The sequence below is a fragment of the Geotrypetes seraphini genome, chromosome 12, assembly GCF_902459505.1.
Source record: "Geotrypetes seraphini chromosome 12, aGeoSer1.1, whole genome shotgun sequence".
NCBI classification, from domain to species: domain Eukaryota; kingdom Metazoa; phylum Chordata; class Amphibia; order Gymnophiona; family Dermophiidae; genus Geotrypetes; species Geotrypetes seraphini.
The window spans coordinates 100,342,994-100,487,172 of record NC_047095.1 but is presented as its reverse complement, the minus strand read 5'-3'; the positions used below and the strand labels follow the sequence as shown (position 1 = coordinate 100,487,172).

At 43.2% G+C, this 144,179-nt stretch overlaps 1 protein-coding gene across 1 annotated transcript; it reads right to left on the bottom strand.

Moving 5' to 3' along the window:
* Positions 1-40,175: 40,175 nt before the first annotated feature.
* Positions 40,176-121,723, bottom strand: LOC117346176 (vomeronasal type-2 receptor 26-like). The gene is made up of 6 exons (XM_033915578.1): positions 121,647-121,723; positions 116,532-116,820; positions 107,910-108,707; positions 79,588-79,812; positions 70,559-70,685; positions 40,176-41,071 (listed from the first exon to the last, which is right to left on the bottom strand). The coding sequence occupies exons 1-6, from the start codon at positions 121,721-121,723 to the stop codon at positions 40,176-40,178; spliced, it is 2,412 nt and encodes an 803-aa protein (XP_033771469.1).
* Between the last annotated feature and the right edge of the window lie 22,456 nt (positions 121,724-144,179).

The following is a 144,179-nucleotide window of genomic DNA, read 5'->3' as shown; positions in this document are numbered from 1 at the left end:
TGCATAAGTGTAAATTGTTTCAAGGGGGGATAGGTGGAGGAGTTTTAAGGAGGACATATAGATGTTGAAAAGGATAGGAGATAGTGGAGAGCCTTGCGGGACTCGACAATTCGGTTTCCAAGGGGAGGATGAGGTACCATTCATGTTAACAATGTAAGAACGAGAGCGGAGGAATTTAGAGAACCAATCTAGGATTGTGGAGTTGATGCCGATCTCAGAGAGTTGGTAAAGAATATCATGGTGGACAACGTCAAAATCAGCGGAAAGATCAAATTGTAGGAGGACGGTGAACTTGTTTCGAGAGTGAAGTTGTTGAACCCTTGAAATCAGGGAAGACAGTAGGGATTCGGTGCTGAAGTTAGGATGAAAGCCATATTGACAGGTAGAAGAATAGAGAATCTCTCTAAGTATGATGAGAGTTGGGTAGAAATGATGGACTCTAACATCTTGGTTAGGAGACGGATATTTGCAATTGGGCGATAGCTGGATGGTATGGAAGGGTCAAGGTCAGATTTTTTCAGTAGTGGGGTCAAGGCGATAGGACCCATTTTTGGTGAGAAATGGCCCGACTGAAGGGCGGAGTTTATGAGATTGGTGATAGAAGAGATAGCCTGAGCGGGAATGTTCTCGTATAGGTAGGAGGGGAATGGGTCCAAGGAACAGTTACAGGTTTTCAGTTTTAGGCAGAGTTTGAGGACGAGGGATTCAGATACGTGCTCAAAGGTAGTCCAGGATCTGTCAACTGGGATAGGGTTGGAGACCGTTAGGGTGGGAATGGAATCGGTGGGCACCAGGGAGTTGTAGGAGCCTGAAGGAGGGAAGGAGCATCTCAAGAAAGAAACCTTATCGTTGAAGAATTTTGCTGGAACATCGGCTGAGGGAGAGGAGGGGAGCACGGTGGGGTCTCTTTTGGAGGTTAGGGAGCGCCAGATGTTGAATAGTGTACTGCTCTGATTGTTGGACCTGGAGATTTTGTCGCCATAGAAGTTCTTCCTTGCTTTTTTTAGCGCAGTATTGTACAGCTTGATATTGACTCTCCAGGACTGTCTGTCTATGGGATATTTTGATTTTTTTCCATATGCGCTCCAGAGCTCGACATTTCTGTTTTAGCTCTCTGTGATATGGGAGGTACCAAGGGGCCTTGCGGGGGTAGGAGATGGATTTAGTGGAAAGAGGGGTGAGGGAAAGAAAGGTGGATTCGGAGAGGGCGACCCAGTTATGCCAATTAGTACCTGAATCTGCAGGCTTAGGGGCAGAGGAGAATAGATTGAGAAATTTAGACCAGAACAGATCGCTTGTGATTTTTTTGCAGAAGGTAATGGGGTTGGAAGTGCTGGGTGGAGCCCCAAGGTGCGACATAAAGATGGGGAGACAGAAAGCCCCTAGGAAGTGATCAGACCAGGGGACATGTTCCCAGCGAGTGTCGTCAACTGACGTCTTGTGAGCGGTAAGATCGAGGAAGCTAATGAGATCTAGTGTGTGCCCCTTTTCGTGGATTGGGGATGGTGCAGGGGGGAGGCCAAGGGAGGTGAGGAAGCTAATAAGTTCAATTGTATCCTTGCTGGTGATGTCGTCTAGGTGGAGATTGATGTCTCCGATGATCAATAACCTTTGGAACTTGAGAAAGGAGTTTGTTATAGTCTCAAGGATGAGTTTGGAGGAGTTGTTCCAAGGGATAGGTGGGCGATATAGGAACAGGATGCCCAGTGGGTGAGGGTGAAGTTCATCGTTGACAGAAGCAAGCATGTATTCTAGTGAGGTGTGACCACCCCTGTTGCCGGGCAAAAACCCAAAACTGCACCATCATAGGCACTAAAAAAGGCAGACCGCCACTAGAAACTGGATCCGCCAAAAAGAGCAGAACATGGCACCAGCCAAAGCGATAGGATTTCTAAGTATTCACAGGCAGACTATTCCGCAGCAGCTGCGTTAAGAATCCAGCACTCTACTCCACAACTCCACCGGTATCACAGTAGGTTCCTTGTCTGCCATGGGGGCTAAAGCCCAAAAATGAGCCCACTGGAAATGAGATAAGGCATCGGCAATCTCATTAAGCAAGTCGGGAACATGCTGAGCAGTCAGAGTAATTGCAAACAACGGAGCACAAGAAGATGCAGTAATTCCACCAGCAACAGACAATGAGCTGATTGGGCATTAACAGCCTGCACCACTGCTACATTGCCCAAAAAAAGCACCACCTTCCTGTGCTGCATACGGTCACCCCAAATCATAGTTGCTACCCAATTCCAGAAAAGCTATATTAGCACCCCACCCACACTCGTGCCACAAAACCAACCAAAGTTGAGTGTACCAAGCTCCCCCAAAATAGGCACCAAAACCAAAATCTGTAGCCGCATCAGTAAACAGGCGCAAATCTACCGAGGAGACCACTTCCTGTTGCCACACACGAACACCATTAAAGCTCTGCAAAAACTGATACTAGTGCCGAATATCAGCCTTAACACCCGCCGTCAAGTGTACCCTAAAATGCTTTTAAATAAGACCCCTGGAAAGAATAGCCAAACGGGGAAAAAACACAACCCATGGGAATCACCCTAGATGCAAAATTAAAGTGAACCACCAATGACTGAATCTCTTGCAAAGTCAACTTAGACTTCCCCAAAGCCTCCCAATAGGCAGACACAAAGCCTGCACACAAAGGCAGCCGAAATTTCATCCGAATAGAATCAAGGTCCACACCCAGAAAAACTAAGGAAGTAGCAGGTCCCTCTGACTTTTACGACACCTATGGCACACCCAAACTCTTAGTCACAGCCTCAAACACTGAAACCATCTCAGAACACTGAGTAGAACTCACTGGACCCCGAACAAAAAGTCATCCAAATAATGAACAATACATCCACAACCTGACACCTGCTCTGTAACTCAATGCAGAAAAGATGAAAAGGCCTCAAAATAAGAACAGGACACAGAACACCCCATCGGCATGCACTTGTCAAAATAATAACCATTTTAGAACTGAAAACCCAACTAATGAAATGAATCAGGATGGACAGGAAATAAATGAAAGGCAAACTCTATATCCATCTTTGTGAATAAGGCCCCCCAGACCCAAACTGCGCAGCATAGACACTGCCACATCAAAAGAAGTATAATGCACAGAACAGAACAAATGATCAATAAACGAATTCACACTGTGCCCTGGGGGAAAAGACAAATTATGAATCAGCCTATACTTCCCCAACTCCTTCGGTATCACCCCCAAAGGAGACACCACAAAATCCAGTAAGAGAGGACCAAAAAGGACCAGCAATCCTTCCCAAATCCAACTCCTTCTTCAACTTATCCTGTACCACCGCCACATGCAACTGTACCAAAGACGCATTATGACACAAATGTAAAGGGGCAGGGGGGGGCCCAGAAAAAGGAATAACAAAACCCAAATGAAAACCCTCCCACAATAACTGCGCAGCATCCTCCACCAGATAAAGTTGCAGCTTAACATCCAAAACTTCCAAATTAATAGGCGAAGGGGCTTTAGCCATGTACGCTCCCCAGCAAATATCCTGAGGGCCGCACTCCTGTACCCCGGCCTCCCCTACCACTACTGGCATATCTAAAGGCTGGTTGGGAACCAGCACATTGACTGCAAAGGTGACGGTATTTACAGGATGCCCTCTCACACTGGCCAGCATTGAACTAGAAACAAAAGGTAATGGGTCCCCCTTGACCAGCCGATGGCCCAGCACCTCCCCTGGCCCATTAACCCCAAGGTAAAATGCTGCACTGTAGGAGCTGAGACTCCACTTGCAGAGGCTCCCCCATAAAACCCAGACCCAAAGGAACTGCTGTGACAAAATCACTAAGACCTAGCTTGTGCCATCTCCCCAACTATAAATCTACATCCCGATAACCCCATGCCCAAGATTTGTCAGCAGCAAGACTTTTACGAAACTGCTCATCATAGTTTAACCACAACCAGCCCCCATAAGTCCAATACACCTGTAATATCATATCGGCATAACAGAACAAACAAACTGGCTGAGTTGCACCAACCACCACTGCATAAATATTAAAACCCAACAACCAGTTCATGATACGCGATACACGAGACTTCTTATGAGAGCCTTCAGCCGTACCATCATCTTTTTTCTTATCACTTTTATCATGCTCCTTTTCTAACAAGCTAAACACGTCCACAAATTTCCCTCTCAAAATTTTCTGCCACAATTTTTTAGAAATACCACAATCAAGTGGAGCAATCTCACACATAGTATGACCATTATGAGTCACACCCACCACGGCAGCATCAGAGGTACTTGGTACCGACCCAGCCACTGGGGCTTGACCAACTGGCCGAGACTGCCCATCCACACCAGACGTACCCTCATCCTCAGAAGAAGAAGAAACAGATGAAGGCTCCGAAGAATTATAAGAGTCTGAGGACTACCAAGCTGCCATCGGATCCCCCAGAATACCTCCCCTCTGTTTCTTTTCTCTATCCAAATGCTTGACCACATGTCTCAAATTTTTTTAAAAACTTACAGTCCCGCATCCGCTTGCTAACAGACTTCTGACCAACCAATCCCACCTGCTCAGACCCAGAAGACCCTACCCCCCCACCTGAAGACCCTCCAACCCCCGCTGACATGTCATATAAAACTCCCATAGACTCACCCAAAGCAGCTGAAGGAGCAGTGCCAGAAGGTCCAGGTAAAAGGTCCGCAACAGCCACCTGCTGAAGACACTGGGTCCATTCTCGGACGCGATGCAGCACCACAACGGCTCACAGCACCCACACTACGTCGGGAACCTCCAGATGCAGCCACTGCACCAACAGGCATGGACACTACCACAGCACATCCCCTCTGAGCTCCACCACCCCTCCCTCCCCTGGAACCATCAGATTTTTTTGGCAGGTTCCATGACAAACACAAAAATTCCACACCTCCAAATATCCTAAAACACCCCCCACCTAGCCCGTGCCCCCCCACCTAACAAGCACCCCCACCACAAAAACACAACCCCTCCCCCAACCAGATGGGCTAACTTCTACACACACACTGCAACCCACTCCCCCCACCATAGTTCAGTTCAAATACTTGCCACTGTAAAGGAAAGCTGCTGAATCTACCAATCCACAGAGCAGTAAAAGCCAGACTATGGATGTCTCCGGATCTGGACGGCCCACAAAGGAAGTAAGAAACATCTGACTTTGACTTCCCCTGCACTCCCACCAAAGTGCACAAACTCCTAAATGCCACTGCTCCTGGAAGCCGCTCCGGACCAACTACACTCACGGCTGTGGCCTAAACAAGAACAGCATACGTGCTCAACCGGAGCCAGGTGCCCGCACCTCCACTCTGCCAATGCCGCTACCTACAACGTCGGAGTAGCTACCCTGCTGTGCTTGACCTGAAGGAAAAACAATTCTGACAACCAGGTACTCAGCCACCTGCAGCATATCGGACTACCCCTACCAGAACGCTATTCAAAACAAAAATGTAATTAAAGAGCACAATTTTCCTCACCAACCCTAACCTTTCAACACTCCCTCCACACCCCTAATTCTCCCCTGCCCACCAATTATCCTCAGAAAACTCCTCTAATCTCAGAGCCCCGTTCCCCAGCCAATCCTCACTCGCTCTCCTGCCTATCCTTACCCTCTTACTTCCACCCCTCCTCTTACCTAACTTTCTTAAAAACCCACTACCCATTCTCCTACCTACCTGCTAATATCCAATTAACCCTTTCCCCAACACAATCTACACTGGCTCGTCCAGCGTTATAAGCCCGCAGATTAATCTTCAAGCCACTTAAACCAGGATTTGGTCATGTTACCCCACTGGTAGACAAGCTGGTCTAATTCAAATAATTTAATTACCAAACTGCAAAGGTTTGGAATTCACTAAGCAGAGAAATTCATATTACTACTGTGTATGTTCTGGTTCACAAAAATGTGAAAACATGGCTCTTCCTGAAATTTTGGTTGACCCTGATTTTGCATTATATGCTTACATCAGTGATGTGAAAATGCTATCTTTGACCTACTATAACAGAAATCTTTGTTAGCATGAGAACAAAAAGTCATATTTCTGCGAACAACAATAAATTGCTACTTATAATGACTGGGGATGCCATTCAGCAAATTTCATATAATTGGAAGGATTGGAGGAGATTAAATTATAACTTTTGGTGGAATTCTTTATGCCATATCTATAAAATGGAAAGATTTATTGCTTTACAAAGGGGATACTTTAAGAAATTTCAGGATGTGTGGAAACCATTAACAAAATATTGTAAGGATTAAGTAAAATTATTTCCCTTTTATTTATCAGTTCAGGATGTAGGGAGGGGTATTTTATTATTATATATATTATATAATAATGGAATATATGATTGGGAGGGATGGGAAAGGGGCAGGGATAAAAATTTATATAATGTACCAATGATTGTTTATAAGTGATATATTTATTGTTACTGTGAATGAATATATTTTACACTTAATGTAATTTTGAAAATGAATAAAGAATTAAAAAATAAAATAAAATAAGAAATCTTTGTTAGGCGTTTACTCTGTTTCTAACTTGCATGGGATGTTTTTTTTTCAATGCAGTGACAATAATGTAACCTGCCTCCATCTCTGCTTTGGAGGATTTGGAGGGCTATAAAATCACATATAACTTGACGTGATTGAAATCTTGTTGCATAAATTTATAGTTAATTCAAAATTTAGGTGGCAGTTTTCCCTTCAAAGTTTAGTAGAACCTAAAATGTAGTTTAGTTTAGATTTTTTATCAGTAGCTGCAGCAGAAAAATTCCATTATTCAGATTCTGGTCAGTGCTAAATATTTAGCAGTAGTGCTTATCTAGATAACAAGTGTTTTTCAATGGATACATGTTTTTGGAATATTGACACATTGATTTCCTTTCCTGCTCTTATACTATTCCATAACCATCAATGTTTTAGGAACATAGGGGTCCTTTAATTAAGATGCGCTGATTTAGCATGCAATAAAGGACTCCATAATTTGGAATTTGAATTGACAATAGAACCCTAAATTTAGGTAATCCAAACTAGTCAATTTCAGCAGTCCAACAAATGTCATTAACTCCCCCAATTAGTAGCCACCCAATATAAAATTCACAAGCATAACTACTACTATTAATTATTTCTATAGCACACAGCAGAGTCACAAAGAATAAGAAAACAGTCCCTGCTCGAAAGAGCTTACAATCCAAACAGCCAAGACAGACAAATATGATGTCATGGATACAGTTAAATGAAATGGATAATTAGCGGGCTGGGTTGGAGGGCAGATGAATAGGGTTACAGATTGAAATCTATATCAAAAGGTGGGTTTTAAGTCTGCTTTTAAACAGGGGAAGGGAAGAGGCTTGATGTACAAAATCGGGTAATTTATTCCAGGCATAGGGGGCAGCTTTATGAAAGGAACAAAGTCTGGAATTGGCAGTGGAGGAGAAGCTTAAAGCTAAGAGCGACTTATCTGATGAATGGAGTTCTCTGGGAGGTGTATAAGGAGAGAGAAGTGAGGAGAGATATTGGGCAGGAAAATGAACACACTTGTAGGTCAGCAATAAGATCTTGAACTGTATGCAATTGCAGATAGGGAGTCAGTGAAGTGAGTTAAGGAGAAGGGTGACATGAGCGTAGCGAGGTTGGTAGAAGATGAGTTGTGCAGCAGAGTTTTGTACAGATTGCAAGGGGGAGATATCAGTTAGGAGTAGATTGCAGTAATCTAAGCGTGAGGTTACGAGAGCTTGGACAAGGTTATTAGCAGCAACAGGTCTTAGCAGCTTGTTGGATATGCGTAGAATATAAGCGGTTGGAATCGAAGACTTTTCCAATGTTGCGAGCAGAGGAGACTAGAATAATGACTATTATTTACTGAGATAACTCTTATGTGGATGAACTAATCCATGTTACTTACTCTGTATGTTGAGGCAACTTAGGGGGATCTGTGAAAGAAAATGGTATAGTCGGATACAAATTGATCATAGTTACTATTCCCCCAATTATGATGTCCCCATTCCTGTGATAACCAGGTGATGCCATCAGATCCTGCCCTAAAGAACAGGAGCACTCAGAAAGCTTCCATAGGACATTGAAAGTCACTAAAAAAATCAGAACAGAATGAGCTTGCATCTTCAAAACTGCAAAATAGTTTGCCCACGAAACACCTGCTGAGACTGTACATAATTCATTGTTCTGGTAGAAGATGTTGCAGGGTTCATGCTGATCCCACACAAATTCATCTTTAAATTATTGACATCCCCACCTCTAAAATCCAGTCATTTTCATACTAGAAAAGGGTACATAAGCAAAAAACAGAAATCAAACTAATGGGAGTGAGGGTCATTTAAGCCTGTTGCTGATTTGAGTTTAACTCTCCCACTTAAGATACAGACGCTTTATAGTGTCCTTCTACTCAGAGTTTAATCTCAAGGGACATCTGCTGTAGTTCTGTGCATTTAACATTAAATATAATTGCTGCTGTTTTTAAAGCTAAACTCTTATCAACAGGTAGACAAATAGTAATCTGACTTAAATGTGTTGAGGTCAATATAATAAATTGATGACTTGGTTTAAAGATCGATGTTGATATTGAAGGTATAAGTCTAAACATGTATTAAAGGATGACCTCCTTCTGGACACCCTTAAAACACCTTCTATCAAGAAATGTTCTTGTACAGACCTTCAGAAATGCCACCACGTGTTCAATATCTTTTCATACACACTGAATTCTCACCGGGTCACTCCTAATATTATTCTTTATGTGTGTTTTTGTATATAACTTCAACCTTCAGTGTTTAAAGTTAATAAAGTTATAAAGTTAATAAAGCATAATTGCTACTGTACTTAACTTTCAGTGGTGGTGGTAAGGGATAAGTATACCGACATGTTTCACCCTTGGGGGGTTTCCTCAGGGCTACAGTCCCTACAATAAAAGGGAAACCATCTTAGCACTGATACAATGTATTCCCATTATAACCCACAAGGTTTAAAATCTCTAAATACTCAAAAAGTTTCTCATGTTACCTTGGTTTTGTTCACACGCCGCTAGACCACCCGAAATGCTGCTATCAAGATGGCCGCGGTGTCCAACAGTACTCATTAAATACTCCCGAAACCAGCTGCCGGTAATGGGGTGGGAGGAGCTTAGTTCTACTAGCATCCACTGTGAAGAAACCATCGCAAAACCCGTACTGGCAAACTGGATGGGAGGGATTCAAAACAAATGTTTAAATATGTCAAAATGGTAACTTTCACACCAACTTTAAATAAATGAAAGAGGGGAAACCACCCCCCGGGGAGGCGTTACAGAAGGGATAGCCATTCTAACTCTAAATTTAATCCATAGGGAACGACAGAATTAAGGCGATAAATCCACCTCTGCTCTAGATAGTTTAACCTAGCTTCTTGATTTCCTTCCCCTCCCTGAATAGTCAAACTGTCAATAACTCTCCATCTAATCTGGTCCCAAGTATGTTTCTTGGAAATCCAGTGCTGTACTAGAGGGGCAGTTGTGTTTTCAGTGACAATATGGGATTTATGTTCATTCAGCCTTAGCTGAACCGGGTATTTTGTGCGGCCCACATAGATCAAAGAGCAGGGACAACTTATAATGTAGATTACCCAATCCGTTTAGCAGTTAGTATGTTTACGGGCCTGGATAGTGCATCCAGTATGGGGGTCTTGCCATGATTTCCCTTCTATAGTTTTGTCACACCATTGGCAGTGAGAGCATTTCAAATGGGAACCCTGCGTATGGGCCGGGGGCCCCCCCTGATTTAACATCTGACCTATTGTCCGCCCTTTAGTGTAAGCAAACATAGGGTACTCCTCCAGTCCTCTTAGGGTCCTCAAAATTGACCAATGTTGTCTGATGTATGATACTATAGCTTTTGCTGCGTCAGAGTATGGTAAGACGCAGACTAATCTGGCTTCTTCCCCCCCCAAATGATTTTGTCTACTATTGTCTTGCAATAATAGATCCCGATGGGCATAACGTGCCCTGACATAGGCTTGGCGGATAGACTTCTCTAGGTAACCCCTCAAACGAAACCTTTGTCTGATGTCATCTGCTGCCCGCTTGAATTCTGTAAGGTTGGAACATATCCTTCTAGCTCTTAAAAATTGGTTTATGGGAAGACTGTACTTCTATTTATATGGATGGAAGTTGGAGAAGTGAAGCAGGGTGTTTCTCGCTACATTTTTTCTATATAGAGTGGTTTCCAATTTATCCGCCACCCTATAGACTAGAATGTCCAAAAATTCTATCTTTATCCTGTTGAATGTAGCCGTGAATTGTAAATTCCCATCAATAGTATTGATCCAGTCAATAACCAGCTTAAGCTCAATTTCTGTACCGTTCCAAAGGAAGAATATGTCGTCCAGAAATCGTTTCCACAATGGAATCTTAGTTAGATATTGGGTGGAAGGGTACATGATTTCTTCTTCAAATTTGCCAACATACAGTGTGGCCACCGAGGGGGCTAATGTCGCCCCCATTGCTTTTCCCTGGACTTGTTTATAATATTTACCTTCATGTATGAAATAGCTCTCTTCAATGACCCATTTTGCTAAGGTCATTAAAAACTCTGTGGTGATCCTCAGAGAACCCTGTCTAGCCTCCAAAGTTTCTCGAATTATGTCTAAGGCTCCTTTTTGTGGAATTTTCGTATACAAGGAAACAATATCTAAGGTCACCATCCAGCACTGTATTGGTAAATGGTCAATATAATAACACAAATTGATGATATTGCATGTGTGGGGATGGATTTTGTAACAGGGCACCTAAACTCAGGTTGGAAAAAAAGACCTATATTATGTCTATTTATAAACACAATAGGCATCAATGTGCCTTTCCCAAAACAGTCCCACACCAACACCTACACAAATACCCTCTGAAATCCACACAAATGCAGAAATGCCCACAAATTTACATCTCCCCCCAAAAACATGTAAATAAGTACATTCAATACACAATCATTTCATTTTTCTGTAAACACCTATATAAAGATCCCATAAAAAGGGCACATTCCTTCCATGCTCATACTTTTCCATGTCAATGTGGTCATGTCATATTATTAATATTATTAAAGCCCTTTAAATGTCAGAAATATTCTATAATATAATAGGGATGGACATTAATTTACAATGATGAACAAATTAAATCAGAACAAATTCACATAATAAAAATATCCACCAAGATTAGTAGGGTTGGGAAACCCCACTAGAAGGGATAATCTTCCAAAAGCAGTTTATTACAGCATATGGATAGGGTCCAAAAGGAGCCTGTCTCAGGAGTCACAATAATATCATATGATATGAATCTTCTGATACAAGAAATGTATGACAGTTTTGTCACTCTAAAGAGACACAAATATTGAGAGATACTTCCACATAGCATTCTACTTCTCATTTACAACAATGGAAGAAATATCAATGGCATTTCTTCAGTTATTTCTTGCTAGTGGAAAATAAAAACAAGCATGGTTTTGTTTGTTAGTTACTGGTTTGCACATGACAGCCCCTCTACCTACGATCAGCAATTCTTCTGCCTCAATGGACCCTTCTAATCTACCAGGGAAATAGACCAGAGGGAGGCTGAGAATACAGGGGAGGGCAGAAGGTGTTTCTAAAGAGAGGTCCACATAACCCTAAGACCCTCTCCATCGAAGCCCAAAGAAGAATAGTCAATGGAGGAACCTGGCTATCCTAATCAGGATTATTAGGAAGAAGAAACCTAGGAACATCTGTAGTGATAGTAGCTGTTAATCTCTGTGCTTTGAAGGAGATTAGTGGGAATAGGGAGCCTACTGCACTTACTCCAAGACTAAATATTAAAGGAGAAGCAAAGCATAATCATTTTGGTGGTCCAGGTCATGTCACGTCCTCTTATGAAGAAATGACATTATAGCCACCAGGATTGTTTATTTGTTTGTTTTATTTTATTTATAACCCACCTTTATCCAAGGAGGCTCACAATATAAACATACATAACAAAAAGGCATAAAATACATGTAAAAATACAAACAAAATAAGCGACCAGCGCTTACACAAGTGCAAATGCCTTAATGCCCATATTTCATATTACAAAATAAATGTCTCTTCAACAACTTCTTAAAAGCATCAAGATTGCTTTGCTTTCTATTGTACAAAGGTAGCCGATTCCATTCCTGGGGCTCCTACTGGAAAACATAGTTACAGGTGAGGTATTCAGTCTCAATTACCTTATGGATGGCACAAAAAGTTACCATGATAGACAGAGCGCAACTTGGATAATGGGACATAAGCCTGACTAATACCCACCAAACTTGCAGGAGCCAGACCATGCATACACAAATCATCACAAGCAGTCTAAAGTATATACGGTCTTCTAACTTCAACCAGTATCACTTCACATAATATTCTGTTACATGTTAAGTCCTTTCCAAACAAAAAATGGGGGTGCCACTGAGCTGAGAACCAAGATGGCTGCATAAAGCTCTCTCTCCTCCTTGCAGCTCCAGAAAATTAGTATGAGCACCTATTTTTGTTCAATTTCTTTCTGGAAAAACTACTACATCTGCATTTGGAGATGTGAGGGAGTCTCTCAAATTCTCCTTCATCAGGCTCTAAATGCCAGTAGCATGATCCTCCTTCTCCTGACAAATCATCAGCCAACAAGCACATGGAATCATCCTCAGATATAATACTGGAAGAACTTCGATCCCTTAAAGATCTCATCACTAAGCATTATGAAGTGGCCTGCGATCTCAAACAGGATTTAACCTCATTAACTGCTTCTCTTCAAGCCTGCCAAACTAGAATTGATGTATTGGAAACTAGAGCTGACACAGCTGCACTTTCAATGGCTCAATTTGAGGACCAAACTCAGCTAAAATTAAAGTAGCTAGAGCAAGAAATTGAGGACCTTTCTAACAGAAGTAGATGGAATAATATAAGAATTTTTGGTTTACCAGAATGCTCAGAAGGTTCAGATCTCACTAAATTTCTTGTTGAACAACTCCCTGCACTTCTCAATATTTCTACAGATCTTCCACTGCAATTTGAATGAGCACACTGGACTCCTTCATTTCTCAAACAGAGTCTGACTCACCCCAGACCCATAGTAGCTAAACTACTCCATTTTCCCAAGCAATTCAAATTCTTACAGCTGCAAAGAGCACTGCCAACCTTCAATTTGCAGGAAAAGAATACTCATTGTCCCAGACCTGGCTAAAATGACAGCCAGGAAAAAGAAATCTTTTCTGGAAATGAGGGCTCACCTGAAATTCTTAGGGGCACACTATGGTCTTCAGTATCCAACAAGAATGACTGTTACCCTGAACAACTCTACTCATACTTTTGACTCTCCGGATCAATTACAAAAGTACCTCAATCAAATCCAATTGCAAGGAATGTCTTCTTTATAAACTGTTGTGCTATCAGGCGGAGCTTACCTAAGATGGCGGATTGGGAGTAGCTGCGGAGAAGCCGTCGTGCTCATGGTGTGGATTTCCTGAGAGTTATGGTAAAAAGAAAGTCTAAACTTCGGGTGTTCCCTGTTGAGGCAGCGGCACCATTGGGTCCGATGGATGTCTTTGTAGAGCGCGGCTCACGAACGCTACAACCGGAGGGTGCCACGGCTGAAGAGACTGCACAGGCTGAGGTGCGGGATCTCTCCTTTGAGGCTGTTATTCTGTCTCCGGACGAGCGAAGACCGCCTAGCTGTCCCGTTGCGACAGAGGAGTCGATTGCTGACTCACCGGCTCGAGATGCCCTCTTGATGTCCTCTCCGTTTGGGAGGACTAACCCTGGAAGGGGGGAGGAGGTGTTTTTGAGATCACAGCAAGCAGTGAGGAGTTCACAGCAAGCCCAAGGAGACTCTTCAAGTTCCCTGCCGGCTACAGGTATTTCAGTAGCCCAAGAAAATCTTTTGATAAATGAAGTGGTATCTGGCTCGATGGGCATTGCAGGGATTCCTGGAACTGAGATTGTTCCCTTGCAAAGGCCCAAGGTAATTACGATGGAATCCATATGGGAGGCCATATTCAATATGCAAACTTTACTGGGAAGTCAAATTCAACAATTATCTTTGAGCTGCACTACTGTTATATCGGAAAATTTGGAACTTAAAGATAAAGTTACAAGTCTGGAAAATAAAATGAGTGACATTGAGCCTAAAGTAAAAACTTTGGAAGTACAAGCCCAGACTTGGATCAAGGACAGTGCTAGTTTGCACTTTAAACAAGAAATGCTGGAAAATTCTGTTAGAAGATGTAATCTTCGGATCATTAATTTTCCAAAAGTACAAACAATAACTGCCCCAGTTATGTTTAAAAAATATTTGTCAGAAATTTTGAAGGTACCAGAAACCTCGTACCCACCTCTCACAAAAATATATTACCTGCCAACGAGAGTTAAATCTCAAAATCCAAATCAACAGAATTTATCTGTTGATAGTTTGGATTTAACACATTTTCTAGAGAGGTCGGATACGGAGAATCAGGTCCCTGCTACATTAATAGTACAGTTTGCAATTGACTCAGACAGGGATTGGCTGCTTAAAATGTTTTTTAAGCATAGAGATGTTCCATTCATGACAAATATAATTAGGATGTACCCTGATGTATCTCGCTCGACCCAGAAAAGAAGAAAACAATTCTTAATATTGAGACCACAGGCTGTTCAGCTAGGGGCGACCTTTGTCCTAAGATATCCCTGTAAATGCGTTTTGACATATGGGGGGAATAGATATGTATTTTATGATTCACAGCAGTTATCTAAATTTATTTCTGATAGAGAGTCTTCATGAGCTTTGCTTGTTCTCTTGTTAAGCTCAAAAAATATTGGTTCACGAGCACTCAAAACGCCTATCTTTTTTTGCCTTATTCTAATTGCCTTGATGACTTATTTCAGTCTTTTTCATCAGCCTCGCCTCCAAAATTGTGGACTAATAATGCAATGTATATTTTGATATTCTTTAGCTGTTTGGAGTTTTGATTTAATTTCAATTTACACTGCATGTTTTCTTTTATTGACTTGTAATTATTGTCAATTATTAAAATTATAAATAAAGGGAAAAAAAAACCCTGTTGTGCTATACTGCAATTTGTCTAAGAACTCTCCTCCATGTGGCCCTGACTCCATACTGTCTTCTCTTCCGAGTATTTACTGACTTTGAATATTTCTCACTTAGATCTTAGCTGCACTCTCCCTGACTCTACTGTCTCTCCCTTACTTCCCTCACACTCATAATCAAACTGTCTGCTTCAACATTGCTCCTATTTAATGCTAAATTTGTGAATTTATTTACCTTCTCTCTCTATCTGTGCACAGTAACGGTTTATCTGTCTTAGTGCTGATTGTGAACCCTATCAAGCCACCTCAAAGAGGGAGATGGTCCCTGCTAATTTTATTGTCTTGATTCTCTCTCACCTGGCTATCACCATTTAAACATACTGATAAAATGTTTTCAACCTTACCTGCTGCTTTCTTTCCCCCTGCGCTGCTTGGTTATTAACTGGTGGTTTCCTTCTCTTGATACCATCTTTTGGGTTTTTTTCTTTTCCCCACTGTCTGCTACTGAAGGGAGCAAATTTTTTTTCTTTTGGGCTGCGATTGCGGCTTTGATCCTGATTGTGATTGGGTGGGAACAGCGACTACCGCTGTGGTGGTGACTCTTGCGGGGTAGATTCCTGGGAGGCAAGCATTGCTCTGGCACTCTGCTGAGAGAAGAGGGGCCTGTTACACAGCAACGGTATTCGCGGAGTTGGGGCGGCGGCCGCTGCTGTCAGTGAGGCTCTCTCATTATGGCCTTCAATGGGGCATTACTGCTCCGGTGAGTTGTGGAGTGGGGGAAGCTCTGTTGCAGAGCAGTGGTGCTAGCAGCCCCAATGCCAATTACAATCGGGTTGGAGTGATGGCTGCTACTGTCGATGATGGCTTTTTCAGTGCAGCTTTTTGGTGACACGCTTGTTATTCTGGAGCTCTGCAGCGGTATCCTCCAGATAAGCTGACCTGCTTCTCTTTCAGGATATCTGCTTGCTTCTTATTTTGTATATTCTCTATGCCTGTATGCTGTACTGCTGTAACCCTGACACTCTTCTCTATCGTTTGGCTGGCAGTTCTGTTTTCTAATAGAATATATGTTTGGAATACTGTTTGTTTTTAATGGAATATATGTGGTGATTCTTACACCCTACATTATTTCTTAACATGCCTCCAAACCAGATTTCTCTTTTCTCCAAACTCCCACAATGCACTTTCATCCCTCAGTGGTCCATGGCAATGCTGTGTGATATATGCAATTGCTATGTTAGAACTCCTCTCACCCAATTCTAAACCCAATTCTAAACCCAATTCTAAATGTCTTAGTCTTATAAAGCTACCCTTCCTTACAATGCTTTTGCTTAGATATCTCTCCTTCAACAATTTACACCTTCCATTTTATTGTTATATTGAGCTTAACATGATTTTCTGCAGTTAACTGGTATTTACTGAATTCATGATTTCATATCTACAATATCATTAAACTGGACCAGCGAAAATATTTTCAAATGGTGGTTTAACTTTTATAATACTTCATGAGTATGCCTCAGCCCCACCACTCCACTGCTGTACTATTTTATGACAGTGTAGAGATTTATGTGGCACCTCATCATCGGCTGCTCATTCATATTTATATAGTTTTTCAATTGTGTTTATATATTTTTTTCAATTTCTCGTATAAATATAAAACCGTGCAAACTCCTTCATGCAATCTGACTTATTGTCTTCTATATACAGATGGTATAGGTACTTAGCTTCTGTCAGCCAACGTCTGGGAGTCAACCCGACATGTTTCGCGCCAAACGGCGCTGTATCAAGGGTCTCCCTAAGTGTAAATTAACAAAGAAACAGTTAAAAGTGAATTCTGCATTACTGTCCCTCAGAATAGCCTCCTATCATCTTAGCGCTATAATTTTAGAAAAGAATTGATTCTTACCGAGTACGCACGGGTCATCCGACTCATAATTTTACTGAGAGTAAGATGGCCGCGGCGTGTGGTCTCGGGTTATATATAGTAAATACTGTCATTCATTCATAAAACCTACACCTCCCCCACAGGATCCGATTGAACTGTCGATAAAAAGACACCACTCACTTAGGCTATATTCTAAAAGACCAATTTTCTTCAGAAGGTTTCTGATGTCATTACAGAATACACTTCCCCCTCCCCATTCGTGGTTTCTGCACTCACGATTTCATATTGGGGGACAGGCCTTCGGGGGGGTACAGGCCTTCGGGGGGTGCAGACTTTCAAGGGGGGACAGGCAGGCACTCCTTCAAGGGGGGGACAGGCCTACAAGGGGATGGGACAGGCCTTCAAGGGGGGTGCAGGCCTTCAAGGGGGACAGGCAGACCTTTAAGGGGGGGACAGGCCTTTGGGGGGGACCATGATTTAGAAGTACACGGAGGGAAGGGGGGAAACTTTGGCCATATGCCAAACTTTGGGGGGGGGAAGAAATAATGGGTCTGAAAATAGAGGAGAGGGAGAGAGATGATGGACCATGGGATTTAGGGAGGGAAGGAACAGAAAGGGAGAGAAATTGGACACAAGGGATGGTGTGGAGGAGGGATAGAGATACTGGATAGGAGGGTAATTAGGAAAAGAAAGGGAGAGATGGTGGACTCTGGGTGGTGGGGAAGGAGGGAGAGATGCCGGATGAAAGGGTATTTAAGAAAAGGTGGATCTGTGGAGGGAGATGAAAAAAAGGAAAGATACCAGACTTCCTGGGAAGGGAAGGGAAATGGAAAGGGAGGACAGAGTTGGCAGATGGATGGTTAGCATGCAGAAAGAAGGAGACCCTGGCAAGCAAGTTATCAGAAGAAAACCAGAGCCTTGGACCAACAAGATTTGAAATATAACCAGACAACAAAAGGTAGAAAAATTAATTTTATTTTCTGTTTTGTGATTATAATGTGTCAGATTTGAAATGTGTATCCTGCCAGAGCTGGTGTTGGACTGCAAACGTGAGCTAGGATTTAACAGAGAGAGGAAAAGTCCTTTTTGTTTCTTTATTTTATTTACACCACAGTGCCAATGTGATTAGGAGAAGCCAAAGGGGGTGAAAAAGCTATAAAACCCACCAGGAGTTTTCAAAAAAATCACCCAACTGGGCAGGAAAATCGAATTGAAAAACCAATTCAATAGGCTGAATCGAATTGAAATTTTTTTTCCTGAATCTGGCAGCATTAGTTTGCGCTACTGACTTAGACTTTAGGACCTGGGATTGGGGAGAGATGGCATCCTCAGTACTTTATAATGCAAGTGAAACGAGGATTTGGTCAGACTTTTGAAGGGTCTGCAGAAAAAAAATATTGTATAGGCCGGGGACATGAGACAGCAGGAAATGGGAACTTTTCTTCCTTCTATTTTTGTGAATGGAAAGGCTGAGGATGTCAGAGAGTTCAGTTAAAATATGTGCTTTATAAGAAAATATAATAATGTGTTTTATAAAGTTTATAGCATAGCTGGCCTACCCAGTGAGGTGTTCCTAGTGGTGCTGGTGGCAGCGTGTCAATGTGTTGAGAGGAAGAGGTGGTCTGGGAAATTCTGCTGAGCAAACTCCGGGCCCATTTCCACCCCCCAGTTAGTCCACTCCACTCAACTGGTTCACACACTGAGTGGGTCTTTGGGTGTTGTTTTGGGATCTCTTCCAGTGGTTTATCAGTATCTCCTTCTGGTCCAAGGAAGGAAACTTTGTTATCCTTAGCATTGACCTACAGAATATGTTTGTAACAGTGCTGCTTGTGTGGCATTAGGCTATGTAGTGATCGAAAGAAAAAAACAGACCTTTGCACATTTTTGCACTATATGGTGGGTGTATGAGGAGATTCACATTTCCTGCACAGCTAAGTCCATGTGAAGTTACCTTGTGCTGTATTTGACATCTAGCAAGGTCTCTGTTTGAAAGGAAAGATCTAAACTTAAAAATGAAGTGGCCAGAAGTTATGGTAAAAGCAGATAGTGTAGCTGGTTTTAAGAAAGATTTGGACAAATTCCTGGAGGAAAAGTCCATAATCTGTTATTAAGACATGGGGGAAGTGTCTGCTTGCCCTGGATCGGTAGCATGGAATGTTGCTACTCTTTGGTTTTTGACCAGGTATTAGTGTCCTGGATTGGCTACCATGAGAATGGGCTACTGGGCATGATGGACCATTGGTCTGACCCAGTTAGGCTATTCTTATGTTATGTTCTCATCTGTAGGGGCCTTTGTTTTCACTTCTTATTTTAATGTATTTTTTTTCTGGGAACTTATCAGTGTTTTTTCAAGTTTTCAAGTTTCAAGTTTAATATGCATTTGATGAATCGCTTATAACAATATCTAAGCGATGTACAATTAAAAAACCATCAGAATGTGGCAATACATATAATTTGTACAAATTAGACAATTGACAAACAAATTGGACAAACAAGAGTAAAATGGGAAGGTGGGGGAAAGTTACAATTTCGTTGTTTGTTAAAATTTTTACATAAAAAGGAAAACACATTGGGTAATAATGGGGTGAGGTAAAATAAAATATATTAAATGTTCAAAGATATTAAATGTAAAAGAGGAGAGAAAGTGAAAAAACCTTAAAATATTGCATTTCATGAATCAAATGCATCTTGAAATAAATATGTTTTTAAATTTTTTTAAAAAGAAACGAGGTCTTTTTCATTTTTAATAAAATTTGGAAGAGAGTTCCACAGTATAGGGGCCATCACAGAGAACGTATCATTACGTCTTGTGCCTATAATTCTCAACGAGGGAATTGATAACAATTGTGATGCGGATGATCTTAGAGAACGGGAAGAATTATACGGGACAATCATTTTTTATATAAATTGGGGTTCATTAAAGATCAATGTCTTATACTTTTCAGATCGTTCCTCTTCAGTTTGTTTTAATAACACTACTTCTAATATTTTTACTTCCGTAAATGGCGTCCCGCAAGGCTCCATACTGTCTCCGCTCTTATTTAATATATTTCTTGCCCCATTATTAACTCTATGCCAATCAATCGGATTTAATGTCTTCGCTTACGCTGACGACATTCAACTTTTACACCCCATAGACATTGATAACCCTTTAATTACTTCTGAGATTAATGCAAAATTAGAAAAAATACATCTTTGGTTAAATAATAACAGGCTCTCATTAAACATTAATAAATCCAATGTATTACTGTTTCCTTGGAAAGATAATCCAAAGCTTAAATTTCCGATTACTATCAAGGATCATCCCTTACAAGAGGTAGACAAAATTAAAATATTAGGCGTCATCTTTGACCATAAACTTTCTTTTCATACTCATATCAGTAATGTCATAAAGTCATCTTTCTTTAGGCTTCGTCAAATCCGTTCTGTTGCACAATTCCTTAACAATAACTCTCTTAATATTCTTATTCACTCTCTCATTATTTCAAAGATTGATTACTGTAATGCACTTTTTAAAGGCATAGCTCAAAAGGAAATCAAACGCTTACAAATCATACAAAATACTTCTATCAAGCTCATTTTCAAAGCCAAAAAATTCGACCACGTTACTCCACTTCTTAAGGAAGCTCATTGGCTTCCTGTTGCTCATAGAATCATATATAAACTTAGTTTGCTCACTTTCAAATCTCTTTCTTTTAAAACTCCGGCCTTTATCTATAAATTACTTATCCCTTACACAACGAATAGAACACTAAGATCTACTCAACAACATTTGTTAACAATTCCATCTCTTAAAATCATAAATACACGACGCCAATACATTTTTTCTGTTACTGCACCCCAAACCTGGAATTCCTTACCCTACCATTTGAGACAAGAAACCAACTTAGAAAAATTTAAAAGTAATCTGAAATCTTTTTTATTCACTGATGCCTTCATAAGTCAACAATAATTTCATTATAAAATAATTCCAAGACTTTGTTCTTTTCCCTACCTCATGTACTTTCCCTAAATGTTTTCCCCATCTTTATATTATAATGTAACTTCTTACCCCTCTCTTTCCTAAGTGTTTCCAGTATTGTTAAATGTGTCATTAGTTTTGTCAATATTCTTTAATGTATTACTTTATTAAATTGTAATTTTATTATGTACATCGCTTTGAATTACGATAAAGCGATTAATCAAATCTGAATAAACTTGAAACTTGAAACTTGATATACCAGAAATATAATTTTGAAGGTAATTCGATGAGATATGGGGAGCCAATGTGATTTTATAAGTAAGGGGGTAACATGGTCAAACTTTCTTGCTTTGTGAATTAGTTTAACTGATGTGTTTTGGATAATTTGGAGTCGTCTCTTTTCTTTCTGAGTTATATTGATAAACAGAGAATTACAGTAATCTAGTTTTGAGATAATTAGAGAATGAACTAAAATGTTGATTGATTTGGAATCTAAAAAGGTCGAAATTGAACGAAGGAGCCGTAATCTGTAAAAACATGATTTAACTATTTTGCTAATGTGGCTGTGAAATGAAAGATCTGCATCAATTATTACACCAAGGATTTTAAGTTGAGAAACTGATTCTATAGGAGTATTATCAAGTGCGAATGGTATTTTTAAAGTTATATCTCCTTTCCAAGTGAAGAGCATTGTTTTTGTTTTTTGAGTATTTAGAGCTAGTTTATTATTGTTTAGCCAGTTTTTTATTAGTTCTAATTTGTCATTGATAATTTTTATTTCTTCGGCATTTTCTGGGTTGAGAGGGTGCATGAGTTGAATGTCATCGGCGTATGAAAAGGCTGTAAAGCCTAGTGATTGTGAGATAGTAATAAGCGGGGATAGAAAAATATTAAATAAAAGAGGAGATAGTATAGATCCTTGTGGAACACCATAAGATGAGGAGAAGGTAGCGGAAAAGGCATCATTAAATTTAACTTTCGAAGTACGATTAGATAAAAAAGAGGTTAACCATTTTAGGATTTGGCCTTCTATGCCTAATGATTGCAGACGATTGAGTAGGAGCTCATGATCAATTGTGTCGAATGCAGCAGATAGGTCCAGAGAAAAAAGAGCTACAGATTTGTGGTGATCAAGATAGTAGTGTATGTTTGTTACGAGACCTATCATTGAATGTTCCGTACTGTGGTGTTTTCGGAAACCTGTTTGGTTGGGATGTAGTGCATTAGAGGATTCAACGAATTCTGAAAGCTGTTCAAAAACTAATTTTTCAGAAAGTTTCATTAAGAATGGTAGATTGGAAATGGGGCGGTAATTGGATGCATCGTCATGACTGGATTTGAAATTTTTTATTATTGGTATGACGATAGAGGTTTTCCAAGAGGAAGGGACGGTAGCAGAGGAAAAGCTGTGTTGGATAAGGGAAAGAATAAATGGACCAAAATAAGGAAAAAATTTCTTCAAAAAGAACGGTGGCAAAAGTTCTAAAGAAGAACCTTTTAGGTTAATTGATTTAAGATGTCTTTCTATGTCATTAATGGAAGGTATTCTGAAGTTGGTACATTTTGCTGTTGGAATTGAGTTATTTGTGTTTAAATTTTCCAATGAAGAAGAGAGTGTTGTATTATTTGAGAATTTTTGTCTTATTTTAAATATCTTATGGCAGAAATAATCGGCTAGCTCTTGGGCAGTTAATGTTGAATTTTGTTTTGATATATTCTTTTTTGTTTCTGGATTGATCGACTTTAGAATATTAAAAAGGGCCGCAGTGTTATTGGCTTTTTGGATTTTGTTATTGTAGTAAGATTTTTTTGCCTGGGTGAGTTCATTTTTGTAATGAAGAGCAATATCTTTAAATTTTTGAAGGTTAGTGGAAGTTTTGGAAGAGCGCCACTTCCTTTCTGAAGCACGGAGTTGCGTTTTTATTTGAGATAGTTTTTTGGAATACCATGGATTTTTAAGTTTTCGGCTGGGTACTGTTTTAGTGATTAATGGTATTTTGGTATTTACTATAGATTCTAAATTTGAGTTCCAGTATTGAAGTTGTTCTTCGATAGTTTTAAATATAGGAATGATAATAGAAGGGCTGAATTTAGGCGAAATATCAGAAATCTCTAACTGAGAGAAGTCTCTATATGAAAATGTTTTTGTTTTAGAGTAGAGATTTGGGGTCGACGTTTGGGAAACATAGAGATTTAGAGAGATCAGATTATGATCAGACCAAGGTACTGAAAGAATATTCGGGGCTGAATGGGAAATCAATTGAGAAGAGGGAATTAAATTCATATCTAGTATGTGTTGGGCTTGGTGTGTGGGTTCATTTATCAATGTTATCAGATCTAACTCTTTGAAAAGCTTAATAGTGTCTATAGTATGTGGGTTATTAAAATTATCGAAATGAATGTTAAAATCTCCCATTATAACTGGACAATTGGCAGTTGAACAAAAGTCAAAGAGTAAGTTATGAAATAGTGATAATTTTGAGCAATCTATCGGAGGAGGGATATATAATAAAAGAAGATCAATTTTTTGTTTGAGATTAATTTTGATATGAAGATATTCAATGATGGAATTATTAATGGAATGATCCTGAGGTTTAATTAGGTCTTTGTGAAAAATAATGGCTAATCCTCCGCCTTTACGGTGCTGGCGGTGGTTCCAAATAAAATCATAATTAGGGGGACAGCAAAAGGAAAGGTAAGCTTCCTCTCCATCAGAGAGCCAAGTTTCAGTAATACAAAGAATGTGTAGATTTTGTTGGAGAATGACTTCTTTTATTAGGTGGTATTTCATTTTAAGGGATCTTGAGTTGATTAAGCCTAGTTTTAAAGTTAAAGATTTGGAATTATTGTGTGTTTGAAGAGATAGAGTAGTTTGAGGAAATTAATAAGTTAATTGAGAGTTAGAAGTAAGAATTGGTAAGAGTGTATGTGAAATAGATCTGAAGGGTTTAGAGAGAGTAGATCTATTATTTAATTGAACCTGGATGTTTTGAGGGTCCAAATCCATAATTACATTTATCTGGCTGAGTATCTTTAAAAAGTATATAGAGAGAAGAAGGAAAGTTAAAGATGTATAAATAATTAGTGTAAGACTGAGTGTAGGTTGTTTTGAAGAGATATTGGAGTGGCGGATTTTAGAGGCGCCCTCGGGAGGTGAACGAAGGAGCGAACTAAGGAGCAGGTCCTGCTCCTTTTGTGCGCTCCTTCGGCACGCGCCGAAGGCGCGCGTCTTTGCGGTGTGCGCCGCAAAGGATCCTATTATGTAGCACATGCGCTAAACTGATTGGGGGAGGAGTCCGGCGGGCCGCCGCTTTGCGGCGGCAGAGGTGGAGAGACCAAACAGACTATAAAACAAATTAAAAACAATGAATATAACTTAAGACAAGTAAAACAGGTAAAAAAACCATTAAATTAGTAAGATAGTTCTTCGTGCAGCCTGGAGGTGAGGTGAGTAGAAGTGCAGTAATCAAGGCGTGCGCCGCAAAGGATCCTATTATGTAGCACATGCGCTAACCTGATTGGGGAAGGAGTCCGGCGGGCCGCCGCTTCACGGCGGCAGAGGTGGAGAGAGCAAACAGACTATAAAACAAATTAAAAACAATGAATATAACTTAAGACAAGTAAAACAGGTAAAAAAACCATATGCGCTAACCTGATTGGGGGAGGAGTCCCTTACTGTCCCGAAGGCTCACAATCTAACTAAAGGGTCTAATAGACAATAGGATTTAGCATATTTATAAAATAATATAAAAAAATCATCCCATTCTGGATAATCAAATGTGGACCAATGTAAATCAGTGTGAACTCCTTTTTCTAACATATCAAACTGATAGTCGATAATTTCTGAACAGGGCAAACAAGAAGATCTTAAACTAGAAACTTTGGAACTGAAGAAGTTTGCTAGGTCATCAGCAGATGGCAACGCAGCCATGGAGATTGTGTTTTTTTAAAGTCACATTAAACACATTGTTGATTAAGTGAAATATTTTTTTTTACATTGGTATTAGTGTTCCTTACTTTATTGAGTAATATGCTTTTCGTTTCTCTCTTAGTAGTGATTTATAATTTCTGACTTCCATTCTCCATTTTTATTTATCTATGGCTGATTTAGATTTTATGACAGTGCTATGTAAGACTCCTAAAATGAGAGTTGTTAGATGGGTTATATATATAACTTATAATTCTTTTCACATACACTCAGAATTGTTTAATTCGGCCAAGAGCTGAAGCACCTATAACCAAACCCACCGCCCAATCATTATGTATGAAATTGTGTAAAGAGTGTTAATAAATGTGCTAGTCAAAAAATAAAGATATTTTTTGATGGCAAAAACTTTTAAAAGCTAAGTGGGATTTTTTCCCCTCTCTTCTTTTGCCATCGAAAATATATTTATTTTTTGAATAGCACATTTATTAACACTCTTTTCACAATTTCATACACAGTGATTGGGCGGTGGGTTTGGCTATAGAAGCTTCAGCTCTTGACCGAATTACACAATTTTGAGTGAAAAGAATTATAAGTTATATATATATATATATAACCCATCTAACAACTCTCATTTTAGGAGTCATACATATCCAATCAATTTGACTTCCTAGTCTCTGTATGATTTAATAAACAAGCTCCCCTACTTTATTCATTGTGATTAAGTCTGTGATTTAGATTATAGCCATTTCTTCTCAAAACGGCGTACTGTTCATTTCATTTAGAACATAAGAACATAAGAAGTTGCCCCCGCTGAGTCAGACCAGAGGTCCATCTTGCTCAGCGGTCCGCTCCCTCGGCGGCCCATCAGGCCTAGTGCCTGAACAGTGGTCCCTGATTAATTTTATAACTTACCTCTAATCCCATCCCTATAATCTACCTCTACTCTTATCTGTACCCCTCAATCCCTTTGTCCTCCAAGTACCTATCCAAAGCTTCTTTGAACCCCTGTAGCGTGCTCCTGTTTATCACATCCTCCGGTAGCGCGTTCCATGTATCCACCACCCTCTGTGTGAAAAAGAACTTCCTGGCGTTTGTTCTAAACCTCTCCCCTTTCAATTTCTCTGAGGGCCCCCTTGTACTTGTTGATCCCCATAATTTGAAAAATCTGTCCCTGTCTATTTTTTCTATGCCCTTCATGATCTTGAAGGTTTCTATCATGTCTCCTCTAAGTCTCCGCTTTTCCAGGGAGAAAAGCCCCAGCTTTTTCAGTCTGTCAATATATGAGAGGTCCTCCATGCCCTTTATTAGCTCAGTTGCTCTTCTTTGGACTCTCTCAAGTACCTCCATGTCCTTCTTGAGGTACGGTGACCAGAATTGAACACAGTACTCCAGGTGCGGGTGCACCCTAGCACGATACAGTGGCAGGATGACTTCCTTCGTCCTGGTCATGATACCCTTCTTAATGATGCCCAACATTTTGTTTGCTTTCCTTGAGGCTGATGCACACTGCACCGATGCTTTCAATGTTGTGTCTACCATCACTCCCAGGTCTCTTTCAAGGTCGCTCACCCCTAGCGCTGATCCCCCCATTTTTGTAAGTGAACATTGGGGTTTTTTCCTTATATGCATGACCTTGCATTTCCCTATGTTGAAACTCATTTGCAACTTTTTGGCCCATTTTTCCAGTGTTGTCAGATCTTTTTGGAGATCTTTGCAGTCCTCCATGTTATTGACCTTGCGATATAGTTTGGTGTCATCTGCAAATTTAATAACCTCACATTTTGTTCCTGCCTCTAGGTCATTAATGAATATATTGAATAGGAGCAGTCCCAGCACCGACCCCTGTGGAACTCCGCTCGTGACCCATTGCCAGTCTGAGAATGGCCCTTTACTCCAACCCTCTGTTTCCTGTCCGCCAGCCAGTTTTTGATCCATCGGTGGACCTCCCCTTGCACCCCGTGGTTCCATAGCTTCCTTAGTAGTCTTTCGTGTGGCACCTTGTCGAAGGCTTTTTGGAAGTCAAGGTAAATGATATCTATGGATTCCCCTTTATCCACCTGGCTGGTTACCCCCTCAAAGAAGTATAAGTTTGTGAGGCATGACCTGCCCTTGCAGAAGCCATGCTGGCTCGACTTTAGCTGCCCATAGTTGTCGATGTGTTCCCAGATGCTGTCTTTAATCAGTGCTTCCATCATCTTTCCCGGGACCGAGGTCAAGCTCACCGGCCTGTAGTTTCCTGGGTCTCCCCTTGAGCCTTTCTTGAAGATGGGCGTGACATTTGCTATTTTCCAGTCTTCCGGAATCTCTCCAGTTTTTAAGGATAGGTTGCATATTTGTCGAAGTGGCTCAGCTATTTCGTTCCTTGAGTACCCTTGGGTGAATGCCATCCGGACCTGGTGATTTGTCGCTCTAATAGCTCTGCATCATACCATTTATTTGAATTGTCTGCTTGTCTCTTTACAACATGTTTAGGTGTGATTTCATCTAAAATAGTATTAACTAAAATTTTCCATTTAGATGGAAATTCATGGATATTATATTCTGATAACAAATCAGCTCATTTTGAGAATTCAAGTGGATTAGGTGATTTCCTTCCCTTCCATTATATAATTCCATAGCCACCAATGTCTTAGGAACAAAAATTTGGAATTTGAATTGACAATAGAATCCTAAATTTAGGTAATCCAATCTAGTCAATTTCAACAGTCCAACTAATGTCATTAACTCCCCAAATTAATAGCCACCCAATATAAAATTCATAAGCATAACCCTGATGTGGATGAACTGACCCATGTTACTTACCGTGTACGTTGAGGCAACTTAGGGGGATATGTGAAGGAAAATGGTTGAGTTTCAAACAAATTGACCATAGCTACTATTCCCCCAATAATGATGTCCCCATTCCTGTGATAACCAGGTGATGCCATCAGATCCTGCTCTAAAGAGCAGGGACACTCGACAAGCTTCCATAGGATATGAAATGTCATTAAAAAATCAGAAGAGAATGAGCTTGCAGCTTCAAAGCTGTGAAAATAGTTTGTCCCACGAAACATCTGCTGAGACTATACATATTATATAATTATTTGGTCTGGTAGAAGATGTAGGATTCTTGCTGATCCCATACAAATTCATCTTTAAATTATTGATATTCCCCTAAAATACAGTAATTTTCATACAAAAAAAGAAACAGAAATCAAATTAATGGGAGAGGGTGTCATTTAAGCCTGTGAGGAGTAGTGGCTCATGGCCAGCAGGGGGTGCTGTTTATGGGACGATAATGGAATGGATGTCGGAGCATGATAGTGCAGTATTTTTGTGGAGTTTTTCTACAAAAGCGCCAGTTTTTCATATGATTCTGGGTAATTCTAGTTAGATAATTCTGTGTTAGTTAAGGACCATGCCCAAATAGAAGCGTACAGAAAAACAGGTGAATAAAATTCTGAATAATAATGTAGCTAAGGCCAGAGAGAAAAAAACACACTAAGGATTAATATAAGGGAAAGCATAATAATATCTGTGTATGACTTTGCTGTTGAGCCAAATCATGGTGGAACATGGAATCCATTTTGGGCCAGTGATTAGTTTTCTGTCTTCTTTGTCCTCTCTGAGTTTTCCCGCTCCCAGCCTCGTGGTGTTAATCAATACCAGATGTGCTTGCTATAAACTGGTAAAGAAGGATAACGTGTCCCAAACTGAATTAAATATAGGTTTGAATGCAAATTATGATTTATTGAACGTATGGAAGGGCTTGGCCAAGCAAAGAGTGAATGAAACAAATATAATTGGAGTGAAGTGGACTGTTGTTTGAAAAACATATTTATATATTTTTGCAACCTCAAAGAAATCCTAAACCAACATCTGGAAGTAATTAGGTCAGAGACTCCTGCTTTTTTTGTGTGAGACTGTCAGCTCAGGCAGCCCAAGAGTTTTTTCCTTTAAGGCTCAGAACTTGTCAGCATGGAAGGGCTGAGTATTTCTCAGCACCCTGTTAATAATTGTAGAATTCTTTTGAATATGTTATAATGTTAATTCAGAAATCAAAAGTAATTTTCTGAAAACTTTGTCTAACTTTTAAATGTGGAGGAATGTTTCCTTTGTCTAAACTTTTAGGACCACCTCTTTGGTGAATGGTTATTCGTTGTTATACTGATGATGTCACTGAGCCAAAAGTTATACAATAGAATGACCAGAGATAGGCGTTCGAGACCGTTGTGAGAAGGCCAGTATTTGGCACCTCTAATGATCTCCCATTAGCGCAAACGTAAGCATTAATTATGCTGTCTTTTGATCTAATAATGGAAAAATAGAAACAATAATTCAATAAATCTGGGTTATAATTTTAAAAAACCTTGCGCTGGTGTCATTTTGCATGTATAATTATTTTCAAACCTGAAGCTTTCACAAAGGCGTCAATGACCCTTGCTCACCTGTTGCTGATTTGAGTTTAACTCTCCCATTAAGGATACGGAAGCTTTATAGTGTTCTTCTCCTTAGAGTTTACCCTCCAGGGACTTCTCTCTAGTTCTGTGCATTTAACATTAAATATAACATGTTGCTGTTTTTAAAGCTACACTCATATTAACAGGTAGACAAATACTAATCTGGATTAAATGTGTTGATATTAGTATAATAACACAAACTGAGTATATTGCATGTGTGAGGAGGGATTGAAAAAGGACCCATAGTATGCCCATTTATAAACATGATGGCATCTGCCTTTCCCAAACCTAGTCCCACACCTGCACCTATACAAATACCCTCTGAAATCCACACAAATATAGAAATGGCCACAAATTTACACCATCTTCAAAAATCATATAAATAAGTGCACACAACACACTATCACTTCATTTTTCTGTAAACACCTATATAAAGATCCTATAAAAAGGGTTCATTTCTTCCATACACCTACTTCTTCATGTGAATGTGGTCATTAAAGTCCTTTAAATGTGGAAAATGTGCTATAAGATAATAGGGATGGACAATCATTTACAATGATGATCAAAAACACCCAAAAATAAGAATATCCACCAAGAGTAGTAGGGATGGGAAACTCCACTACCAGGGATAATGTTCCAAAAGAAGTTTATTACACCATATGGATAGGGTCTGGCAGGTCCATATTTTGGTTCAAGAGGAGCCTGCCTCATACTAGGAATCTTCTGATAAAAGAAATTTATAACAGTCTTGCAACTCTAAAGTGATGTGAATATCAAGAGATACTTCTGATACAGAGTACTTTAGTTCTCTCAGTCATTTACAACAATGGAAGAAATATCAATGGCATTTCTTCAGTTATTTTCTGTTAGTGGCTAATGAAAATTGGCAAGCCCCTTTACCTGTGATAAGCATTTCTTCTGCCTCACTGGACCCCTTCTAATCCACCAGTAAAGGAGACTAGTAGGAGGCTTAGAATGCAGGGGAGGGCAGAGGGTGTTTGTAAGGGGAGGGCCTCCCAACCCAAAGATCCTTTCCAGCTAAGCCCAAACAAGAATAGAAGATGGAGAAACCTGGCTACCCCAATCAGGATTATTAGGAAGAAGAAGCCTGGGAACATCTATAGTGATAGAAGTTGCTAGAGAATGTCATGGGGCCAAATTTTTCCCTGTTCCTGTGAGAATTCATTTTCATGTCCTGACTCTGTGAGCTCTTTACCTGTCCATGCCCCATTCCTGCAAGTTCCATCCTCATCTGCACAAGCCTCAAACACTTTAAAAATCAAAGGTGTTTGAGGCTTGTGAGGTTAAGGCAGAGCTTACAGGAATGGGGCAGGGACATGGGCAAAACTCATGGGGACGGGATGGGGAAATTGAGTTCCTGTGGGGGTGGGGACAAATTTGTCCCCATGTCATTCTTCGGCAGTTGCTTAATATCTGTGCTTTGAAGGAGACAAGTGAGAATAGAGAGCCTACTGCACCTACTCCAAGACTAAGGATTAAAGGAGAAGCTGGCCAGGTCATATCATGTCCAAGTGGAACTAACATTTTAGCCATCTGGCAGTGGCTTTCTTCATGATGAAATGTCAGTTCTGGACATGATAAATACCACCAGAACAATCATGGCACCAGCTGTAGAAGCCTAAGAAAACAAGCTGGGTATGGTTGTGCTTTTCCAGCAAGAGGGCCAAAGTCCACTGTTCCCTCTAAGCTGAGCAGGAGTCCTCCACCCACAGTCTCACCAATAGAGGGTGCTGTTTTACTGTCACATTTTTCAATTGTGAGGGACAGGCAAGTTCTGCAGGACTCCAGGGAACATACCTGTCCTTAGCGACTGAAAATATTCCACCCCCTAGTGGTAGCAATGCAGCTGGAGGACACCTGCTCAGCTTAGAGGGAACAAACCAACTGTCATCTACACTGGTTCCTAGAACAATTATTGGGGCGGAAGAAATAATAATAATAATAATAACTTTATTTTTCTATACCGCCATAATCTTGCAACTTCTAGGCGGTTCACAGTGAAGAGTGCTGTACAATCAGCGAATTACAGTGTACAAATAGAGAAGGTGTCACTGAGCAGTCAGTGATTATAGAGTGCAAATTAGCAAGAAAAGATATTAATGGGTTACAGTATAATCTTAACATGTTACATTAAAGGGGCTGGATAGCCAGAATACAATTGGTGAAGAAGACACTGAACAGTCAGTGAAGACAGAATACCGTTAGATGAAGATACGTAGTATCAGCATGAAGAGTGAGAGCTTTAAAAAAGGGGGCGTTTTCTGACTAGGAATTAAATTTATTGAACAGAGCGGTCTTGATTTCTTTCCGAAAGGCACCGTAGGTTAACCTGGCTCTGTCAATGAAGTTGCCTAGCCAGGTTTGCTGTCTACCAGCTTGAAATTTAAAAGTTCTATCTAGAAAGGTTCTATATCTGCAACCTGTGATTTTCGGGTAGGCAAAGAGGTTGCGATTTCTGGTTGTCCTTGTGGGTGTGTAAAGTTCGAATTGAGGTAACAGATAATTGGAGGCCATTACCCAAACCAGTTTATAACAGAAGCAAGAGAACTTGAATAAGATTTGTGCCTCAATTGGCAACCAGTGTAGCAGTTTGTAGTAGGGACTAATGTGTTCACTTTTCTTTAGTCCAAAAATTAATCGATCGGCCGTGTTTTTGCACTATTCATAGTTTTCTCACAGTTTTTTAGGTATACCCACATAAATGATGTTGCAGTAGTCTAGGGTGGATAGAATCAATGATTGTACCAGTAGTCTGAAAGATAGAGGGTCAAAATATTTTTTAATAGTTTTTAATTTCCAAAGTGTGGAGAAGCACTATTTTATCACCGAGTTCGTGTGTTCGATCAAGGTTAGGTGAGTGTCTAAGGTGACTCCTAGTATTTTTATATTTTTAGATATTGGGTGTTCGTGACTATTTAGGTGTTTTGTTGTTGTAGTGATTTTTTCCTTTGGGCTAGCCAAGAAGATTTTTGTCTTTTCTGAGTTTAGTTTCAGTTTAAAATTGATAGTCCATTGTTCAATTTCAGTCATGATGTGGGAGATTTGTTTTAGGGTGTCATTTGTCATGTTGGTCACAGGAATTAGAATAGAGATGTCATCAGCGTATATATATTAACTTTTGTAATAGGTGTCCTAGGGATGAGATATAGATATTGAATAAGGTAGGAGATAGAGGGGAACCTTGAGGGACTCCCGAAGGGCTTTTCCAAGAATTAGAGTATTTCCCATCGTAGACTACTTACATAAGTACATAAGTAGTCGCCTCCGCCGGGGCAGACCAGAGGTCCATCTAGCCCGGCGGTCCGCTCACGCGGTGGCCCATCAGGCATATTGCCTGATCTGCGGTCCTTGACTAATTTTATGCCTACCTCAACACTTATCTCTAAACTTTCCACTGCTCTTATCTGTACCCCTCAATCCCTTTGTCCTTGATACGATTGTTTTGTTAAGAAGCCCTGGAACCAGGTCCAAACTCTTCCCGAGAAGCCCATTGTGTCTAAGAACTGCTTGGAGCAGCATATTTACAAAGGAACATCATACTTTCCACCTGCCTCAAGATTCTGATCCTGCTGGGACAGATAGGCAAAAATACTTAAGAGTAGCTGAGTATAAAAACTGCTTTGATGGAATTGAAAAGGACAGTATATAAGTACTTTAATAATCATACTTAAAGCACCAATATGAAGTCTCAGAATCTCTGATTCTCCCAATGCATCTACAGTACAGTAGCATTGAACGCTAATGACAACTTTCTTTCAAGCGTACTTACTATATACTACATGCTATGCTGTTATAGAGGAGAGTAAAGAGGTGATACGTAGTCATATATTTCCACTGGAAGTAAAGGATACAAGGATATAGACTTTGTAACTACTTTTTTGCTTCCTGCATCTGTCAAAGTGACTGCCTCTGTAGATGTTATAGTGCCTCTATTAACCAAAAAGATTTTTAAGTAAACTAGTTGGTTCAGAACACCAATACTTGGTGTTTCGATAATTGAGCAAACAAAGTAAGGGCCCAGGTGTTCCACAGTCAAAAAACAGAAGTCCAAAGAACATAAGAAGAAAAGACTGTGGTATACAATGATCTTGACAAGGCGTTTATTAGGACGAGTCACATATAAAATCAAAAATAAAATAATCTCCACTTTATGAATAACTGACATCTGAAGTAATATGGACCTTACATGGTTGGTGATTCAGCAAAAAGCCTTCTTCAGGGGTCCAGGTCAGTATTCACTCAATGGTATAAAATAAACAATAAATATAGGTAAAACTTTTTCCGTGAAGAAGCTATAATGAAATTAAGCACTTCTGCCACATTCTATGTATGGTGCCTTAAAAATTGGTGCTGATCAGAACGGTGTATAGAGAGATTCTATAAAAGGCACCAGCTATTTATAAAATCATGCTTAGATAGGGCTGGCTCAACCATTGGACCAGGTGAGGCTCTGGCCTAGAGCACCAAAGAGATCCCTTGTCCAAGAGCTTGCTGCCAGTGTTTCACCTTGCCCGAAGCTTTCTTTCCCTCCTTGGCCCATCATTTCTCCCTTTTTTTCTCTAGCTTCTAGTCTGGCATTGCTTCCTCTCCTTCTTCCCTCCCTCCTCATTCCTCTGCAGCCCTCTAAACATTATTTTGATTGCCAGTAGCAACAGTGTGCCTAACAGACTGCATTCAGCCAGCCCTGGGTCTTCTCTCTGCCTTATCCTGACTGTAATTTCCTGTTGGTTGGACATGGCAGAGAGAAAACCCAGGGCTGGCTGAAAGCAGCTTTTTGTGCATGCTGTTGCTACTGGCAAGTAAGGTAATGTTTACAGGGCCATGGGGGGAGGAGGAAGGAGGAGAGGGAGCAATTTTGGACTATGGGCTTGAGAGAGAAAGGGAGAATGTTTAAGCTTTGGTGATGGAAATGCTGCCAAATGGGTGCCACCATGAAAGCTGATTCAGGGAGCCCTAACTCTTTGAGTAAGCCCTGTGCTTAGCAGCCATAAGTGACATAGCATTTAAGTGCATCCATTTAGGCCAAGGAAATCCAGGCCTAAATACCTGGGCCTAAGTTGTGCATGCATTGGGCATATTCTATAACACTGGACCTAACTTTCAGGAAATCCCATGATGCTCCCATATTCCTACCCTGTCCAAGCTCCCTTTTGAGATTCGAGCACTAGACATGACATGCACCAGTTTATAAAATGAACCTGCAAAGTTGTGTGAGTAACTTCTAATTATGCCAATTTTTAACAACTATTAGGTGTTAATTGCCAATTATTGGTCCAATTAGCTTGTTAAACAAGAAGCTATATTGCACTGATGGGCTACATATTACTACAGCAGGAAAAAGAAACCTTGCAGAGAAATTTAGACAATATTTTTCTAGGCATTTAAACTAGAAGGTGGGGGTGGTGTATGTACGAAGGACAATTAAAGAGACCACCCCCGGCAAAAGAAAAGATGTGATAGTAGTAAAGACTGCAACATAAGCAATATCAGCAACTCATTTCTTAGTATTGCAACGGAAAGTGAAACAAAACAAAAATCCATACGAAAAAGGAGATTATCGCTGAAAAATAGCTCACGATGACCACAAATGCTCGCAGTCTAAGCAACAAAGTTCATGATCTGCAAGCCCTGATGTTAGAGGCAGATCTAGATATTGTAACTATCACAGAGACATAGTTCAGTGAATCACATGGATGGGATGCAAACATACCAGGACATAATCTTTTTTGGAAGGACAGAGATGGTCAAAAAGATGGAGGAGTAGCTCTCTATGTAAAGATCAATATCCAAGCGACCGAAATGCAAGGGACCTGGGGAGAGGAAAAAGCAATATGGATTGCTCTGAAAAGAGAAGATGGAACTTCTATCTACGTGGGTGTAGTCTATAGACCTCCGACTCAATCGCAGCAAATTGATAAGGATCTGATTGTGGATATCCAAAAGTTTGGAAGGAAAGAGGAGGTTCTGCTGTTGGGAGATTTCAACCTGCTGGATGCGGACTGGAATGTTCCGTCTGCAGAATCGGAAAGAAGTAGGGAGATTGTGGATGCCTTTCAAGAGGCTCTGCTCAGACAAATGGTGATGGAACCCACAAGGGAAAAAGCAATATTGGATCTGGTCCTCACAAATGGAGAGAGTATCTCTAATGTTCGAGTGGGTGCTCACCTGGGAAGTAGCGATCATCAAACGGTTTGGTTTGCTATATCAGCTAAAGTGGAGATTGGCCACATGATACTTAAAGTCCTAGATTTCAAATGTACGGACTTTAATGCTATGGGAGAGTACCTGAAGAAAGAGCTGTTAGGATGGAAGGATATAAGAGAAATGGAAAGACAGTGGTCTAAGCTGAAAGGAGCTATAAAAATGGCTACGGACCTTTATGTGAAGAAAATCAATAAAAACAAGAGAAAAAGGAAGCCAATATAGTTCTCCAACCTAGTGGCTGAGAAAATAAAGGCGAAAGAGTTGGCGTTTGTGAAATATAAAAAAAACCAAGAAGAGGAGAGCAGAAAGGACTATAGGGTGAAACTGAAAGAAGCCAAGAGAGAGATACGTCTGGTGAAAGCATAGGCGGAAGAACAAATGGCTAAAAATGTAAAAAAGGGAGACAAAAATTTTTTCAGATATATTAGTGAAAGGAGGAAGATGATAAATGGAATTGCTAGGCTAAAAGTTGCTGGGAACCAATATATGGAAAGTGATGAGGAGAAAGCGAATGTGCTAAACAAATACTTCTGTTCTGTGTTCACAGAAGAAAATCCTGGAGAAGGACCGAGATTGTCTAGCAAAGTTACACGAGAAAATGGAGTAGATTCTGCGCCGTTCACGGAGGAGGGTGTTTATGAGCAACTTGAAAAACTGAAGGTGGACAAAGCGATGGGACCAGACGAGATCTCAGAGAGGTTCTGGCGAGTCCTATTAAAGACTTGTTCAATAAATCTCTGGAGACGGGAGTGATTCCTGGGGATTGGAGGAGAGCGGATGTGGTCCCTATTCATAAAAGTGGTCACAGGGATGAAGCAGGAAACTACAGGCTGGTGAGCCTCACTTCAGTTGTTGGAAAAATAATGGAAGTTTTGCTGAAAGAAAGGATAGTGTACTTCCTTGAATCTAATGGGTTACAGGATCCGAGGCAACATGGCTTTACAAAAGGTAAATCGTGCCAAACGAACCTGATTGAATTTTTTGATTGGGTGACCAGAGAGCTGGATCAAGGACATATGCTAGATGTAATTTACTTGGATTTCAGCAAAGCCTTTGATACAGTTCCTCATAGGAGGCTGTTGAACAAACTTGAAGGGCTGAAGTTAGGACCCAAAGTGGTGAACTGGGTCAGAAACTGGCTGTCGGACAGACGCCAGAGGGTGGTGGTTAATGGAAGTCGCTCGAAGGAAGGAAAGGTGAGTAGTGGAGTCCCTCATGGATCAGTGCTGGGGCCAATCCTGTTCAATATGTTTGTGAGTGACATTGCTGAAGGGTTAAAAGGAAAAGTGTGCCTTTTTGCAGATGATACAAAGATTTGTAACAGAGTAGACACCGAAGAGGGAGTGGAAAATATGAAAAAGAATCTGCAAAAGTTAGAGGAATGATCTAATACCTGGCAACTAAAATTCAATGCAAAGAAATGCAGAGTAATGCATTTGGGGATTAATAATAGGAAGGAACCATATATGCTGGGAGGAGAGAAGCTGATATGCACGGACGGGGAGAGGGACCTTGGGGTGATAGTGTCCGAAGATCTAAAGGTGAAAAAAACAGTGTGACAAGGCAGTGGCTGCTGCCAGAAGGATGCTGGGCTGTATAAAGAGAGGCGTAGTCAGTAGAAGGAAGAAGGTGTTGATGCCCCTGTACAGGTCATTGGTAAGGCCCCACTTGGAGTATTGTGTTCAATTTTGGAGACCGTATCTGGCGAAGGACGTAAGAAGACTTGAGGAGGTCCAGAGGAGGGCGACGAAAATGATAGGAGGCTTGCGCCAGAAGACATATGAGGAGAGACTGGAAGCCCTGAATATGTATACCCTAGAGGAAAGGAGAGATAGGGGAGATATGATTCAGACATTCAAATACTTGAAGGGTATTAAAGTAGAACAAAATCTTTTTCAGAGAAAGGAAAATGCTAAAACCAGAGGACATAATTTGAGGTTGAGGGGTGGTAGATTCAAAGGCAATGTTAGGAAATTCTACTTTACGGAGAGGGTGGTGGATGCCTGGAATGCGCTCCCGAGAGAGGTGGTGGAGAGTAAAACTGTGACTGAGTTCAAAGAAGCGTGGGATGAACACAAAGAATCTAGAATCAGAAAATAAGATTAAATATTGAACTAAGGCCAGTACTGGGCAGACTTGCACGGTCTGTGTCTGTATATGGCCTTTTGGTGGAGGATGGGCTGGGGAGGACTTCAATGGGTGGGAGGGTGTAGATGGGCTGGAGTAAGTCTTAACAGAGATTTTGGCAGTTAGAACCCAAGCACAGTAATGGGTAAAGCTAAGAAGAAAACTAAATTGTATATGGGATCTGTTATACACACTGATATGGATTATTGAGCTGCATTGGAATGGGCAGGGATGATAGATGCTGCACATAGCTTGGTGGATGAGAGAGGGAGAAATTTGGATGTGGCAGTGGAAGTGTTGAGAGAGATGCACCCTGGATCCCTCTCTCTCATTCTCTACTCCCTTTGCAGCAAGGGGGGAATGAGAGGAAGATAGATAGGGGTGGAGGAAAAAGGAAGAAATGCTTTTCAGGAGAGAAAATAGAGGGATAATGATCCAGGATAGAAGGTAGTGAAGATGCTGTCAATGAGAGGGAGGGAATAGAGAAATGCTGGACCATGGTATGAGAAACCAATGGACAGCAACCACTTGAAGAAGATAGGAAATTGGAAAAAAGAGAAACCAGAACCAACTTGATGGAAAAATAAATCTCTAGACAACAAAGGTAAAATAAAGATATTTATTTATTGAAATATGTTAGCTTTAGGAAATGTATATAACATAAGAACATAAGAAGCGCCATCTCCGGATCAGACCATCGGTCCATCAAGTCCGGCGATCTGCACACGCGGAAGCCCTGCCAGGTGTAGACCTGGCGTATTTTTAGTCACCCATATCTCTCTATGCCTCTCATAAAGAGATGTGCATCTAGTTTGCTTTTAAATCCTAGGTCGATTCCGCAATAACCTCCTCTGGGAGAGCATTCCAGGTATTGATCACTCTCTGCGTGAAGCAGAAGTTCCTGATATTTGTCCTGGACTTAACCCCCCTTAGCTTCATTCCGTGTCCTCTTGTCCGTGTCAAATTGGACAATGTAAATAATTTTTTTTTCTGCTCTATTTTATCAATTCCTTTCAGTATTTTGAAAGTCTCGATCATATCCCCTTGCAGTCTCCTTTTCTCAAGGGAGAACAATCCCAGTTTTTTAAGTTGTTCCTCGTATTCCAGTTTCTCCATGCCTTTTACTAGCTTCGTTGATCATCTCTGCACCCTCTCTAGCAGATTTATATCCTTCTTTAGGTTGGGAGACCAATGTTGGATGCAGTATTCCAAGTGTGGTCTGACCATTACTCTATAGAGCCTTTGCATTGTGTTCAACAGAAAAGGAAAGGCATTTCTGGTTTTATTTCTCCTGTGTTGACGTACTTGCTAACCATTGCTGTGGCCAGATGATGAGGACCCTCAAGCTATGTCAGCTGAGGACCTCCTCCAAAGTTGGCCAGAACTCCCCTCTACTAAGCATAGCAGTCACTGGAGCATCCCTGAGCCACTGAGGTGCCAACATCTGTGACTCAGGGATGCTGCTTCTGTCTGCCAAGCCTGGCAAAAGGGACCCTTGGCCATCTTCAGAGGAAGTATTCAGATTAATTAACTTGAGGGTCCTCACTTAGAGTATTTATATTTTATATTTACATTAGAGGCTCTGGCAGAGACCTGTTTACAGTGTCTGTATTCTTCCCAATTAATATTTCCAAATTAATAAAGTGTCTTTGCTTATTTGTAAATGGGTTTCTACCAAAGCCTTTAATTCAGTAGCATAATTAAATGAAATAACTACTTTTGAAGTTTATGTGGATTGGTGGGGAAGGATTCAATTCCAGTGGGGATGGGCAAAGATGGATTTATTTTCCTGTGGCAACGGGTTTGATTCTGGTGAGGGCGGGTTTGATTTCTGTCCCAGTGCAACTCTAATTTGCACATGCAACTTAGGTAGGCTTGCTTGATTTCCTCTTTAAAGAAAGAGGACATTTGGCCCTGCTCCATTCTGCCCCCACCCCTGCCCCATTTTGCCTCTTGCTCTGCCCTATTGTGCCCCCACATGAACCTCTCTGAGCCTGAGGCTGTATCTGGAGGGCCTCTCTGCATGTGTGGATGTTGATGTGATGACATCACGTGCATGTGTGCATGCATATGACATCATCATGCTAACACTGATGCATGTGCAGTGGGCTTCCAGAAGTGTCCCCAAGCTCAGGGACTTCCAAAAGCTGGACAAACTGGCAGGTTTTGGAAATCCCGCCAGGCAACCAGACAGTCCTCTGAACCTCTAAAAATAGGACATATCCAGGTTTTCCTGGGTGTCTGATAACCCTAAACTTATGACACCATGTACAGAATTTGGGCCTAAGAGGAGAGTGCAATACGTGCGAGTACTTGCCTACAGCTTCCAGGTCTTGACTGGTCTCAGCCCTGATCCCAGCTCAACAAATTGGTTATATGAGTGATCCACTCATATTTCCATGAAAATTGTGTCTAAAGAGGCACTTAAGGTCACTTCAAGGCTTTGAATATTCAATGGACTGTATACAAGTTGGAATGTAACTTTAGAACTTACAAATTTTTGACATAATACAAGAATTGTTTTTTTTTCTTTAACATTTAGAGAAGTTTAAGTCAATTTATTTTTTAGTGATATAATTCCTGTTATTCCTGTCAGGCTTCAATAGAATAATGTAACACTTGGGAATAAAGATACATCCTAGTATTCCAGAACCAGAGGCCAGTATAGCAAAAACCTCCACTGCCACCATATACTTGCCCCTGGTGCTCAAGTATGTTGGGATAAAAGACACCCAGACACTGCAGAACATCAGCATGCTGAAGGTGATGTGCTTGGCCTCATTGAAGCTGTCAGGTAGATTTTTTGCTAGAAAAGCTACAATGAAGCTGATACCAGCCAGAAATCCCAAGTAACCCAGAACACAGTAAAGTGCAATTACTGACCCTTCATTGCATTCAATTAATATTTTTCCAATTTCTGAATGAATGTTATGATGTGGGAATGGAGAAGCAGTACTCAACCAGACAAGGCACAAAATGACTTGAAAAAGTGAACAGGAAAGGACTATAGAGTATGAGACCCGGGGATCCATCCATTTCCGGAGCTTGCTTCCAGGCTTGGTAGTCTGGAAAGCCATGATGACAGTGATTGTTTTTGCCAGGACAGAAGAGAGAGAGATGGAGAAAATTATTCCAAAGGCAGTCTGTCGGAGAACACAAGTCACTTCATTAGGACGACCTATGAATATCAATGAGCAGAGGAAGCAGAGCATGAGGGAGCCTAGAAGAATGTAGCTTAGGTTCCTGTTGTTAGATTTTACAATAGGAGTATCTTGGTACTTTATGAAGATTCCCAGAATGACAGCAGTGATGAAGAAAAAAAGAATGCTGATAAGTGTCAAAATGATTCCCAAAGTTTCTTCATGGGAAAGGAAGCTTATTATTTTTGAGACACAGACATCTCTTTTTTCATTGGGCCACTGGTCCTCTGGGCATCTTATACAGTTGGCCATATCTAAGAAGAAAGAAAATTTTCTTAGCATCTCAAGAATGGCATCAGTTTCCAAGAATGGCTAAATATTACTCTAAATTTTAAGGATACATTTTACTGAGAATGGCCGACATTACATCCAGAAATTGATTGCTGGGCCATGTCACTTGCCAGAGTAAACTAAAACCACATAGAGTGGAGTATTAATGTTATCAACTGTTGAGATCAACAGTGTTGAAGATCTGAAAACAAAGGCAGTATTAAGCTGACCCAAATTCTTATCCTTTAAAATCAAGACTTTATTAGTGTGACTCAAGAGAATCCATGTTTTGGCTACTCAGAGCCTTTCTGAAGGGTTTTGTGGTCAATAAAACTATAAATAAAAATTAACAAAAAAATTATATACTGTATACATTATATATATAAAAAAAATGTAAACTAATAAAGAATTAGGATGATCCCAAAAAAATGCATCTTATAAAGGTACCATAGAGGTGAAAAGCCAAGGTCATGATAAGGAAAACATAGGGGTCCTTTTAATAATAATAATAATAATAACTTTATTCTTATATCCCGCCTGTAATCTTGCGACTTCTAGGCGGTTTACAATAAACTAAACTGTAAATACAATCAAGAGAAGTTTTACTAAGGCACACTAGCTGTTTTAGCATGTGCTAAATATTAGCGTGCATTAAGGGCTACTTTTACAAAGGTGCATTAGGGCCTTAACACGTGGAATAGCACACGCTAAAATGCTGCACGTGCAAGCTGCTACCGCCTCCTCTTGAGCAGGCAGTAGATTTTTGGCTAGCGTGCGCTATAGCGCACACTAATCCAGTGTGTGCGCTAAAAATGCTAGCGCACCTTCATAAAAGGAGCACTAAATGTTAAAGCGTGCATTATAGTCTATGGGCGTGTTAGCATTTAGCGTATGCTAATATTTAGCATGTGCTAAAATGGCTAGCACGCCTTAGTAAAAGGACCCCTTATTTATTTGAAAACATGTGAGAATGAAGAGTGATGGTAAATGTGCACGTTCACCAAATAGTGTGAAAAGCTTTATATTAGAAAGATAAATTTGTGAGAGAAGAGGCTTCATGAATTCAAAATTATACAAATTAAACATAGTGAAAATGTATACTTGTGATGCATGTGATAAATAATAAACAGTTTGTTGTTTGAATTCATCTATCCAGGTGTACTGTATTGTGATAATCATTAGTGAGACTGTGTGTGAGGTGAACCCGTGATGTGAAAGAAACAGAGTTTGAAATGTACATACCCAGCATAAGTAGAAAATCAACATTGGAGAAAACTCCTGCCAAACTAAAAGAAAATATCACTATTAAAGCAAAGTAGATGTGGAGAGGCATAATAAAAAAAAGTCTAAGTCCCCTTTTGGCCTAAGGTCCTAAACGTTGAAAGTAGAAGTGGGGGAAATGTCCATTATCAAAAAACGTCCAAAAGGAGGTTTTTTTGATAATGGCCTGCCTCTAAGTTCAGCTGTTTAAATGCACAGACTACCACTACGCCTACACTTACCACATATAATGAACTAAAAAAAGCCTAAGTCCCAAACACCCAAAGCCAGGCCTTTTAGGTGAAGGATGACCCAGTCATTCGCCTAAAAACTGGATTCTGTAACCAGTGTTTGTCAAAAACAACACCGGTTACAGAATCCACACCCCCAGCAACTATCGCAGCAGGAGAGATGGCTCACCTCCCCTGCTGCGATGATGATCGCCCAACCCCCCAAACCGTGGCACTTTGGGGTGAGCTTTGTGGCAGGGCATCTCCATTGCCAATGATCCTTACCCTGAAGTGCCATGGTTCGGTGGGGTGGGCAATCGCTATCGTGGCAGGAGAGATGAGCCATCTCTCCTTCAGCGATCCACCCCTCCCTCTCTGATCAGATCGGGCAGGAGGAAGCCCAAGCCCTCCTACCAAGGCGACCACCCCACCATACATGACAACGATCCGGGCAGGAGGGAACCCAACCCCTCCTGACCATGCTACTCCCACCCTGCCTGACAACAATCCAGGCAGGAAAGAGCCCAACCCTCCTGTCCAGGTGACTCCCCTACACCTACCCCCACTAAGATATGGGCAGGAGGGATCCCAAGCCCTCCTGCCTTGACACAGCCCCCCACAACCACCCCCAGAAGCTTCGATCGGCCTGCCGAACACCCCCACCTGCCGACCTGCGAGACCCCCTCGCTGACCCCACGACACCCTCCGTACCTGTAAAAAAGTTGGACAGATGGATGGGTCCCAAACCCATCCATCCAGCAGGCCCACCATCCATCGAATGGTGGGCCTTAGGGCCTGATTGATCCAGGCACCTCAAACCCCACCCTCAAGTGGGGTCTGAGGTTCCTGGGCCAACCAGAATTGGCCCAGTAGTCTTAGGCCTCACCTGTGGGCAGGGCCTTAGGCACATGGGCCCAACCCAGCCTATGTGCCTGATATGGGGGTGTCGGGGGTAGGGGTGGCGTCAGCAGGATCAGCAGAGGGGTATTGTGGGTTAGCAGGTGGGGGGTGCTCGGCAGGCTGATCGGGGTTGGGGGCGGTCATGGGGGTCTGCATCAGGGCAGGAGGGCCTGGGATCCCTCCTGCCCATATCTTAGGGTGGAGCTAGGGGGTTCACCTGGGCAAGAAGGGTTGGGCTCCCTCCTACCCAGATCATTGTCGGGGAGGGTGGGGGATCACCTGGGCAGGAGAAGTTGGGCTCCCTCCTGCCCAAATCATTGTTGAGTGGGGTGGGGGTCATCTGGGCAGGAGGGGTTGGGCTCCCTCCTCCCTAGATCATTGTTGAGTGGGGTGGGGGGATTGGGCTCCCTCCTGCCCGGATAATTTCAGCGGGGTGGGGTGGTCGCTTGGGCAGGAGGGGTTGGGCTTCCTCCTGCCGGATCATTTTGGCAGGGTGGGGTGGTCACTGGGGTAGCAGGGCTTGGGCTCCCTCCTGCCCGGATCATGTCAGAGGAGGGGTGGATCATGGCAGGAGAGATGAGCCATCTTTCCTGCCACGATGGTTGCGGTGGGGGTTGGGTAGGTTGCTGAGCCGCTGAGCTGATGGCGGCAGCCACCATCAGCTCAGCGGTCCCTTTTTCGGCACTTATACCTGTTTTGACTTGGTCTAAGTCAAAATGTATAAGTGCCAACTAGGCAACCTGTTAACTATTTTGGTTATACCTGCTGTACACTTAGGTCTAGGTTGGCCCACTCCTAAAAACATGAAGTAGTTTTGGGTGAGTGCTGAACAGGAAACAGTTATTTTCTCAGACATAATTCAGATTGCAGTACAACCTAGATTATCTATCTAATTTGATGACCATGCCAGAAAGTTTACATCAGAAAAATGAAGAGGATGGTCCGGCCCATAATCTTTGCACTCCGTAGCAGTATATGCAGACACATCACCTCTGCTCCACTGGTAGAACACTGGTACAAGCAAGGTCACACCACCAAAGACCTGAAATTTGTAGTTCTCAGAATGATTAGATGTGGTATTAGAGATGATGATGTTGATATTCTACTACTAAAAGAAGAACAGAAACTAACCCCCTCCTTTACAAAGCCACACTAGCATTTTTAGCACTGGCCACTCCCGCCCTTTCCCCTCCTCTAGAAATGCCCCTTTTTGCTCTATGCATTTAGAGGCAGTGGAAAGGGTATTTGGACGATCAGGCTTTTTGATCATTCAAGTACCCATTTAGACCACTTTTTAGACATTTTTTTATTCCTATGAGCATCTGAGTTGTTACCGCTGTGGCTGGTGCTAAAAACGCTAGCAAGGCTTTGTAAAGAAGGGGGTAATATTTGATGTTCAATCTTTAACATCCAATTGACATAGATCTTTCTATGTTTCTTTGGCAGGGTTTATGTAACATATGGCAACACCACAAGGGCCATCAATTTTAGGTATTTTTGGTGTCAGATGTTTAAGCAATGATTTAAAAAAAATTAACACATAGGGAGATGTTAAAATACTTGAAAGGTATTAACATAGAACAAAATCTTTTCCAAAGGAAAATGGTAAAGCCAGAGGGGATAATTTGAGGTTGAGGGGTGGTAGTCTCAAGAATAATTTTAGGAAATTCTTCTTTACAGAGAGGGTGAATGACTCCTGGAATGCGCTCCCAATAGAGGTGGTGGAGAGGAAAATAGTGACAGAGTTAAAAGAAAAGCATGGGATGAACACAGAGAATTTCTATTTATTTATTTAAGAAATTTATAGTTCACATATCTGACAATTCTATGCAGATTATAGCCAAACATACATAATTAAAGCAGGACCACATACACAGACTACTCACAAAATAAAAAAAAAAACAACAAACCTATTACAGATTAAAAACTAAAACTCATTAAAAACAAAAAAAACTATGCTGCTTAACGCTTTGCACTAACCTTTACATATCTTTTGTGGACTGACTAAAAGCAGCATGCATTACTTAACATGAAAAAGTGTGTGTAAATAGTGCAGTTTTTAATCCCTTCCTGAACTGTAATATGGTAGGAGCTTGCCTTAGGTCCAGGGGTAGCTCATTCCAACAAATAGGGCCCTGAACTGAAAACATCATACTATGATAGCTGGATAGTCTCACATCTCTTATTGAGGGCACATCCAAACAAAACTATCCAATGATCATAAATCCTATGTTGGCCAATAAAAATGCAACAAAGAACGCACTACAACAGGAATGTTATCATTCAGAGCCTTAAAAATTAAACAGATAACTTTAAATTTGAAGCATGCATTGACAGGGAGTCAATGCAAATCCCTCAAAATTGGTGTAATATGCTCAAACCATGACACATGTGCAATAATGCATGCAATAGCATTTGAAGCCAATTGCAACTCATTAAGGACACATTTCAGCAGTCCTAAGTGCAAGGCATTGCAATAGTCAAAGACAGGATTGAAAGACATCACGATAGTAGTTCTAAAATTCTTGTTTGACAAGTAGTCCCTTAATCTGTGCAAAACTTGCAATCGGAAAAATGTACCTGACACAACTGATTTTACTTGTGGCTTAAATGATAATGTAGAGTCCAAAATTACACCCAAGTATCTGCATTGCTACAGTACTGGTACATTATTCAAAACAACCTCTGCAGGAAAAGCACACGGTTGGTTTGTACGACCAATGCACAAAATCTCTGTCTTAGCGACATTCAACTTCAACCAATTTTCACTCATCCAATCTTGAATCACTTGAAAAGACAAATACAGCTTACCCAGAGCCTCAGACATAGATCACTCAATAGGGATCAAAAACTGAATATCATCAGCGTAAAGGTAAAAATTTAAACCAGGTCCCTCAACTGCTTACATAGGGGTAGTAAGTAGATTTTAAAAACCATCACTGATAAAGCTGACCCCTGTGGAACCCCACACTTGAGGGGTGACCAACTAGATTTCTCCTGCCCAGACTCCACACAGAACAATCTGTTATCCAGAAAGGAGCAGAACCAATCAAGCCACACTCCTCCAATACCCAAAGCGCGCAAATTAATCAGAAAATAATGGACATATATTGAAGAACTGGACAGATTTGCATGGACTGTGTCTCGTATATTACCATTCAGTTGAGGAAGGGCTGGAGAGACCTTCAATGGCTGGGATGGTTTATTTGGGCTAGAGTCAGCTTTGATGGAGACTCCAATAGATGGAACCTAAGCACAGTACTGGGCAGAGCTCTGTGTTTCTGGACTAAGAAAAACAACAATTTTAAATTATATTATTAATTTATAGAGCATGTATAGTTGGGCAGACTGGATGAACCATTCAGGTCTTTATCTGCCATCATTTACTATGTTAAATTATTTGTTGCAATGCTGACCACATCTAATTTTATAGGCTTGGCTTTCATTATATTTATTCTAATGGTGTTTATCTTAAGTCCAGATTTAACATACCCAAGTATTGTTTAATGTGATTATTTATATGCCATTGATTAGATGCAAAATTTGAAACTTATACTCACGTTCCATTCAACTTGGCACATTATGTTTGCTTTTGGGATTTTTTTTATAATTAAAAAAAAAAAGTTCTATTATTTTTTGTTTTATAGAAGCTAATTTTTATACCTTACTTTTAATATTGGTATTCTTTTTAAATATGCTGATTTATCAAAATGGGACTCAATATTTTATCACTGTTACTTTTTTATTTGTAATGTTTAGCTCAAGGTCACCACACTAATTCACTGCCTTGCTCCAAACTATCTCCTAATTCATTTTGATTTATCTGAAATTGCACACCGTACACGTGAAATTCTTTTGTTTTCTTTTCCAACTTTGAAAGGTTGTATTTATAAAAGATTCCTTGATAGGACCCTTTCTTGAATTCTTTCTCATTTCAAAACTTTAGAAGATCAGTGGAAACTTACTTATTTGAGAAATTTGTTTAATTATATTACTCGAGGGTGTATTTATCAAAACATAATTTGATGTAATTTCACTGGTTTTTTTTTTTTTTGCAGCTTCTCTTGTGATCTGCTCTGAACTGTAAGGTATTGCGGAATACAAAAATAAAGTTATTATTATTAGATGGTTAAGTTGGATTATTTATCTGTTATTGTTCATCTGTAATATTTGTACGGTTACTTTTATGCCACATGCATTATGATGTAGTATTATCATTGGGTTTTATCATTTGATTTTATAGTTTTGTAGTTTTTGCTCTTAATAAGGTTCATCTGCACACTCATTTTTGGTAGTTACATTTCTTTTCATGTGCCAGCTGTGACAGGGAAGTTCCTGTCATGGTTAAAAAGACTGCTAGCCCAGTCAAAAGTACAGCCCTCAAACCATCTTCTCCTAAAAATAAGCCTGTATAGCCAACCAAAAGCCAGCTGTCATACAGCCTGGGAATAAGGAGAAAAGGCAGGTGATGTCACAGCCAGGTATTCAGGCAGGGAGGGCACACAAAACAATATCCCCTATTATTCCTTTCCCTGCTCTAAAGAGAAACAGAGAGTCAACACAGAAGGGGTGGAGTTTGCTACCAGGCTCTGCAGTCATGTAAGTCTCAAGCAGGAGGAATGCAGGTGAATAAATTAACCCCAGCTGACTCTAACAAGGAAGGCAGAGCAATGCACAAAGAGGGCAAGGTTCATACTTCTCTTATCCCCAGAAAAGAGGTTTTTCTCCAGGTCAGCCAGCAAGGACAGAAAGCCTGACTCCAATGAAAATAGTGAGCTCAGCTTAGAGGGAACATTGAGGTCCCCTCTCCCCTATCCTTTTCAACATCTACATGTCCTCTCTGAAACTCCTTCATCTATCCCCCCTAGAAACTCTCTACTCCTTTGCGGACGACATCCTCATCCTCCTCGAAACTGACGCGAACCTCTCGAACCTCGCCGAGAACATCTCCACATGTATTACGAACCTCCAATCCTGGGCCCAATCTGTACAAATGAAACTGAATGAGTCCAAAACCAAACTACTCTGGCTCGGCCCAATTTCAGATCATTTACCCACCTCCATCCCTCTACCTTCCGGCCCCACTCTTCAGCTTGAGTTCTCAAGCAAAGTCCTAGGCATCATCTTAGACTCCTCTCTCTCCTTCAACGATCACCTCAACTCCCTGGTAAAAAAATGCTTCTTCAGCCTCCATATGTTGAGGAAAGTAAGATCTTGCTTTCATCATTCTCATTTCGCCATCCTCGTTCAATCCACCATCCTCTCTAGACTAGACTACTGCAACTCCATCTATATAAGCCTAACTAAGAAAAACCTCCTTAGACTTCAGCTAATTCAGAACACCGCGGCCAAGCTTATTTTCGCAAAAGGCAAGTTCGATCACGTTTCCCCACTCCTCTCCAAGCTCCACTGGCTCCCAGTATACTCCAGAGTCCTCTATAAATGTGCCTGCTTAGCCTTCAAGATTCTACATGGCGTCCTTCCTCCCGTTATCCCACTCTTCTGGAATTCCTCAAACCCGCTCTCTTCTAGACCCTCCCAAAAACTGAAACTATCTTTCCCATCTATAAAAGGTATATCCCGCGCAGGAAAACTCGGAACATCCCTCCCCTTTAGAACTACGGAACTCTGGAACAACCTCTCATCCCCGCTCAGAAATTCTAGCTCCTTCCAATCCTTCTGTAAACGCTTGAAAACTTGGCTCTTCTCAAAAATCTAATCACCTCCCGTTCTCTAGTTCCCTGCCCCTCTCTATCTTCTCAGTCCCTCTCCTATACCCTTTCTTTGTAGTTCCTTTCCTCTCAACCTCTGTAAACCGTGCCGAGCTCTGCGCACGCGGAGATGGTGCGGTATACAAACCTAAGGTTTAGTTTAGTTTAGTTTAGTTTAGGGACCTTTCCAATTGAGCCTTGGGGGGAAGGGCTGGAGGTTTGTTAGAAGGATGAAGAAAACTGCTCAGCAAAGCTCCCAAGCACTTAGAGAGGGGGGATGGGAGGTAAAACAGGAAGTAGAGGAGTTAATGGAAGCCTTGAGTGATACAGAGTATAAAATGTACAGTGAAGCTGACCCAGAAGAAAGTGTGCTGGAGGAAGCCATGGACCTATGAAAGAATAGTGTGAGGCTGTTTTCTCCCTCCTAGAAATAAGTAGAGTCTCTGCCCAGGAAAACCTGAGCTGGAATAAAGCTATAGGTAGTGACAAGGCATCACTGCTTAAATAAAAGTGGGTTTAAAACCTCACCTAGCAAAGTCTCCAAAGAACCAAAGCTGAAGAACTTGGGCATTTTTGGGGGGACCTGAAGAGCTTAGTGCAAAGGGAGGCTTGCTCCACACAGCCTGCAAAGCAGGGCTGTAAAAGTTCTTATAGGGGACAAAGTACTAGGGAGGAATAGCAGTGGCAGAGAAAACATTTTTTTTCCTCTATCAATGTGAAAAGTGTTTGAAATAGTGCAGGCACCGGCAGTGCCCACATAGTGCTGTCAGAACTTTGACCAGGAGCAGCCAGCCACCCCAATAAAGGGGGAGCTTAAAATGACAAGACTCTGGAAAGTACATTTTGGGGGGTTTTGTTGTGGGATATGATGGCAAGGACTGTCCAGTCCATGAACTGATTCACAGGGAGCGGACTCTGGAGTGGGGTGAAATAAACTGTAGTGTCAGAGACTGTACAATACATTTTTCTGTTTTGAAGATTTTTTCTGTTGCAAATATTAAACCTGGGGAAGTTTTGTTTCAAGAAATCCAGACTCCGGGTTTTCCTTACACCATCCATATAAAAGGCGCATCAAAAATCTTCCCTGTGGTCCAAGCCAGGGTTTACCACTAACTTGGGGGCCTTGCCTGGCAACAGGAAGTTGGTGTCAGAAGTAGGATATAGCATCACCCACAGGTTGATGGAGGAAGAGCACCAAAAGAAAAAAAAAAATTGGGTGATTTTTTTTGGTCGGAAAAACTGTTGGCAATTTTGAGGTGAAATATTATAACCAAATACTATGTAAAGACAGCCAATACCCCAGTATTTGGACTCTAGTAGATTTTGGGACAATTTGAGGGTTTTTTTGTAGAGAAATCCTGAGTGCTGGAAAACAGTGATTTTGGTGATTTTGCTAATTTGAATTTAAGTCAGAAGTTTGTGGATTACAAATACCAAGCAGGAAGGAAGTTCAGCACCAGAAGAGCATGGTTCCAGAGGAGAAATAAGGAGCAGCATTGAGATGCCCAGGAGAGGAGTCTGCTATGGAGCCATGAGGAATCCAGATGTGTGAGCAATGTTCCAGAGATCCTGATCAGTGGAGTAGCTGGGGAGGCCCTGAAATCCCAAGGCTGAGACACATTATTCCAAGGGGGTAGCTGGTGTGGATCGGTGAGTAAGGGGACCAGATAGCTCTGGAATAGAGAGGGGGCGAGTCCTGAGGTTAAAAGAGCTGCACTTGGGTTTCTTTTCTCTCTTGTTTAATTTTCAGGATGGAGGCGTCCAAGTTTCTGGATGGTTTAGAGACGGAGATACACAAACTACAGGAGTGGTTTGGAAGTACTGCAAAACCTCCATCGATCAGTGACCTCACACGACAACCCAATTAGCTGTATATTGTATATATTTATTAGTAATCAATAATAGTCCGTTTACAAAGGATAAGTCTCAGCCAATTGGGTTAACAAAGAGCGTATACAGAATGCCAGCCTTCTGTATACCTGGTGTCTGTTCTAACTAATCCATTAGTAACTGGTCTTTTATACATTCTTAACAACCTGAGACCACGTTAGTACATTCTACGTTCTTGATTTCTATTGGATATTTATAATTGTTATTTTGTTATCAGTTCATTAATTGGACAACACATATACTTTCTGAGTCATATTGAAGCGTGATGTCTTATTGCCAAATGGCTTTCCTGATTTCCCTGACATATGTGCTTTTAATATCAAGAATCACTAATTTCTGAGCAAGGCCCATCCTATTCCTGTATTTATTTGCACAGTTATCAATTTCATATCCTTGTCATTGGTATTATTTCTGGTAAGTCAACCTGACCTGGAATTATAGTGATGTGTTAATTTCCTTCTGATGCTGCTAATTTCCATTTTCCCAAACAAACTACATGTTTGTTATTGTCAGCAGATGTTTGCTAGTTTCTGTGTGAAAGATGAGTTTCTGCATGAAAACTGCTTATGTTAGCAGAGAGAGAGATTAAGTGAGAGATATGATTCTTCTAATAGTTTGTTTAGGGTGCTTTTAGGCCTAAAGTAGCATTTCCATATTTCTGTCAATCTGAGGTTCACAGGGGTCTGTCTTCACCTCCAGTTTCATGGAGATCTTAGGATCTTCACCTGTACAGGTCTTTGTCCTCCACCTGTTCCCCTTAACTCTTCCTCAGGTTCCAGGACACTTTAAAAACCCAAGCAGATTTGTGGCAAGCAGACCACCAGGCACAGCAAACACACCATGCAGAACTATTACATCAGCTGGAAGCCCAGATAAAGGCCATTAACAACTTGGCACAGCGGCCTACACATCCGGTAGCTGGCTACGCTGGAGCAGTCATCGGGCCAGTAGGTGCTCCTTTCGGGGAGCCTATAAGACTAAATAAGTTAACTACTGAAGATGACATTCAGGATTTCCTTGTAGGTTTTGAAAGATAGCTGTTGCCTCACACTGGCCAGTGTACCAGTGGTCCGTTAGATTGATACCTTGGCTGGGTGGGAGAGCCTTAGATGCCTATCAGACTTTAAATGGCGATCAAGTTGTAGACTATCAGACTTTAAAACAAACCTTACTTGATTACCTGGGCTATTTCCCAGAACATTATCGAGGGCAGTTTCGGGCGGCATACATGGCCCCAAAAGAACACCCTAAAGCCCTGATACAAAGGTGAGAGATGGGTGCAACCCCAGATAAAGGGAGTGCATGAAATTATGGGGTTTTCAGACAAATAATTCTGAAGTTAGCACATAAGCATCCCTTGGCAGGACATTGGGGCAGGGACAATACTTTAGATCAGATCTTGGCCAGGTATCCACCAGGAAGAGAGTGAATTCTGTGATACCTGTCCCTCATGTCAAAAGTTGATGGGGTGTAAGCCTCCAAAAGCCCCGCTAATAACTTTGCCCAGAGTTGAAGTGCCCCCTAGCTCGCATAGGAGTGGATATAGTGGGGCCTCTTGATAAAAGTCAGAGGGGTCATGAATATATCTTAGTGTTGGTAGATTACATGACGTGTTTTCCATGGGGAGTCTCCCTTAGATCTACCTCTGCCCCAATTCTTGTACAGGAATTGATTAAAATCTTCTGCCAAGTGGGGTTTCCCTGAGAAGTATTAACAGATAGGGGTACCAATTGGGGGTGTTTGAGTCCTTCCTAGCAGCCTTTGGCATTTGTCATCTGAGCATCTCAGCTTACCATCCCCAGGCTAATGGTCTGGTTGAACATTTTAATCAGACCCTGAAGAGGATGATAAGGAAGGGAACAGCCTCAGATATTAGAGATTGGGATTTGTGGGTGCCCTTTTGCCTGTATGCTGCCAGGGAGAACTAGGGGTGTCTCTGTTTGAGCTTCTTTATGGGAGACCCCCCACGTGGCCTTCTGGATGTGATTAGGGAGAATTGGGAACCCCAAAAGGAATAAGACCTGTACATTTTATCTTATTTACAAGGTATGAGGGGTAGATTGAGTGATATAACAAAGTTGAGCCAACAAGCCCTCTAGAGGAGCCAGGCCAAAATGAAAACCTATTACAACCGGAGAACCCACAAGAGGGACCTATCCGTGGGAGAGAGGGTCCTGGTCTTAATTCCAGATGATCCACACAAGTTTGCGGCCCGGTGGAGGGGTCCTGGAGAAATTATAGAGAGGTTAAATGACGTAGACTATCAGGTGAAAGATGATAAGGGGTGAGAGCAAACCTTTCAAATAACCTTACTGAAGCCATGGAAGGAGCGAACAGTGTTATACACCCAGGCTCATGAAGGAGAGGAGGAGTTGGGACCTCAGATGACAGAGATAGGGCAGACAGAACCACCCAGGATAGGGGACACTCTGACAGAAGCCCAAAAGCACCAAATGGGAGCTGTGTTAAAGCAGTTCTCCTCGGTGTTGTCCCATAAGCCCGGGTATACTAGGCTGGGAGAGCATGAAATTATTACTGCTCCAGGAAGGATTGTTCACTGAAGACCCTACAGGCCGAGAGTAGACAGGCAGAAGTGAGGCAACCTGGGGGTAATTGAGGAGTCGCATAGCCTGTGGAACAGCCACATTGTGCTGGTGCCCAAGACAGATGGAACAACACGATTCTGTATAGACTTCCAGTTAGTAAATGCCATATCGGGAGTTTGATGCATACCCCGTGTCCCAGATTGAAGATCAACTGGATAAATTGGGGAAAGCCTGCTATTTATCCACCTTAGACCTCTGTAAAGGGTACTGGCAGATCCCCTTAGCTGAGAGGTCAAGACAAAAAATGGCATTCCAGACACCCCAGGGCCTCAGAGTTCTGAGGCATATCATTCAGATTTCAGGGCACTGCTGCAAGTTGCCAAAGAATTGTGAACAAGGTCCTACAGGGTATGAAGAGTACTCTGCTGCATATATGGATGACATCATCATCTTTACCCATACATGGCAGGAGCACCTGGAGGCAGTGAAAGCAGTTCTGATCACCTTTGAAAAGGCAGGGCTCACAGTCAATCCCAAGCAATGCTGGTTTGGGCAGACCCAAGTGAAATATTTGGGGTACCAGGTGGGAGCAGGGGCATATTTGGCCTTCATTGGATAAAATAGGGTGCATCAAAGAGTATCCCTGACCCATCAACAAAAGACAGTTGAGAGGGTTTCTAGGATTAGTGAGGTACTATCGGAGGTTTATACCCCATTTTTCTGATATGGCAGCACTCCTCACAGTGGTGTACCTAGCATATGTGACACCCAGGGCCCATCATTTTTTGACACCCTCCCCATATGTATGAAAAACATGATTTTTAGTAACAATGCCCACGTCACACATGAATATCTAGGAAAAGGCAGCATCTTACATACTGCAGTGAGCAGTACATCAATAAACCCAATAAACCCTAAACAAGCCAGACTAGTACAGATCAATCCTACACAGTCAATCCTAACAGAAAACCATGACTTTTTGAACACACAGAACAAAGAAAACACCTTCACCTAGTATGTAATCACAAACTAACTCCTCCCCCTTTTACAAAACTGTAGTGTGGTTTTTAGCCATGGTGGTAACAGCTCAGATGCCAATGCTAAAAAACGCTCTACAGTTTGTAAATGGGGAGATAGAATAAAAATACGTAGACAAAGGTTAAACTGAAGCACCAAGAAGCTGGACTCTGCATACAATGCAACATCACCTAAAGCATCTCACCTAAAGCAAAAAATAAATAAATAAATATAATTTTTTTCTACCTTGTCTTCTCTGGTTTCTGCTTTCCTCATCTTTTTGTCACTCTCTTCCTTTCATCCACTGTCTACCCTCTGTCTGCCCCTTCTATATGGCATCTTCTCTCTTTCTATTCCCATTCTAGAAACTTTATGCATCCCCTTCCATTTCTCCCTTCACCGCCATTAGTCTGGCATCCATCTTCCTCCCTTCCCTTCTCCAATGGTCTGGCATCTCTCCTCTCCTCTTCTTCCCTTCCATCTCCCACATGGTCTGGCATTTTACTCTCTCCTCTCCCTTCCCCCCACTTCCATCAGCATCTGCCCCCTTTCTCTCCCTACAACCCAATTCCATGCAGTATCCTTCCTCCTTATGTCTCTTTCCCTGCAATTCCATCAGCATCTGCCCTTTTCTCTCCCTCCACCATGCTTCCATACCACTTTGATCCCCTTTGTCACCCTTCAGCATGATTCCATATCACCCTGACCCCCTTGTCACCTTTCAGCATGATTCCATGTCACCCTGATTCCCCTTTGTCACCCTTCAGCATTATTCCATATCACCCTTATCCCCCTGTCACCCTTCAGCATGATTCCATACCACCCTGACCCCCCTTTGTCACCCTTCAGCATGATTCCATATCACCCTGATCCCCCTTTGTCACCCTTCAGCATGATTCCATTTCACCCTGACCTCCCTGTCACCCTTTAGCATGATTCCATAACACCCTGATCCCCCTTTGTCACCCTTCAGCATGATTCCATATCACCCTGATCCCCCTTTGTCACCCTTCAGCATGATTCCATATCACTCCGACCCTCCTGTCACCCTTCAGCATGATTCCATATCACTCTGACCCCCCTGTCACCCTTCAGCTTGATGCCATATCACCCTGATCCCCCTTTGTCATCCTTCAGCATGATTCCATATCACTCTGACCCCCCTGTCATCCTTCAGCATGATGCCATATCACCCTGATCCCCTTTGTCATCCTTCAGCATGATTCCATATCACCCTGACACCCCTGTCACCCTTCAGCATGATTCCATGCCACCCTGACCTCCTTTCTTTCTCCATCCCAAAGGTCCCCCAATAACTGCTTCTGCTCGGATGGAAGAGGTAAGTGACATCGGAGAGGGCTGAGCCGGCACACACAGTTAGTTGCGGCATGATCCCACGATGACTGCAGTTGCTACCCCCCCCCCCCCCCCGACGTCACTTACCTCTTCTGAAACAGGAGGGAAAGGGCGCAGTCATTATGGGACCTTCTTCACTTCAGCGCAGCTGCCGACTCTGCTCTAAGTACGGCAGCCGCGCTGAAGTGCCGTTTGAAGCAGAGCGGGATGTTCTGGATCCAGCCGGCTGTGCACCCCCTTGGAGCGTGCACCCGGGGTGGACCATCCACCCCCCCGCCTCACCTCTTGGTATGCCACTGCTCACAGATATGCTAAAGAAAAATTTGCACAACCAGTTGGTCTGGTCAGACAGGGGAAAAAAGGGGTTTCAATAGCTCAGGAATTGTTTATGTTGAGACCCTGTAGTGAAAGGGGTGGACTTTGAGAATCCCTTCCTTTTCCAAACCGATGCTTCCCAAGAAGGACTTGGGGTGGTCTTATCCCAGTTGCATCAGGATAGGGAGCATACCACCATGTACCTGAGCAGAAAACTGGTACCCCAGGAAAGGGCTTATTCTACAGTAGAAAAGGAATGCCTGGCCATTAAATGGGCCATTGACACTTTAAGGTACTACCTAGAAAGGAGGGAGTTTACTCTGGTCAAGGAGGGTGAACAACCTGTCCTTATCTACTAATTCTATCCCCTTCAGTACCTTGAATGTTTCGATCATGTCCCCTCTCAATCTCCTCTGTTCGAGGGAGAAGAGGCCCGGTTTCTCTAATCTTTCGCTGTACGGCAGCTCCTCCAGCCCCTTAACCATCTTAGTCGCTCTTCTCTGCACCCTTTCGAGTAGTACCATGTCTTTCTTCATGTACGGCGACCAGTGCTGGATGCAGTTCTCCAGGTGAGGGTGCACCATGGCCCAGTACAGCAGCATGATATCCTTCTCCGATCTGTTCGTGATCCCCTTCTTTATCATTCCTAGCATTCTGTTCACCCTTTTTGCCGCCGCTGCACATTGAGTGGACGGCTTCATCTAGGGAGGAAAAGCAGTGGCAGAGAAAACGTGTTTTTTTTTCCACTATCAATGTGAAAAGTGTTTGAAGTACTGCAGGCACCGGCAGTGCCCAAATAGTGCTGGCAGTACTGTGGCCAGGAGCAGCCAGACGCCCCAATAAAGGGGGAGCTTAAAAAGACAAGACTCTGGAAAGTACATTTTGGGGTTTTTTTGTTGTGGGATATGATGGCAAGGACTGTCCAGTCCATGAACTGATTCACAGGGAGCGGACCCTGGAGTGGGGTGAAATAAACTGTACGATACAATTTTCTGTTGTGAAGAATTTTTCTCTTGCAAATATTAAACCTGGGGAAGTTTTGTTACAAGAAATCCAGACTCCGGGTTTTCCTTATACCAGCCATATAAAAGGTGCATCAAAAATCTTCTCTGTGGTCTGAGCCGGAGTTTCCCGCTCACTTGGGGGCCTAGCTCAGCCACACAGCTCATCACTGTGGTTTTTGCACACTTTACTTGTCAACACAAAGTTTGCATCTTGCTTTTAACTGCTCTCTTTATTCCTTTGCATTCCTTATGGCAGCCCTTCATTTCACACCATTTTAATCACCGATCTTCCATATCGCATTATTAAAGTTTATAGTCAAGGCAATTTATCATAATGATTTATTTTCCAAGCATACTCTCACATATATCATTTCACAAGCAATTTACAACCCAGTAAAAATGGTTTGAACATCTCATTTAGATTAACTTGAAATCACAATCCCTCTTTTTTCAATAACAAAGTTCACTACACAGCAATTTTATTTTCCTTTATCCCATGAAGTTCACAAGTTTCAAATTCATTTCTCAGCCCTTCATTCTCACACTTGTCACATGGCAGACCTCCATTTCACACCATTTAAATTACTGATCTTTCACATTGCATTACTAAAGTTTATAATCAGGCAGTTCATTAAAATGACTTTTAAGTGTACTCACACATATATCATTTCAAATTAATCTAAATGAGATATTCAAACTATTTTTTTGCTTTGCTGTGAAATCGCAAACCCTCCTTTTTAAAAAAAAAAAATACAAAGTTTGTTATACAGCAACTTTCTTTTCCTTCATATCATGATGTTCACACCAAGTTCAAGTTTCAAATTCATTTCATCACAATGGGTTTACATAAAGAATACAGGCACTTTCAAATAGGTGCCTGTTAATCTCATGCATATTCATACCTTGATGTCATCATGCTATTTAATACAACACTTAGACCCATGCTTAACGTGACCATTTATTTTTTTCATCAAAACGGGACATCTATTAATATTCAGTCCCACCCCAATCCCACCCTAGCCCCACCCCCAATTTCTTCCATTCATTTTTCATGTACACACAATCTTATTATTTCATAATGGTAACCATAAAATTTTAAAAAACACAAAGCACCATATACGCAGAGAAAATGTTATTATTTATATTTAGGGTTTTTTCAAAGATGTCACCTCAGAAAAATAGACAAATATAGTGCAAAATATAGACAGCAGATTGTCACACACCCGGTACAGGCTGGTCAGAATGGCTACCAGGACGTGCGCAAGACTCCAAAATCCAGACGTGCCTTTCTCAGATGAAAAGCCCTGCTGGTGGTTCAATATCAGCTAATATATAAAGAAAACCAGTTAGCTGAATGTTCAATGAAAAATAGAACTGCTTTATTTGACAGTAGCGTGGAAACCAACACTGTAGCTACTGTTCTCAAAGTCCACATTCAAAGAATAGCAAATTCAAAACAAAAACCATAATACAGCTCAAAGGAAATGGCTAATAAGTCAGCCAAGGTCTGAGCAGCCCTTTTCTTCAGGGTATATCACTGCTAGTCTTAATTAGCTCTTAGTCCCAGACAAGGAAACCCATAATTGAAAAGGTAAGTCAATTTACTTCTTTCAGCATACTGAGGTAGCCTGGAATTGTACAGGCTTTTCCCTGCCAGTTCAGGTAAGCTGGCGGGGGTGGGGAGTTGCTGAATCCACCTCAAAAAAAAAACTTGCCAGAAAATGGCCCCACAATCCCAACCCAGGATCTTTTGTGGATTCAGACCCCATAACTCCCATTAACCTCAATCAGTAGCAAAATCTTCTTTTCACATGAGGGAAAAACAAAATCCCCACATTCAAAAACACAGTTCACAGTCCTTCCCTAATTGAAGAGAGTTCTTTAGGAGTGAAGCCTTTAACAAGGCTTCCCACTCACAAGCAGTTAGCACAAGTCCCAAACAAAATGCAGTGCCAAAAGAAAAACCCAGGAGAAACTTAGCTTTGTTCCATAGCAGTTTCCTCCGGCTCCCAGGGAATGTCCATAGGCTCCTCGGCTTGCACACCATTCAGTAATCTTGGTAGAGAGGGCTCATCCATATCTCTCATTTCAATCTCATTCTCAGTTTGGAACCTGGAAGCACCTGGCCATAAGTCTTCTTCCAGACTGGATCCAGACTGACTTTACTCAGCCTGCTCTGCTCTATTTGTCCAGCCTTCAGAGAACCATGCCCTACTCTGTATGGGGGTTGGGCAGCCTGGTTCTGAGCTTTCTGCTGTTTTTCTATTAGCCTAAGCAGATGGGGGCTGGGCTGGATAGGAGCTTGTCTCCTATGGGAAGTTTTAACAGGATTAACTCTAGGTTTAGAGAACCTTATGTTCTCCTCTGGTTTCCCCTCCTCCCAGACCTCTTGTTCTAGAGTGCCCTTGTCACTGACAGAGCTCTGGGAATGTGTAGTTACTTACCTGTAATGTAGGTTCTCCGTGGACAGCAGGATAGTCAGCCACATATGGGTGTTGTCCCAACAGCTCCCAATTTGTGGATAAGCTCTCCAATAGCTCAGAGAGATTTTTTTTTTTCCTCTGAGCACGTGCAGTGCCCGGGCCCCACTGGGCATGCCCGAGCCCTACCCATTTCCCCCTGCTTCCCCCTAATCCCCAGGATGTTCCTAGCTGTGGCCGGGTCGGCCGTATGGGGAGGCGGGTGGGTTGTGTGGCTGACTATCCTGCTATCCACGGAGAACCTACATTACAGGTAAGTAACTACACTTTCTCCTAGGACAAGCAGGATGAGTCAGCCACATATGGGTGACTCCCTAGCCGAGGGATGTACCGACTGGACCTGCGCCTTAGCGCTTTGTGCATCCCTCGCCTGGTTGTGGAGGCCGAGCCGGGCAGGGTAATCAGGCAAAGCAGGTGAAGTTGTGGAAACAAGGTTTTAGATAAAGTGCTGTGTTAACTGAGCAATAATACTCACAGAACAGTGAACTGGTCAATGACAATCAATGAACAGTGAGAAACCAACTGGTCAACAGTGACAATTCGTACTTGCATGTGAGAATTCATACTTGCCTATTCCACATTCAGTCTAGACAGGAGTGCTGGAAGACCTACTTAACTCACAGAACAGCGAAACTGGTCAATGAAAATCAATGAACAGTTAGAAACCAACTAGTCAACAGTGACAATTTGTACTTGCATGTGAGAATTCATACTTGCCTATTCCACATTCAGTCTAGGCAGGAGTGCTGGAAGACTTACTTAATCAATATCTATAACATCCTACTTGATCAGTGTTTGTCGATATTTATAACACCCTACTTGATCAGTGTTTGTCAAGGCTGTGCTAGTGGTTGCTGTCCCTCCCGGGAGGGAAGCACCACTTCCAAGACTGCTCGGCCGAATGCATTTGGAGCGTGGAATGCTATGTCGAGGCAGTAGTGCTTGGTGAAGGTGTGCATGGAGGACCAAGTGGCTGCATCGCAGATGTCCCCTATTGGTGTGTGGTGCAGATGAGCCATTGTGGTGGCTATGGCTCTGCGCTGGTGGGCATTGGCTCCCACCTGCAGTTGATGCTGCGCTTTTCTCTAGGTGAAGGGGATGCACTTTTATATCCAGCGCGAGTGCCTGCGTTTGGTGGCTGGAAGTCCTGGTCTGTTTTGGTCATAGGAGACGAACAATTGAGGCTTGTCTAATCTGCTGCATAGTCAGGGCCCGCACACAGTCCAGGAGGTGTTGCTGAGGTGGCAGTGTGCCTACCTGTGGGGAGATGTAGAGTGCCGGGAGGCACGCTGAAGCCACCTTCAGCAAGAATAGGGGGTGGGTTCTGGGTACCACCCTATTCTCATGGAGGAGTGTGTCGGCCGACACGATGGTGAGGGTTTTCCCGGCCAGGAATACGGGATCTGCCTCCCCCAAAGGTTTGAAGGGGTCGAGGTGAGCTGATGCGGCACCAAGTTGAGGTCCCATCCAGGCGGTGGTGGTCTGACCGGTGGGTGCAGATTGGACAGTCCCTTCATGAAATTTTGTGATTACTGGATGCCTCAACACTGGTTTGTTGTCTAGGCCAGCGTGGTATGCCGCGATTGCACTTAGGTGGACCTTGATGGAAGTGGGTTTTAGGTCCCACTGAGATAAGCTCAGTATGCACTGCAGGATGTCTGGTATGGGGCAGTTGTAGGGGTCTCGCTGCGTGTCTGTGCACGGGTAGCGGAACCTTCTCCATTTCAATCCCATAGCGTTTTCTGGTTGAAGGTCTTCTGGCTGCCATAAGTGTGTGCTCCACGTCTTGTGGTAGGTTCATCCTCTCATCATTCATGCGGTCAGGGCTAAGGAACGCAGGTCGTGGTGGAGGGTAAGGTTCCCACATTGTGTTATGAAAACTGCACTGATCGGGAGGGGGGAGAGGTGGTAGAACCGCTATCCCTTACCGGAACGGGAACCATGGTTGCTTGGGCCCGGACAGGGCAATCATGATCACCGTTGCTCTGTCCTGAAGGATCTTCTGCAGGACTTAGGGTATGGTGGGTAGGCGTATAAGAGTCCGTGGTTCCAACTCACAGACAGGCCGTTGGGGCTGAGACGGCGATGGGTTGATCTCTTTGCGCAGAAGGTCAAGTATTTTGAGTTCAGTTCGGTTGCAAACAGGTCGATGCTCGGTGTGCCCCAGGTGCTGAAGATCTTCTTCATTGCCGCTGGGTTGAAACACCACTCATCGGGATCCAGCTGGTGGCTGAGTCTTTCTGCCAGGTCGTTCTGCTCCCCCGGGAGGTAAGTTGCCTGGATGGGGCATTGAATGGAGTTGGTGAACTCCCACATGTGGCAAGCTTCCTTGCATAGCGAAGTTGACCCTGTCCCTCCCTGCTTGTTGATGTAGTGCATGGCCACCTGGTTTTCTGTTTGGGTGAGGACTGCCCTGCCTGTTTGACGGTTTCGAGGGCATTCCCTATGGCCCTGAGCTCCAGTAGGTAGATATGGAGTGAGGACGCCTGTGCGAGGATCGAGAAGGTGTGTCCCCCCTCCATGTTTGGAGGCATCCATGGTGGCCACCAGCTGGTGAGGTGGTGGTCTGGTTTCCCTATCGCTAAGTTATCTCGGGCAGTCACCAGTGAAGCGTCTTGTGTATGGGCTGGCGAATGGGTATCTAGGTGGTCAGAGGTTGGGTACACTAGTCCCAGTGACGTCTGAGGTGCCCTTTCAGGGATCTCATGTGTAGTCTAGTTTGCTGTACAACAAAGACCGCAGCCGAGACACAGGAGGGAGCGTGCTGACGATGAACTGCTGGCAGGGATGCACTGGGCCAGGGATGTCATGGCGTCGATCTGGTAGTCCCGTAGGACGGCCTTGGTCTGTGTGGTGTCGCTGACTGCCCAGATGAACGATATCCTCTGGGAGGGTATCAGGTGGGATTTCATGTAGTTGATGAGGAACCCCAGTTCTTGGAGGAGGGTTATGGTGGTTGTCGGGGCTGCCAGCTGTCGAGATAAGATAGGATGGGCACCCCTTGAAGGCGAGGATGTGCCACTGCCACGCACTTTGTGAACGCTCTTGGAGCCGTTGAGAGTCCAAGGGGCAGGACCTTGTACTGGAGGTATCTGTCTTGGCTTTAGAAGCGACGATGCCTCCTGTGGGCTGGGTGCATGGGATACTAGCCAATACTCGGGCTGAAACAGGGCCAAGTCTGTACCCAGAGAGTGCATCTGGACCTTGTTGTATGCACTTGTTGAGCTTGCAGAGATCCAGGAACAAGCATTGTCCTTGTCCATGGTGATGTGGGGGTTCCTGGAGTGGAAACCCCTTGGTTATCTCCTCTGTTCATCACCGCCTCTATTGATTCTGCCGAAGCAGGTCCTCTCCTTGCTGCAGGAAAATTGGGTCGTCAGATGGAGGGTGCCCCGCCCACTCGGGGGTGGGAGTGGGCGGGAGTGGATACGAATTCGGAATCCCTGTTGATGCTGCTGAGGGCCCACTGGTCGATGGTGATCCTGGGCCAAGCCTTCGCAGACAATCTGATCCTGCTGGGCTGGAGGGTGGTCAAGGTTCTGTTTTTGTCTTGGGGAGAGGGCTGCCCTTGGATGCTCCTGCCCCTCGGGTGGTGCTTGTTTGTGTAGCAGTTATGTTACTGTTGCGAGCGCTGGGGCACAGACAGCTGCCAGTGTGGACTGGCTCGGTAGTGAGCTGGAGTCCCTATCTTATTTTATTTATTTATTTTCTCTCACTGGCCTCCTGATAAAGCTGCATCTGGAACTGGAGCGCAGCAATTCTTGCGCTCAGCATTGCGCCCTTGAAGGTCTTTTTCCCCGTGGAATCCAGGGTTTTTCAGGTCCTTCCCTGACGGGGCGTTGGAGGGGGGGGTCATGCTGCCCTGTTTCTCTTAAGCGCCAAGGCTACCGCAATGTCCCTGTATTGCTGCTGCGGGTTGTTGAATCCCTGGGCTGGAAAGATCTGGTACTTCAATCCCAGTCTCCTTGATGTTGGTTGCCCTGAAGAGAGAGTCAGCCAAATCTCGTCTCTGCAGTCCAGGAGGTTCTTATGGACTGGAATCGCCACTGCCTGCGTGAAGTACTGGTACTGGTAATTCAGGCCTTGTAGTACTCTGTCTTGGGTACTTGTTGTCCACCCACGTGGATCTTGAGAAAGGCTGTGAGTTTCTGGAGGGACTTGGGGTGAGTCCTCGTTTGTGGGTTTTCTTTTTTTTTTTCGTTAATTATTTATTTTTTGTGTGTGGTGACTCGGGGCGTGGCTGGAGGCTGGTGTGTTGCTTGTTCCTCCGTTGCTTGGGTGCATGGCATGCCGCTGGAATGTGCCATGTTGTTGTGCATGGCTCCCTCTAAAGGGGGGCATTGGGGGGAGTGTTGCCCGCTGAGAGAGGAGTGGGTCAGCAGGAGGATTAACTGTTGTTGCTGGTCCCACCCCTGGTTCGCATGTTCATGTGCTGCTCACTTAACTGGTTGGGTGACTCCATGTACCCCACCGACATTCTCTGTCTTTTTTGAGAGCCTGCAGAGAGGGGGCAGGATGTACCCCTTCATCTGTACCAGTGCTCCTGGCTGCGTTTCCCACTGTGCCTGGAGGCAGAGAAAGAGGAGTGATAATGCCTCTTGAGTGGGCTTCTCCTGCTGTACTGCCTATTGTGTATTAAACTGTACAGCGCTGCATATGCCTTTCAGTGCTATCGAAATCATAAATAGTAGCAGAGTACCTCATGATTTTCAAACCCCCACCTTTGGAGAGGCATGGTCTGACATGCCGCATCACTGATGATATCAGCACCCTGCTGTGAAAGGCAGACTCCTCGTTCACGACATGAGAGGGGGAGGGGTGGGAAAGGTGTAAACTGCAGACTCTGCAAGACCCCAGGAGGGAAAGAAGCAGTTGGTTTTTTTGTTTTGTTTTCAGCATGTTCTTTACAAGCTGAGGTCTGCAGGTCCCCTCCGAGGGAAAGAAGCATGGGAGTTTCTTTCTCCTTAGATTCAGATTGGGAGGAGGGTGGGGCAGAGCCCTCGGGGCTGCAAAAGATTATCAGAGGTTTTCCCAAAAACAAGCAGATAGGACTTACCTTTGGGACTGGAGGGGGAACCCCGATCGTCTCCCTGCAGAGGCTGGCTGTACACAGCAGCATGCAGGCTGGAGGGCGAAAACCCCAATCTGCTGATTGCAGAGGCTGGCTTTACGCGGCAGCATGCAAAAACTCCGGGGGAGATCTCAATCTGGAGGACGAAAACCCCGATCTGCTGACCGCAGAGGCTGGCTTTACGCGGCAGCATGCAGTGACTCCTGGAGAGATCTCTCGGTCTGGTGAGGCTCCTATCGGCTGCCCTGCAGAGGCTGGCTGTAAGCGGCAACATGCAGGGACTCCAGGAGATATTTCTCTACCATGCCGAGTGCAGGCGGGGGATTAGCTGAGCCAGGGCATCCTGGAGACTCCTTGCCGCTGTAGCTTATGGACCCCCCACTGCTGCATTCCGATGAGGATGGCTGCTGGAGGAAGATTCTCGGGCCTCACTTCTCTTCATGAAGTCTCTCAGTGCCCTCTTCCTTAGCTTGCTTGCACGTGGTGACATGTGCGCACAATGCAAGCAACACGGAAACCTCGAGCGCCGGATCCAATCAGTGGGCGCACAATTCATGAGGATCCAGTGTATTCATCCTTCTCCAGCATCCCAATCATTTCTTTAGATGATTCAGGCATCTTCAAGGTGATGAGTAGAAAAGTTGTAATGGAGAGCTGTAGAAAATCCGACCTATGGGAACGGGCAGAAACTAAAGACTGGGGATTAGGGGAAAGCAGGGGGAAATGGGTAGGGCTCGGGCATGCCCAGTGGGGCCCGGGCACTGCACGTGCTCAGAGAAAAAAAAAAAAATCTCTCTGAGCTATTGGAGAGCTTATCCGCAAATTGGGAGCTGTTGGGACAACACCCATATGTGGCTGACTCATTCTGCTTGTCCTAGGAGAACTGTTTGTAGGAGTGCTGCTGTACTGGTCTTCTCTCCTAACAGTCAGGGGTTTTTGTCCCTTCTCTGGCACAAACCTAACTCTAGTGCCCGGTTTGTGACAAGATATAAATTCTCAAAACTAACACATTTTGATCACTAAATTGAAAATAAAATCGTTTTTCCTACCTTTGCTGTTTGGTGATTTCATGAGTCTCTGGTTGAGTTTCCTTCTGACTGTTCATCCTTTTTTTCCATTTCTTTCTGCACTCAGGCCCAACAATTGTCTCTTTCTATTCCCTCCCTCCTTCCTTCCTATGTCCTTAGTACCCCCAGTGCCTCCTTTCTATGTCCTTAGTGCCCCTTCCTATGTCCTTAGTGTCCCCAGCGCCTCCTTCCTATTTCCTTAGTGTCCCCAGTGCCTCCTTCCTATGTCCTTAGTGCCCCCAGATCCAGTGTCAGTTCTCCTTTGTACCTTTGTTCCAGGTCTCCCTCTCTCTCCCTCCTCTGTTATGATCTTGCCTCTCTCTGCTCTTCCTCAGGGTCTCTCCCCATCTGTCTGTACCTCCCATAGTCCTGCTTCTGCCTCCTGTCTTTCCCCTTTGGTCCAGGCCTTTATCTCTCTAGTCTTTCTTCTACTTACATCCCCCCTTTTTCTGCCTCTTTCTCTCCTTCCTTCCTCCCTCCTTCCTATATCCCCCATCATTGCCTTCCAGTATTTGTCCAACCCCCTCTCAAAAAGCCTGCCTACCTGCCTTCCTCCCCCAAAGCCAGCCTGCCTCCCCCAAAGCCTTCCTGCTTTCCTCTCCCAAAACCAGCCTGTCTGCCTACCTTCCCCAAAGCCAGCTTACCAGCCTCCCTCTCCAAAGCCAGCCTGCCTGCCTCCCCCAAAGCCATCCTTCCTGCTGGCCTACCTCCCCCAAAGCCAGCCTGCCTGCCTCCCCCAAAGCCAGCCAGTTTGCCTGCCTACCTACCTCTCTGCCATGCCAAAGCCAGCCAGCTTGCCTGCCTTTCTCCTTCCCTCCTTTCCATGGAAAAAAAAGCCTCCCTCCAGTCCTGATTTAACCCCCCCCCCCGTCACACACACGGTCCACTGCCGCTGCTGCTCTGCTTACCTCCCTGCTGCTAATCGTGCCCAGAAGCCTTCTTCCCAATGTCAATTCTGACGTCGGAGAGGATGTTTCGGGCCAACAAATCTCTACCTGGCTGGCCCAGAACCTCCTCTCTGACATCAGAATTGACGTCGGGAAGAAGACTTCTGGGCACGATTAGCAGCAGGGAAGTAAGCAGAGTAGCAGCGGCAGCAGAATGGGGGGAGGTTTAAATCAGTCATGTAGAGAGGCTTTTTTTGTGAGGCAGGGAGGGACAGGAAGTGATTGCCTGCCCTATTGACCCCACGCACAACTTCGGGATGCTGTCCCTGAAAATGGGACATTTTGGCATCATGAAGCTGTGTATGGGGACAACGGGACAGGGGATCTAAAAACGGGACGGTCCCGTTCAAAACAGGACGTATGGTCACCTTACCCATGCCTCTCCTTGATGCAAGTGCCTTTTTGCGACGGCGTTTGATGATCACTCACTTGACACAATTTTATTTTAAGTGCAAGGTAAGCTATTTATCTAGAATCAGTCTCTACATCCCCCAAATTTTTGTTCTGTTTTAAATTAATTAAGTATTGTAAATGTAGTAATAATAATACCAGTTTATATACCACAGGACTGTGAAGTTCTATGCAGTTTACAATGTTTAAAAGATGCTACAGATTAAGTAGAATTAATAAAGTTAAGGGCTAGTGATTAACAGTTCTGGAGATCAGTTGTAGACTAAGATTGTATAGGTCAGTTACCTAAATACTTCAAGAATAGATATGTTTTTAGGTGTTTCCTAAATTCCCCATAAGTAGTATGCATAAGCAGTTGTTCCAGATATTTACCCCATAATGCTGCTTGATGTAAGAAAAGATGTTGAAGATGACTTTTAAATTTACCTAGCCGGTGGGGAAACAAAATTCAGATGTGAGCTTCTCTTATGTCTTGGTTGTGAAAGAAAAAAGGTCAGTTATATATATTTTTTTTGGGGGGGGGGGATGTTCGAATGTTTGTACATTTACAATGCTTAATTAATGCTTAATTAATCAGTTTAGTATTTTTCACATGCATCACAATTACACATTCTCACCATGTTTAATTTTTATAATTTCAGATTCATGAGCCTCTTCTCTCACAAATATATCTTTCAAATCTTAAGCTTTTCACACTACTTGGTAAACATGAACTTTTACCATCACTCATTCTCATATGTTTTTGAATAAATAGGTTTTCCTTTTCATGACTTTGGCTTTTCACCTCTATGGTGCCTTAATAAGATGCATTTCTTTGGGATCACCCTCATTCTTTAATAGCTTATATTTTTTATATACTGTATATACATAACTGGGGTTTATTTAAGTTGTTTTATTTTTATTTATAGTTTTATTGACCACACAACCCCTGAGGAAGGCTCTGCGAAGCCAAAACATGACCCATGTAGGGTCACACCAATAAAGTCTTGATTATAAAGGATAAGCATTTGGGTCAGTTTAATACAGACTTTTGTATTCAGATCTTCAGCACTCTTGATCTCGACAGTTGATAACATTAGGACTCCACTCTATGTGGTTTTACTGTATGTTTTGTGGAAATCTTGGTTCTTTTTTTCCTTTGAGTTCACCATTTGCCAGAGTAAGTCAGAGATTTCCTTAACAGTGCACATAGGGTTCATGAACCATGCATCTTTACTTACACGAAATGGAATGTCCAAATTTGTACTCATTTCCCCCTTTTTTATATTTATAGAGCATGTACAAAATTTGCAAGAACTTTATTGAATACAAACCCATTGAAGTATATTTGATTTTAAAAAAAAAGCCCTCACATATACTTTGAGAAATGTCAGAGGGTTATTCAAAGGAAAAGAACATGAATGGGTCGTAGATGGGGCTTACGTTTAAGCCCTTAAATTTCAGAATATTTTATATCACATTATATAGACTCCTCCAACTGCCAAGAGCAGAGAGCTACCATTGGCTCTTTTGAAAAATTCAAAAAATTCAGACTTTTTCCAACTTGCGAACTGTGTAGAAAAAGGCAGAACTGTAGTTGGTGTGAGAAGGTGGAAGTGAGCAGTTTGGAATAAGGAAAAACAATTTGTCTCTCTGTAGTTAATAGTTTGGTGGAAACTGGCAGAGAATTGCTCTAAGTAGCTGGCTACCTTTATACATATGTGGGAATATGTGGCACAGTGGTAAGAGCTACAGCCTCAGCACCCTGAGGTTGTAGGTTCAAATCTACACTGCTCCTTTTCACCTGGGTATATTAGATAGAGTGTGAGCCCACTGGGACAGAAAGAGGAAAATATTTGAATTTCTGAATATAAACTACCTAGAGGGGCATAAAAGCTGGATTCTGAACCGGTGTCTTCCAAAAAGAACACCAGTTACAGAATCCATCCCCTCCCAGCAACTATCATGGCAGGAGAGATGGCTCATCTCCTTTGTCATGATCTACCCACCTCCCCGACATGACCGGGGCAGGAGGGTGCCCAAGCCCTCCTGCCCGAAGAACCGCCACCCTCCCCGACATGATCAGAGCAGGAGGGAGGCCAAGCCCTCCTGCCCAGGAGACTGGCACCCTCCCTGACATGATCGGGGCAGGAGGAAGCCCAAGACCTCCTGCCCCTGTGATCCCCCTAACCCCCACCCCCACTAAAATAAGGGCAGGAGGGATTCCAGGCCCTCCTGTCCTCTTCGCACCCCCTCACAATTGGACCCATGTGCCTAAGGCCCCGCCCACAGGAGGGGGCCTAAGGCAACTGTGACTATTATGGTTAGCCCAGGCACCTCAAGCCCCTCCTGTGGGTGGGGCTTGAGGCACCTGGGCCAATCAGGCCCTAAAGCCCACCATTCTAAGGATGGCAGGCCTGCCAGATGGATGGACTTGGGATCCGTCCGTCCGGCCAACTTTCTTAAGGTACCGGGGGTGTCAGGGGTAGGGGTCACCAGGTAGGGGGGTCTGTGGGGCTCAGGGGTACTGAGTGGGGGATTGGGGAGGGCGATCATGGGGGAGTGACAAGGACAGGAGGGCCTGTGATCCCTGCTGCCTATATCTTAGAGGAGGTGGGTGGTACGGGGGGTTTGTCAGGGCAGGAGGGCTTGAGCACCCTCCTACCCCGATCATGTCAGGGAGGGTGCCGGTCTCTGCGGCAGGAGGGCTTGGGCTCCCTCCTGCCTGATCCGATCAGGGGCAGTGGTGGATTGTGGCAGGAGAGATCGGCTATCTCTCCTGCCACAATAGCAATCCCAAGTGCCATGGTTGGCGGCACTTCAGGATCATTATTGTGGCAGGGTAGATGAGCCATCTCTCCTGCCAAGATGGTTGGACAGGTTGCCGGGACCGCTGAGCTGATCACGGTAGCTGCGAAAAGCTCAGCGGCCCCTTTTTCGGCACTTATACCTGTTTTGACTTGGTCTAAGTCAAAACATATAAGTGCTGACTAGGCAACCTGTCAAATGTTTTGGTTATACCTGCTGTACGACTATGTCTAGGTCGGCCCACCTCCCGCAGTTTCCCCTCATCTAAAAACGCCTCTTTTCGCTCTATGCATTTAGAGGCAGGAGAAAGGCCTAAGCTGGTTTTAGATACATCTAAAACTAGCTTTGGTTATGGGTACTTGGACAATCAGGCTTTTTGATCATCCAAGTACCCATTTAGGCCACTTTGTAGATGTTGTTTTTTTTTTATGAGCCCCTTAGACTATAAGTGTTATATAAATAAATACAATATCACCCACCAGTTTGATTAGAGATCTCTCCAGCTGGACAGGGAATACAGTCATAACAGCAGACAGGCTTTCTTTCTATGGGTAATTTTCTGTAGCCGGAAGCACAGCTCTGACTGCATCTGGATTGTGGAGGTGCCTGAAGATTGAGGAAAAAAAATATCTGTCTTCAAATAACAATGGGCTGTAGTGTATAAAATGCTAATTTTTTTTGTCCAGCAATTCAACCTTTTCTTTCAATATCACAAATTACCCTCTAGAAGTAATTAGAACAGCTAATTATCACCAGCTATTTTTCTTAGGAAGCCTGAAGAAGGAGGTTGGGAGACTGCAGGTTAGAGTCCAGGAGCTGGAGGGACTCTGCACCATAGAGGAGCAGTGCTGGGAAACTGAAGACACCACCAGGGAGAGCCACATCACGGAACAAGTTAGAGAGCTCGAGAAGTTCATCGAGGAGGCCTGCAAGATGGTGGAGGCACAGGACCACAGGACCACCAACACACCAGGAGAGAACCAACAGCTGGACAACAGAATCCATCAGACGCCATGGGAGTAGGACCTTGCGGAGGACCTGGACAGGCAGATGAGGTGGAGACCCAACAGAGGCTAGAGGAAGGACTAGCGGACTGCTCAAATGGCACAGACCTGAGACCAGAGGTGGAGACCCAACAGAGCCCAGAGGAAGAACTAGCGGACTGCGCAAACGACACAGATCTGAGACCAGAGAGACAGTTGAGGAAAGGGAGATCAACTATCGTAGTTGGAGACTCAATCCTGAGAGGAGTGGACAGTCACATAGCCGGAGGGAGAGAGGACCGATTAGTGACATGTCTCCCGGGGGCAAGAACGAAGGAGGTCATCGACAGAATTGGGAGGATCCTGGAGGGAGCCAAGACGGAGGAGACAACAGTAGTAATCCACATTGGAACCAACGACATCAGCAGGAGGAACTTCAACAGGACTACACTAACTGACCAGTTTAGGATCCTGGGGAGGAAACTGAAACTGAGGACAAGGATGATAGCCTTCTCAGAGATCCTGCCAGTACCGAGAGCAGACACAAGGAGGCAGAGCGAACTATAAGCAATAAACGGTTGGCTGAGGAGATAATAATAATAATAATAATTTTATTTTTGTATACCGCCATACCCAGAAGAGTTCTAGGTGGTTCACATTGGTTAGAACAAATTACAAGAGGTTACATGCCAAATTGATCATAGAGTTGCGAATAGCAAGGAGAAAGTAGTTACAAGTGATTACATTCCAAATTGATCATAGAATTACGAACTACAAGGAGGAAGAAGGGGGAGAGGAGGGAGATGGGGGGGAGAAGTTTCGGTAGGAGGGAGGAGGAGGATTGAAGGCAGGGGCATTATGGGACTTTAAGGGTCTTGCTCTCGGAATAGGTGGGTTTTAAGTGTTTTTCTGAAGTCGAGGTAATTGTGGGCTTTGAGGACCATTTGGGCCAGCCAAGGGTTTAGTTTGGTGGCTTGGAAGGCATAGGTTTTGTCAAGGAATTTTTTTGAGTGGCATAGTTTTAGGGAGGGGTAGGCGAAGAGTTGGATTTTGTGGGAGATCTTATGGTTGTGGTTTAGGGTAAAGTGAGGGATGATGTAGCTTGGGGATAAACCAAATATTGTTTTGTAGCAAAAACAGGCAAATTTGAATATGATTCTGGATTCTAGTGGGAGCCAGTGGAGTTTGTGGTAGAAGGGGGTGATGTGGTCCCATTTTTTCAGGTCGAATATGAGGCAGACAGCAGTGTTCTGGATCATCCTAAGTCTCCTGATGGTTTTCTTTGTGGTGCTCAGGTAAATGATGTTACAATAGTCCAATGTGCTGAGGATGGAGGATTGTACTAAGAGGCGGAAGGAAGTGTCATCAAAGTATTTTTTTATGGTGCGAAGTTTCCATAGTATCGAGATACTTTTTCTGACTGTGATATCAGTGTGTTTCTCAAGGGATAGATGTTTGTCTAGTGTTACTCCTAGTATTTTTAAGGTTTGTTCGAGGGGGAAAATGGATCCTTTTACTTGAATTGTGGTGTCTTTGACTTTGTCTTTGGGGGTTGCTAGGAAGAATTTTGTTTTGTCTGGGTTTAGTTTTAGTCTGGTGCGAAGAGGAGGGTTTCCACTTTGTTAGGAACTGGACAACTTTCTTGGGGAAGAACAAGCTCTACAGGAGAGACGGACTGCACCTGAGCACGGCTGGGACGAGGATGCTGGCACGCAACATCCAGAGCGTCATAGACTTGGCTTTAAACTGAGGAGAAGGGGAAAGCCGATAGTCGATCTGACCTCGACATGTCGGACAACAGTATCAAATAAGGATACTGAGCAGGGACATTGTAAAAGAGAGCTCAGGACTGATGGGAATTTTTGGAAAACGGACATAAGGACGCATTGCAGGGGCCCAGGGCACAAATGGAACTAGCAAGCGGGATCAACAAAGTACAACAGGAGCCAGAGGGGCAAAGACATTGTGAAAGAGGGAAATTTTGGAAAAAGGACCTAAGGATGCAATGCAGGGGCCCAGGGCACAAATGAAACTAGCAAGCAGGATCAACGGAGAACATCGGGAGCCAGAGCAGCAACCAAAAATGGGGAAACAGGCTGAGGACGACACAGACACACCGCAGGAGGAGGATGACCGAGACGAGGCTCGGGGACTGGCAACCCATGAGGGGGTCTGCAGGAGTGCCAAACCACGAGGAAAACCAACAGGGAGGGCAAACAACCGGGACTTACATTGCCTATACACTAATGCTAGGAGCCTAAGGGCCAAAATGGGAGAGCTGGATAAAATAAATCCTGTGGTCTTGTACATCCTTTAATACAGGGGTGTCCAACCCATGGCCCGCGAGCCGCATGCGGCCCTGTGAAGAATTCTGTGCGGCCCCGCTCACAATGCGGTGTTTTCCTCTGCCGGCTACCTCCTCCATCTTGCTGCAGCATTTGCTTAAAGCCGCGAGCAGCGGATCCTATGTGCCTCTTGCGACATCAGAGGGAATGCTTGCAGATCAGCTGCAGAAGGCACATGGAAGATGCTGTCCATGGCTTTAAGCAAACACTGCAGGCAGGGCTTTTGCTCCAAGAGCCGCAAGTTCAGTGCCGCCTATAACTTCAGCCAGATCCTGGGGAGCCCATAGTGACTGAACATCAATGCGGCCACTGAGGAGGAGCTGATGACCCTGCCGGGGTGAGCTGGGTTGGGGCAGCTGCAGGTGGCACGTGTGCCCATCGAGCCCTTCTCCGGCGTGCACAAGTGCCAACCGTTGCTGCATGTGGCCACGTGGAACCTACAGCGCTGCTCCATGGACAAGGCCAACAACCCAGTGCTCTGCATGACCCTGCTGGAGAACGGGTAAGGAATCAGCGGTATTAAGCACTTGGCCCTGAGGGGTAATTTGGGGGTGAATGCTGCACTGCTGATGGGTGTGTGTGTGGGGGGGGAATGCTGCTTCTGCACAGGGAAGGGGGAAGAGAAATGCTGCTGCTGCACTCAATTGGGAGAGATGCTAGGGCATGGGAGGGGAGGGGAGGGAAGGAGACTGATGCCAGGCCAGGGGAAAGAAAGGAAGGAGAAAAAGGAATGAGAGGGGATGCCAGATAATGGAGTAGGAGGAGAAGGAGATGAGAGATGCCAGGGCATGGGGGAAGGAAAGGGAAACTAAGGAGACAAATACCAGACCACAGGGAAAAGAGGTGCCAGAGAGGAGGTATCAGGGCATGGGGGAGGGAAGGAAAGGAGAAGAAAGAGATGTCAGAGCATAGGGGTGGGGTGGAGACAGAAAAATAGAGAGGGGGTGAAGCTGAAATGAATCATATACAAAGGAGAGAAGTGGCACAGGATAGACAGTTTATGGAAGGAGCATAGAAAGAGGAAAGATATCATATGGAATGGGGAGAGAGCAGACAGAAAAATGGAAGGGGCACAGAGAGAGAGCAGACAGTGGATGGAAGGGGCTGATGCTGCATAGAAGACAGAGAGAGAACAGATGCTGTCTAGAAAGAACAGAGTGAGGATAAGATGATTAAAGCAAGGGGGGATTTGTTCAGAGATGGGTTTTTTTAAGGTGGGAGGGTATTAAAAGAAGTGCCAGATTGGGTGTGGGGGGAAAGCTTATGGACCAGAAAAAGAGGACAGAGAGAGATAGTAGGCAATGATATGAAGGGAGAGAAGTTAGTCCTGGGGTAGTGTGGAGGAAGAGGGAAAGAGATGCTTGAAGGGAGAACTGTTGGGAAGAGAAAGAAAGAAATGGTGGACCTGGAGAAGGGAGGCAGGCAGACAGGGGGAGAGATGGGATGGGGGACAGTTTGGAAGAGAAAGGGAGAAAAGTTTGATCTGGGGATGGGAGGGGGAAATGTTAGGCCTGTGGATGGAAGGCAGAGAGATGCAGCATCTCTCTCTTTTTTTCTCCTCCATTTCATTGTTCAGCATCAAGGGGGGAGGGAAGAAGAAAAACAGCAAAGAAAGGGAGCAAATTGTTGGACCATGGAGCTAGAGGAGGAGAGATGGAACCATGGGAGGGCAGGAGGGAAGAGAGCTGGGATAAGATGATGCTAGGGGATGGAAAGAAAGGGACAGAGAGACCAGTGGAGAGAGGGAGGGGGATTCTGAAAGTGGTGAGCCATGTGGATGAGGTCAAAATGTAGATGACAAGATAATTGAGAAATCAGTGAGTACAGTGGTAGAAATGTGGTAATGGGGAATAGATAGAAGGGAATAGGAGGCTAGGAAAGGAGTGAGATGAAAAATGGGAGAGCTAGAGACAGAGAAGATGGAGAATTGAGAGATAGCTGAACATTTAAAAAGAAGAAGGGTGAGAAATAAGGCAAGATTTGAGTAGACAGAGGCAGAAAAGAAAAAGTTAAGAAAGCTGAAAGGGAAAAATCAATACTTTGGAGACAGGCATAAGAAGGAAATGGAACAAAAGAAGAGGAGAAAAAAATGGACAGCAGACACTGGAAAGAGAATTAATTGAAGATAGAGAAAAAGCAGAAAGAGAAACTGGGACCAAGATGATGGAAAAACAAAACATCCAGTCAACAAGGTAGAAAAAATGGTTTTATTTTTAATTTATTAACTGGAATATGTTAGCTTTGGGATATGTGCATCACAATTATTTTTGTATTCAGTGGCTTAGTCATATACAGCTGATTTGGGGGAGTGACGAGCCCAAAATTAGTGGATGGGCACCAAAGTTTCTACCTGCTTGAGTGCAATTTATAAATACTTGAGCTAGTGGGGATTCCCAAGCCCTGTCAACTTCCTTCAGTCTGGCAACTCAAAATCTCTAAGCTTTGCAGCCAATGGCAATATCCTCAAGCTGCCCCTGCTTTCATTCATGCATGAAAGCCAAAGGTGGGCAGGGAGGAAGGAAGGTTGCAGCTCTGCAATATTGCTGCCAGCTGCAGAACTTGGGAAGTTGGAGGGAGAGGAGGTGGCTGTCAGTTGGTGAGGCTTGGGGATCCCTACTAGCTACAACAGGGGAGATGTTCATTTTGAGGGAGCCTAAGCTCAAAGTGGGAGGCCCAAAAAAGCAGTAATATTTACCCTGATTAAACGATCCTCCATATGCGCTCCTGACAGATGATTCAGCATCCCCACTCTGATGAGGCTCACCTCTGAAGAGGCTCACTGTATCTGTAATAGAAGTGAATGGGAGAACCAGGAGCGCATATCCCTGCTCATCAGAGTGGGGATGTGGAAGCCTGTGGCTGCTCCCACTGTCAACGGTGCACATGGAGGATCACTCAGTCATGGTAAGTATTACTGTTTTTTTGGGTTCCTCTCCACAGTGTCCCTTTAATGAAGGTTTATTATTAGATACATAGATCTTCTATATTAGTGATTGCAAATTTAGGACCTACTCAACCTTTTTTTGGCTCATCGGCTAGTGTTAGTGTTTGTGCGGCCCCAGAAAAATTTTTGCGGCCAATGCGGCCCAGGGAAGTCAAAAGGTTGGACACCCCTGCTTTAATACCATTCCACCTTCGCTAAAGAAAGAAGTACGCTTGGTGACCAGAGCCACCAAAGAACCCACATTTGGAGAAACAATGCACTGGTTAAGCTATTCATCCACTGGATAGGGCTTTGACATAGCTCTTGCCACTCTTAGAGGCCCTTCCGGTGCCTCCCCAGTGATCTGTGAGCATTTTTGCAATGACCTAATATGAATTTAAGAGAGGAAAAAGGCTTGAGTCTTATTGGTTACAGACCCAGAAAAACCTCTCAGATTTTAGTTAGGTGTTAATAGGCAACCTCAATAACGGCACCAAGTGACAACTAACTAGTCCACCGTTTCTATAATCTGGTCCTTATAGATGCTGCAAGTAACAGAATTCAGCTGCAAGAGTGATTAGAGGTATTCATCAGCATGAACATGTCAATCCTTTATTGGTTAAGTTACATTGGCTTCTGATATCACGGAGAGTCCAGTTCAAGATAGTTGGGTTGGTGTTTAAGAGCCTTCAGCATTTATTGCCGAAAGCAATGCTAGATTTTATTACACCATATGAGCCTATTCGGTCGTTATGATTAGAATCATGACAATTCCTGGAGGTGCCCTCTTTGTAGTATATTACCAAAGGGACTATTTGTTCTAGGCTTTTTAGTGTGGTAGGGTTGCAAAATTGGAATTCTATGCTTGATATTACCGTATTTTCACGTAGATAACACGCACCCGTGTAAAACGCGCACAAGGGTATAGCGCGCGGGAAACCTAAATATATGTAAAAAAAATTTTGTATACCGCGCACACCCATATACCGCGCATGGTGCCCCGACTCTCCCGTCGCTGCCCGACTCTCCTTTCACCCGCCCCGACTCTCCTCTGGCCACCCCGACTCTCTTTTCGCCCGCCCCGACTCTCCTCTCCCTCTTGAAGTCCTGTCCCCACCCTGAAAGCCTGATGTCCCCCCGACATCCGATTCACCCTCCCCCACAGGACCACTCGCACCCCCACCCCGAAGGACCGCTCGCACGCACCCGCACCTGAACCTGCACCCCCACCCCGAAGGACCGCTCGCATGCACTCCCACCCGCACCCGCACACCCACCCTGAAGGACCGCTCGCACCCCCACAGCCTCCCGACCCCCCTTGCCCCCATCATGTAGAAGCTCCTACTGTGTCCTGCTGCTTCCTCTTGGCGGTCCCGGCCCTTCTGTGAGCCCTGCGCCTACGCTGCTTCCTCTCCGGCGGTTTGTAAAATCGTGTATAACGCGCGCGTTATATGCGTGAAAATACGGTATTCATCAGATCCCACATCTTTTTCAGAAGGCTTTTAGTACTACCTACTGTTTTACTCTAATTTTTACTGCAAGGTTTTGATATGTACCTGTCATTTGTTTATTAATTTATTTGTGTGTATATTGTAACCCACATAGATTGGTGTGATATGCGGATAAAAAATTTTTTAAATTAAAAACAAATAGTGCTAGCATACTTTATGGTGTTGGGAGCTGCCTGTTTAGTTTGTGTTAGTGATGTGATGTGGGCAGCTCATAATAGAAATTGAGTTTGGTTTTTGAAATTATTAGTATCTAAATAGAAATTATGTTTATGGTTTTTCTATACTGGCAGGCTTATGTACTTTTTTATATGTGTCTAGATTTATTAATTTTTCACATATTCAGGAATGTTATATATGGTTAATAAATGTTTAATGGTTTTATAATTGTCTTTTTAATACAAGTTTCTTAATTTGTACACTATTTATATTAACAAATTGTTTGTTTTATTTTATTATAAGCTGTGGATATAGCCGCTGACACAGCCCTTGTGTGGGCATGCTTTGTGTTTTTCAGTTCCAAAATTTTTAATTGAAATTTTATATAACATACAATAAAGCAGGAGAAACAAATTGAACAAATTGTTCATAACATTATTAACACAAAGCTTAGGATATTAAGAGACAAAATTATTGAAATAAACTCTCTCTCCCCACCCACCCACCCAATCCATTTGCAGACAGTGAAAAACTAACATCTATCCATCCATCCATACCTACACACACACATCTCCATTCTCTCAATACACTTCAATTGTTATCTGCACTTTTAGGTCCTTTTACTAAGGTGTGTTAGCCATTTTAGCACGCACTAAAAATTAGCATGCACTATATGTTAAGGTATACTAAGGCATCCATTATATCCTATGGGTGCATTAGCATGCCTTACCACGCGTTAACATTTACCTTGCGCTAAAATGGCTAACGCACCTTAGTAAAAGAAGCCCTTTGTGTTATGTTGGCATAGTGAATAAAATTTTAGCAAGAAATATTGCCTGATCTGTTGTTGTCATTCCTGCCATATTTTATCTTGTCATTCTTCTGCTCAGTGTGTTGTTTTTTTTTATATTATGAATGTTACATCACTCTCATAAGCACATAAGCATTGCCTCTGCCGAGTCAGAGCATAGGTCCATCGTGCCCAGCAGTCCGCTCCCACAACGGCCCCCCCAGGTCAATGACCTATAAGTGATCTATTACTCTAAAGCATTTTGTACTGTATAGTAACCCTCTAATTGTACCCCTCGATCCCCTCTTCCTTCAGGAACTTGTCCAATCCCATTTTGAAACCCAAAGTCATTCTCTGCTCTACCACCTCCTCTGGAAGTGCATTCCAGGTGTCCACCACCCTATGAGTGAAGAAGAACTTCCTAGCATTTGTTCTGAACCTGTCTCCCTTCAATTTTTTTTGAGTGCCCTCTAGTTTTTGTTGCCCCTGCCAGTCTGAAGAATCGGTCCCTCTCTATATCCTTAATAATCTTATAAGTTTCTATCATATCCCCTCTAAGTCTCCGTTTTTCCATGGGAAAGAGCCCCAGCTTCTCTAGCCTCTCAGCATATGAAAGGTTTTCCATGCCCTTTATCATTTTTGTTGCTCATCTCTGGACCCTCTCGAGTATCGCCATATCCTTCTTAAGGTACGGCGACCAGTACTGAATGCAGTACTCCAGATGCGGTCGCACCATCGCCCTATAAAGCGGGAGGATAACTTCCTTGGTTCTGGTAGTGAAACCATTGGATACCTCTCACCTGGATAAATGTAGCTTTCCACCCTTTCTCTTTTTCATTGATTATGAAATCCTCCCCAGGGGGAGCATAAGGTTTATAACTTCCAATTATAATGTTCCTTAATTCATTGGGCAGAAAGATCAGATTACTAATATGGTATTCAATAGGTAGGTCTCCATTTTCATCAAAAGAGATCTGTTCACCCAGCACGTTCTTAAAGTGAACATTCCTCAGATAACGATGAAGCTAAAGAATAAAGGACACAGTTTCAGGAATATCCTGAATAGCCAAGTTTCCTTTTGTTTATATATTTGTTTAAGAAAATTTATAATCTGCAAGTCTAATGTTTACTTACATGGCATAATTAAAAACACAATAACACTGCTATTCAGACTGATTTAACTAGTCAGCGATGGTCACTAACTGGTTAAATCACAGCTTGTTATCCCTGCTGAATATTAACAGTTGCCCTCAGAGACATGGTAAGGGTAGGAGGTACCTGGGGCAGTGGGCCCCTCCATACTCTGCTCCTTCTGTGACCCCTGCTATTTCTCAGCCCCCCACTCCACACTTGCACTCTCCCTTCCCCCATACCTTTAAATCTTTGCCAGCGCAAGTGGCTTCTGCAGCATGCTCCTCACACCAGCATTGAATTTCCCTCTGACGTCAGATCTGGAAGTGATTCAGAGGAGAACCAGGCTAGCACGAGCAACAGGCAGAAGTTCTGGAGAGGTGCCAGCACTCCCATTGACACAGTGCCAGGGAAGTCCACATCTCCTCCCCTTACTACGCCACTGGTTACCCTGTAACAGCAAACTGGTTTAAAAAGGTTATAAGGAGCACCTACAAAGACTAAAACTTGACTTCAGGAATGGATGTCATTTCAAAAGACCTTCTTCAAAGTCCAGGCCAGATGGATCTCTTGTATTAAAGAAGGCAGAGCCAAGACCAAAGGACAGCAAGCAGTGGTGTGCAGTCAGGGCTTTCAGGGGATTCACCCTACCCCTTAAAGGCCCTGAGGTCACTGCTCTGAATTTGATTGGCTGAGCAGGCAACAAGCAGAAGCTGCTCAGCCAATCAAATTCAGATCAGTACTGTCAAAGCCTTCTGGGGATTCAAAGAATATCCAGCCCAAGAGCCCTGCTTTTTTTCAGTTTACTTTTTGTTTGATGCAGTGTGACTGGTTGAGTAGGCTGCCTACTGAACAAATCAAACTGCATCAAGCAAAATGTAAACAATACACAATAAAAGAACGGGCTGTAGAGCTAGGGATTCTCTGAACCACGTGAAGGACCTGACAATACTGATCTGAATTTGATTGGCTGAATCACTAAATTTTTGAAAGTCATTACCACATGCCACGGACAGCCAGAGCATGAGCATACTTACAGAATAGTGTAAGCTATGTTTCAACTTCATTTAGCTGCTGATCTATGGCAGTCATATGTCTGGGCACCTCCACTAATATTCTATAATATAACTTGGGCATCTGGATTCTGTTAGAGAATAGGCTCCTATTATGTGGCTTCAGGTTATAAAAATGAAGGCACTCATGAGCAGAGAGACAAGATGGCGTCTGGAGCAGGACGCTGAGAGGAGCACTCCCATCTCTAAGTTTTAATTTTTCGTTAAAAACCTTTTTGGAAACTCATTTTTATGCTGAAGAGAAGGGGGAAACAGAGGGGTGTCCCTCCACCTACCTCTGGATCCTCGACGCCAAGACAGACTGTAATTACTGACTTTACAGTCCAACCTTCCATGTCGGGCGATTCTGCTGTTGCTGCGAGCGGGAAGCTCACAGCCTGGACAGCGAGATGTCTCTCTCGCTGAGCCCGCGAGGACCGCACACCCCTCCCAAACCCGGGGAATTGTCGGCGGAGCAGAGCATGCAGGAGGGCTCCCCTGGAGTAAGGAGAGAGGCACGTTCGTTTGCCGCGATTAACCCGGAAGTGGTTACAACTACACTGACCTCAGTGTCGGAGGTGCAGCGTTCAGGGAGTGAGGAGCCTCTGTCAGCGAATGGTAGTGAGGTTGTAGGAGCCCAGAGTCTTTCTCTTGGGGCAAAAACTACAGAAAATCTGGCTGCTATCTCCTCCTTCAAGCCGTTGGTGAGACCACAGGCAGTAACACTGGATTCCATCTGGACTGCAATAGAGAATCTACACCTGGTATGCACTAACTTTGTTTCTATTACTTTGAATTCTACCACTAGGATAAGTTCTTTAGAGACTTCTATTCAACAACATCAAGTGGATCTTAAAAATTTAGAAAAAGTAACAACCAAGACTAAGAATTTGCTTACTAAACAAATGTCAGACAAAATGATGATCTTGAGGAAGATTGAAAACTTAGAAAACCAACAAAAAAATTTGAATTTGAGAATCCTTAACTTTCCGGTTGCTAAGTTTATGCCGCCTCAAGAACTGTTTAAGAATTTCATGTTAACTGTATTAAATATCCCAGAAGCAAGTCTTCCTCCGACACAAAGAATTTATTATTTAAAACAAATGCAAAAGGAAAAAGTAGTGGAAACTGAAAAAACACAATTGGATGTTTCAGCCATTTTGCAATCATCTGATATTGAAATTCAGGGGCGGGCAACATTATTAGTCTCTTTGGTATTCCTACAAGATAAAGAAATGTTGTTGAAATTGTATTTTAATTTGAAACAGGTCACCTATTTAGGTGAAAGGATATATATATTTCCGGATGTCTCTAAATGGACACAATCTAGGAGGAAAGAATTTTTGATTTATCGATCAAAGGTGATTGCTTTGGGGGCAGTGTTCCAGTTAAGATTTCCCTGTAAATGCTTTGTCTCCTATTAAGGGAGTAAATATATTTTTTTTGAACCTGCCCAATTAGGTTTTTTCCTGGAGGGTAAAGGAATCTCTAAACAGTCCGAATGAAACAGGTTATTAATGCGGTATTAATTAATGGATAGGATAACATCTTACCTGCTCTATTTCCTAATTTGTGATTTTCATGGGTATATGTTCCCCTTTCCCGAGAGGCTTTATTTAATATTGTCTCTTCTCCTCTAATTGTGGACTGTATTTGATGACTGTTTTCATTGTTTATTTTTTGATTCATAGTTTTTTAACTAAGTAAGATATATCATTTTTGTATTTCCTTTAACATCTTGTAATATGGGATGTAATAAAATGATAAATAAATAAATAAATTAAAAAAAATGAAGGCACTCATATAGAATTATCTACTCAGGGGCAGATTCTATAAACAGCTTCCCATTTGTAGGCGTCCTAGTGCTGTCTAACCAGCCAATCGGGATGCACTTTTTAAAAAAGTGTAGGCATCTGTTGCAGTTGCAGGGAGACACATCAGGACACTTAAGCTCACCCAAGGCTGGGCATGGGCGCAGTTTTACCCAGAAGTGGCTTTGGGCGAGCTTTAGCAGCCCTAGGTATCTCCTACGGCTGTGATAGATGCCTGAAATTTAGGCCAACAAAATGCTGACCTACATTTCAAATATCTTGAAAAACTTTTTTCTTGTTTCTTTTTTCCCCTTTAATATCTTACTACATAATAAAAATATAAGTGAATGTGAAAGCTCAGATCCAACAACCACACTCTAGTGAAAGATCACGGAGCCAGTTGTAAATGAGACTATCACAGCTAATCACTGTCTCATTCCACCGCATACAGACTTCACTTTCAAATGCTAATAAAACAGCCTGTATTTATCTGAAGCGGTGGAGTTGCTGGGATACGTCCCACAATTGCTCCGGTCCAATAACTAAAAGAAAACAGAAGATGCTGCTGTCTCAAACTTCCCTCGACCCCCCAACTCGAGTTTCACGAATTGGAGCTTCTTCAGGAGGGGACACCAATAGCGGGATTCCCACCCGAGCTAACTGGCAGAACTAGTTTATAAGGGTTTCTCAATAAGTATTTAACTACATTTCAGATAAACATGGCTGCTGAGCTGAACACAGCAAGGGAATCACCCTGCCATGATCAGCTTATTGGCAGGGACAGCAGCAGCAGGAAACCCCCCTGAGACTATCCACGGCAAGAATGATGCCCAATCCTTCCTGCATCCACCCCAAACATCACCCCAACTCTCCAGCAGCAGCAGAAGGGATACTAAATCCAGTGGCGTACCTAGGGTATGTGGCACCCGGGGCCCATCATTTTTTGACACCCCCCCCTATGTAAAAAAATATTTTTTGTAATGACCATGAAACAGAATAAATGGTCAGAATAGAAACAGGCAGTGAAAATTTTCTTATATTCCAAACATAACATAACATAAATTATGTCTGAATTGTCATGACATCAGAAGTACATATGGAGTAGTTGCAGGTGATGCTTGGGACAGTTCTGATTGTGTTAGTTCGGTTTTATGTGTTTTTTGAATAGAAGGGTTTTTATTTCTTTTTGAAGGTTTTGCAGTCTGTGGTCGATGTCAATTGGTTGTAGAGTTGGGGGTCGAGTGTTGCAGCTCGAATGGCTAGGAGGTTGTCGAACAGTTTTTTCTTTTGACGTTTTTGGTTGGAGGGTGTGTGAATGGTGCGTGAGTTCTCCTATGTCTGTTTGAAGTGGATTGAATTATTTAGCTGAAGAAATTAGTTACCCCCTCATCCCACACACATTAATTCTCTTCCATTTTTGTTCCCATTATAAAAAACACTGATAAGTTCCCAGAAAAAAAATACATTAAAATAAGAAGTGAAAACAAAGGCCCCTACAGATGAGAACATAACATAAGAATAGCCTAACTGGGTCAGACCAATGGTCCATCATGCCCAGTAGCCCATTCTCATGGTAGCCAATCCAGGACACTAATACCTGGTCAAAACCCAAAGAGTAGCAACATTCCATGCTACCGATCCAGGGCAAGCAGACACTTCCCCCACTTTTTTTTTTTTGGCCTTTTTTTTTTTTTTGGCCTTTTTATTTTCCTTACCTCCCTAATGTTTTTTCCTTTTATGTACTCTTTAAATAAAAATTGTATTTCTTCCCCACTTTCCCACTGTTTCTAGTTTTCTTCTTGTCCTAAGGATGTTACCCTTGTACGTTTAGAATATTATGTATAAGTTAGTTTTGTTTATTAAATTCTGTTTTTATTTTTGTAAAACGCTTTGAAATTGGAAAAGCGTTTAATCAAACAATTTGAAACTTGAAACTTGATGTCTTAATAACAGATTATGGACTTTTCCTCCAGGAATTTGTCCAAATCTTTCTTAAAACCAGCTACACTATCTGCTTTTACCATAACTTCTGGCCACTTCATTTTTAAGTTTAGATCTTTCCTTTCAAACAGAGACCTTGCTAGATGTCAAATACAGCACAAGGTAACTTCACATGGACTTAGCTGTGCAGGAAATGTGAATCTCCTCATACACCCACCATATAGTGCAAAAATGTGCAAAGGTCTGTTTTTTTCTTTCAATCACTACATAGCCTAATGCCACACAAGCAGCGCTGTTACAAACATATTCTGTAGGTCAGTGCTAAGGATAACAAAGTTTCCTTCCTTGGACCAGAAGGAGATAAATCACTGGAAGAGATCCCAAAACAACACCCAAAGACCCACTCAGTGTGTGAACCAGTTGAGTGGAGTGGACTAACTGGGGGGTGGAAATGGGCCCGGAGTTTGCTCAGCAGATTTTCCCAGACCACCTCTTCCTCTCAACACATTGACACGCTGCCACCATCACCACTAGGAACACCTCACTGGGTAGGCCAGCTATGCATACACTTTATAAAACACATTATTATATTTTCTTATAAAGCACATATTTTAACTGAACTCTCTGACATCCTCAGCCTTTCCATTCACAAAAATAGAAGGAAGAAAAGTTCCCATTTCCTGCTGTCTCATGTCCCCGGCCTATACAATATTTTTTTTCTGCAGATCCTTCAAAAGTCTGACCAAATCCTCGTTTCACTTGCATTATAAAGTACTGAGGATGCCACACAAGAGAAGACGACCTCACAGCCAATAAGGGAGAAAAAGCAGGAAGGGACAACTCAGACACAGGAGGGGACGACCACACAGCAAACAAGGGTGATAACACAGGAGCAGTAAAGGATACCGTAATTGAAACTACAGGGTCGGCCAAGAGTAGAAGGTCCAAAAAGGTATCACGAAGGGAACTTAGATGTATGTATACGAATGCTAGAAGTCTAGGTAACAAAATGGGGGAACTAGAGACAATAGCAAGACATGACATATTGTATATCATTGGCATAACAGAAACATGGTGGAATGAAGAAAACAAATGGGACATAGTACTACAGGGATACAAACTGTATAGAAGAGATCGAGTAGGGCAGAAAGGTGGAGGTATTGCTCTATATGTTAAGGAGGGAATAGATTCTGTTGAAATGGTTACAACAGAAATGAAAGAGAAGCTTGAGTCACTCTGGATCAAAATTCCTGGTCAATATGGCGCAGATACGAAAATTGGCCTTTACTATCGTCCCCCAGGACAGGTGGAGGAAACTGACTCAGAAATGATGGAGGAAATCAAACAAGAATGCAAGACAGGCAATATAATTATATTGGGAGACTTCAATTTCCCAGGGATAGACTGGAAACTAGCAACCTCCAACTGCGGCAAGGAGGCCAAGTTCCTGGAGGTGCTAGGGGATTGCTTCCTGGAACAAATGGTAAAAGAGCCGACAAGAGGCAACGCCACCTTGGACTTGGTCCTAAATGGCCTCACGGGACCGATAACAGAAGTGGAAGTTATGGTTCCACTGGGAACGAGTGATCACAATGTAATCAACTTTAAACTTGACATCGGGAAAGGGAAACATGCCAAAACCTTAACCACCACCTTGAACTTTAAAAAGGGTAAATACGATCGCATGAGAGCCATGGTAGAAAAACGACTCGAGAAGATGGTGGACAAACTTGAAACGGTAGATCAGGCATGGTCCCTACTGAAAAATACTATCACAGAAGCACAAGATCTCTACATTCCGTGGATTTCCAAAGATCGGAGAACAAAGAGCAAAAGAGAACCGGCATGGCTTACCATACAGGTGAAGGAAGCCATAAAAGAAAAGAAGGACTCTTTCAAAAAATGGAAATGCATAAAGACAACCGAAGCCTGGAACAAACATAAAGATGATCAGAAGAAATGTCACAAGGCGGTGAGGGATGCAAAACAGGAATATGAGGAAAAAATAGCCCAGGAGGCCAAAAACTTCAAGCCCTTCTTTAGATACGTGAAAGGGAAAAAACCTGCAAAAGAGGGAGTGGGACCCCTGGACGACCAGGGAAGAAAAGGGTACATCAAGGAAGATAAACAAATCGCAGACAAACTAAATTCCTTCTTTGCGTCCGTCTTTACGAAGGAGGACACCTCAACAATACCTGAAGCGGAGAAAGTGTTTGCAGGAGAAATAGAAGACAGCCTCACCACAGTTGAAGTGGACTTAGACCAGATATACTATCAGATCGACAAACTTAAAAGTGACAAATCCCCTGGACCGGATGGAATTCACCCGAGAGTCTTAAAGGAATTGAAGGTTGAAATCGGAGAGTTATTGCAAAAACTTACAAACCTGACAATCAGAACTGGACAGATACCGGACGACTGGAGGATAGCGAACGTCACCCCAATTTTCAAAAAAGGACCGAGAGGGGAACCGGGCAACTATAGACCTGTGAGTCTTACGTCGGTCCCCGGCAAGATGGTTGAAGCACTGATCAAGGATAGAATAGTCCGGCACTTGGACGCACACGACTTGATGAAACCCAGTCAACATGGATTCAGGAAAGGGAAATCATGTTTGACGAATTTACTCCAATTTTTTGAGACCGTGAACGAGCAAATTGATAGTGGGAAGCCAGTGGACATAATATACTTGGACTTCCAGAAAGCGTTCGACAAAGTTCCACACGAAAGACTTCTCAGGAAACTACAAAGCCATGGCATAGAGGGGGATATACAAAGATGGATAGGCAAATGGCTGGAAAACCGAAAACAGAGAGTGGGCATAAATGGGAAGTTCTCCGACTGGGAGAAAGTGACTAGTGGTGTACCCCAGGGCTCGGTACTTGGGCCGATCCTTTTTAATATTTATATCAATGACCTGGAGGAAGGAACATGCAGTGAGATCATCAAGTTTGCAGACGATACAAAACTATGCCGGGCGATCAGATCGCAGGAGGATAGAGAGAAACTCCAGAGCGACTTGTGTCGGTTAGAAACATGGGCGGAGAAATGGCAGATGAAGTTCAATGTGGAGAAATGCAAGGTAATGCATTTAGGCAATAAAAATAAGGAATACGAGTATACAATGTCAGGTGCAACTCTGGGGAAGAGTGAACAAGAAAAGGACCTGGGTGTACTGATAGATAGGACCCTGAAGCCGTCGGCACAATGCGCGGCAGCGGCAAAGAAGGCAAATAGAATGTTGGGCATGATAAAGAAAGGAATCTCGAGTAGATCAGAGAAAGTTATAATGCCGCTTTATAGGGCAATGGTCAGACCACACTTGGAATACTGCGTCCAACATTGGTCTCCCTACCTAAAGAAGGATATAAAACTGCTGGAGAGGGTGCAGAGACGAGCAACAAAACTGGTGAAGGGTATGGAGAAACTGGAATACGAGGACAGACTTATAACACTAGGATTGTTCTCCCTTGAGAAAAGGAGACTGCGTGGGGATATGATCGAGACCTTCAAAATACTGAAAGGAATCGACAAAATAGAGCAGAGAAGATTATTTACATTGTCCAATTTGACACGGACTAGAGGACATGTAATGAAGCTAAGGGGGGACAGGTTCAGGACTAATGTCAGGAAGTTCTGCTTCACTCAGAGAGTGGTTGACACCTGGAATGCCCTCCCAGAGGAGATTATTGCGGAATCGACCGTCCTAGGCTTCAAGAGCAAACTAGATGCATATCTCCTTAAGAGAGGCATATAAGGATATGGTGGACTATAAATTACTCCAGGTGTACACCTGGCAGGGCCTCCGCGTGTGCGGATCGCCGGACTTGATGGACCGAAGGTCTGATCCGGAGATGGCAGTTCTTATGTTCTTATGTTATGTTCTTATCTCTCCCCAATCCCAGGTCCTAAAGTCTAAGACAGTAGCGCAAACTAATGCTGCCAGATTCAGGAAAAAATTTTTTGATTCGATTCAGCCTAATTGAATTGGTTTTTCAATTCGATTTTCCTGCCCAGTTGGGTGATTTTTTTCAAAACTCCTGGTGGGTTTTATAGCTTTTTCACCCCCTTTGGCTTCTCCTAACCACACTGGCGCTGTGGTGTAAATAAAATAAAGAAACAAAAAGGACTTTTCCTCTCTCTGTTAAATCCTAGCTCACGTTTGCAGTCCAACACCAGCTCTAGCAGGATACACATTTCAAATCTGACATATTATAATCACAAAACAGAAAATAAAATTAATTTTTCTACCTTTTGTTGTCTGGTTATATTTCAAATCTTGTTGGTCCAAGGCTCTGGTTTTCTTCTGATAACTTGGGGTCTCCTTCTTTCTTCTTTCTGCATGCTAACCATCCATCTGCCAACTTTGTCCTCCCTTTCCATTTCCCTTCCCTCCCCAGGAAGTCTGGTATCTTTCCTTTTTTTCATCTCCCTCCACAGATCCACCTTTTCTTAACTACCCTTTCATCCGGCATCTCTCCCTCCTTCCCCACCACCCGAGTCCACCATCTCTCCCTTTCTTTTCCCAATTACCCTCCTATCCAGTATCTCTATCCCTCCTCCACACCATCCCTTGTGTCCAATTTCTCTCCCTTTCTGTTCCTTCCCTCCCTAAATCCCATGGTCCATCATCTCTCTCCCTCTCCTCTATTTTCAGACCCATTATTTCTTCCCCCCCCCAAAGTTTGGCATATGCACGTCTCTTTGAACACCCCCTTCCTTCCGTGTACTTCTAAATCATGGTCCCCCCCAAAGGCCTGTCCCCCCTTAAAGGTCTGCCTGTCCCCCCTTGAAGGTCTGTCCCATCCCCTTGTAGGCCTGTCCCCCCCTTGAAGGAGTGCCTGCCTGTCCCCCCCTTGAAGGTCTGCACCCCCCGAAGGCCTGTACCTCCCCGAAGGCCTGTCCCCCAATATGAAATCGTTAGTGCAGAAACCACGAATGGGGAGGGGGAAGTGTATTCTGTAATGACATCAGAATCCTTCTGAAGAAAATTGGTCTTTTAGAATATAGCCTAAGTGAGTGGTGTCTTTTTATCGACAGTTCAAATCATAGTTTGAAATGTGTTCTTTTAAATAATGGCAACAAATATGGTTCTATTCTGATTGGTCACTCCACCAGGATGAAAGAAGAGTACAAGGCCATCTCTTCAGTCTTGGAAAAGATAAATTACCAAGAACATCAATGGGTGATTTATGTATACTTAAAGATAGTTAATTTTCTTCTTGGCAACAAAGTGGCTATACAAAGTAACCTTTCTTTTTATGCCTTACTGCAAAAAAAGATTGGCTTCCGAGGGAATTTATGGTGGCTGGAGGACAAAATGTAATCAATGAATCTTTGGTGGCACAAGATAGAATCCTATTGCTACCACAACATATAAAGTCAAATCTGATGAAACAATTTGTAAAGGCTTTGAATAAAGATGGTTCATGCATTCAGGACAGGATTAATTTCTCAAGGGCCCCTAGGCACACAAGTCAACTAGGCCCCCTGCCCTACCCTGCCCCCAACCTCTACCCCACACAACCACTCACCTCCCCACCATGCCCCAGCCCCTGTCCCATCCCCAATTTATTTATCCATTTTCTTATTTACTTATTTATTTCTTTTATTTTAAAATTCAAACAAACAAAGATTACCATACCAGTGCCAGTGTACCATTTTTCTTCTATACAACCTCCAAATATCTCTGAACAAATATAGAAACATAGAAACATAGAAACATAGAAAGATGACGGCAGATAAGGGCCATAGCCCATCAAGTCTGCCCACACTATTTACCCACCCTCTTAAATCTACTGACCCCCTAAAGAATAATTGTAATTATACTGTCACTCTACTTACCCGCTCATTCAGTCCTAGTGACCCTATCCCTTGGCATGACCTCGTAGGGATCCCACATAGGTATCCCATTTGTTCTTGAAGTCTGAGATGCTGCGTGCCTCGACCACCTGCACTGGAAGCTCGTTCCAATGCTCAATCACTCTCTCCGTGAAGAAGTACTTCCTGGTGTCTCCACGGAACTTCCCTCCCCTGAGCTTAAGCGGATGTCCTCTTGTGGTCGAGGGTCCCCTGAGAAGAAAGATATCATCTTCCACCTCTACCCGTCCCGTGATGTACTTAAATGTCTCAATCATGTCTCCCCTCTCCCTACGCTCCTCGAGAGTGTAGAGCTGCAATTTGCTCAGTCTTTCTTCGTACGGGAGACCCTTTAGCCCCGAGACCATCCTGGTAGCCATCCGCTGAACCGATTCAACTCTGAGCACATCCTTACGGTAATGCGGCCTCCAGAATTGAACACAGTATTCCAGATGCGGTCTCACCATGGCTCTGTACAGTGGCATCATGACTTCAGGTTTCCTGTTGACGAAGCTTCTCTTGATACAGCCTATCATTTGCCGTGCTTTAGATGCAGCCTTCTCCACTTGAGTGGATGCTTTCATGTCCGCACTGATGATTACTCCTAAGTCTCGTTCTGCCGTGGTCCTGGCTAAAGTTTCTCCATTCAGGGTGTAAGTTCTGCAAGGATTTCCGTTGCCGAGATGCATGACCTTACATTTCTTGGCATTGAAGCCCAGCTGCCAGATCAAGGACCAACTTTCTAAAGTATGCAGGTCTTGCTCCATAGCATCCTGAAGATTAAAGCCGTTTACTACATTGCATAGTTTGGCGTCATCAGCGAATAAGGTTACCTTGCCTTGGAGCCCTTGAGTCAGATCCCTAATGAATATGTTGAAGAGGAGTGGGCCCAGGACCGAACCCTGTGGCACTCCGCTGGTCACCTCTGACATTTTAGAAAGGGTACCGTTGACCACCACCCTCTGAAGTCTGCCACTAAGCCAATCTTTAACCCATGCAGTTAGAGTCTCTCCTAATCCCATAGATTTCATCTTGTTCAGCAGCCTGCGGTGTGGGACGCTGTCAAACGCTTTGCTGAAGTCCAGGTACACGACGTCCAGGGACTCTCCTGAGTCTAGTCTTCTTGTTACCCAGTCAAAGAAGCTTATTAGATTGGACTGGCATGACCTACCCTTGGTGAATCCATGTTGGCTGGGATCCCGGAGATTTCCCTCGTTCAGGATCGTATCTAATTTATACTTAATTAGTGTTTCCATGAGTTTGCACGCTATTGAGGTGAGGCTTACCGGTCTATAGTTCGCAGCCTCAGCCTTGCAACCCTTTTTATGTAGAGGAACGACGTTGGCTGTTTTCCAGTCCAACGGAACTTTCCCCGTACTTAGTGAGAGATTGAAGAGCACTGCCAACGGTTCTGCCAGGACATCTCTCAATTCTCTGAGCACTCTTGGGTGTAAATTGTCCGGTCCCATGGCCTTGTTTACCTTTAGCCTTGCCAGTTCGTTGTAGACGTCCCCAGGAGTGAACTCAAAGTTCTGAAACGGGTCATTCACGTCTTGTATTATCATCAACTGTGGTCCGTGTCCCGGTGCTTCGCAGGTGAAGACTGAGCAGAAATATTCATTTAGTAGTTCTGCTTTTTCTGAATCCGCCACCGCGTAGTTTCCGTCCGGTTGTCTAAGGCGTACTATACCGTCTGTGTTCCTTTTCCTATCGCTGATATACCTAAAGAAGGATTTGTCCCCTTTTTTAATGTTTTTTGCCAGAGTTTCTTCCACTCGACGTTTGGCCTCCCTAACTGCTGTTTTGACCGCTGCCGATCTGGTCTTATATTCTACTTTAGTTTCTCTTCTCTGGGTGCGTTTGTAGGAAAGAAATGCTTTTTTCTTCTCCTTAATGAGGAGTGAGATCTCTTCAGTGAACCATTGGGGTTTGTTGTTTCTTTGCCGTTTATCTACTGATTTTATGTAGCGATTAGTTGCTTCGTGTATGGATGATTTCAGGTACGACCACATAGTTTCCACATTGCCGGTCTCTGCTTGGTCCTGTAACGTCTGATGAACGTGATCTCCCATACGTGCGAAGTCGGCGCCCCGAAAGTTGAGCACCTTTGTTTTTGTAATTGATTTAGGGGATCCTTTCCCAATGTTGAACCATACCATGTTATGGTCGCTGGAGGCTAGCGTATCTCCTACCGAGACCTCTGAGATGCTTTCCCCGTTTGTGAGTACCAGGTCTAGGATCGTCTGGGCCCTAGTGGGCTCCGTTACCATCTGTCTGAGATGTACTCCTTTTATGGAGTTCAGAAGCCTCCTGCTGCTGCTGGTTGCTGCTGAAAATGTGTTCCAGTCTGCGTCAGGCATGTTGAAGTCCCCTAGCAGCACAGTGTCACCCCGTAGAGTTATATTCTCTATGTCTTCAATTAATTCTGCGTCCATGTTTTCCGGTTGTCTTGGAGGTCTGTATACCACACCAAGATACAGGCATTTTTTACTACCTCGTGCCAGGTTAACCCAGAGGGACTCCCCGGTATACTTGACATCAGTGATCCTGGTAGTTTTGATGTCTTCCTTAATGTATAGTGCTACCCCTCCACCTAACCTGCCCTCTCTGTCCTGACGAAGTAGATTGTACCCCGGTATAGCCATATCCCACCCATGTGCGTCAGTGAACCAAGTCTCGGATATTGCCACCACGTCTAGGTTGGCATCCCTTATTTCAGTTTCTAGTTCTAGAATTTTATTGCCTAAATCCCCCCTTCCATCCTAGAGGAAGAGATCTTCAGCTGGCAGGGCTTTGGGAAGCCTACCAATTTATATATTGCATTTGGGTAGGAGGCATGGGGCACAAACATTTAGTGCCCGTCATTTTATTGGACTAATACATTTCTCAATTAGCTTTCAGAGGCTAAAACCTCTTTCTTCAGGTCAGTAAATCATATTAAGAACATAAGAACATAAGAAGTTGCCTCCACCGGGATCAGACCAGAGGTCCATCGCACCCAGCGGTCCGCACCCGCGGCGGCCCTTCAGGTCCATGACCTGTCAAGTGTTCCCTGCCCTAAAAAAACCTATCCTTACTTCTATCTGTATCCCTCAATCCCCTTTTCCTTCAAGAATTTATCCAAACCTTCTTTGAATCCCTGTAGTGTCTTCTGCCCCACCACTACCTCCGGGAGTGCGTTCCATGTGTCCACCACTCTCTGGGTGAAGAAGAACTTCCTGGCATTGGTTCTAAACCTATCCCCTTTCAGTTTCTCCGAGTGCCCCCTTGTACTTGTTGTTCCCCACAGTCTGAAGAATCTGTCCCTGTCTACCTTATCTATGCCTTTCAGGATCTTGAAAGTTTGTATCATGTCTCCTCTAAGTCTCCTCTTTTCCAGGGAGAACAGCCCCAGCTGTTCTAGCCTGTCGGCATATGAAAGGTTTTCCATACCTCTTACCATTTTCGTCGCTCTTCTCTGGACCCCCTCAAGCAATGCTATGTCCTTCTTGAGGTACGGCGACCAATACTGGACACAGTACTCCAAATGCGGGCGCACCATTGCACGGTACAGTGGCATGATGACTTCCTTTGTCCTGGTCGTGATACCCTTCTTGATGATACCCAGCATTCTGTTTGCTTTCTTTGAGGCTGTCGCGCATTGTGCTGATGCTTTCATTGTTGTATCCACCAGCACACCCAGGTCTCTTTCAAGGGTACTCACATCTAGCAATGTTCCCCCCATTGTATAGCTGAACATCGGGTTCTTTTTCCCAACATGCATGACCTTGCATTTCTCTATATTAAAACGCATCTGCCACTTTTTGGCCCACTCTTCCAGCTTCGTTAGGTCCCTTTGCAGGTTTTCACAGTCTTCCGTGGTTCTAACCCTGCTGCAGAGTTTGGTGTCATCTGCAAATTTGATAACCTCACATTTCGTCCCTGTCTCCAGATCGTCTATAAATATATTGAACAGGAGCGGTCCCAACACCGACCCCTGCGGAACTCCGCTCGTGACCCGTTGCCAGTCTGAGTATTGGCCCTTCACTCCAACCCTCTGTTTTCTGCCCGCCAACCAGTGTTTAATCCATCGGTATACATCCCCCTCCACTCCGTGGTTCCACAGCTTCCTAAGCAGCCGTTCGTGGGGTACCTTGTCGAAAGCTTTTTGGAAGTCGAGGTAAATTATGTCTATGGGTTCCCCTTTGTCTATCTGGCTGTTTATTCCCTCAAAGAAATGTAGTAAGTTTGTGAGGCAAGACCTTCCCTTGCAGAAGCCATGTTGGCTCTCCCTCAGCTGCCCATTTTTTTCCATGTGCTCGCAGATGCTGTCCTTAATAAGTGCTTCCATCATCTTACCCGGAACCGAAGTCAAGCTCACCGGCCTGTAATTTCCCGGGTCTCCTCTTGATCCTTTCTTAAAGATAGGCGTGACATTTGCTATTTTCCAGTCCTCCGGGATCTCCCCAGTTTTCAATGATAGATTACATATTTGCTGGAGTGTTTCCGCTATTTCCTTTCTCAGTTCTTTTAGTACCCTTGGGTGGATTCCATCCGGGCCCGGTGATTTGTCGCTTTTTAATCTATCTATCTGTCGTAGGACGTCCTCATGGCTTACTTCTATTTGCTCCAGCTTTTCATCTAGATCCCCACTTATAATCTCCTCAGGTTCTGGTACATTGGATGTGTCCTCGCTCGTGAAGACCGACGAGAAAAACTTGTTTAACCTGTCTGCTACCTCTTTTTCCTCTCTTACCACTCCCTTTCTGGTTCCATCATCCAACGGTCCCACTTCCTCCCTTGCCGGTTGCCTCCCCTTCACATACCTAAAGAACGGTTTGAAGTTTCTCGCCTCCCCAGCCAGCTTCTCTTCGTATTCTCTTTTTGCTTCCCTAACCACTCGGTGGCACTCTTTCTTGTGTTTTTTGTGTTCCTTCCGGTTTTCCTCAGTTTGGTCCTTTTTCCATTTTCTGAATGATGATCTCTTGTCGCTTATCGCCTTCTTCACTTCCTTTGTTATCCACACCTTGTTTTTTGTTTGGTTCTGTTTGCGCCCTTTCCTAAACCTGGGGATGTACATGTTTTGTGCTTTTTGCACCGTGTTCTTGAGTAGGGACCAGGCTTTCTCTACGGTCTCCATCTTCCGTGAGCTGTTTCTGAGTTTATGTCTCACCATTTTCCTCATAGCTTCGTAGTTCCCTTTTCTGAAGTTGAGTGCCATCGCTGTGGTTCTCTTCACTTTTGATGTTCCCATTTCTAGTTTGTACTGGATCATGTTGTGATCACTGTTTCCTAGTGGCCCTACTACTACCACCTCCTTTGCGGGGCCCCCTAGACCGTTGAGGATTAGGTCAAGAGTGGTATCTCCTCGTGTCGGTTCCTGGACCAGCTGCTCCAAGAAGCAATATTGCTGTTACAGTATCCCATCCTGACCTGAGGAAAGGAGTTATGGTCTCTGAATTAGTAAAAAATGTATTAAAATTAATCCAATAAACAGGTTCAACTTATTTCCATTTTCTATTAATAAACAATTATCAATACAGCTATAATAAAACTTTATCCTACAACAAAAATAAATAAAATATAATTTTTTTTACCTTTGTTGTCTGGTTTCTGTTTTTCTCATCTTCTCATCATTCTCTTCCTACCATCCACTGTCTTCCCTCTGCCTCTTCCATATGGCATCTGCTTTCTTTCAATGCTTCTTCCAGAAACTGTCTTCCTCTCCCCATTGGTGTGGCAGCCATCTACTTCTCTCCGCTCCCCTATGGTGTGGCATCTGTCTTCTTCCCTTCCATCTCACCCTCCTTCCCTCCCAGCAGATTTTAGCATCTCTCTCTATCCTCCTTTCATCCCCTCAGATATGGTATCTCTCTCCTTCGTCCTTCTTCCAGGTCTGGTATCTGTCTCCTCCCCTTCATCACTGCTCTGGCATCTCTCTCTCCACTCCCTTTCTCCTGTTCTTCCCTGGTCTTCCTTCTCAATTTATTTTCTGCCTCTGTCTAAATTCTTTCTTACTATTCAGTCCTCAATTTCCCCCTTTCATTGTGTCTACCTTGCTATCTTTCCCTCACCCCTTCCAGTATCTAACTCTATCCTCTTCCCCAATCAAGCATGTGCCCTTTTTTCTTTCTCCTCTCCATTTTCTTCCAGTATCTGTCCTATAACCCACCTTCCATTCAATGTCTGTCCCCCTCCCCTATACTTCCATTCAGTGTCTGTCCCCCTCTCTCTACCCCTTCCATCTACTGTTCACCCTGTCTCCCCCTTCCATCTACTGCCCTCTCTGCCCTTTTCATCCAGTGTCCGCCCACTCTCTCTCTTCCATATGGCATTTTCCCTCTTTCTATGTCCTTTCAATAAACTGTCTGTCCTGTGCTCCTTCTCTCCTTTGTACATGATTCATTTCAGCTTCACCCCCCTCTCCATTTTTCTGTCTCCACCCTTTCCCCTATGCTCTGGCATCTCTCTCTTCTCCTTTCCTTCCTTCTCATTCAACCCATGGCCTGACATCACTCTCCTTTTCTTCTCTTCTATCTCTCCCTCCCCCTTCATGCTCTGGCATCTTCTCTCCTTCCTTTCCCTTTCGTCTGGCATCTGTCTCCTTAGTCTCCCTTTCCAACCCCCATGCCCTCACATCTTTAGCTCGCCTTCCCTTCTATCTCTCCCTCCCCCTCCATTATCTGGCATTTTCTCTCCTTCCTTTCTCTCTCTCCCTCCTTCCTTCCCCCTGCATGGTCTGGTATCTCCTTTCCTTCCCCTCCCTCTCATGGTCTTGGCATCTCTCTTTCTTCTCCTTTCCTTTTCCTGGTCTTCCTTCTCCTTCCTTCCCTCGCTTGCCCCAATTAGGTGCATCAGCATTTCAATCCTCCCACCCCCATTGGGTGCATCAGCTTTGTTCTTCCCACCCTTCCCCCATTGGGTGCATAATCATTTTTCTCTCCCCTCCCTCCATTGGGTGCATCAATATCCCCCCAACTGCATCAGCATTTCTCTCCCCCATCCCCCCACCATTTGGTGCATCAGCATTCCCCCTCCCCTCAATTGTCTGCCTGGTAAGGTCAGCTTCCCTCTCTCCCTCCCACTCCCTCACTGCCCTCTCACGCGTGGTGTCAGCAGACAGGACTCGAACTCCTCGCGGCATGAAACTCTTCTTTGATTTGTGGTCAAATTCATTTGAGTGTTAGCATACTTCGTATATCATCATTTGTGACTTTTAAGACTTCTGAGGCAGGCCTGATGGCTGAAACATGCACATGTCGAGTCAATGTGTCATTTTGATGTTTGAACAATAAAGATCTTCATATCACCAAATAAATTGAAGGACACTTTTTAGTGCACATCATTCTCTTATGGACAATTCCACTCAGGTTGCTGTATATTTGTGTTTGTAGTGGTGTTTTTTCCCCTGTTTTTTTTCTTTATTCTTGAAAAAAAACATCCACAATAAGGGATTTTTGAGAATGGCCTACCTATATGTTCAGCAGTTTAATTGCCCAGACCAAAAAATCGCCCTAGTCTCAAACGCCCAAAACAAGACCTTTAAGGTGCAGGAAGGGACAGTCCTTTGCCTTAAAGCATGATTCTCTAAACAATGCCAGTTAGAGAATCCTGGAACCATCCCCCCCTCCACAACGATCACAGCAGGAGGGATGCCCAGTCCCTCCTGCCCGAAACCACCGCGATCGATCACGCTGTTGCAGGAGGGATGCTCAGTCCCTTCTGCCAGACAACTCCTCCCAACACCTGCATGATCAATCATGCTGTTCACAGGCAGGAGGGATGCCCAATCCCTCCTGCTAGACAACCCACCCCCTGAAACTCTGCCAGACCATGCAGACCACCTCCATAGACCCAACCCATGTGGATCCCACCTAACTACACCTTTTAGTGATGGCAAGCTGGATGGGTCCTTCTGGTCGGCAGGCCTGCCTTTCTCTGAATGGTTGTCCTGCCCCTTCCTGGTGCATTGTGGTATGCATCAGGGAGGGTTCAAGGGCCTGATTGGCCCAGTCACCTAAAGCCCCATCCATAGGAGGGGCCTTAGGTACCTGGGACAACCGTAATCTTAGGTTGACCCATGTACCTCATGCCTCTCCTATGAGTGGGGCTTAGGCACCTGGGCCAATCAGACCCTAGGCCCTTCCCCTGTGCATCTCACAATGCACTGGTAAGGGGCAGGCACACCATTCACAGGGAGATGGGCCTGCCAGTTGTAAAGAGGGAGGACTCGTCCAGCTGGCCATCACCAAAAGGTTAAGGGGTGGGCGTAGAGGTGGGGATGGAGGGGGGACCATGGGCTGGGCTGCACAGTCCAGCAGGGATTCAGGGGGTTGTCTGTGCATCCTTCCTGCTGGTGAACAGCCTGATCTATCACACAGGTGTTAGAGGAAGTTGTCCGGCAGGAGGGACTGGGCATCCCTCCTGACGGTGAACAGCGTGATCAATCACATGGATTTTTGGAAGATTGTGGTGGCTTCAGGCAGGAAGGACTGTGCATCCCTCATGCTGGGGAACATTTGAGAGGGTTGCGGAATCACGACAGGAGAGATTGGGTATATCTTCTGCTGCGATCATTACGGGTGTGGAGTGATGGGTTGCCTAGGCTGCTGAGTTGATCGCGGCAGCCGCGATCAGCTCAGCAGCCCGATTCTTAACTTATACCTGTTTGGACTTGCTCTAAGTCAAAACATAGAAGTTTTTTGGTTATGGCTGTCATACAACTAATTCCAGGTTGGCCTACCTCCCGCCCTATCCACTCCTTGAAAAACACCCCTTTTCACTCTAGGCATACAGAGGCAAAGTAAAGGCCTAAGCTGGTTTTAGATACATCTAAAACCAGTTTTGATTATCGGTTCTGAGACAACCTGTCTTTTTGATCATCCAAATACTAGCTTAGGCCGGTTTTAGGACATTTTTATTATTATTATTATGAGCCCCATAGAACTGCCATCTCCGGATCAGACCATCGGTCCATCGAGTCCGGCGATCTGCACATGTGGAGGCCAAGCTAGGTGTACACCTGGCATAATTCTAGTCATCCATATCCCTCTATGGCTCTCGTAAGGAGATGTGCATCTAGTTTGCTTTTAAATCCAGGAATGGTGGATTCCACAATAACATCCTCTGGGAGAGCATTCCAGGTTTCCACCACTCGTTGCGTGAAGCAGAACTTCCTGATATTTGTCCTGGACTTGTCCCCCCCTTAGCTTCATTCCATGTCCTCTTGTCCGTGTCACATTGGACATTGTAAATAATTTTCTTTCCTACTCTATCTTGTTGATTCCTTTCAGTATTTTGAAAGTCTCGATCATATCCCCTTGCAGTCTCCTCTTCTCAAGGGAGAACAATCCCAGTCTCTTCAGTCATTCCTCGTATTCCAAGTTCTCAATACCCTTTTATTAGCTTCGTTGCTTATCTCTGCACCCTCTCCATCAGTTTTATATCTTTCTTTAGGTTGGGAGACCAATGTTGGACACAGTATTCCAAGTGTGGTCTGACCATTGCTCTATAAAACAGCATTATAATTTTCTCCGATCTACTCATGATTCCTTTCTTTATCATGCCTAACATTATATTTGCTTTCTTTGCCACTGCCGCGCATTGTGCTGACGGTTTCAGGGTCCTATCTATCAGTACACCCAGGTTCTTTCCTTGTTTGCTCTTACCCAGAGTTGCACCTGACATTCTATACTTGTGTTCCTTATTCTTTCTGCCTAAATGCATTACTTTGCACTTTTCCACATTAAACTTCATCTGCCATTTCTCCGCCCATTTCTCTAACTGACACAAGTTACTCTGGAGTTCCACGCTATCCTTCTGTGATCTGATTGCCCAGCATAGCTTTGTGTCGTCTGAAAACTTGATGATCTTACTGGATGTTCCTTCTTCTAGGTCACTGATGAAAATATTAAATAAGATGGGCCCAAGTACCGAGCCCTGGGGCACACCGCTAGTCACTTTCTCCCAGTCAGAGAACTTCCCATTTATGCCCACTCTCTGCTTTCTGTTCTCCAGCCATTTGCCTATCCATCTTAGTATATCTCCCTCTATTCAATGGCTTTGTAGATTCCTAAGAAGTCTTTCATGTGGAACCTTGTCGAACGCTTTCTGGAAGTCCAAGTATATTATGTCCACCAACTCTCCACTATCAATTTGTTTGTTCATGGTCTCAAAAAATTGAAGTAAATTCGTCAAACATGATTTCCCGTTCCTGAAGCCATGTTGACTGGCTCTCATCAGGTCGTGTGTATTCAAGTGCCAGACTATGCTATCTTTAATCAGTGCTTCAACCATCTTTCCAGGGACAGATGCAAGACTTAAAACAGCTCTGTAGTTGCCTGGACTTTCATGGAAATGGTCCACAGATCAGACAACTTATAAAAGACCCACATTTCATAGCATCAATGAATTAAATCGAATCATGTGCCCAGTGGCGTACCAAGGGAATGCATGGGGTGCGATCCGCCCCGGGTGCAAGCCCTTAGGGGGTGCTCCCGGCCTTGAAGCGTCTGGTTCTCCCCCCTGGCATCTGGATTCTCCCCCTGGCCCCCCTGCACCGTTTGCAGTGGAGAAGCAGCCTGCAGTGGGATTGCGATGCCAGTGATCCCTGCGCTGCTTCGGCAGAGGAGTGTCAGAGGATGTCAGAGGAGTGGTGGAACCGCAGCGGCAGACCTTCAGGGTGGGATGGGCAGGCAGGCCTTCGGGGGGAGACAGGCCTTCAAGGGGGGATAGGCCTTCAAGGGGGGATAGGCCTTCAAGGGGGGGACAGGCAGGTGACTTACGCAAAGAGCAACATGAAAGATTTCACCAAGACATAAAAACAATGGAAGCCAGATACCAAGGAAGATGGGATGCACACATGAAGGCAGACTATTGTTGAAATCTTATGAAGGATTGTCCTGGCAGATCCAACTCTTGGAAATCTGACATGTCAAATGACTGGAAAGGTTGTATCAAAAATGTATGCTTTTGGTATGAATTAAGTAGATTTTTATGTTGTACACTTTTAATTCTTAATATGTTTCCTTTATGCTTAAAATATATTAATTTAAACACTACATTAAAATATCCTGATATTTTAATGGGCGAGCAGAGTGGAGTGCTATATGGCACATGCTCTATATTTCAAAAACTAGAGCTGATAGGAGATAACTGGTGCCATTTTTGGAATAAGCAGGTGAAATATACGCAGAAACTGGTTTAACATTTGAGGCACCAAAACGATTGTTGGCAATTGTAATAATTATGTTTAATATTAAGAGCAAGAATATTTCTGAAAGCAGCTTCTTCTTAAAAGAATTTTACAAAACACCAGACTCCTTTAAGAACATAAGAATAACCATACTGGGTCAGACCAATGGTCCATCTAGCCCATTATCCTGTTTTGAACAGTGGTCAGTCCAGGTCACAAGAACCTGGCAGAAACCCAAATCATAGCAACATTCTATTCTACTGATCCGAGGGCAAGTCTATCTGAATAGCAGACTATGTAATTTTTCTTCAGAAACCTGTTCAAACCTGTCCAAACTTGAAAGGAGCAATAAAAATGGCTACGGACCTTTATGTGAAGAAAATCAATAAAAACAAGAGAAAAAGGAAGCCGATATGGTTCTCCAAACTAGTGGCAAAGAAAATAAAGGCGAAAGAGTTAGTGTTCGTGAAATATAAAAAAACCCAAGAAGAGGAGTGCAGAAAGGACTACAGGGTGAAACTGAAAGAAGCCAAGAGAGAGATACGTCTGGCGAAAGCACAGGCGGAAGAACAAATGGCTAAAAATGTAAAAAAGGGAGAGAAATTTTTTCTGATATATTAGTGAAAGGAGGAAGATGAAAAATGGAATTGCTAGGCTAAAAGATGCTGGGAACCAATATGTGGAGAGTGATGAGGAGAAAGCAAATGTGCTAAACAAAAACTTCACAGAAGAAAATCCTGGAGAAGGACCGAGATTGTCTGGTGAAGATTTCACGAGAAAATGGAGTAGATTCTGTGCCGTTCCCAGAGGAGAGTGTTTATGAGCAACTTGAAAAACTGAAGGTGGATAAAGCGATGGGACCAGACGGGATCCATCCCAGGATACTAAGGGAGCTCAGAGAGGTTCTGGCAAGTCCTATTAAAGACTTGTTCAACAAATCTCTGGAGACGGAAGTGATTCCTGGGGATTGGAGGAGAGCGGATGTGGTCCCTATTCATAAAAGTGGTCACAGGGATGAAGCAGGAAACTACAGGCCGGTGAGCCTAACTTCAGTTATTGGAAAAATAATGGAAGTTTTGCTGAAAGAAAGGATAATGTACTTCCTTGAATCTAATGGATTACAGGATCCAAGGCAACATGGCTTTACAAAAGGTAAATCGTGCCAAATGAACCTGATTGAATTTTTTGATTGGGTGACCAGAGAGCTGGATCGAGGACATATGCTAGATGTAATTTACTTAGAATTCAGCAAAGCCTTTGATACAGTTCCTCATAGAACATAAGAACATAAGAAATGCCTTCACCGGATCAGACCATGGTCCATCTTGTCCGGCGATCTGCGCACGCGGTGGCCCATTTAGGTACTCCTTTTTGGAGACCCGGATTTCCCGTATCCCTCAATATGCTTTGCAAGAAGGTGTGCATCCAACTTGCGCTTCAAACTCGGAACAGTAGTCTCTGCCACAACCTCCTCCGGGAGGGCATTCCAAGCGCCAACCACTCGCTGTGTGAAACAGAACTTCCTAACATTTGTCCTAAACCTGCTGCCACTCAGTTTCAGGCTATGACCCCTTGTCCGTGTCACCTCCGAAAATGTTAGTAATGCTGTTGAGCAAAGTTGAAGGGCTGGAGTTAGGACCCAAAGTGGTGAACTGGGTTAAAAACTGGCTGTCGGACAGATGCCAGAGGATGGTGGTTAATGGAAGTTGCTCGAAGGAAGGAAAGGTGAGTAGTGGAGTCCCTCAGGGTTGGGTGCTGGGGCCAATCCTGTTCAATATGTTTGTGAGTGATATTGCTGAAGGGTTAGAAGGAAAAGTGTGCCTTTTTGCAGATGATACCAAGATTTGTAACAGAGTAGACACCGAAGAGGGAGTGGAAAATTTGAAAAAGGATCTATAAAAATTTGAAGAATGGTCTAATGCCTGGCAACTAAAATTCAATGCAAAGGAAAGCAGAGTAATGCATTTGGGGATAAATAATTGGAAGGAACCTTATATGCTGGGAGGAGAGAAGCTGATATGCACGGATGGGGAGAGGGACCTTGGGGTGATAGTGTCCGAAGACCTAAAGGTGAAAAAACAGTGTGACAAGGCAGTGGTTGCTGCCAGAAGGATGCTGGGCTGTGTAAAGAGAGGCGTACTTGGAGTATTGTGTTCAGTTTTGGAGAACGTATCTAGCGAAGGACGTAAGAAGACTTGAGGCGGTCCAGAGGAGGGCGACGAAAATGATAGGAGGCTTGTGCCAGAAGATGTATGAGGAGAGACTGGAAGCCCTGAATATGTATACCCTAGAGGAAAGGAGAGACAGGGGAGATATGATTCAGACGTTCAAATACTTGAAGGGTATTAACGTAGAAGAAAATCTTTTCCAGAGAATGGAAAATGGTAAAACCAGAGGACTTAATTTGAGGTTGAGGGGTGGTAGATTCAAGGGCAATGTTAGGAAGTTCTACTTTATGGAGAGGGTGGTGGATGCCTGGAATACGCTCCCGAGAGAGGTGGTGGAGAGTAAAACTGTGACTGAGTTCAAAGAAGCATGGGATGAACACAGAGGATTTAGAATCCGAAAATAATATTAAATATTGAACTAAGGCCAGTACTGGGCAGACTTGCATGGTCTGTGTCTGTATATGGCCGTTTGGTGGAGGATGGGCTGGGGAGGACTTCAATGGCTGGGAGGATGTAGATGGGCTGGAGTAAGTCTTAACAGAGATTTTGGCAGTTGGAACCCAAGCACAGTACCGGGTAAAGCTTTGGATTCTTGCCCAGAAATAGCTAAGAAGAAAAAATTAAAAAATTAAAATTGAATCAGGTTGGGCAGACTGGATGGACCATTCAGGTCTTTATCTGCCATCATCTACTATGTTACTATGTAAACTAGGATACAATAACTACTTTTACCACATCCTCTGGCAGTGACATCCAGACCTTAACTATTTATTCTGTGGAAAAATATTTCCTCTTATTTGTTTTAAAAGTATTTGCATGTAATTTTGTAGTCTTTGTATTTTTTGAAAGAGTAAAAAGCCAATTTACTTTTACTCATTCTAAACCATTCAGGATTTTGTAGACCTCAATCATATCCCTTCTTGGTCATCTCTTTTCCAAGCTGAAGAGCCCTAACCTCTTTAGTCTTTCTTCATATGAAAGGAATTCCATTCCTTTTATCATTTTGGTTGTTCTTCCTTTCCTTTTTGGAAAATTAATCTGGTAGTTGAACAAGAAAAAGTTCAAAAATTCAAAAAGTGGCATAAAGGAGCAGATGATTGTTTAGCTTGCTAAACGTTACAATTCACTATTTTCAAAACATATTTTGTAGATTACCTTTATGGTGAATTCTATCTCAGTCTGAGGAGGGCATTTTGAATATATGGTTTGGGAGACACTAGGATAGGATTATGATTTGGACATTTTTCTTCAATAATCAAACATTTTAGAAAATGTGTAGTGCAAAATTTGAACGTTTGAGACTAGACTTGTTTTAACAATGAAAAAGTGCCCAAAAGATGTCAAAACTAACTTGATGACCACTGGAGGGATACAGGCATGATCCAACATACTCCCCCAGTGGTCAGTGACCCCCTTCACTCTCCAAAGTGAATAAAATAGTACATACCTGTCTGTATGATAGCTTCAGAATTTATGGCCAGTCCTAATAGAGCAGCAAGAAGGTTCCTGGAGTTGCCTAGTGGGCAGTGTAGTGAACTATACAGATGGAGACGCAGGCCCATATGCCACTCTAACTACTATAATTATGGTGGAATATGTGAGCCTTCCTCAAACCAACCAAAGCATACTGTGATACCTTCAGGTATAAGGGAAGAGTGGCCTAGTGGTAAGATCTATAGCCTCAGCTCCCTGAGGTTGTGGTTTCAAGACCAGCACTGTTCCTTGTAACCCTGGACAAGTTATTTAACACTTTATTTCTCCAGGTATGTTAGTTAGATTGGGGACAGTTAGAGTAAAAATACTTGAGTACCTGAATGTAAAAACTGCTTAAATAACCTTTATTGATAGGCAGTAAATAAATAATTAATAAACCTGGTGTGGTGTCTAGTAGGGTTTGGAGAGCTCACCATACATTATAAGGGGGTTATGGTGAGATGTGTTCCTGGCACACTAAAACAGGGGAAACAAATCCACAAAAAATCAAACAAGCAAGAGCAAAAGTGGAAATGTCCAATCAGAATGGTGCACAAAAAGTGTCTTTCAACTCATCTGATAAATCCAAATGTCTTTATTCATCCAAAATAACTCTGGATGAATAAAGACATTTGGATTTATCAGATGAGTTGAAAGACACTTTTTGTGCACCATTCTGATTGGACATTTCCACTTTTGCTCTTGCTTTTTTGAGATGTGTTCCTGGGCCTTTTTATGTGAAGTTCAATGCAGTGCCCCCATGGGTGCCCAATTTCACTCCAGGAATGTCTGCGTGGCCTTTCTACTAAAAATGCTGGCCCCCTTCTTCATCCTAATGGCTTGTTTTCTTCATTTTTCTTTTGTTTCTTTGCTTTTTGAAAATGGTTCAAAAACACACAGTAGATCAGGGGTGCCTACACATTTTTGGCTTGCGAGCTACTTTTAAAATTAACAAGTCAAAATGATCTACCAACAATAAAAATTTTAAAAACACAAAGCACACTGTACACAGAGAAAATGTTAATTATCATTTATATCTGGGGGTTTTCAAAGAGGTCAAGGTAGATGACTTTAAAATATGTAATCAGTAAAAACTATAGAAAAAAATAGAGAAATATAGAGCAAAATATTGACACATTTTGATCACTAAATTGAAAACAAAATCATTTTTCCTACCTTTGTTGTCTGGTGATTTCATGAGTCTGTGGTTGCACTTCCTTTTGACTGCATCCAATATTTATTTCTTTCTGCTTCCTGCATGCTTCCTCTCCTCCAGACCTCATTCCATTCCCCAACCAACATCTCTATGTTCCAACCAACATCTCTCTGTCCCTCCAGGAGTCCAACTTTTTTCCTCTCTCATCCCCCAGTGATCATGTGCAGCATTTTTCACCACTGCCCACCAGCCTCATGCCCATTTATCATTCTATCACCCCTCTCCAATGTCATGCCACATCTCTCCATCCTTCACTATGCCTTTGCATCCCCTTCAATCTATCCCTATGTTCCCTCTCCACCACCATATCCAACATTTCTCCCTCTCATCCTTCTATTCCCCATACATCTCTACCTCACTCCTCTCTCTATATATGCCCAATTTTCCTCTTCCCCATGTGCACCATCTCTTTCCCTCTCACTCATATACTCAGGCCCAACAATCATCCCTTTCTATTTCTTCCCTCCCTTGTGTCCCACTTTCATGCCCCCTCCTTTCCTTCTGTGTCCCAAGTTTGTGCCTCCTCCCCTTCACTGCCTTCCAGCCTTTGTCCCACCCCCCAAAGCTGACCCACACTGAAGCCTGCCTGCCCTCCCTGCTGCGACAGCCACCCAACAGCTCCATTAAATCATCCCCACCACCACAACTCCAGGTGAGGAAGTGCTAGGCATGTGCAGCGATTGCATGCCGCCGGCCCACAAGCCTTCCCCCCCTCAAATAGAAATTCCCTCGGAATAGAAATGTCCTTCCTTCCTTGCATGGAGTTGCGGTGGTGGCAGGGGATGATTTAATAGAGTTTTTGGGTGGTAGCAGTGGTGTTTTTATGTTGTGTGGTCTCTCAGCAATTGACTTGCATTGCCGTCGCAATCGACATGTTGGGTACCCCTGCAGCAGATGCACTGAGGTCAAGCACATCTGAGAAATGGCCGTTTTTGAAATAAAAAGACATTTTGCTCTTTCAAAAGTGGTTGCATTCTGTAAACTTTCTAAACTCAGATTTGAATGCCATATTGAAAATGCTACTCCACATATTTCCACAGTTTAAGATCCATATACTCAAATTTATGTGAAGATATAAATATTTCATTCCACTCAAAATCTGAAGAATTTTTTGAGATGAGTGTAAAAGTCTAGAAAGCACATATGGTAATAATAAATCTCTTAAATAAGACGGACCATCTCTAAATAACATGCAGTGAATCATACACAAGATTTTAGATTTCATCCTCCACTCTACCAATAACCAAATGCACTGATTGTTTTTCTGAATATAGCATTCCTTTATACAATGATGTTACCTTCCATGGCAGATAATCTGATAATCTCTGTCTGTCTCCATTCCACTTGCTGGTATTTCCATAGCCGGAGAAAAGCATGTCTTTCAGTGCATGTGCCAGAGCATACACAGCATTGTAAATGGTATAACTGTTGGAAAACTGGATATTGACACAGCTGAAACCGTCATAAGTATTTTTATCTTTGCTACAGGATTTTTTTATGCTTTGAGGGCACTGGTGGTTACATAGTCCATTCCACCAAGCTTTAATATTTCTACTATCAGGAAACATAATAGGATTTACCTCTCTTATAAATTTTAGAAAGCTCGGAATATTTTTCTTTATTCTTGTGAATAGCAAGGTGTTATTCTTGAAACTAAAGACCCCTGATTGCGACATGTTGGCATCAGAGTCAGTTATTAAAATACAGACTTTGCCAGATAGCAACAGAATATGTTTAATTTTAATGACAACCCATGCATCTTCTGTGTAAAAATGAGTAATGATTACATTAGTTGAATATTTATGAATAGTCTCATTCATTTTGACAAATCTTTCATATGTAAAAAATTGGAAGATATTGATTATTTCTACAAATTCAATACAGGCTCCTTTCTGCTCAATCTTTTCTTTCAAGATTTGGATAAACCTAGGGCTGTTGCCTTCATCAGATACAATGATACCAACCCAAGTCCAGTTGAAATGTTTCAGTAGTTTCACGATCCCATTAGCAATGTTAAGAATACTGGGCATAATCCAATATAGATATGGAAACTTATCAACATCTCTATTAAAAGCATTCTTAAAATTATAATTGATCTGTCAAGAAATATAATTAATTCAGAATTATCTTTGTCTTCCAGAGATTGTGGAAGTTGTCTACAAAACTACAGTAAAATATCTCATGTTACCACATCTTAGTTTTCTGTAGAGTCATTAACACAACTTGTAATTATGATCAACCTCACAAACTGTATTATTTTATGCCCTGGAGTATTAGGCCAGTAAAATGAAGTCCATTTCTTCTGGACACCATCTTAAAGTGGACAGTACCCATTAAAGAGGGTGTCCCCAAATAAAGACTTCCAAGCCTCATCGAGAGGACTCTCACCAATCTGAATTCACTCCCACTTCCTGATGCTGATACCTCCTTCAAACATACTACCAGACCCTTGAGTCAACTTTATTTCCCAGAAAAAAATACCTCCAAAGCCACATTCCCAGACCCCTCACTTGCAGCTGGGGAAGGAGTGATCCAAGTCAATTCTTCCCCATCAGGCTCTAGATTCAAAATAGACTACTTTCTAGGGTTTAAATTACCAATTAAAAGTACAATATTAAACTTCCTTATTTGACATTTGACCACAAGAGCAGTAATATAAGAATACTGAAGGATTTAACAGTTTCCATTTTGAACTTGAAGAGTAAACGGGATGGAAAAACTGGGGATTGCTTCTGCATCAGATGCTAGATCCCAGGGAATGTTTTGGTAGTTCCTGAGGTGTTTGTGGGGAAATGAATTTGGAGGTAGGGGTTCTGTGAGGAGTTTTTAAGAGGGTGATGGTCTATTCTCAGGGAGGGAAAGTTGACTTTGGGGACAGGAGACTATTTGGGGTCTGGGATGATTTTGAGTGCTGGGACTGGGGGAAGAGAAGAAAAGGAGGTACAAACCTCTTTGTATGCATTGGCCCTTTTAGCATAGAAACATAATGGCAGAAAAAGGCCAAATGACCCATCCTGTCTGCCCTTCTGCAGTATCCACTATGTCCTCCTCTCCCTAAGAGATCCATATGCCCATCTCATGCTTTCTTGAATTCAGATACAGTCATTGTCTCAACCACTTCTACCGGGAGACTATTCCGCGCATCTACCATCCTTTCTGTAACTTCAATAAATTGGCATCTAAGGAAGAGAGGGTGGTGTAATGGCTAGAGCACCCTGAGGTTGTGGGTTCAGAATCTGTGCTGCTCCTTGTGACCCTGGGCAGGTCACTTAATCCCCTACTGCTTCAAGTACATTAGATAGATTGTGACCACACCAGGACAGACAGAGAAAATACTTGAAGTACCTGTAGGTAAACTGCTTTGAGTGTGGTTGTACGATTACAAAATGGTGATATACAAGTCCCAATCCCTTTGCCCTGATTCAAGGGTATTAGGCCAAACAATAATGACCTTAATGATCTGGTGCTCCAAACATATAATGCTGACATTTATTTCCTCAAATAACATTGCTTTCCTAGTCCAACAGAAGCTGTGTTATTCAATCTGCATAATAATGAGGCCCTTTGCATTCACTTGCATGCTTTCAATCACATTATATAAACATAAGAATAGCCTTACTGGGTCACACCAATGGTCCATCAAGCCCAGTAGCCCATTATAGTGACAGGAAAAGATGTCACAGGAAAAGATGTCACAGGAAAAGAAAATTTCACTGATTTCAAACCAGGATAAATAACAATATGCAAGATTGTATGCGGGTTCTCTGAGGAAGCCAGTAAGGCGAAACGCGTCAGGACCCAGCCAAACTAACGCTAGCAGCAATCTTCAGCTAAGTTACTTAACCTTGAATCATTCATACATTATAAGCAATTTGAAAGTGTGCAAGTTACAAAGTATCACTTATTGTATTCAATGTTTCAAAACAACTTTTCACAGCAGTCATGGTGCAATGATAGATACCACAAGAGTTCTGGTAGGGGTTAATCCCCCACTCTGAGTTCTTACATTCCATCTTGGATTCTGAGCACCGTTGAAAGTGGAAAGTATTTTTTGAACTGGTTCCTCTATCTGTTTATTTGTGATTCCGTTTTTTGGAACTAGGCTTTTTTGACCTAACCCAGTCGTTTATATTGGGATTCAGCATATAGAGATAAGCCATGAGGAGGTCCTCAAACAGATAGACAGACTAAAAAGCAACAAATCACCGGGCCCGGACGGAATCCACCCAAGGGTTCTAAAAGAGCTAAGGAACGAAATAGCGGAAACTCTCCGACAAATTTGCAACTTGTCCTTGAAAACTGGGGAGATCCCGGAGGACTGGAAAATAGCAAATATCACACCTATCTTTAAAAAGGGATCGAGGGGTGACCTGGGGAACTACAGGCCAGTAAGCCTGACTTCAGTCCCAGGCAAGATGATGGAGGCACTGATAAAGGACACCATCTGTGAACACATAGAAAAAAAATGGACAACTAAAAGCGTGCCAGCATGGTTTCTACAAGGGAAGATCGTGCCAAACAAACCTACTGCACTTATTTGAAGGGATAAACAGCCAAATGGACAAAGGAGAACCTGTAGACATCATCTATCTCGACTTCCAAAAGGCCTTTGACACGGTGCCCCATGAGCGACTTCTTAGGAAGCTGTGGAGCCACGGGGTGGAAGGGGACGTACACAGATGGATTAAACACTGGTTGGCAGACAGAAAGCAACGGGTTGGAGTGAAGGGCCACTACTCAGACTGGCGGAAGGTCACGAGCGGTGTTGCCCAGGGGTCGGTGCTCGGACCGCAGCTGTTCAATGTATTCATAAACGACCTAGAAGCGGGGACAGAGTGTGAAGTTATAAAATTTGCGGATGACACCAAACTCTGCAGCAGGGTTAGAACCACGGAAGAATGTGAAGACCTACAAAAGGACCTAAACAAACTGGAAGAGTGGGCAAGCAAATGGCAAATGCGCTTTAATATAGAGAAATGCAAGGTCATGCATTTAGGGAAAAAAAACCCGATGTTCAGCTACAAAATGGGGGGGGGGTCAGTGCTAGGGGAAAGTAACCTTGAAAAAGACTTGGGTGTGCTGGTAGATACTACAATGAAACCAACGGCACAATGTGCAGCAGCCTCCAAGAAAGCAAACAGAATGTTGGGTATTATTAAGAAGGGCATTACAACCAGGACGAAGGAAGTCATCATGCCGCTGTATCGTGCGATGGTTCGCCCGCATCTGGAGTACTGTGTCCAGTATTGGTCACCGTACCTCAAGAAGGACATGGCGATACTTGAAAGGGTCCAGAGAAGAGCGACAAAAATGATAAAAGGTATGGAAAACCTTTCATACGCAGACAGGTTGGGAAGGCTGGGGCTCTTCTCCCTTGAAAAGAGGAGACTCAGAGGAGACATGATTGAGACTTTCAAGATCATGACGGGCATAGAGAGGGTGGAAAGGGACAGATGCTTCAGATTATTGGGAACCACAAGCACAAGGGGGCACGCAGAGAAGCTGAAAGGGGACAATTTCAGAACCAATGCTAGGAAGTTCTTTTTTACGCAGAGGGTGGTGGACACCTGGAATGTGCTTCCGGAGGTTGTGATAGGACAAAGTACACTACGGGGGTTCAAGGAAGGATTGGATAAATTCCTGAACGATAGGGGGATTGAAGGATACAGATAGAGGTAGAGATAGGTTTTAGATAGAGTATGGATAGAAGGATAAAAGGGATTAGAGAAGGATCACATTACAGGTCATGGGCCTGATGGGACGCTGCGGGTGCAGACTGCTGGGCACGATGGACCTCGGGTCTGTCCCAACAGAGGCAACTTCTTATGTTCTTATGTTCTGAAGCTCATTAATTCTTCTATTGATCTCATGTAGTTAGGTAGTTTATTTCAGAGGTGCGATAGGTAGTATGAGTAAGATATTTGGGGGGTCTTCTCAAGGTGAAGGGCGCATCCTGAGGCTACATTTAATTCCTTTTCATCTTGCAAGTGGAGCGGTCTATTCAGGGTGTAGGGTGGAAGTTTAGAGGCCATATAGGCTGGTACCATGTTGTGGGAGAGTTTATAAGCCATTACTAGGCCTTTGAACATACATCGTTGATTGATCAGAAGCCAGTGGTGCAACACCGGGGTGATCAAGTCTCATATGTGGAGGATCTTCAGGAGTCGAATGATGGCATTTTGCACTCTTTGAAGTCAATGGAAGTTATTTCTAGTAATTCCGTTTAGGAGCTCATTGTAGTAGGCCAAATGGAAGATGACAAAGGTGTAAAATAGTTGAGAGAAGTCAAGCTCTGAGAAGTATTGTCTGATTTACTGTAGCTGTCTTAAGTAGTAGAATGAAGTGGATACTATTTGGAAGATGTGGGCAGAGAGTGAAAGGTTGTCATCCAAGATCACCCCTAGGCTGCATTCTTTGTCTTTGGCCATGAGGCTGGTCGATTCCCAAGAGATTGACGGATGGGTGAGTTTGGGGTCTCCTTTCCTTATCTAGAGGAGCTTGTTTACTTGCCACACTTAGTTGCAGCTTGTTTCTGGTCATCCAGCTTTTATTTCCAAGAAGCAGTCATGTAGTTTGGAGATTTGGGCATCTCGGTTAGAGCCTAGTAGTAGGTACAGTTGTATGTCAGCAAACAAGTAGATTTTGTTGTGGTGTTTTGAGACAATAGGGACAGCAGAGCACCCTGCGGTACTCCATATTTTATCAGTTTTGTTCACAATAGAGTAGATATTAGTAGTAACATAGTAAATGATGGGACCGGCCTTAGTTCTTTAATTTAAATCCTTCATTTTCTAATTAGAGATCCTCTATTTATATCTCACACTTTTTAAAATCCCATCACTGTTTTCCTCTCTACCACTTTCCTTGGGAGGGGAGCCATCTACCACCCTAAGAATTTCCTAACATTGTTCATAAGTCTTCCTCCCTGTAACCTCAAATTACGCACTCTAGTTTTACCATTTTTTTCTTCTCTGGAAAAGATTTGGTTGTATATTAATGCCTTTCAAGTATATATATCAGAGAAGGTTATCATGCTGCTGTACCGGGTCATGGTACGCCCTCACCTGGAGTACTGCATCCAGCACTGGTCGCCGTACATGAAGAAGTTTCAAGTTTCAAGTTCATTAAATTTTTACTATACCGACTATCAAGGAATATCTAGCCGGTTTACAAGTTAAAATAAGATAAAAAATAAAATTATTACAATATATATAAAATAATTGAAGAAAAAAAAAGAAGAGGGGATTGTGAACATTTAGACTTTAACTGAGCGTACTGGAAGGACACGGTACTACTCGAAAGGGTCCAGAGACGAGCGACTAAGATGGTTAAGGGGCTGGAGGAGCTCCGTACAGCGAAAGATTAGAGAAACTGGGCCTCTTCTCCCTTGAACAGAGGAGATTGAGAGGGGACATGATTGAAACATTCAAGGTACTGAAGCGGATAGACTTAGTAGATAAGGACAGGTTTTTCACCCTCTCCAAGGTAGGGAGAACCAGAGGGCACTCTCTAAAGTTGAAAGGGGAGAGATTCCGTACAAACGTAAGGAAGTTCTTCTTCGCCCAGAGAGTGGTAGAAAGCTGGAATGCTCTTCCAGAGGCTGTTACAGGGGAAAACACTCTCCAAGGATTCAAGACAAAGTTAGACAAGTTTCTGCTGAATAAGAACGTGCGCTGGTAGGGCTAGTCTCAGTTAGGGTGCTGGTCTTATACCAGAGGGCCGCCGCTTGAGAGGACTGCTGGGCATGATGGACCACTGGTCTGACCCAGCAGTGGCAATTCTTATGTTCTTATGTTCTTAACTAAACAGAAGTAACAGTCATTAAGGTGGTCTTTAGGCTCCCTCCACACCATAGGAATTGCAAATGGCATGCATGTTTTCTTTCCTTTTGTCCACAATCTTAACCTCTTAACACAATAGCGGCAAACTGTCTTTGGCGCCTATGTCTTATCCTGGTCACCAAGGCCTCCTTTTATGAAGGTGCGCTAGGGTTTTTAGTGCCTCCTTTTTAGCCTCTAGCGCGCTCAGGAATTTAATGCACTATTGCGCATGTTAAGGCTCTAGCACGGCTTTGTAAAAGGAGCCCCAAGTTTCACTTTAAAATAAGCATAGTAAGCTTTTTTTCACAAAGTCTGTTATATCTGTTCTTTCCTTAAGCACTATATAATTTCCACAGATGTAACAGAAAACATTTGGATTGTTCACACACTTGCATGTAGACATTGTAGTACTTGCTATCATAATAGAAAAATAAAATGAGAACAGCACTGGTAATGCAAGCATCTGAGATAAACAACACTTCCAAGGTCACACAATAACAACTAGCAGCAACAGTTGTGCCAGGCTAAATGCTTAGAGGTCTTTATTGAGAAATTTCCCTCCAAGTATTGATAAATTTCCCTCCAACAATACTCATTACCTACTGGCACAGCAATAAATCTTTGAAGTAAAACTGAGAAAATACTATAAGTGATAGAAGAAAACTAAGAGCAGTTCTGGAGTCAGCATAAAAAAAGTGAGGTAATATCACATATTGGTTTTCAGTCATCTGAAATCATGCAGATTAGTGAAATACATGCTATAATGGACCAGATAAATATTCAAGATCATGATAGATACTCAGATGAAAGCACTTGCACGTGGACAGAATTAGGCCCAGATTTTCAGCGCAGGCTATGAGATATAAGTGGCACTAAATATCTGAGGCTATTTGAGACTGTAGAGGCTCCAAACTATTTTTAAATTGCCTGGGTTTTGGCAAGGTCCTAGTAACCTGGATTAGCTAAAGTGATAACAGACTACTGGACTTGATGGACCATTGGCCTGACCCAGTAAGGCTATTATGTTCAAAAATTGGTTTGATCTCTGAAAACGTGGAGGGGCATAATAAAAAAGAACGTCTAAGTCCGTTTTTGGTCTAAGGCCTTAAATGTTGAAAGTAGAAGCAGGGAAAATGTCCATAATAAAAAAAAAAAAACGTCCAAAAGGAGGTTTTTTTGATAATGGCCTGCCAATACGTTCAGCTGTTTAAACGCCCAGATCACTACTACATCTAAAACTTATACCCTATAATCAACCAAAAAAAGCCTAAGCCCCAAACGTCCAAAACAAGGGCTTTTAGGCGAAGGAGGAGCCAGTCCTTCGCCTAAAAGCTGGATTCTATAACCGGTGTCTGTCAAAAACAGCATCGGTTACAGAATCCACCCTTCCCACACACACACACAACGATTGGACCAGGAGAGAGCCCAAGCCCTTCTGGCCCCGCCGACAATGATCGGGGCAAGAGGGAGCCCAAGCCCTCCTGCCCCACGGCACCCTCACCCCCCCACCATCTGATTCCGATGGGGCAGGAGAGAGCCCAAGCCCTCCTGCCCCACGGTACCCTCACCCCCCCCCCCACCGTCTGATTCCGATGGGGCAGGAGGGAGCCCAAGCCCTCTTGCTCTGCGGCACCTTCACCCCCCCACCATCCGATTCCAGTGGGGCAGGAGGGAGCCCAAGCCCTCCTGGCCTCTTGACCCACCTCCCGCACACCGCCCGCCCTTTCCCCTACTCTAAAAACACCTTTCTCTCTGTGCGTTTAGAGGCAGGGGAAAGGCCTAAGCTGGTTTTAGAAACGTCTAAAACCAACTTTGATTATGACTACTTGGACGATCAGGCTTTTTGATCATCCAAGTAGCCATTTATGACACTTTTTAGATGTTTTTTTCTTTTGATTATGAACCCCTTAGCATATACATTTGACTTTGCAAATAGATATGCTACTAGAAATGTAACTTTAATTGCCATCCTTTAGTTTTGGCAGCTTATAACATTTGTATATTTATAATTGCAATTTAGATTAACTTTTAAAAACAATTATGATCTGTAGAAATTGATTATAGAATATGAAATAAAGTAAAATGTAGATGTCCACTTACTTGTGGGTAGTGGTATATTGAGATCATATTTGATATTTGTTTTGATCCCTCAGCTGGGAGACCTTCTATGACAGCAGTAAGTGTTCCTGATGTTTTGCAGTTATAATTAATGTATGACTTGTCCGTTTGTGAAAATAAGTTCACGGCAGCCCTAAATTCCATGAGCGGATTATCATAAGAGTCATAAAGGAGATACCCCAGTGTGAGGTTGGGTAAGAGTTCTGAGTTATTAATCTCCTCCACTGCAGAGACAAAGGCCAGGAAGTTGTAGTAGTTGTCTGACTTAAAACTGTAATAAGATTTAGTGTCAGATAATGTAAATAAACACAGAACAAAAGATATATAAAAACATGAATAATTATTGTAAAATTCATTGAAACCTGTTTTTCTGTCCCCCACTGAAAATCATAGCTCATTCCACAACCAGGCAGACACAATATATAAGAGATGAAAAGGACCTTAGCCATTTTAAAAATAATCTAAAAACCTTTCTTTTTAAAGATGCTTTTAATCTTTAAATTAAATTTATACAGTGAAGTAGATATTTTTCAGAGAGATACTTCGCCCTTCCTTGTGTTCTTTCCATTTATGACTTTCTTTTTTCTTCTTTAAAGCATGAATTTTGTAACTTTATCCCTTCTTTCCTTGTGTATTCAATTTTGTCTGTAAGTTTGTCCGTCCAACCCATTATAGCTAAATTCTAAACAGTAAGTTGAATTGTATGTTTATTTTATATTTTATTGTAACTCGCTTAGTAAATTCCAAATAAGCGATTTATCAAATCAAAATAAAACTTGGAAACTTGGAAACAGAAGACACAGCAGGCACAGAGGACACACAGCATAGGAACATAAGAAGTTGCCTCCACTGAGTCAGACCAGAGGTCCATCCTGCCCAGCGGTCCGCTTCCGCGGCGGCCCATCAGGCCTAATTGCCTGAACAGTGTCCATGACTAATTTTGAAACTGCCTCTAATCCTATCCCTATTACCTACCTCTACTCCTATCTGTACCCCTCAATCCCTTTGTCCTCCAGGTACCTGTCCAGACCCTCTTTGAAGCCCTGTAGCGTGCTTCTGCTTATCACATCCTCCGGTAGCGCGTTCCATGTATCCACCACCCTCTCAGTGAAAAAGAACTTCCTGGCGTTTGTTCTAAACCTTTCCCCTTTCAATTTCTCTGAGTGCCCCCTTGTACTTGTGGTTCCCCATAATTTGAAAAATCTGTCCCTGTCTACTCTTTCTATGCCCTTCATGATCTTGAAGGTTTCTATCTTGTCTCCTCTAAGTCTCCGCTTTTCCAGGAAGAAAAGCCCCAACTGTCAATATATGAGAGGTCTTCCATACCCTTTATTAGCTTAGTTGCTCTTCTCAGGACTCTTTCAAGTACCGCCATGTCCTTCTTGAGGTACGGCGACCAGTACTGGACACAGTACTCCAGGTGCGGGCGCACCATTGCACGATACAGTGGCAGGATTACTTCCTTCGTCCTGGTCATGATACCTTTCTTAATGATGCCCAACATTCTGTTCGCCTTCCTTGAGGCTGTGGCACACTGCGCCGACGCCTTCAATGATGTGTCTACCATCACTCCCAGGTCTCTTTCAAGGTTATTCACCCCTAGCGGTGATCCCCCCATTTTGTAAGTGAACATCGGGTTCTTTTTCCCTACATGCATGACCTTGCATTTCCCTATGTTGAAGCTCATTTGCCACTGTTTGGCCCACTCTTCCAGCGTTCTCAGATCTTTTTGGAGGTCTTCGCAGTCCTCCATGGTTTTGACCCTGCTGTATAGTTTAGTGTCATCCGCAAATTTAATAACCTCACATTTTGTTCCCGCCTCCAGGTCGTTGATAAATATATTGAACAGGAGCGGTCCCAGCACTGACCCCTGCGGAACTCCATTCGTGACCCATTGCCAGTGTGAGTAATGGCCCTTTATTCCAACCCTCTGTTTCCTGTCCGCCAGTCAGTTTTTGATCCATCGGTGGTAGCAGTCTTTCATGTGGTACCTTGTCGAAGGCTTTTTGGAAGTCAAGGTAAATGATGTCTATAGATTCCCCTTTATCCATCTGGCTGCTTACCCCCTCAAATAAGTTAGTGAGGCATGACCTGCCTTTGCAGAAGCCATGCTGGCTCGGCTTTAGCTGCCCAGTATTTTCGATGTGTTCCCAGATGCAGTCTTTAATCAGTGCTTCCATCATCTTTCCCAGGACCGAGGTCAAGCTCACCGGCCTGTAGTTTTCTGGGTCTCCCCTTGAGCCTTTCTTGAAGATGGGTGTGACATTTGCTATTTTCCAGTCTTCCGGAATCTCTCCAGTTTTTAAGGATAGGTTGCATATTTGTCTAAGTGGCTCAGCTATTTCGTTCCTTAGTTCCTTGAGTACCCTTGGGTGAATGCTGTCCGGACCTGGCGATTTGTCGCTCTTTAGCCTGTCTATCTGCCTAAGGACATCCACTTTGCTCACCTCTAGTTGGACCAGATTTTAATCCTGATCTCCTTTTACGATCTCCTCAGGTTCCGGAATGTTGGTTGTGTCCTCCCTCATGAAGACTGAAGTGAAGAACTCATTTAGCCTGTCAGCTATCTCCTTTTCCTCTTTTACCACTCCCTTTCTGTCTCCATCATCCTAGGGTCCCACTTCCTCCCTTACTGGTTGCTTCCCCTTGACATACCTGAAGAATGATTTGAAGTTTGTTGCTTCCCTTGCCAGTCTCTCTTCATATTCTCTTTTTGCTTTCCTAACCACTTGGTGACATTCCTTTTGGTGTTTTTTGTGCTCCTTTTGGTTGTCCTCTGATTTGTCCTTTTTCCATTTTTTGAATGCTGCCTTCTTGTCACTTATCGCCTTTTTCACTGCATTTGTTATCCACACTGGGTTTTTTGTTCTATTTTTTTTGCACCCTTTCCTGAACTTGGGGACGCACAGGTTTTGTGCTTCGTGCACCGTGCCCTTGAGTAAGGTCCAGGCTTTTTCTACGGACTCCATCTTCCTTGCGGTGTTGTTGAGTTTCTTTCCCACCATTTTCCTCATGGCATCATAATTCCCTTTCTTGAAGTTCAGTGCTGTCGTTGTAGATCTTTTCACCTTTGATGATCTAAATTCTAGCCTGTACTGGATCGTGTTGTGATCGCTGTTTCCTAGTGGGGCTAGTACCACCACATCTTTAGCGGGTCCCCCATGTCCGGTGAAGATTAGGTCAAGAGTGTCATCTCCCCGTGTTGGTTCCATGACCAGTTGTTCCATGAAACAGTCCCTCGTGACCTCCAGGAATTTGGTCTCTCTCATGCAGTTTGAGTGCCCTATACTCCAGTCTATTCCCGGGTAGTTGAAGTCCCCCATCACCACCACACTTCCGCTTTTGCATACCTGCCCCAGTTCAGCCCCCAGATCCTAGTCAATTTCTTCAGTTTTTCCCGGTGGGCGATAGTACATAATCAATTTTATGTCTGCTCCAGTTCCTCCGGATAGCTTAACCCATAGTGATTCCAATGCAGACACAGAGGACAAAGCAGGCACAGAGGACAGACACAGAAGACATCCACAGCAGACCGGCAAGCGGGCAGCAATGGAAGCAGTAGACAGAAGCAGGATGTTGAGCTACCCAGTTTTCTGCACCATTTGCCTCTGGGAGGCGGTTTTATATATGCACTTGATGCGTAGAACTGGAAAGCCTGAAGAAACAAGTCAGACTCCTGGAGGGCAGAATACTGGAACTGGAGGCACTTCAAGCAGTGGAAGAGGAAGACAGAGATGCAGAGAACATCATGACAGAGGACATCATCGAGGAAGAAGTCCAAGAGCTGGAGAAGTTCATGGAGGAGGCATTCAGGGAGGCCGTGGAAAATCACCAGCAACAGTAGAACTGCCCAGATACACCTTGTCACAACCCTGGCCGTGAAGCTAGGTTGTTTCCTGATAGGGCCCCTCCTAACCCTAGCCTTACCTTGAATAGAGCTAACCAATTTGACAGGTTTGACACAAACAGAAAGAAAGGTTCTGTATTCCAATTCAAACCCCATGTTACAGAACCCTGGGGAGGGGAGGAATATTGTGAGAACAGCCTGGAGCAGAGGGAGGTGCCTTATGCAAAGGAACAGCCTAAGAGCCAAACTACAAGCACAGGTAGTTCACAGCTGCTGGGGCTGATTAAAGCTCAGAAGAAAACCCAGCAAAAGCAACAGGCTGCCCTTCCCCCTTTCAGGACAGGGCGTGGTCGCCTCAATGCTTTAGAAGCAGAATTAAGGAAGACTAAGTTAGTCTACCCTGGGACAGCCCAGGAAGGAGGTTCTAAGGACTGGCCTCCTGAGTCTCAGAAAAGTCAGGACATTGAGATGGTGGATGCAGCCCCTGTTCCTGAAGCCAGCCAGCCAGCCAGCCAACTCAGAGCCCATGGAGTTTCTGAACACTGCCATGGAACCAGAAGTGTCCTACATGGATGAAAGCTAAGTGTGATTGCTTAACCTTTTTTTTCTCTATGTTTGGATTTTGATATTTTGGTTTTGGGACTGTCTGCAAGCACAGGCCGGGAGGACAAGTGAACCGTGCTGTGCCCTCAGCTGCAAAGTGCCTGGATCTGGTGACATTAAAGCCGGGTTGAGTTTGTTTGGGCAATTTTTACTTTTGGCCTTTTTGCTGCTTGTTTGGGACTGCATTGTGGACTGTGTAAAGGGGTAGTAGAATTGGGGAGAATCCACACAAGATCCTTAGGTGGGATTGTGGAGCCATTTGTGGCAAGCTTATTTGAAGGTGGATTTGGCTACTCCCCTCCCCCACCAACTGCTTATTGAGTTGGCGGGGACAGGCCTGTTACAAGCCAGGCCTAATTGAAACACTTTCATACAACTGAAAAATTGTAGTAGCCTTATTCCTGCCCTGCTTGGGACTGCAGGCTTATTAGGACTGGACTACTACGGACTATTGGTGTATTTACCTATTGGTACCTGCAAGAAAGGTGTGGGCTTTTGTTTTACAGCCCGGATGTTCTTTTCATGTTTTTTTTTTATTCGTGGAATTAATGGGCTAACCCCTGGCTAAGGGGCTATGCACTCAATAAATTGAGACTCAAGTGTATAAGAAACTTTATTGTTCCTGACAATTTGTTCTTTCTTCTGACTAAGAACCAGCAGGACTTCCAGCATCTTCTGGAGGCACGTTCAGTTTGGTGTTTTCTGAGCGTTGACTGGGGGCCATTGTTAAAGCCGGCACCGGCAACGTCACAACCTACAGAGAGTGTGGACCACCCGACAGACAACCACCAGGAAGAAATGGGTGACACAGCAGCAAGATTTGGAAACAGTGGAGGGAACCCACAAGAAGAAGAGTCTGGTGTAAGCCAATGCCAGGATGAGAGAAAATGGATATGAACAAAGGACATGGACCTACGGCTGGAGAGATGGACATACAACAAGGACATGGACCTGCAGCTGGAGAATCAAAAGCAGATAGAGAGGACAGCAATCTTCGTGGGGGACTCTATCATCAGACAAGTCAACAGCCACATAGTGGGAGGAAGACTGGATCAGCTGGTGATCTACCTACCAGGAGCCAAGGTAGAAGACATAGTGAGCCACATTGACAGGATCATCTACAGTATGGAAGAAGAAGATACGGTGGTGGTGATCTATGTGGGGATGAACAACATGAGCAACAGGAACTACAACAGGGAAGTACTGAAGGACCAGTTCTGGAAGCTAGGAAGGAAGCTGAAGACCAGAATGCAGAGGATAGCATTCTAAGAGATCCTGCTGGTATCCAGGTCCGACGAGAAGAGGCAGATGGAGCTGCAAGCAGTCAACACATGGATGTGGCACTGGTGTGAGGAAGAATGATTCCAATTCATGTGCAACTGGACAACATTCTGGGGGAAGAGCAAGCTATTTAGGAAGGACGGACTCCACCTGAGCAGAGATGGAATGAGGCTACTTGCAAGCAACATTAAGAGAGAAGTTGAAAAGTTTTTAAACTAGGAAGAAGGGGAAAACCGACAGTACACCGGAAGAGAGAGTCAATGGTTCGGGAACCGGTATACCTGGAGGATACCATGCAGGAAGATAGAGGGGAAGACTCACCGGATAATAGGCAAGACAGATCGAAAGGGACACACGAGGGAAGGAAATGCAAGAAAGGAATAGGCCGCAAACTTAAGTGTATGTACACGAACAGAAGGAGCCTAAAAAATAAGATGGATGAATTAGAAGCTATGGCACAAAAATATAAGATGGACATCATTGGCATCACAGAAACATAGTGGACTGAGGAAAATGACTGGGACACTGTGTTACCGGGATACAAATTATACTGCAGAAACAGAGTGGCTCGGAAAGATGGGGGCATTGCCATATACATAAAAGAGGGAATTGAATCTACTGGAAAGAACATGCCACAACTGAAGGATAAGTTAGAATCTCTATGGGTCATAATTTTGGGAACAAATAGACTGGAAATGAAAAGCAGCATCTACTACAGACCCCCAGGGCAGTCCAAAGAAATTGATGGAGAAATGACGGGACGAGATTAAACGCAACTGCAAGGGAGGCAACACAGTTATCATAGGTGACTTCAACTATCCAGGGATAGACTAGAACCTAGGCACCTCCAGCTGCACTAGGGAGACCAAGTTCCTGGATGCTGTAGGCAAATTGCTTCCTGGAAAAACTTGTCAAGGAAAATACAAGAGGAAATGCAATTCTGGACTTAATTCTAAATGGACTGTGAGGACCGGCACAAGGTGTAAAAGTACGCTGGTAAACAGTGATCACAACATGATCTGCTTTGACCTGGATGCAGGGGCAAAACATTGGTCTAGAATGATGACCACAGTACAGAACTTCCGAAAAGGGAATTACGAAGGGATGAGACTCATGGTGGGGAAGAAGATTAAGAAGATGATAAGCACTGTAAAAACGCTAGAGCAAGCTTGGTCCCTTTTTAAGGACACAGTCACCAAGGCGCAAAATCTATATATACTGCATATCAACAAGGGATCCAAGAGGAAAAATAACAAGGAACCGGCATGGCTCACTGTAGAGGTAAAGTAAGCGATCAGAGACAAAAAAACTTCATTTAAGGAATGAAAAAGATCAAGAACAGATGAAAACTAGAATAAGCACAAACAACATCAACGCAGGTACCATAAGGCGGTAAAAGGGGCCAAAAGAGAACACGAGGAAAAAATATCCAAGGAGGAGAAAAGCTTCAAGCTGTTGTTTTGATAAATTAAGGGGAAACGACCCGCGAAGAAAGCGGTGGTGCTGTTGGATGACCATGGAATAATGGGAGTGCTAAAGGAGGACAAAGCCATTGCCGACAAACTGAACACATTTTTTCATCTGTATTTACCGAATAGGATATACACAGCATACCAGAACTCATCAGGCTATATGCTGGAAACGAAGATGGAAAACTGATAGGGTTGATGGTCAGTCTAGGCAGATTGATAGGCTTAAAAACGATAAATCCCCGGGACCGGATGGTAATTTTCAAAGCTCCCAAAGATTCTATAGATATACGGAAGGCCAAACAATGCAGAGATCCTTTCAGGGACTTCATCAGAAAGTCAACGAGGGCAGGAGACAGCAAGCTTCAGGCTCTCATTCCTCACGAGCCCTTAAGAAAGCACAAGGACAGGGGGCGAGCTCCCCCAGATAGGAGGAAGACTGTCAGACTTTTGGTCAGTCTGGTGTCAGATTGGTACAGATTTCAGGTTATGGATGTTGTCTGGAAGGGGTAGAAAATTGAGTTTTGTGACCTCCTACCAGAATACAATTTAATAGGATCAGAACCCTCCAAGGATTCAGGTAAATCTAATACACGCAAGTTGTTGCACTGCCCTTGATTGCTGAGATCTTCCAAGATTATTTAAAGATGGCATGTCTTTCATACACACAGAAAACACCTTTACTCAGTATGGAATATGAAATTGCAAACTAACCCCCCACTCCCTTTTACAGAATTGTAGTGCATTTTTTAGCTGACATGATGGTAACAATTTTGACACTCATTGAATTCCTTTGAGCAATGAAATTGATACTGCTAAGGCTGGTGCTAAAAATGTGCTACAATTTTGTAAAAGCAGGGGGGAAGGTAAAATAGAAATATTTAGACCAGGGGTATCCACACTTTTTTGACTCGCGAGCTACTTTTAAAATGACCAAGTCAAAATGATCTACCAACAATAAAATTTTAAAAAAACACAACGCACACTGTACGCATAGAATTGTTAATTATCATTCCTATTCCGGGGTTTTTTCAAAGAGGTCAAAGCAGATGACTCTATGCACTGTCACTTCAGTAACAACCATACAAAAATAGACAAATACCCACCCCCCTCCCTTTTTACTAAACCACAATAGCAGTTTTTAGTGCAGGGAGCTGCGCTGAATGCCCAGCGCTGCTCTCGACGCTCATAGGCTCCCTGCGCTAAAAACCACTATTGCGGTTTAGTAAAAGGGGATCATATTGTAAAATATAGACAGCAGATATAAATTCAGACACATTTTGATCACTAAATTTAAAATAAAATCATTTTTCCTATCTTGTCTGGTGATTTCATGAGTCTCTGGTTGCACTTTCTTCTTCTGACTGTGCATCCAATCTTTCTTTCAGCCTGTATGCTTCCTCTCCTCCACACCTCATTCCCTCCCCCAACTTTTTCTTCCTCTCTCCCTGACCTTTCTTTATTTCTCTCTTCATTCCCCCTTTCTTTTTTTCTGTTTCTCTTCTTTCCTTCTGTCTCCCTGCCTGCCCCCTTTCTTTCTTTCTCCCTGCCCTTCCCCAAGCCACTCCACTGCTGCTGCCATCGGGGAACAGGACCCAAACCGCCACCAATGGATAACAGGCCCCAAAGCCGACACTGACCCATGCTCTCCCTGCTTCGGGCCGACCAGTATTCCTCTCCCTGACGTCGGAGAGAAAGTTCCGCCCAGCCAGGCAGCGATTGGCTGGCCCGAACTTCCTCTCCGACGGCAGAATTGACATCGGGGAGAGGAAGACTGATCGGCCCGATAGATCGCCAAGGCAAAGTGAATCCTGGGTGATTAACTCACTTTGCCTTGGCGAGCTACCCGTCGATTGCAATTGACCTATTGGGCACCCCTGATTTAGACAAACATTAAACTGAACCACCAAGAAGCTGGACTCTGCATACAATTCAACACAACAGAAACAGTGATGAATGTCCCCTGATATTTGTGAAATATAAAGATAGCAGATATAAATTTGAAAAAAAACAGAGAAAAAGCAATCATCACTTTACAAATTAACAAATAACCCCCCCTTTTATGAAGCTGCGATAGGGTTTTCTATTGCAGGCCACGGTGGTAAAAACTCCCACTTTCATATCAATTCTATGACCATCAAAGCTAATATCACTGCAGCTGGTGATAAAAAAGCCTAATCTAGCTTTATAAAAGGGGGCCATAAAGGGGGGGAATAAAATAATAATTGAAAATAAGATAATATCATTTTATTGGACTAATATATATTTCAATTAACTTTCAGAAGCCAAAACCTCTTTTCTCAGGTCAGTAAAGTGTACTGCTGTTATGGTATCCTTCCCTGACCTCAGGAAGGGAGTTTTAGTCTCTGAATTTATCAAAAATGTATTTCAATTAGTCTAATAAAAGGATCATCTTATTTCCATTTTCTATTTATAAATATTTATCAACACAGCTACAATACAACTATATCCTAAAGCTAAAAAGTAAATACAATTTTTCTTCTACCTTTGTCTTCTCTGGTTTCTGCTTTCCTCATCTTCTCATCACTCTCTTCCTTCCATCCATTGTCTGCCCTCTCTCTGCCCCTTCCTATATGGCATCTTCTCTTCTATGCCCCTTCCAAAAACTGTCTGCCTTCCTCCATTGGTATGGCATCTTTCTTCCTTTCCTCCTCTCCCCCAATGATCTAGCATCTCTGTCTTCCCCTTCCCTTTTCTTCCCTCCCCCATGGTCTGGCATTTCATTCTCTTCTTCCCTTCCCTCTCAACATCCTACCCCCATTATCTTGAATTTCACTCTCTCCTCTCCCTTCCCTCTTGAAAGGACATTTGCTTTCCAGGCAGGGAAAATGAACACTTGGTTAAGCTCCCTTATTCCCCTAGCCCAATGCTACTAGTCTTTTAGGAAAGTACTAAAAACTAAACTATTTGAAAAATTGTGAAATTTTATGTATATTTAACTGTTTGTATGCATCATGGAATGTACAGTTCTCTTTTTATATGAACTGCTCAGAACATAAGAACATAAGCAATGCCTCCACTGGATCAGACCCGAGGTCCATCATGCCCAGCAGTCCGCTCACGCGGCGGCCCAACAGGTCCAGGACCTGCGCAGTAGCTCCCTATCTATACCCCTCTATCCCTTTTTCCAGCAGGAATTTGTCCAATCCTTTCTTGAAATCCAGTACCGTACTCTGTCCTATTACGTCCTCTGGAAGTGCATTCCAGGAGTCCACCACACGCTGGGTAAAGAAAAACTTCCTAGCATTTGTTTTGAATCTGTCCCCTTCCAATTTTTCTGAATGCCCTCTTGTTCTTATATGTTTTAAAAGTTTGAAGAATCTGTCCCTCTCTACTTTCTCTATGCCCTTCATGACATTGTAGGTCTCTATCATATCTCCTCTGAGTCTCTGCTTTTCCAGGGAGAAGAGCTCCAGTCTCTCCAATCTTTCAGTGTATGAGAGGTTTTCCATGCCCTTAATCATTCGTGTCGCTCTCCTCTGGAGAACTTATGACAGGGTGGTATATAAGAATAAAGTTTATTATTATTATCTTCCTTCTCAATTTATTTTCTGCATCTGTCTAGATTAAATTCTTATTACCCAGTCCTCAATTTCCCTTTTCACAGTGTCTACCTACAGCATGCCACCTCTTTCCCTCACCCTTCCAGTATTTCACTAACTCTATCTTCTTCCTTCATCCAGCATGGATTTAACCCCTCCCTTTCATCATGTGCCCTCTTTCTCTACCCTTTCCATCCACCATCTTCTCTGCCCATTACCATCCAGCGTCTGCCTCCTCTCTCCACTTCCATTCAGTGTCTGCTCCCCTCTTACTCTTCTTCCCACATCTGCTCCCTTCTCTCTCCCATCCCCATTTCCATCCAGCATAGGCTCCCCCTCTCCCATCCACACTAACATTCAATGTCTGCATTTTCTCTCTCTTCATCCACCCCTCTTCCATCAGCATCTGCACCTTCTCTTTCCCTTCACTGTACTTCCATCAGCATCTGCTACCTTTCTCTCCCTCCAACTCAATTCCATCCAGTATCCTTCCCCATTATGTCTTTCTCTCCCTCTCCATGAATAACAATTCCATCAGTATGTGCCCCCTTTCTCTCCTTCCACCACACTTCCATACCAGTATCCTGCCCCCTTCTCTCTCCCTCCACCTAAATGTCATCCAGTATCTTGCCCCCTCACCTCCCTATTGCTGCTATATGCTTCTCGAACCAGCAACAGCAGCAGCTGTAAATATAATGCAGTCATCACAGGGCCTTGCTTCACCTCTCTGCGGCAGAATAAGGAAGTGACTTCAGAGGGGATAACAATAATAACAACAGTTTATATACCGCAGGACTGTGAAGTTCTATGCGGTTTACAAAGATTAAAAGAAGGTACAAAAGATTAAAAATTTACAAAGATTCCAGAGATTAAAAGAGGGTACAAAGAGATTGAACTTAATATGGAGGAAGCTAAAGATTAGCAGCTCAGGGATCAGATATTTCAGGAACAGATATGTTTTTAGGCGTTTCCTGAATTCCCCATAGGTAGTAGGAGTAAATGTAAGCAATTGTTCTAGATCTTTACCCCATGATGCTACCTGATGTGAGAGAAAGTGTTGATGATGTCTGAGTTTACATTCTCTAACTGGAGGGGAAACAAAGATCGAATGTGAGCTTCTCTTATGTTTGTTGGAAGAGAAGGAAAAAAGGTCAGTTATGTATTTGGGGGCTAGGCCATATAGCACTTTAAAGCAGAAACAGGCGAACTTGAACTTCACGCGTGCCTCCATTGGCAGCCAATGCATCTGTCGGTAGCAAGGCGTTATATAAACTTCTTCAAACCGAAAATCAGTCTGATCGCTGCATTCTGCATCAACTGCAGTCATTGCATGTTCTTTTGGGAGATTGCTAGACTATGTTACAATAATCAAGTTGACTCAGTATAAGGGATTGTACCAGGATTCTAAATGCTGGCCTATCAAAATATGCTCTAATGGATCGAAGTTTCCAGAGAGTGAAAAAGCTCTTTCTGATTAAGGAGTCAACCTGGTCCTTCATGGTTAAGCAATGGTCTAGTGTTACACCCAGTACCTTCATAGTGGACTGGATAGGATAGCTAAGGTTATTGATGCATAGCGGTATTTTGGTGTCAAGTAGGTGTGGCGAAGCTACAAAAAATTTTGTTTTTTCTGAGTTAAGTTTAAGTTTGAATTAAAACATCCATTGCTCCATCAGGTTTAATGCTTCTGTTACCTTGGGGGTAGTTTCCGAGAGAGAGTAAGTAAATGGAATGATGATTGTAAAGTCATCTGCGTGACTGAAAACTTTTATCCCTAGCTGGGTCAGCTGCGTACCTAGTGAGGACATGTAGACATTGAAAAGCAATGGAGATAGTGGTGATCCTTGCGGTATGCCTGATGGATTGCTCCAGGTATTGGAGAGATCGTAATTGAAACGTACTTGATAGGTGCAGGACATAAGGAAGCCTCGGAACCATTCCAACACCTCTTCCTTAATGCCAATTGCATCTAGGCATTGTAGCATTTTCCCATGGTCAACTAAGTCAAAGGCAGAGCTCATATCAAATTGCATGATTAGGACATTAAAGCCCTTACTAAACAAGAGACGCAGACTTGTAGTCACAGGGAGCTGCAGCAAGGTCCCACGATGACTTAATTTTAACATTTACTGCTGCTACTGCTGGTTCAGGAAAGTGGCGGCAGCAGAGTAGGTTGGGGGTTCTGGACCCGGAGTGTCATCTGTACACCAACTTAGGAGTGTGCACCTAGGGCAAACCGCCCTTCCCCTTTGGTAAGCCACTGGGTTATGAAAAGGCTGTTTATATATACTTCTTTGAAACAAGTTCATTTTAATGAATGAACTTTAGCTGACATACATTTTCAACAAGCTTTATTAAGATAATGAACGAAAACCTTGGCATGTTGACATCCCTGTCTGAAATCACTTCCATCCTGTTAACTCTAACAGAACCTCATTCACTGTGTACACATCTGAAGCAACATGAAACTTCATTATGCTGTTATTCTTTAAATGTGCTTTTTGAATAAGCTTTGAAACAAAACTGGTTGTTAATAAAGTTTTGTTAGACTGAATAAATAAATTAAAAGACCCTTCTACTTCTTTCATTGTTCACTGAATATGCATGTGTCAAAAGCAGTGTGTTTTCTTTATATTATCTATTAAATGTGGAATCATAAAACCACATCTGAATGTTTAAAACAAGATCCATAAATTTTTAAAAATAACCTGACTACTAGCAAACAACGTCAAGAGAGGAATAGAGCAAGCTTTAAACTGAGAGGAAGGAGAAAGCCGACAGTCGACCAGGAGTTGATGATTCAGAAAACAGTATCCCAAAAGGACACTGAGTGGGGAAAGTGCTGGGAAGACACCAAAAACGCCAAACAGGCAACGAAAAATCAACGGAGCCAGACGATTCAAGAGGGGTATAGGAAGATTCTACCACAAGAAGAAGACAAAAAGGAACAAGAAGTGAATAAACGCAATGAGGGAACATACCACGTACCACAGGGGGAAGACAAGAGAGATAATAAACAAAAGTTTCCAGAACGAGAAGGGGACGGAAAGAATAATGAATCGCAGGGGAAAATAACAAGAAAACAAAAATATTGAGAAATGCAAGGTAATGCATTTAGGCAATAAGAATAAGGAATACGAGTATACAATGTCAGGTGCAACTCTGGGGAAGAGTGAACAAGAAAAGGACCTGGGTGTACTGATAGATAGGACCCTGAAGCCGTCGGCACAATGCGCGGCAGCGGCAAAGAAGGCAAATAGAATGTTGGGCATGATAAAGAAAGGAATCTCGAGTAGATCGGAGAAAGTTATAATGCCGCTTTATAGGGCAATGGTCAGACCACACTTGGAATACTGCGTCCAACATTGGTCTCCTTACCTAAAGAAGGATATAAAACTGCTGGAGAGGGTGCAGAGACGAGCAACAAAACTGGTGAAGGGTATGGAGAAACTGGAATACGAGGACAGACTTATAACACTAGGATTGTTCTCCCTTGAGAAAAGGAGACTGCGTGGGGATATGATCGAGACCTTCAAAATACTGAAAGGAATCGACAAAATAGAGCAGAGAAGATTATTTACATTGTCCAATTTGACACGGACTAGAGGACATGTAATGAAGCTATGGGGGGACAGGTTCAGGACTAATGTCAGGAAGTTCTGCTTCACTCAGAGAGTGGTTGACACCTGGAATGCCCTCCCAGAGGAGATTATTGCGGAATCAACCGTCCTAGGCTTCAAGAGCAAACTAGATGCATATCTCCTTAAGAGAGGCATATAAGGATATGGTGGACTATAAATTACGCCAGGTGTACACCTGGCAGGGCCTCCGCGTGTGCGGATCGCCGGACTTGATGGACCGAAGGTCTGATCCGGAGATGGCAGTTCTTATGTTCTTATGTTTTTATAAATTGTATGTACACTAATGCAAGAAGCCTGAAGAACAAAATGGGGGAACTAGAAATCATGGCCAAGATGAGAATCTAGACGTCATAGCAATCACTGAAACATGGTGGAACGAGGAAAACAAATGGGACACAGTACTACCAGGGTACAAGCTCTACCGAAGAGACAGGGCACATCACAAAGGAGGAGGAGTAGCACTTTACGTAAGGGACACCATCCGGAGTGGATGCAGCAAAAACAAATGACCAGCTGGAATCAATTTGGGTTAAAATACCAGGAAGAAAGGGAACCGAGATAAAGTTGGCAGTGGCAGTGGACGAAGAACTGAGAGCCGAGTTGAGGCGAGAATGTAAGAATTCAAATACTATAGTTATGGGAGATTTCAACTATCCCGGGATAAACTGGAGCCATGGAGTTTCAAAATGTTCAAAGGAATCGGAGTTCCTAGAGGCTGTACGGGACTGTTACCTGGAACAGCTTGTCAAGGAACCAATGAGAGGGACAGCTATTCTGGACTTGATCCTCAAAGGGCTGGGAGGACCTGCCCAAGAAGTGGAAGTAGTGGGACCATTAGGGAACAGTGATCACAGCATAATCAAATTCAAAGTGGAAACAGGTATGCCAAAGGGGAGGAGATCCATTGCAACAATGTTCAACTTCAGAAAAGGGTACTATGATGCCATGAGACAAATGGTTAAGAGAAAACTCAGGAACAGATCCAGAAAGGCACAAACGGTGGACCAAGCCTGAACCTTATTCAAGGACATGGTGAACGAAGCGCAAATCCGGTATATACCCAGATTTAGGAAAGGGTGCAGAAAGAATCAAGCAAAAGATCCAGCATGGTTAACCAATGAAGTTAAGAAGGTGATAAGAGACAAGAAAAAATGTTTCAGGATGTGGAAAAAGGATAAAACTGAGGAAAATTGGAAATAGCACAGGAAGCATCAAAAAGAATGTCACCGCGTGGTCAGAACAGCAAAGATAGAGTATGAAGAGAGACTGGCTAGGGAGGCACAGAATTTCAAACCATTTTTTCCATATGTGAAAGGAAAACAACCGGCGAGGGAAGAGGTGGGACCCCTGGATGAGGGTGACAGGAAGGGAGTGGAAAAGGATGTGGCAGACAGATTAAACACATTCTTCTCATCAGTCTTCACGAAAGAGGACACATCCAATGTGCCGGAATCGGAAAAATTATTCACGGGGGATCAAGAGGAGAAATGATCGTGCATGGAGGTAAGCCTCGAAGACGTACTCAAGCAGATAGACTGAAAACTGACAAACCTCCAGGACCAGACGGAATCCACCCGAGAATACTAAAAAAACTTAGAGGCGAAATAGCGGAGTTACTGCAGCAGATTTGCAACCTATCCTTGAAAACAGGGATAATCCCGGAAGACTGGAGGATAGCAAATGTTACACCTATCTTCAAGAAGGGATCCAGAGGCAACCCGGGGAATTATATGCCGGTCAGCTTAACCTCGGTTCCGGGGAAGATGGCTGAATCATTAATCAAGGACCATATCTATGAGCATATAGAAAAAAATAGGCTGATGAGAACAAGCCAGCATGGTTTCTGTACTGGAAGATCTTGCCAAACGAACCTACTGCACTTCTTTGAGGGAATAAGCGAGCAGTTGGACAAAGGTGACCCCATAGACATAGTATACCTGGACTTCCAGAAAGCCTTCGACAAGGTACCTCACGAGCACCTACTAAGGAAACTGTGGAACCACGGGGTGGAAAGGGACATACATAGATGGATAAGAAACTGGCTAGCGGACAGGAAACAGGGTAGGAGTAAAGGGTCACTATTCTGACTGGAAAGGAGTCACGAGTGGCGTCCCGCAAGGGTCAGTGCTGGGACCACTGCTGTTCAATATATTTATTAATGACCTGGAAACAGGGACCAAGTGTGGTTATAAAATTTGCAGATGACACAAAACTCTCTGGTAAGGTTAGATCTGTTGTGGAATGTGAAGAACTTCAAAGAGACCTGAACAGGCTGAATAAATAAATGGCAGATGAGCTTCAATGTAGAAAAATGTAAAGTTATGCACATAGGGAAAAAACCCCGATGTATAACTACATGATGGTAGGATGATATTGGGAGAAGGCAACCTAGAAAAGGACTTAGGGGTTTTGGTGGTCAGAACAATGAAACCGGCGGCACAATGTGCAGCGGCCTCAAAAAAGGTGAACAGAAAGTTGGGCATGATCAAGAAAGGTATCACTACCAGAACCAAGGAAGTTATCCTCCCGCTGTTTAGGGCGATGGTACGATCGCATCTGGAGTACTGCGTTAAGTACTAGTCGCTGTACCTCAAGAAGCATATGGCGATACTCGAGAGGGTCCAGAGAAGAGCAACAAAAATGATAAAGGGCATGGAAAACCTTTCATATGCTGAGAGGCTGGGGCTCTTTTCCCTGGAAAAGCGGAGACTTAGAGGAGATATGATAGAAACTTACAAGATCGTGAAGGGTATAGAGAAAACAGAGAGGGACAGATTCTTCAGACTGGCAGGGGCAACAAAAACTAGAGGGTACCCAAACAAATTGAAGGGGGACAGGTTCAGAACTAATGCTAGGAAGTTCTTCACTCAGAGGGTGGTGGACACCTGGAACGTGCTTCCAGAGGAGGTGGTAGAGCAGAGTACGATTTGGGGTTTCAAAATGGGATTGGATGAGTTCCTGAAGGAAAAGGGGATTGAGGGGTACAATTAGAGGTTTACTACACAGTACAACATGCTTTAGAGTGATAGATCACTTACAGGTCATTGACCTGGGGGGCCTCCGTGGGAGCAGACTGCTGGGCATGATGGACCTATGGTCTGACTCAGCAGAGGCGATGCTTATGTTCTTATATTCCTATTTATATCAATTTTTTTTTTTTTTTTTAAATGTTTAAACCATGAGGTTCCAAACTTTGCAATTTAAAAATCTAATTTGCTTCTCTCTGCTATAAATGTCTTAATCTATTCCATCCTCTATTGTGGAGGGTTTCCTTGTCAATAACGGTGCAACACAGATCATTAAATATGTGTTTGGCTGTCATGCAATGTAATACTAGTGGTTTCTTGATGACATTTCTTTTTAAATTAGATTTATGTTAAATTCTTAATTTGAATGGTTGAGAATGTCAAGCCCACATATAATTGCCTGCATGGACATAAAATGATGTACACCACAAAATTTATATTCTTTTCTATGAACAGGATTGCAGAAGCTTTTATGTCTGAAGTGTGATTTGATAGATATTGCAATTTCCATATTTAAAATGGCCTATAGTGGAAACCTTATAAAAAATAAAAATGTGGAACACGTAGACAAACATTATTTAATGGGACAGAATCAGCATGAGTTCAGCTAAGAGAGATCTTGCCTCACCAATTTGCTTGTCTTCTTTGAAGGTGTGAATAAACATGTGGATCAAAATGAGCCGGTTGATCTTCAGAAAGCTTTTGATAAAGTTCCTCATATGAGGCTCCTAGGAAAATTAAAGATTCAAGGGATAGGAAGCACTGTTTAATTGTGAATTAAGAATTGGTTATCATAAAGAAAACAGAGGGTAGGGTCAAATGTCCATTTTTTTTTTTAATGGAGGAGGGTAAATAGTGGAGTGCCAAGGGATCTGGAAATTGGAATGAGTGAGGTGATTAAATTTGCAGATGACACTAAACTATTCAAAGTTGTAAACCACAAGCAAACCTTAGGAAATCGCAATGGGTTAAAATACTGGGAAGAAAAAGGCCTGAAATAAAGATGGGCTTATACTATCGTCCACCCGGGCAAACCGGAGATATCGATGAAGAAATGGAAGCCGAGATGAAGAGAGAATTTAAAAGCGGTAACATGGTTATTATGAGAGACTTCAACTACCCCGGGATAGACTGGAGTCTTGGAAGCTCAAAATGCGCTAGGGAGACAGAATTCCTGGAGGCTATACAACATTGTTTCATGGAGCAGCTTGTTAGAGAACCAACGAGAGGAAATGCCACTCTGGATCTAATCCTAAATGGGTTAAGGGGACCTGCAAAGGAAGTAGAGGTAATGGGACCATTGGGAAACAGCGATCATAACATGATCAAGTTCAAGGTTGAGGTAGGAATACCGAAAGGAAAGAGAACCATAGCGACAACTTTCAACTTCAGGAAAGGAAACTACGAAGCAATGAGGGAAATGTTAAGGAAAAAAACTTAGGAACACTTCCAAGAAAATGGCAAACGGTAGAACATGCCTGGTCTTTTCTCAAGAACACGGTGAGCGAGGCGCAAAATCTGTATATCCCCAGATTCAGAAAGGGGTGCAAAAAGAGTCGAACAAAAGACTTGGCATGTATAACTAAAATAGTGAAGGAAGCGAAAGGCAATAAGAAAAATTCATTCAGGAAATGGAAAAAGGACAAAACTGAGGGGAACTGGAAAGAGCACAGGAAGTATCAAAAAGAATGTCACCGAGTGGTTCGAAAAGCCAAAAGAGAGTATGAAGAGAGGCTAGCCAGGGAAGCACAAAATTTCAAACTGTTCTTTAGATATGTTAAAGGGAAGCAACCGGCTAGGGAAGAGGTGGGACCGTTGGACGATGAGGACAGGAAGGGAGTGGTGAAGGAGGAGAAAGAAGTGGCAGAGAGACTTAACGTGTTCTTTTCATCTGTATTTACAAACGAAGACACATCCAACATACCGGAACCTGAACAATTCTTCGATGGAAATCAAGCAGAAAAATTAACATCCATGGAAGTGAGCCTTGAAGATGTACGCAGGCAGATAGAAAAACTAAAAACTGACAAATCCACGGGTCCGGACAGAATCCATCCAAGGGTTCTGAAGGAATTAAAGGAGGAGATAGCGGAACTACTGCAGCAAATTTGCAATCTATCCCTGAAAACAGGCTTGATCCCAGAGGACTGGAAGATAGCCAACAGTACGCCCATCTTTAAAAAGGGATCAAGAGGTGACCCGGGAAACTACAGACCGGTGAGTCTGACCTCGGTTCCGGGGAAAATGGCGGAAGCACTGATAAAAGAAAACATCGATGAATATTTTGAAAGAAACGAACTTCTGATAACCAGCCAACATGGTTTCTGCAAGGGGAGATCGTGCCTAACAAACTTATTGCACTTCTTTGAAGGAATTAACAAACGAATGGACAAAGGAGACCCCATAGACATCATATATCTAGATTTCCAAAAAGCCTTTGACAAGGTGCCCCATCAGCACCTACTCCGGAAACTGAAGAGACATGGGGTGGAAGGAGATGTACATAGATGGATCAGAAACTGGTTGGTGGGTAGGAAACAGAGGGTAGGAGTGAAGGGCCACTACTCGGACTGGAGGAGGGTCACGAGTGGGGTCCCACAGGGCTCGGTGCTCAGGCCGCTGCTATTTAATATATTCATAAATGATCTAGAAGCAGGGACGAAGTGTGAGATAATAAAATTTGCGGACGACATCAAACTATTTAGTGGAACTTGGACTAAAGAGGACTGCGAAAAATTGCAAAGGGACTTGAACAAACTAGGGGAATGGGCGACAAGATGGCAGATGAAGTTCAACATTGATAAATGTAAAGTATTACATGTGGGAAACAGAAACCCGAAGTACAACTATACGATGGGAGGGATGTTATTGAATGAGAGTACCCAAGAAAGGGACTTGGGGGTAATGGTGGACATGACAATGAAGCCGACGGCATAGTGCGCAGTGGCCGCTAAGAAGGCAAATAGAATGCTAGGCATAATCAAGAAGGGTATTATAACCAGAACGAAAGAAGTTATCCTGCCATTGTATCGGGCGATGGTGCTTCCCCATCTGGAGTACTGTGTCCAATATTGGTTGCCGTACCTTAAGAAGGTTATGGCGATACTCGAGAGAGTTCAGAGGAGAGTGGCACATCTGATAAAAGGTTTGGAAAACCTTTCATACGCTGAAAGATTGGAAAAACTGGGACTCTTTTCCCTGGAGAAGAGGAGACTTAGAGGGGATATGATAGAGACTTACAAGATGGGACTGAGTGAAACATTAACCGCATGGGTTAGGGACTGGCTTAGAGGTAGACTTCAGAGGGTAGTGGTAAACGGTACCCTCTCCGATACAACGGAGGTGATCAGCGGAGTGCCACAGGGCTCGATCTTGGGCTCGATCCTATTTAACATCTTCGTAAGAGACTTGGCTGAGGGGCTTCGAGGTAAAATTACATTATTCGCCGATGACGCCAAACTATGCAACATGGTAGGCAACCACACAACAGATGAAAGCACAGTGCCTGACAAAAGCTTAATGCCTGACAGTATGACGCAGGACTTATTCCTGTGGAGCATTGGTCAAAGACTTGGCAACTAAGTTTCAATGCCAAAAAATGCAAGGTCATGCACCTTGGTGGCAAAAATCCATGCAGGACTTACACCCTAAATGGTGAGATCCTAGCAAGGACTGTAGCAGAACGTGACTTGGAGGTGATCATTAGCGAAGACATGAAGACTGCCAATCAAGTGGAGAAAGCTTCATCCAGGGCTAGACAAATCATGGGCTGTATCCGTAGAAGTTTCATCAGCCGTAAGCTCGAGATCATAATGCCGTTGTACAATCCTTGGTGAGACCCCATCTGGAATACTGTGTACAATTCTGGAGGCCGCATTATCAAAAAGATGTGCGGAGAGTTGAGTCGGTTCAGCGAATGGCCACCAGGATGGTCTCAGGACTCAAGGATCTCCCGTATGAGGAACGATTGGGTAAGTTGCAGCTGTACTCACTCGAGGAACGCAGAAAGAGGGGAGACATGATCGAGACGTTCAAATATGTCACAGGCCGTATTGAGGTGGAAGAGGATCTCTTTTTCTTTAAAGGACCCACGGCAATAAGAGGGCATCCGTTGAAAATCAGGGGTGGGAAATTTCATGGCAACACCAGAAAATATTTCTTCACTGAAAGGGTGGTTGATCGCTGGAATAATCTTCCACAACAGGTAATTGAGGCCAGTAGCGTGCCAGATTTTAAGAAAAGATGGGATTGGCATGTGGGATCTCTTCATGGAGGTAGTTAGGGGGTGGGCTATTAGTGTGGGCAGACTAGATGGGCCGTGGCCCTTTTCTACCGTCATGTTTTATGTTTCTATGTTTCTAAGATTATGAAGGGCATAGAGAGAGTAGAGAGGGACAGATTCTTCAAACTTTTGAAAAAATAAGAGAACAAGAGGGCGTTCAGAAAAGTTGAAAGGGGACAGATTCAAAACGAATGTTAGGAAGTTCTTCTTTACCCAATGTGTGGTGGACACCTGGAATGCGCTTCCAGAGGGCGTAATAGGGCAGAGTACAGTACTGGGGTTTAAGAAAGGATTGGACAATTTCCTGCTGGGAAAGGGGATAGAGGGGTATAGATAGAGGTCCTGGACAGGTCCTGGACCTGTTGGGCTGCTGTGTGAGCGGACTACTGGGCACGATGAACCTCAGGTCTGACCTAGCAGAGGCATTGCTTATGTTCTTATGGAAATTGGAAGACTGGGCATCCAAATGGCAGATGAAATCTAATGTGGACAAATACAAAGTGAGACATAAGGGGAAGAAAAACCCAAATCATAAGTTCCTGATGCTAGGGTCCACCTTTGGAGTTAGTGTCCAAGAAAAAGATCTGGGTGTCATTGTAGACTATTTATTTACCCCGTCCTCCCAAAAGAGCACAGAACGGGTTACAAGAGTATGGATAGTATGGATAGGACAAACTTTGTTGAGGAATACAGACTTTACAGCATTTACAGTATAGACAAAGGGACTTTAGATAACAGCATTTCCAGTGTAGCCATAATGTACAGACTTAATAGTGGACATGGGGTGGATTAAATTGCAGCATTTTCAGTGTAGATTTAACATGGAGGTACCATAGCTTTTCTTAGAAGGTGGGGGCATCTTTGTTGTTGGAGAATGTGGTAGTAATTATGGTTTTATTTCCGGTGGCATGTGAGTTTTAGTGAGATTCCATTTGGTATAATTTGGTGGTATCTTTGAGATCATTCTTCAGGGGTGTAGATGCGGGTCGTTAAGGAGCTGGGTTTGTAAAAAGGAAGGTTTTCACGGCTTTAAAACCTTCCACCCAATGTGCAGCAGCAGCCATAAAAGCAAACAAGATGCTAGGAATTATTAGGAAAAGGGTGGTTAACAAGGCTAATAATGTTATAATGCCTCTGTATTGCTAAGGTTAGCAGATGTCCAGATTTACCCAGACATGTCCTCTTTCTAGGAGGAAATATAAAGTAGAGATTAAAAAAAGGTTTTAAAAAGGCTGGTAGATAACTGAGCTGGTATGATTAAAACCATGGTGCAAATCAATCATACAGGGGGGCCCTTAGAGAAAGAAGAAAAGAAGGAAAAACACCACTGATTGAGTGTGATTGGTCATCACATAAATGTGCAAACTGATTGGAGCAAGTGATCCTTACCTGCTGACACGTTCTACCAAGAAACTATAAACAAATAAAATTATTTTTGTTTGTACCAGACACTTGTTAAGAATATATATATATAAATATGAATGCAATGTGAATTCTCTTACTAATAGGAGCTTTCAAACTAACAAAATATGGTTTCCAATAATAAATGTCTCTTCTCATTTTTGAGGTAATTGTTATATTTCAGCTGATAACTTTTGAGTATAATTTATTATCCTAATGTTTTACTTATTGCTTGTGATGCTTAATTTACTACAATGAGTTCTAATTGAATCTTATCTAATCTTTGGTCTTTACCTCATTGTATGGCTACATATTGTGGCCGGGCCAGTCCCCAAGTGTATAGGAAAGTCTGGCTCGGACCACAAGCAAGATTTTGTAGCGCCTTTTATGTGGTCAAGTGCAGGAAAAACCCGGATACCGGATTTCTGAAAACAGCATCAGGTTTATTAGTGTCCCAAAGAAAAAAAAAGAGGAAAACAATCAAACTTGATAGCTTGGACTTTCCTTTATCCCCTGCTTGTTCTTTCATATAGCTCAGTCCGGGGAAAGTCACCTTGGGCTTAATCTAGGAACTGATTCAGTCTTCAGCACAAACTTAATCAAAATTCAAATGCAAAATCTCACCCTGTGTTCAGGACCTTTACTGCCCCTCCCTGTGAATGGGTCTCTGGCCAGTCGTCCCAGCTGAGGTTTAGGCAGCCTCTGGAAGCCAGCATAGCCGGGTGTTGCATGGCTTCCCCAATCAGAGTCACCTGGGTTCCCCTCTTTCCTCAACTGCCTTTCTATTTGAGTCCTTTCACTCTCCACACCACGAGGGCTAACCCCACCCCTTCTCAAGTGGGTTTCAGGTTTCTCCCTGACTTGGGGGGGGGGGGGAAAGGATTGATAGGGGCTATTTCCAGCTTTCCCTGCCCTCCCTGCCTGAATTTTAGACGGAGTCACAATCTACTCATTTACCTTTCTCACAGCAGGAGCCAGATTGTGGTTATCAGCAGGATGTCCCTGCTTTGTTCTGGTGCTTACAGGGTTAATAACTTTGCTCTGAGCAGGTCTGGCTGCCTTCTGGCTCGTGACAGGAGCTTCCCTGTCACAATATGTATATTTAAAATTGTCTATATAGATGCTTTTAGTCTTCTCTGCATCTATGTTTTACATTTATAAAATCATTTGTTCTGTAAAATCTCATTGTATTTTATTTAATCACTTATATTTTAAACTACAATAAAAAAAATTTTAAAATGAAAAAAAAAAGAATGTATCTGTGGTACTTTCTCATCAATTTACCTAGACAACTTTGGAACCCAGTACATTTACATTGCTGTGTACAAGAATGCTTTTGTTGAAATTTAGATGCTAGTGGTCAGTTCAGAATCTCCTAAGTTTAAGAGTCTAAAAATTAGACACTAAACTGTAGATTTGTAATTAATGTTCCAAGAAAAGGTGCATATATTAGTTGTCTATTTCTGAAAACCAGTTCTAAAGCCATATCCAATAATGAGTTTCTTTGTTTTTTTATCTGCTACTTGCTACAATAAAAAAAATATCCAGTTATTTGATACCACTATTATAGCTGGCATTGAATATCCAAATAAGGAGGTTAGGAATGGAGTTTATCCAGACAGTGGCAATATCATCTGCTATCCTGAAAACGTATCTGCGTAACTTAGGACACTCTGGCACTTTACGAACAATACAGAGAAGACTGTAAGGATATCCAGAGGCACAGATGGTGCCTGAGAATATCCCAGTCAGCAGCACTTATCCAGTAAACAGGTGTTCTTCTATGGGAAAGTGCTCTAGAATATTAATTTCCTTCCCTTTTCATATTCTACTCTATGGCCACCAATGTTTTAGGGACCCAAATTTGGAATTCTAATTGATAATAGAATCCTAAATTTAGGTAATTCAGCCTAGTCAATTTCAAAAGGTCCAACGAAGGTCATTAACTCCCACAGTCTGTGGCCATTTAATTTAAAAATTAATGAGCATAAGCCTAGTATGGATGAGCTAAACAAAGTTACTTACGACATTTGAAGCGCTGATCCAGAGGTATTAAGCAACGAAGAGGGATCTAGAAAATTAGGGGGAACTGTGAAGGGAAAAATATGATTTACTCTTATACTATTCAAAGTTACTGTTCCCCCAATTATAATATCCCCATTCCTGAGATATCCAGGTGTTGCCATCAAATCCCATCCTAAAGAGCACGAACACTCAGCGAACTTCCATAGGCTATGAAAAAGCATTAAAGAAATCAGAATAGAATGAGCTTGCATCTTCAAACTGTGAAATAGTTTGCCCAGCGAAACTTCTGCTTAGGCTATACTTAATTCATTGGCATGATAGAAGATGTTGCAGGGTTCATACTGATCCCACACAAGCTCGTCTTTAAATTATTGACACCTCCCCCCTCCTAAAATCCAGTCATGTTTTCTCACCGGAAATGGGTACATAAGCAAAGAAACAGAAATCAATTTAATGGGAGGGAGGGTCATTAAAGCCTGTTGCTGCTTTTGAGTTTAACGCACTAAGATACAGCAGCTTTATAATATCCTTCTTAGAGTTTGCCCTCAAGGGATTTCTGCTATAGATCTGTGCATTGAACATTAAATATAGTTTGCTGCTGTTTTTAAAGCTAAACATATTAACAGAGAGACAAACATTAATTTGGCTGAATTGTGTGGAAATCAGTATGATGACACTTATCAAGGATATTGCATATGTGTGGAAGGATTTCATAATAAGGCAGCTGAGCTCAAGTTGGAAAAAGGAACCTCGTATATTAACCCCCTCTTTTACTAAGGCACGCTAACCGATTTAGCATGCGCTAAATGATAACTCACCCATTATATTCTATGGACACGTTAGCATTTAACATGCGCTAAGCCAGTTTGGCATGCTAAATCGGTTAGCGTGCCTTAGTAAAAGGACCCCTTAAATGTATGTATAAACACAATATGAAGGGGTGCTGAAAAGTTCTCAGCCCAAACAAGAAGAGAATGATGTGGATATGGTTCAATCAATGATCTGAAACCATGTCAAAACAGAGAATTTTGTTTATTCAAATTGGCACTTTTCAGCTACAGTAACAAAATAACACTCAGAATTTAAGAAGTTGGTGGGTTGGCTTGAGAATTTTTCAGCGGTTACCAATGCTTCGACACCCTGCTGCATCTATGGTACTACCGTAGCTCACCAGCATCCCATACCAGTGCATTCCCTTCATGGGCTGGTCTTTTCAGAGGCACCAATCAGTTCGGTACTGGTGATCACCTTCCCAGTGATCTTCACATGCAGCATCCAGTTCCATCAAGCAGACCATGATTCAACACCATTGATTAACTTCTGTGCAGATTGTGTCTTCTACAGGGCGTGCATCCTCATCAATATCTCCCACCCCTCATTGCACTGCAGCCCCCATGGTATTGGATGTTGAGCCAGAGATACCGATGTAAGTCTTCAGAGAAAACTGAAAGCAATAGGCTCGGTGATACAATTAAAAGAACAGTAGGCATTACACACATTACACTCATTTCTGTAACATAAATATCATTCAATAATTTCAGATTCTTGCATCTAATATTATCAGAATATTACCTAAAATATAATACAAAAGAAGCCTAAAGTTACCCAAATATCTCTATGAATATTTATTCCCCCCCCCCCCCACCCACCCTGGATGTGTAAAGATGAATAAACCAAAAGAAAGATGTATGATGATAAAAATACATTATTATGTTTTTACAAATTTAGTCAAAGGGCTCCAAATTTTATTGAATACCTTACTAAGTCCCCTACACTCTGCGTTGATTCATTCATATTTATATGAAGTGCACACATTCACCCACCAAAAAGTATAATTTATTCTATCATGGTTCTTCCAATTACTTGTAATTAATTGAATGGCTATACCTGTTAAGATCAAAAATAGATGACTTTTATATTTATCTAGAGTGGATTTCACATGTAAAATTGTTGCACAAATTATGGCCTCATACGATTATTGAACATTTGAATCCAGAACTAGATTTATTTGTCCCCAGATTTACTTCCAAAATATTAATATAAATGGACAAAAATATAACAGATGGCTCGATTATATTTTTAAGTGACATTCAACACTGTTGCATGCACCGGCTCCCTTGGTACCATCTCAACCAGTACACAGCATCGTGTCCACAGGGTACTAACTCCAAATCTACCAATTTTAAGTGTTGTCAAGCCATGTTTAGCAGCCAAATCAGACCATACAAAAAGTAGGTATATTTTTGGTTGCTATAACTTAACTAGCCAGTGCTTAAAATTGATATAACTAGCTAAGTTTGAACAGGCCAAAGATAAATCAGATTATGTGGTAAGAGTAGATAGTATAGCTGGTTTTAAGAAAGTTTGAACAAGCTCCTGGAAGAAAAGTCTATAGTCTGTTATTTAGAAAGACATGGGGGAAGCTACTGCTTGCCCTGTATCGGTAGCACAGAATATTGCTACTCCTTGGGTTTTGGCCAGGTACTAGTTAA

Excerpts from the sequence above, each read along its gene's own strand:
- LOC117346176 (XM_033915578.1), bottom strand. The coding sequence starts at position 121,723 with ATGGCCCCCAGTCAACGCTCAGAAAACACCAAACTGAACGTGCCTCCA. Across the intron at positions 79,813-107,909 it reads CAGATTATCTGCCATGGAAG|CTTCATCGTTATCTGAGGAA; the intron begins GTAACATCATTG and ends TTTATTCTTTAG. Across the intron at positions 41,072-70,558 it reads AGAGATCTCTAATCAAACTG|ATATGGCCAACTGTATAAGA; the intron begins GTGGGTGATATT and ends CTTTCTTCTTAG.